Genomic DNA, 128,504 nt, shown 5'->3' with positions numbered 1-128,504 from the left:
CCTCAAATTGGAATTTTATTTTCAAATATTTCATGTGAGTCCTCCAAAATATGACAAAACATTAAAAGATGTAAACTTAGCTCCTTCTCCACAGGTTGTTTCACACAGAGACAATATGTATCATATGTATTGAAGGTAAAAATAAGAGGATCCTCTGTGGTTGTTTCACCAACATTTAAATTGTGAAGGTTGCAGAAACCTTTATTTGATGCTGAATCTCTGTTGGTGAACACAAAGAGCTGCTTTTCAGGGATAAACAAACACATCAGTTCAAATCATTCAGTGTCTCAAATGTGAGACGAAGGGAGACCTCTGTTTGAGTCTGTTTGTCCAGCAGGAGGCGCCATCTTCTCCTCTTTGGTGTTTAATGGCAACTTGTATCCTTGTCTCTGCATTGCTGCCATCTTCTTGAGTGAGTTACCTCCTGCAGGGTCTGGTCTGTCTCATCAGTCCACTTCTCCTTAGTGTCCCAGGTGTGTTCTGGCTCGTCCTCTCCCCACACTCCAGTTTGTCCTTTAAACTCACTCCTGTTGCTATTCCCTCCATCATTTCCTCCTCTCTGTCTGGTACCTGTTCACGAAGGCCTGTTGGCTCCTCTATGCTGTGGAATGTCCCATTCAGGTTTCTGTGTCCTATTCTTGAGTCTAGGTGATACCACCTTCTCTTTCCTCCCCCGTTTCCCTCAGTTCAGTGTACACATCTCCCTCTTGTCGCCCCAGTGCTGCTGCCACTCTGATTTCCTTCCATGCAATATACACTTTTCCTCTGATTTAAAAAAACAAGAAGCATGCTCTTCAGTGTTTCATGAGACAAATCTTTTAGTTCAGTTTGCAATCTTTTCAATAATTTACATTTTTTTGTTACATTTTATGCAATCACATATCAGGAGATCAATAAAATAAGCTTTTTTAAGTTTTATTATTTCGAGCTGCAACAGCAGCATCTTTGTCATCAGTGCTGCTCCACCCGTTTGAGCCTCCGGCTGCCGGCCTTTGCCACAGTGATGACCACGATGAGGAAGACGCCCATGGTCCAGACCCCGGCTACAGGGAGCACCACAGTGGACAGTATGCCTGAAACAACACAGATCACAGAGAGCAGTCACACAGGTCAATATAGCGGGGCCTATGGAGAAACAAGACAAGAGGAAAGTGGGACACAGATAGAACTTTGGTTTGGTCCCAATGACCAGAGCTTACTGGATTGAGGTCTGTGAGGCATTTCGATTCTGATGGGTCCATATGACAGGAGACCCTGGAGGGGGTCTGCCCTCACTGCTGCTCTCTTACTGATAGAGTTACAGCTCTGCAGAGGAAACAATAAGACACTGTCATCTTAGAAAAAAAATGACTCTTCATCGTTTATATATATCAATTCACAATGACACCATCAAAACATCCTTAGCTCAACCACATGTTTTCAACCCGGTCTCTTTGTTTGAAAACAGGATCAAGCAAAAACTAGTTGACACACATCCACTAAACCTGATGGAAGGATGCAGTATGTGTCAGGGAAGAACCCATTAACTCTTGTAACAGACCCAGGAGCTCTGAGCTATAGAAGTGCGCTCACAGGGATACAGGACTGGTGGTCGTCGGGCTCACACAGCTGCACGGAGCAGTGCAGGTAGAAGGCGTTTGGTTCGGCTGTGAAGCGGAACATGTCGAAGCTGTAGCGGACGGTGGAACTCTCTCCATTCTTGCCAGACTCTCTCTCGCTCACGTTGAGGAAAGAGACAGTTTGGTCGTTCACGCAGCTGAATGAAGAGGAAGAGGAGAAGGGAGGTTATTGAGTATTGAACACAGAGCAGTACGGAATGTAGCCTGAGGATCAACAGTCTGCAGAGAGAGAGGACTGCACCCGTTCTGGACCAGCGTGTAAGCTGATCCCTCGGTCGAGTTGGGCTGAGGAGACTGAGTGGCCCAACACTCGTTGATGCGGAGCAGGAAGAAATCTGCCGGCTTTGTCACGGTCACCTCCACGTACACCTGGAGACATCTTGTTAGAGTTCCTCCAAAGACAAAACACTCACGGTACAAATAACCAACATCTGAGTGGTAACTGATCGATGAGAGTAGGAACCTTGTCTCGGAGTTCAATGGTGGGGGCGCTGGTGAAGGCCTTTGTGTACGTGTGGTCTTTGTAGAGCATCATCTGGATCACAGCGTCGAGTTCATCTGCTCGTATGACCATCTCACTGAGCGTGAGCAGAGAGAGAGGGAAAGGGAAAGTCTGATTGGTCACTTTAACTTAAGACATGTGATAACAGCATTCATTTATAGGATGGGAAATAATTTGGGATGAATATAAGCTTTAGAGTCTCTCTTGTTGAAGATATTTCTGTGGATCAGCTGCGATGAACTCATAAGTACCTCCAGGTTTGGTTCAAACCCGCCCCTACATTGTTGAGTTATTCTGCACACACACACATTCCATCAGCGTCCTGTCTTTCACACGTTGCTCCTCGTTTACCTGGAGAACGGAACGACAGGGAAAGGCAGGCTGACGGTCCTGATGTACGGGAAGACGCACGTGTAGTCGATCTTAATGACGGGATCTCTGATGATGTTTCCCATCACCTGAGGGTCCGTCAGCAAACTCAGAGAGTACGACACGTGAGTAATGTTTTTCTGCAACAGGGGGAAGATTAGATAAAAAACACACAATAAAACTGCCGTTTGTGGCGCCAACTTGAAATGTTGGCGTTTCTTGACTGCGCAAGTGAGATCAACTAAGTGAAAGTCGACCTTTGCAGTGAAGGTATTTCTGTTGATGTGTATAAAGTACTTTGCAGTAGTACCTCCAGCGGTCTGCCTCCACACTTCAGATACTGCTCTTTGGAGATGGAGGACATGAAGTACGACACGCCGTCGATCACCTCCTTCTGAACACGACACGTTTTGTTGGGTAAGTGCAGCGACTCCAGCGGCACGTTGTAGTACTTGAAGAAATCCTCTACTACTCTCATGGCAATGTAGTCTCTGCCACACATCACTGCAATTTGTGCATCTGTAAAAGTCAAGGGTGATAAATAGACACACATACGTCTCAGGGGGTTTCTCCCATGAAGACAGGAGAACTACTCGTGGAACATGTTGTGATAAAACTTTACCTACTTTTGTCACACAGGTCTCCATAATACCCCACAGTGCATTTGCAGCGGCGCTGGTCTTTGGTCAGAACACAAGTTGTTTGGTTGGTGCAGTGTTCAACGCTGCAGAATCCTGACGCACACACACACACACACACCAGATTCAAACTACAACACACACATACTTGATTTCTACAACACAACATATTTAAATTAAAAACACATTGAACCATATTTAAATTACAACAGTTAAACTACAACACATTCAAAAGCCAACACATCTGACATTATAAACTAAAACATATTTAAACTAAGACACATATTGAAACCGAGACATTTAAATTACAACAAATTTTAAACTAAAAACACATTTAAACTCATCACATCTGACATTTTAAACTACAACATATTTAAACTACAACACAACAGATTTAAACTACAACACACCATATTTAAAGTAAGACACATATTGAAATAACGACACATATTGAAACTGAGACATATTTAAACAACAAACAAAAACAAAGCAGACACACACATGCGGAACAAATTCCAAACTACACCACAGATTTAAACTACATATTGATATATAAACTGCAGGTGAGACACACTTACCTTGGACACTGGGGCACGTGAGGCCGAGCAGGAGCACGAGGAGCGCGCTCAGCTGTTTGAAGTGAAGAAGCTGAATCATGTGATGAATAAACTTCTGAATGGAAAATAATTGTGTTGGAACTTCGCTCACCTTCGTGTGGATCCGACTCATCTCTGTAAAATTATATTTTTAACGTTGCTCTTAACTTTATTTGCAGTCAGACGTGATTTTCTCTTTCTCTCTCTCTCTTTCTCTCTCTCTCTCTCTGCTGATCTTTAATGATCAACAGCTGTGTCACATCTGTTTGTGCCTGCAGGGGGAGCTCGTGGTCCAATTGTCTCTGTTGATGCTGTTTTTATAGTGCTATGGAAACATCATTTTTTTTTCACCAATCATTTTATTATTAATATAATTATTAACGAATATTATAATAAATACGAAGATTGACACCAGTAGTTATACTAGTAGCATTGTATTATATAAATATATGTTTATATATTGACATACTTTGTAGTATATATACAATACAGTGTATATACTGTACATATTTTTATATAAATATATTTCTGAACAAGTTGCTGTTAAGTCATATTTAGCAGGATGATGAGTTTAATAAGAGAAACTCAAAAAAAATTGATATCTATCTGAACATGATGGATGATGCAACACAAACTTGGATATTTAGTTTCAACTTCATTGAACACAGTGTTTTTATTGTTACACTTCAAATGAGACAGTGGGTGACTGGTAAGAAATGTTTCCACGGGGAGCGTCATGAAGTGGGTCACTGGTTTTTCCCTCCAGAGCCAACTCCTCTCCCCCGGAGGCTGAGTCCATGTTTCCAGAGGGGATCGTCACACAGGCCTCCCTCCTGTCAGAGAAGAGACCATCTGTCTGGGTCAGGGCGGATCAGAGCCACCAGAGGTTATTGATAAGAGGCTCATGATGAGATAAACGTGTGGTGTCCCTGCTTCTTTTATATTTGTGATAATTCGAGTAGATTTCCTTCTCTGATATGAAATATGAAATGAAAATGGCTACAGTCACTTCAATGGTAAATGTTTGCATAAAGGATAACGACTAATAAACCACAGTTAGAACTTATGTGTTGCTTACAACGAAAGCCCCTTGAGTGATGGTTGAATGATATAATTAATTATCTGATGAATTTCTTCATGTTTTCTATATAAGGAGTAGAAACACTATAGTCCCAATATATTTATATCTTTATTTAACCAATCAGGATGCAATTGATAAAAATGAATGGATGTTCGTCTTATTTCAATTCTGACATATAACCGTTGTTATATTTGCCAAATAAGGTATCCTGGGCCAGAGGATGGAAGAGTTTCAAACCTTAGGCCATTTTAAATGATGGATACATCATATTCTGTGAAAAACACATATGGTGAGGAGGGGTTTATTAAATAATTGAAATAATCTGCTTGTATCATCTCAAACTAATTCTAACTCTTCTTTACCTCCAAAGACAGTTTGGACTCAAACAACAGAATAAAGAGAAGAAACACTGGTAAATATTCTTCTTCTTTATAAGAGACAAAAGATCTGAAAAAGGATTTTACAAGTTTGGGTTTTACAGAGTTGTGATGTGTTTAAAACTGTCAGTGAACGTTGCTCGGCTCAATTATGAAGATGGGAGGAAAGAAGAAAGAGAAAATGATGTGGCGGAGAAATCATAAAGTCGACAGAGCAGAGGAAACAGTTAATACAATGTCAGTATATGAACTACTGAAATCATACATCTTTTAAAGAGCAACTTGTTCTTCTGGATGTTGCAGAACAATCCTAAATCAATGTACTATGAGGTAACCCCCCCCCCCCCATCTCCATTAGCAGCAGCAGCAGCATCACGTCGTGGTTCTCGGTCTCGTCGGCTGTGGTGTGGTGCCACCCTGGTGTTGTGAAATAGCCGGGTTATCTGAGGTGTTTGTCATCGGCCTGATTCACAACACCAGCTGCAGCGCACACACCTGAGAGGCTGGTCTTCTTCTGCTGGAGGAGGCAACACACACACAGACACACACACATACAGAGCAAGAGGAACAACTCAACCAACAGGGATGTAAAGAAAGAGTATAATCTGAACTACAGCCTGAACAATAAGAATCAGATTTGAGCAGGAGGTATCTAATCCCATGTCTCTAATAAACCAGGTGATTTTTAACATGATCAGCATCATTGGTATTAAGTGTTATAGAGTGGTGATGTGTCAGAGTGTCGGTCTGAGGACAACAGCCGGCAGATCCCACAGTCACTTGGCTCGGCTCCGTCCGTGGCCGTGCATGAACTCGACACATCCCAACAGTTATGTGGAGCAGCCAAGACAGAATGCGCCTCCATCTGTGTTCTCTCAGGCCAGACTGCGGGACATGAGAGTGAGGGTCACAGATTGAATGGGGCGGGTGGAGGGTGGTGGCTACTGCACATGCGGAGACTTGTGTTTAGAGCCCGGGAAACCTCAGCAGAAGTGTGTGTGTGCTGGTAAAGGATGGAGAGGGGGTTGGTGGGATTGGAGCAATACGAGGAATAACTTCTGATTCCCTTTTTCATTACATTAACTTAATGATGTTTAACCATTCGGAAAAAGAAAGTCTAAAACTGAATACCTTCCATTACATTTCTTCTCGACCTCACTCTGGATAAATGAGCTCAAGAGGAATCGGATTCATTCAATGCAGTTGGAGGTTTTCATTTAGTCTTGAGATTTGTTTTATGTTTTGCTAAACAACACAATGAAGATGAACCTTGTGGATGACAAAGTTCCTTTTGACAACAACTTGGTGTCGGTCCTTCATGAACACAAACAGGAAGGTGTCATGATGTCTATCAAAACCCAACACCTGGTTAAGAGGTGTTGTGTGAGGCATGTTCGCTCAGGGAATCCTTCACCCTACAGACCTCAGCCACAGCACAGAAAAGCCTCCTCTCAGAAATGAGATGGACTGAGAAAAAACAAGCTGAGGGATAATAGGTTTGAAAGAACTTGAATCCTGCAGTGGAAAACAGAAAGTCCAAACGACTAGAAGCTCCTTCGCTCACAGACAAAAAGACGACTGCTCGTCTGCGTGTGCAACAGAAAAAACATAATGAACTGGAAAGATGAAGCAAAATGAATAAAATGAGGCAAAAACATAAAATACGAAATAAAAAAAATGCAACTGAAAAGTACACTTAGTTTTTTTTTATTCCAAATCATCACAGATACAAATATGAAACAACAAAATGGGGAAAAAATAACAGAACAGAAAGAGGACTCACAAACGGGGACGGGTGATGCAAAGATGTGTCTGTTAACACATAACAAAACAACAGACAAGTGTGTGTGAGTGTGATCGTATATTCAAAAGCCAAAAGGTTTATGGTTTTCCGAAGGCTGCTCTGTGTGTGTGTGTGTGTGTGTGTGTGTTGTCGCTCAGTTCATCAGTAATTCCATTTGCACCAGTCTTGCGTTGGTGTCACCGGCCATGTTGTACGGAATCATGCCAGCAAAGGTGATCAGGGCTCTGGCCTGGTTGCGTAGTTGCTGTTTGAGGAAGAAGACGACATATGAAGCATTAATATTCACAAATGGAGCAAGAGTTTCCCACTGAGCAGAGATGTTGTCCTTCCTAATAAATAAAATCCTCAAAATTGCAGCTTTTCTAAGTTTGTTATTATAAAGCAGGATTCTTATGAAATTCAAAGATCTTCAAATAGAAAGACAAGTGTCTTCTCACCATGTCTCTGTCCTCCATGGTCCTCTGTGGCCGTCCTGGCGTGCCTGCTGGCGCCCCCTTCAGGCGTTTGTACTGTGTGAACAGGATGTTCATGGTGGCCAGCAGCACCTCTGACAGGTTGTGTCGCACCTGGAGACGTTTCCACAATTTAGAAATAGATAAAGAATTTATTAAAAAACAGTTGTGTGTTGTGAGAAAGTTTCCTCACCTCATCGCTGAAGTTCCTGAAAGCAGCAACTCGCTCCTCCACGCTGTCCTGGCTGAGAGGAAGAAGCTTTAAACGCTCCATCACCTGAAGGACAAACAGAGGAGGAGCAACAGGTACTCAACACACAACATCCATCAGGGTTTTAGAAATGTGCTTCACGAGTTGTCCGTCGTCTCCGTGTACAATCCCAGCTACACTCACGTCGTAGGCTCGGTCCACATGACCCGCGTGGTACTCGTCAAAGAACGTCATCAGGTCTAAGAGCAGGTAGAACGTGCTGTCGACCGATTTCTCTCCTGAGACGCTCTGAGAACGATTCCTGCACATGCAGAAGAGGAAATCATTCAGGGTTGTGCATTTATATGACACAACTGAATAGATACTAGTCGTGTGTGTATATGTCTCTGTGTGTGTCTGTGTGTGTGTGTGTGTGTGTTTTCTTACCTCTCGGCAATGGCCACCGCCGTGTTTTTCAGCCTCTCCTTGTTGGACTGAGGAGCACTGACCTGAGCAATAACCGGACTCAACAGTCTGTTCATCAGCTCCAGCACCTTATCTGGATTCTACGAGGGGGCGAACAGACAGTGAGGGGATGTGGCTGCAGAATACAGATTCAAAAGATCACAAAAAAATATAAAATGTCTGCTCACCTTAGCGAGTTCGTAGAGTCTGACTGCCTCCTCGAACAAGCCCTTGTTCTCTGCCTCTAGAGCCACTTTACTGATGATCGCTCTGGTGTCGCCGGCAAACTTATCGATGACTCCCGGCTAAAGAGGAGGAGGGAGAACGAGACTGAGACTGAGAATACTACAGAGGACACTGTTCTACTTCTGCTGGTGGAGCAGAAGGGAACTTGATCACAAAAGAATCGGCTTAATGCTACAATGAAGATTTGTGCTGCAAACTCTAACCATGAAAGACAGACACCCCTCAAATATAGTGAAGACAAAGAGTGACAGGGGAGAGGTGTGAAGGAAAGAGGAGAGAGAAACACAATAACCACAGAGGAGATGAGAGGGTCAGATAGAGAGAAGTCCTTCCTACCTTCCTGCTGCCGTCCTTCTCTAATCTCCCCAGCAGCATGTCGAACTGCAAAGAGACAAAATCCCCACAATCAGATAAAAAAATATATACAAACTTTAGCAGAGAAATATTGTGGTGACATTTTTAAAATATAATAGAAACTAAAACTATTTTAGTCACACTCACCTCTCGACTCTCAATAACAAGCTCACTGACGCAACGCATGAACATGTTCTCTCCCTGGCTGTCCTTCTCGTTACTGCAGAAAAATACACAATTATCTTTATACACAAGCAATAGTTCAATCTGTGTATTTTAGGCACTTAACCCTTTATCTATAATTTACTAACTCGGTGAAGGTGTGTGGGATTATTCACCGTAAGAAGTAGAAGTACTGCAGAGCTTCCCGTGGATCCGTGGACTCAAACTTGCGAGTGTAAAGCATGAGCAAACGGATAAAGTTGAGGCGGCGTATCATGGGAGGATCCCCCGGCTCCTGACTCACTGCACAACGAAAAGATGAAAACATTATTTTTTAAAAACACACAAAAAATGTTCTCGAGTGGCGTACAGGATGAAGGGGAGGGCACTCACACAGCTGAGCACTTTGGCCGGATGACTTCAGCAGCAGGCGCAGTTCGTACAGCACCAGCGCCATGTGCACGGCGTGACTCCGCAGCTTCTCCACGCGAAACAAGAAAGCCACCGCCGCCTCGAACTGGGCTGTGAGGAACAACACCTGGAAATACAGGAAGGGCTGCTGGCTGGCCGAGAAGTGAGACTCTCCTGTTAGACAAAAAGACGAGAGAGATAGAGAGAGATAGAGAGAGAGAGATAGAGAGAGAGAGATTGTTTAGAGGAAAACTCAAATTCATGAGAAAGTAATTCTTTATTTCTTAGACCTGTGTGTAATTTCAGAAAGGAGGGCAGACACTTTTATTACCAGATGAGAATCCACACATTTCACTGACATCTTATCTCGTTCATCTTTGAGCAACGTTCGCATTTTTCCTTTTGAATGATTTCCTCCATCTGACACTTTATGTGCAACTGTTAAAAACTAATTAATAACAGCGGTCTCTCCCTTCTGGAGGACAAAGTTAAGTGTTTTGGGGAAAAAATTATAATGAAAATGAGAATTGGGGGCTTAAATTTTTCTTTAATTTGTGCTTTTGTGGTTGTGATGCTCCAAACTTCAAAATTTCTGTAAATCTAATTAGTAAGGGAAATGAAAAGATTTTTGAAATTTACATTTATTTTTATAAAGTGACAGTTGAGAAGTATCAGGAAACAAGGGGAGAGAGTAGAGGTATACAATAAATACTGAAAGGTTCTCCGAGTCCATGTTAAAAACCCTGTACCCATCAGGACATGTCCCAAAAAGGAGAGTGTATTTTACACGCCTACTATTAAGCATTAGAAGGATTTAAGTCCATGATGTTGTATAGAAACTGGCAACCCTAGTTCTAGTGTCAGACATCAATGTGACAAACAACCTGGCGACCACACTAAGCAGCTCACTGAGGTGCTGCAGCATCAGCCTTTTCTAAAGTGATGAACAAACCTCATGACATGTCAGCATATGACAGCTGCTACGGCAAATAACATGTAAGAAGTATTTTTTTTTTAAAAACACATTTTGTCTGGTGCAGGTACTTAGTCATCAACTTTACTTTTAATTATAATCCTTAATCCCCTTCCTGGCTGAAAGTTTGGGGAGCAGAACAGGGCAGACAATGTCAGCCATTTTATAGCCTTATCTCAGACTTACAGCACTTTAGTTCAAAAAAACGAGAGAGCGTGTGAGAGAAGAGGAAGGAGGAGGTGGTGGGAGAGAGCGATGAAGAGAGGAAAAGGTATGAAGGAGGGGAGATAAGAGTGTGTGTGTGTGTGTGGGGGGGGACGCTGCAGCCGAGTGTGCAAAAACAGATTTTCAGAAGAGGCTGAAAATCTGTGGGAGGAAGGAGGGAAAACATTGATGCAGGTGTGAGGCAAAAGAGGGATGAAAAGGAGGAGACGCGGCGAACAAGGGGGGGGGGGGAAGCTGAGAACAGACGAGGCGAGAGAAGTGAAGAGAGAGGCTTCGGGCTTTACATCCCGCTGTGAAGCAAGATGGAGGACAAGCAGGAACACGGTGGTCGCCATGTGAGGGCGCCGAGCAGCAGGGAGAAAACAGAATGAGGCTCGAGGCTGTGCACTGAGAAGAGGGAGTGAAGAGGGGGGGGAATGGAGAGAGGGGGATTGCTACTGAGAAATAGAGAGAGAGAGAGAGAGAGCGAAGAGAGTACAGTGTTATCTAAATGGAACAGCATCGGCCTGTGGAGAAGACAACACCCGGCAGAGAAAACTGTGCTTTCGCCTGATGCCCTCATGCTCTGGTTTTCATGCGTTGGGAGGGCCTGTGGTGGTTTTAAGGGGGTAGTTTTATTTTGAAATGGAGGGAGTGAAGAAGAGTCAAAGGAAGCTTATCTTTGAAAAGGGCAGTTGGAAGATAATTGCTGAAACGAACTGATCTCAGGAGCGAATGACCAGATAAAATCGAACACAGCACGTCAACCTCTCTCTCTCTCTCTCTCTCTCTCTTTATCAGCTTTCATCCAAAATATCCTGGATACGGGTTCAATAGCTAATTTTCAAAGAAAGCACAAACACGACTCTGGAGCAAAATTACACAATGAAAGCAAAGAGAACAGAGGAAGGACGGAGGCAAAGTGATGCTGTTGTTTGGTCACTGCCCAACAAGTAAAGCTGCAAAGGGAAGCGGACAGAGAGGTAGACACTGTCGTACCATAGTCCTCCAGCAGCTGTTTCTGTAGCTGCGGCAGGGTCAGTCTGTCCTGAGGAGAGTTGCTGCCGTCATCGTCAAAACACACCTGGTTCAACTGCAGGGACAAAACATGGTGCACGGGATGTAAAGACTGAAGAAATACAACCGGTGTGACTCCAAGAAAGATGCACAAGTAATAAAACAAAATCAAATACCGAACTAGAACCTCTCAGATCAAACAAAGTGAAAAGATGAGGGGACGGTACTGTACCTTGAGCCAGAGGTAGTCTTCAGTCTTGTCTGCTACCTCTCCATGGTTGTCGCTGATGTCACATTTCCCAATCAGGCAGTAGACGGCCCTCTTGTAGGGGTCAGCGCTGTTCCTCAGCACTCTGCGGTAGTGGAGACGAAGCTTGTTCTCCGATGTTGGGGAAAGGCTGAAGAGGAACAGGATATTAGAAAAGAACAGATTTAATATACAATTTGAACTTTATTAACCCGTTGAGACACCATGCTGTGTCCTCACCGTCTGTCGGGGCTGTTCATGTACTCCTGGAACCAGGTCTTGAAGTCTCCGAGCTGATGCTGCACTCTGTTCACCACCTGCATGGCTGCGTTCAGGTCTCCACAACGCAGGCAGTAGTAGATCACTGCCCACACTGGGTGGCCTTCTATCTCCCCGTCCTGTTGCAAACAGAGACATGATTTGATGCAGCGCTGAAGATAATAATTTATAATAAAAAATAATGACTTTTTCAGAATAAATTTCACACTGTCTTTTTGATTGCAGTCAGGACATAACCAGGACATCTTATCTCCACTACACAATTTCTCCCATAACTTGCCTGCACAGAGATTCAGCACCAACAAGCAGGAGGCTATGGTTTAGTAAACCACATTATCATATTGTCAAAACTATTTAACCACTGGAAGACATGATGTATATACATAAACATATAAAATACAAATGTGTCATATGCCATAGAAAGACAAGGTCCCATTTAAAACCATGCTAAAGCTGATTTAACAAACATCTGTCATTGTTCATGCAGTCAGGCTGATTGTGTTTTGTTCACTACCTGTGTACACGTGCATGTTGACTACACAATACCAGCAGTTTAAACCAAGCACTTGGCAGAGGTGAGAGAACGAATTATGTTGTTTTTGAAGGTGAACACAAAATAAACTGCTTAGTCTCAGAGATGGCAGAGATACAAACATCTCTCAGTCTGGATCTTGATATTTGGCAGCTGCAGGTGTGTTCTCAATAATCGGGGTTTCATTTGGCATCGATGAGCGCGACAGCTGGTCGCACACTTCAATTAAGGTTGTGATGCAGGTGATGTTGAAATGTGTGTGTGTGTTACCTGCATGCCAGGCAGTGGACCTGGTAGTTTGATATTGAGGAAACTGCGGACTAGTTGGTATGTTCCTGGCACCCCTCCTAACTGGGCCTGATGGAGGTTCCCGAATACCGTGACCATGGTGTAGTTTTTATAGCTGGGAGAAACGAGAGACACAGACAGAATCAGTCATCTTGGTGCAGACTACTTAATATCCAGCAATAACTTTTACATAAAAAAAAAAATCCATTCCCAAAAAACATGCAGTTACCTGTTCTCGAGGAAGCTGAGTGCCTGACGTACGAAGGCCATTTGCATTTCAACTGAAGTGCGACTCTTCAGTGTGTCTTTGGCCGGCACCAGCAACACGTCTGTCATCTGCTTCACCATCAGCCACATGTCGGACACGTTCTGATATGAAGAGAACAGGAAGGTCACCGGCGCATTCACAGGGAAAACACACAGAGTAAACACCAAGCAGATGTGAGTGTTACCTTGTCATCCAGGCTTTCAGCAACAGAAGCACACAAGTCTCCCAGGTTGGGCTGGATATGACCATTCACTATCTTCTCATTGAAAATGTAGATCTGAACAAGGAAAGAAAAGATTTGATTTTATGACAGCTGTTCCCAAGGTTGTTCCAATGCTCACTTCTCAGATTTAGTTTCAACAGTTCAAGGAAAATATCTTTAAATCCGCCTACAACTCCATCCTCAGCGAAACAGTGAAAGCAGAGGCTACGACCATCGGGTGAAATGGTTCACAACGAAGAAAAGGAAGAAAAGAATCAAAACGTTAAAAATGTCGTCGAAGAGGATGACAAAAACAAGACAGATGACTCCGCAGGCGATGTGTCGACACATGGTCGAAGGAGAAGCCACAATCGAGGCACTGCGTCATGTAGCAGACGAGAGACGAACACAGAGGGAAAGAGGAAAGGTCAGACAGGATGATGATGGGGGGAGCGAGTGGCAGTCGAGAGACATAGACACTCAATGAGAGAGAGAGAGAGAGAACTACCCAGATATCAGCTCTAACGCCCAATCAATCAATATGTTTGATCCGCCTCTTCCTGGCTCGCTGTGACCCAGTTTCAACTCAACAACCAGACTAGGCTTCACAAACAGAATTTACACATCCGTGTTTAGTTTACTCTAACTTCTTTAGATTTAAGCAGTGATGCACTTATGTCCGAAAGAAAAACTTTATTTTCAGTAAAAACATTGACAGCTATTTTCCTTCATAAATTAAAAGATTTTGTCATTTATGATTATTTCTTTGCTAGTAAATCAGTGATCTGATAATAATTATAGTAGCTGGAAATGGAAATATTCTGCTTTGTACACAAATTGGTCACAAATCTTTAAAAAATATCGTTATTTGTTCTTGGAGTGTAAAACTGCAACACAGAGAATAATGGGCTTGAATTAATTTCCCAAATTATAAATTGTTTATTGTACAAAGTAGATATTTCCGGTGTCTTCCTTCGCATTTCAATGAACATTAAAGAGACTCACCTGTCGTCCGTAGGCCACCTCCACGCTGTCCAACGCACTCCTTCCCGGAGCCGTCACTTCACTCACAAAGCTCGGCTATAACAGAGAAGAGAGTTAACTTCATTGAAACGCTGCACAGGAGCAAGTGGCACAAAACTAAAGTAGGTAAAAACAATTTACCAACAACGTAGACAAATAAATAAATAATCGGTTTCCAGGCATATTGTCCAATGAAAGCCGGGATATGTTCCCACAGGATGATACACACGTCTTTTAAATAGAATCTACAAGTCTCTGATATAACAGATAATTCTGGTTAGTTTAAACGAGATGGAGGCAAGATATCGGCCCAGGAGAGTTGAGACTTATCACCAGACTTATTAAATTTAGTCAAATATAGATGCTTTTTTGTTTTTTTTTTGATCAAATATATTAGAAAATGACTCTGTTGTTCAATGATTAAACATTTAATGTCAATATCTTCAATCTAGGTTACAACGTCAGTGGTTGAGGTAACTTGTATTTGATAGATCCACTATGTTGTAGATTTACTGAGCCTTGAAGAAATGAGGTGTTAAATTGTAAACTACCAGACAGTAGACGACTGAATCTGGGAGTGAAACCTGGTGTCTCTACCTGCCTCCCCTCCAGAGGAAAGCCAAAAATAACCATTTCTTCAGGCCTCTTTATTATTAAAGAGTGACAGCGGTGGACCTGCACGTTCCTTTTGGGAGAAGTATTCATTTTTTATGGCAGCTCTTATTAAAGAGAGGAAAGGTTGTGCAGGTCTGCGTCCGTGAGGCAGTAAATCTGACAAATTTACAGAAAGATCCTCTCAACAAGCCACAGTGTTGCCTCGACTGTTTAACCTTCAAAGAACCTGAAGCAAGTGTTCTGCTAAATCGTATTTGGTTTTCTGGTCAGGTAAAACCTTGTGACAGACTGAGACAGTCAATCTTTCTTAATCAGTCTTTTTCATTAGTTGCCTCTTGAACTGTGGACGTATCTCGTGCTAAAGTATCGCTGAGTTGTGCATCCTGTACCTCAACATCTTGACTGAAGTCGAGAGCGTCCTCTCCTGCTCCGAGCAGCGTGTGCAGAACTCTCTGCTTCACCTGCTCCCACTGGACCAGCATGGACTCGCGGTGGTACTCCTCCGCCAGCAGGAACGTCTGAAACAGGAGCCCAATCGTACTTAGCTTAGTGTCTGTGTGTGATTATAGAATCCAAATCAGGAGGAATGATAAATGATGCAACTTGATGATAGAGATCAATAAGAACAAGAAGTTTTGCTGCCCAACTCTTGTACCTGTATTATTCATAATAATACAGGTACAAGAATGTTCCAAAATTGTCTGAGTGATCTTAACTCGCTAAAGCTCAATGTATACATATATATCCCTTCAATTTAAACATACACACGTTCAAGTTTGCAGTTGATACGATGAGCAGTTCACAAGAAAGCCTTGAGTCCCTTAGTCCTGATATTTATTCAATGACCTGCTAGGATTGCGATTTACTGTAGATCACAGAAACTGCAGCTTTTGAGAGGCTTCATCTGAAACCACTTTGTTCATCCACTGTATTTACTCTGTGACATTTTGGGAGGATTTGCGGGATTGGCAGTTGACCAAAATCCTTCTATCTGCTGCTCTCACCAGAGAATATACTAAGTCTGGTTTTAACATGGAGGACGGTCAGCATGATTCCATTTTGAGTAACCCCACAGTCCTCATCTATGCATCCAAATGGAGAAAGAGTAAAGTTGTTTATTCTGTTTTTAAAGAGACCTGGAATTTTTTGATTAGTGAAAACGAGCAAGGTCTCTGATAAGAGCTTATGAACAACTGGAAAAATATCTGGTGACCATGAGGGAAACAACTGAAGAACATAGTCTTTATATAGTTTGTTTATGTTGCATGTTGCGGTATGATTACCTCAACCAAGGGGGTTGTGTTTTCACTTCTGTTTGTCTGCTGGATTACGGTAACACTACAGAAAACAATTCCACGAAACTTGATGGTATGTAAACCAAGAATGAAACCTTTACATTTTTGGCAAATCTAGACAAAGGGGACAAAGGCTTCGATGTGGATCCAAAAAAAACCCTGATCTCGCAAATTCTTTCATATTCAATAAGAACAACTGACACATGGATCTTTTTTTTCGGCCCCTTGTTTGTGGCTCTGTTCATTTGAGGCGATTCTAAAATGGGTAACTTGTGTGGAGTTGTTTGGATGATCCCAGTCGACAGGCACATTTTGGGCGAGCCCTGCACTAGTTATGTAAATTGGGCCTACCTATGACAGTCACACACACACACACCAGTTTTAGCAGCAGACCTCAGTTAAGATTGCACTACTCCACCAGGACACACTGCAGCCCACTTTAACTCTCCACAGAGACTCAGCATGGGATAAAGGGAACGTGAGATAATTGAAACTCCAGCTCAGGGACACACAGATCTGAACGAAAACCAGAATTTACTGGTTTAAATTGGTCGCTCTCTCAATGTCAAAGCTTTAAAATATAGTTTAAAATTTGATACTTAATACATACATAGTTTGTTCACCAGAGAGCATTGACAATCTAAATTTTCAAATGAAAGTGGCAGTAGATAGTCAGTAAATATAGATCATGGTCCCATTTCCCAACCAATAAAAAATGTATTTTAGCCATTATATCAATAAGAAAATTTCGATCAAATACAGATAATTTCATCAACCTTATAAATGTACAACTGCGAGTGGTTACAGGACTTTGAATTTAAATGAGATCATCCATGTGAAGTAGCTGCAGTGACATCGTATATCCCAAACTAAATTTTGTCGTTTAACAATCCCACATTTCCTGTCGTGTAAAAGCTGCAGCGGTAATTCACAAATCTGCCAGAACATCTAAAATTCACTTTCTTTTAAATCTTCGTTGCATTAGATGTTTCCCCCCCTCCTCGTCTCCCAGGGAGCAGAGAGAGCGATAATGGGAACGGCGGCTAATTAAAAAGGGCCTATTAGCTCTGCACATCAGGGAAGCCATTTCAAAACTATTCCCTCAAGGTTCCCACCAGAGGGACTTTAAGATCACAGTGCACAGATATTGCGGAAATCTAGTATTCTTTTTAAGAGTTCCAAAACTGTGATGTGCTAATCTTAAAGTAAGTGACACAAGGAAGCCCCCGTGTATAACTATTTACTGATTACTGGTCTTTTAAAGAGTTCATAATTTCACCTCTAAAGAATTTAAAAACTATATTTTTTGCTTTTCAAGCCTGTTTGAAACTGGAGAGGCTCTTTTGGAACATGTGTCCTACAAAGCGGGATTTAGATTTCGTAACCCCATCAGTAGATTTTCTTCATCGTGAGAGGAAATACTGACCCTGCGACGAGACTCCTCGATGGCCGACAACAGGGCGTTGTCCCTCTCATTCTTCAGGAAGCCCTGTGATCGAGGCAGACAGACAGAGAGATGGAGGGAGGGGATGACGCACGGTGACAAACACAGAGAGAGACAAAGCAGGTGATATTAGTTTGACTGGTGGGGACCAAATAAAGCAGAGATAAACTGTTTGCAGCGAGTTATAAGGGGACAGATTTAGCAGGCACGCCATAATTTGCTCTACGGAAGATAGAAGCTGCTCCTCAATTTTCCGCCCCCTTTTTTTTTCCTCTGCCCGGCTCAGACGTGTGCAGTCACATCATGCACTGCCAGGATTAGTCAGACGTATAGCAGCCAATTTATCTGGATGTACAGGCAGGCCGGAGAGGCGTTGCTGCTCTTCATGCACCATCCTGCTATGAGACAGCAGTCATCACAGCCTCCATTTTGATGCAAACTCAAGATGGCTGCCGCTGCAAACATTCCTCCCCCTGTTCTGGCCCTTTTGTATGAACAAGGTAATTATTCATATCTTGTTGAACTGATAATAAAACCTCTTGTCAGGTCGGTAAGTGGTAAGAACTGGAGAATACGGGACAGGACATGATAGCGCACGGCAAAGGGGGAACGAGGACGTGGACGTCCATCTTGCAAGAACACCAAAATGGTGGCTATGCTCTTAATGCTTTCTCTGTTCTCTAAGAGCGAACACGAGGGTGGACCACAGGCTGTTACTATATCAAACAAATTATACACATTTTTCCAAAAATATTATTTTGGCAAACAACATATTATGCAGCACATCACACACATTATATTTCTCAGCTGCAAATTCGATAATGATCAAAACATTCAAATTCAATAATATCACCAATTGAACGGCATCGTTTCTTGTGAATGAGAATTAAAATCCGAATCCGTTTTTATATTGCCAAGCAGGTTTCCACATACAAGGGATTTGCTGTAGTGTATAAAATGACAAAAAGTTGAATTTGACTGAAAACGTGGGACAGCGTTGAATTAATCATTAACTGCAACAGAGTGTTTTAAAACTGCACATTTCACCTTCAGAACAACCAAAGGATTATAAATATTCAGTTTACAAGGAGAAAACCAGCATTTCCTCACAATTACAAGAGAATTTATCATCATTTTGTTGCAATCAATGAATTAACGTCTCACGTGATTGCTTCAGTGCACTTAACAAGCACACATTATGTAGGAATACGAGCACTTCTGTGGCCACGGAAATTAGAAGATAATTAAAGAAAACGGGAGAAAATGTAGCTTTTCATCTGCTTTTTCATTTACTCAATAATTCAAGGACATTTTAAGACGCAATGGTTTTCCTTGGTTTTTCTCAGTTGTGTTGTCTCAAAGGTCAAAACAACCGGCAGAAACTGGTCTGTAAAAATTTGCATTCATGCCACGGCACATTATTTCTGATATTGATGTAGCTATACGCCTTCGGCTCCTGACGTGACAGCCCCTTGAGTTGGTGGAGTCGTTCCCCTCGGTCAGATAATGGCATCTTTTATTGATGACATTTACGACAGCATACGTCTTTCTACCTGTAGCATATGTAGGATAATTTCAGCTTTTAGAATAAGCACTTTAGATTAGAGAGATGTTTAGCATTTGTCAATCCGTCTGGAGATTATTCTGATCTACCGGGAAGTGGGTGCTCCTGGCTTCGCTCCCCCTTTCTTGTCACCTCTCACATGCTCCTCTAATCGCCCACCTTCTTCAGCCTCATTGAATCCCAACCCATCCTTTCTCTCCTCGCTCCCAGCCTTCACCTCTGTCTGTCATTGCATTCTTCTCCTCCTCCTTCACTTTCATCCCTTTATCCTGGCAAATCAGGGCAAACTGGAAGCATAGAGGCCAATCTCAAACTACAATAGAGGTACAACTGATTTTCAAACTCTGCGATACACAGGTGACTTGTGGAGGGTGTGCCCCGCTGCTCTTCTCTAAAAGAGGAGTAAGAAAGAGTCTTATCTCGTCTTTTATAAGAAATCCAGTGGAAGAGGTGCTGTCACCTGACAAAAGAATTTGTCAAAGTACCAGTGACAGAGCAAAAAGGGCAAATCCAACCCATTTCAATTCATAAGCTACAGTAGTTTGTTTCATTTTATACATTTCTCCTCTTAATAAGGTGAAGATGCTCAGTCATCCAGGTCATAGTTAATCCAAAAAGAGTTGAAATGACAGCAACTGAACATGGCTATAGATGTTTCACTCTCATCCGAAATCGCATCTTTAGGTCATTATCGAAGTCAGTGATGTAAATCACATTAACGGCCTTAATTCAACTCTTCTTGGATTTTATTAAGGTCCTTCATAGGGAGGAAGCCATGAACTGGGCCACGCTCAGTCATAGTGGAAGGCAGATTAACTCGATCTAAGTGGGTTAGTAATACGAGAGTGCAGTCATTCAGGTCACCAACTCACTCAGACAGAAGAACTGTATGACGATTGAAGCTTCCTTCAATGATTGCCGTATGTGAGTCAGTTTAGTTTTGGACAAAGATTCAGTCAAATATTTATTTTAACTGCGGTGGGACAATGCTATGGACGTCTGTTAAGTATCTAACATAATTCCCTGACTAATCTTCTGTCAGTAAAAGAATATTACTCATATTTTCCAGACGTTTGACTTTCCCGTATGAAGAACGCCGCAGGAGACTTTCCCAGACGGGTTCACAAAGTACCAGAAGATGTCCGGAGCAACTGACTGCGACATTTGAGGACTCACGTCGACTGCAGTGCTTGTTTAAAACGAGCTTTCGTGTAATATTAACCAGCATGTATATGCAGCTAAGGCTAGAGCAGTTTAACTTACCGTCTTGGGGAAGTGCTGTAAAAAATAAGATTGTTTTAGTCTATTTATAGGGGAAATAAGTTTCTTCCAACCTTCCCATTTACCCTCTGCCCCCACCCTCACTTTATTCCCCAGGAGAGGCCGACAATGGGTCTATATTTAAGTGCTCTAACCAAAGAGGAGCTCACTGGAGAGCTGCACTGAAAAATAAGAATAGAATAGAAATGAGCAGAGGAGAGCAGAAGAAAATTCGAGAAGAAGACATTTTTGTAACAAGGGTTTATCGAAAATATCTACTAAATGTAAGAGGGGGATATTTTCTGTCAAGGGTCCATTTCAAATTGGAGAGGGAGGAATGGGACGAACATGTTCTCCAGACACAGATGAGGGAGGGGGACACTCTTTACAAAAGCATACAAGCTGCTTAATGGAAGACCCTGCTGGGAAGTCGCCTCAGCATTTTTTTTTGGTTTTAACTGGAGTACAACGGGAAGAAATGATTTTTCATTGCTGTCATTTCGTTGCCAGCTGCATTTGTGCTGCCAGTGACTTTGCCCATACAACATTTTTTGTGCCAAAACCTGACAAGTTCGCCAGGAGCTGTGGCCAAATCTCCAATTTGTCTGAGAAATAATCTTCATCTTTCTTGCCTCAAAATGTTGGCGTAGGAGATGATATTGTACTTTTTTAAATAAAGTTAACAAGACAAAGAGCTCTTACTGATATTAGATAATGCTTAAAAAAAGAAATGCATCACAAATTGTATCGTCTTTTATTGTTTCTCGGTTCACAAAGTTTTACCAAATTCTGAGCCGATATCGAGGCTTAATCACAGACAGACACGACATCACTGTTTCTAACATCATATCAGCACTAAATATGTGAAAGACTTGGCATGTTACTCGGTCTGAGACATACTGTACCCAACATTTCACACTGACAAAACAGTGCAGATGCTCCGTGGTAAAAAATAAACTCAAAATATAGGGGACAGGCTTAATATTAAAGAGCCTCGCTTAAATTTTAGACGACGATGCTTAACTCTCACTTTCTCTCATTCAGAATTCAGTGCTTGGCTATAGGTGAATCTAAAGATGTACATTTTCAGCTGCCCCACCCCTGTATTGTGTATCCTCAAAGATCTGCAAGCCACTGTACACCCACAGCCTGCTGGCCAGACAGATACGGGGACTTCTACAGGAACAGAAACAGAGCCACGGAAAATAACTGAGGATTAATCAGGATATACAGAATTGATGATGATAAAAAAAGACCAGATACTGAACAGGGAAGACGGACGGACCTAAGGACCAATCTGTCATCAATTCACAATACAACTATGGAAGTTTCGGTCTTTGTCTCTAATTCTGCAACTATCAGCAAATATAATAAAATTACAGCGGACGCCTAATTGTGTCTCTAAAAATACATCCTATTGTAATCCACAGATCACATATGATCATTTCTGGCAATAACAAGTAATTCATTTTATGCATGCGTGTTTGTGAGCACATGTGTGCATTTCAACATGCGTATGTTAAAACGCACACATGTGCTCGTTCTCAACCGCGCACAGGCCCCTCGTTCTTTTAGCTTCGGTCAAGACAGTCAAACTGTCTGCGTAGGAACGCACCTGAATTTTACCCTTTATGTTCGGGGTAAAATCAGGATATCAGTTTTTCAACTTTCCATCCGGCTTCATGCTTATCACACACAGACACTATGAGACACAGGCATGTTGTAGAGATACAGGGTGTCGAGGAATCCAAAGGCTACGTAAGGACACGGTCAATGAGCAGTTAAAGAGAAAATGAATGCAGGGAGCCTTGTTCTCTGTGTCATGATGAAAGAGTGAAAGGCTTCCTGTCCTCATTTGCCACGACAGAATGCGCTGTCCACTGCCCTAGTGAGCGTGAGTGTGTGTGTGTGTGTGTGTGTCCGAGAGAAACCCCACCCTTCGCTCCTTTGCTTCCTGTGAGGCAAACATATATTTGTAAAATACTACAGTACAAATACACACACAGACATGTGCATTTGTACATTGGAGACAGTGATGTCTGAGTGTAAATCACACAATCAATTTATAAAATCGTCATCATCATCACGGTCGTCACACAGCCGCACAAAATGTGGAATAATCACAGGAGAGGATAAGAAAGAGAAATTAAACAAAAAAGTCTGTCAGACAACGCACTTGCCGGTCTATGTGTATATTTTTGTGTGTTAGTGTGTGTGTGTGTGTTTGTGTGTGTGTGTATTCATGTGCATGGGATATACTCACTCATGCTGAGCGCCAGACAGACAGAGAGATGAGAAGAGAGGATGAGACAAGAAAGAGTGAACAAAAGAAGAGTTTGTTTCTGTGTCTGTGCTCAGGTATCTGAGCTATGACAGCCCTCAGCCAGCCCATACCTTCAGGTCGCCGTGCCAGGGGAGAACCAGTGGCCGCCATACTGGGGCGTGTTCCCTGTGCCTTGTCGAGCCGGCATGGCGGACCGCTCGCAGCCTTTCCCCATTGGCAAGCTGGCCGGTGACTCTCTGGCGCGTGAGCCGGAGAACCGAGTGGAAGTGCTACATCAAGACTCACTGGAGGTGCTTTTATTGTCGGAGGGACATACCAACTGAGCGCGTAGACACAGGGGGGGATCCATGAGAAGGAACTATGGATCAATATAGAATAACAGTTCCTACCATCAGCTGACACCCCCCTATCCTCAGCTCTCATCCTCTACCCTCTCCCTCCTGCACTCCATCTCTGATTGCCCTCCCTCCCTCCCACTCATTTTCTTCCCATTTTATCCATCTATGCATCCCCCCCCACCCCTCTCCTCCCTCCCTCGGCTCAATGCAATTATAGTAATGGATTTTCCCCCCACGGTTGATGGCTTCCGACATCCTGTCTTGAAATGAGGCTAATCATGCTCTTAAGGGTCATGTTTAGTTAATGAAGGGTTTGGGAGGCACATGTGGGTTGGGTGGGCTGGGGGGGGGGGGGGGGGGGGTATTCCTATGTGCCGGTTGACACATAGGAATCGCTGCCCAAGCACACAAAGCAGGCGTGTTAATACACACCACACTTGTAGTCCTGCGCACATGGCTGGCACACATTCTCACACACATTCACAAACACACATATACACTCACACACAGTAAGGCTGCATTCATATGTGCACGCCGGTACACACACACTGATGAAAATGCATGCTCCCACGTGCAGCCAAATCTACGCTACACACACACGTTCATTCATAAGCACATGGTTGTGCACTGTATATGCCAGCGATCGATCGTGCCTGACACAGATACAGGCATGCAAAGGCAGCACAGGGAGGTTGTGCAACACACACACACATCCCTCAGCAGTGATGGCATGCGTTCAGCTGATGCAGTTGGCAAAGCCCTGAGCATCTGCTGAGATAGGCGAACAGTACTGACATAGCTTCACTGTGTGTGTGTGTGTGTGTGTGTGTGTGTGTGTGTGTGTGTGTGTGTGTGTGTGTGTGTGTGTGTGTGTGTGTGTGTACACGAGAGGGGCTGGGGAGGGCAGCAGAAGATGAGTACAAATAAGCGAGTGAAAGAACAAAAATGAGGAGAAAAAACTGAGAGAGAGGAAGGTGAAGTAGAAGAGAAAGGGAGAGGAAGCTGAGGCACAAGCTCAAAGAGAGCGAGGTGATGAAAAGCTGAGAGAGAGAGAGAGAGAGAGAGAGCGAGAGAGCGAGAGAGAGAGAGAGAGAGAGAGAGAGAGAGAGAGAGCCGTGGCAGAGAAAGATGGAACAGTGAAAAGTGAGACGAGGACACGGAGTCCAAAAAAAAAAGATAAAACTGCAGCCAGTCGCCATTTCTCTACCAGTATCGCTCTCAGCGCTTCACGACTACAGTTTACATTTTTCTGTCTGTCTCCATCTAATTTCTCTGTATTTTGTCTCCTTGTTTCAGATTCTCCATATTTGTCCTCTTCCTCTGTGGGTTTACATTACTTCACGACAGATACAAACACACACAACCCCAGAAGCACTGAATAGTGTTTCGTTCTTGACAATTGCAGACACAGAACATATTGTACAGATGCCAAACTGGAAGAGACAAAAAAGAGGATTTAATTATAAAAACATCTACACTGCTGGGGGTAAATCTGTGCATGCATGTCTTATAATGGGATTAGGTCTGGGTGTCGGGAATTAGCCTCATTTAATTATCTGCTCCTGATGGTGTTCTTCCATCTACATCTTTGGATTCACATGTTTTAATGTATTTGTACAATGTGGATACGAAAGGAAGAACTGGCAAAATAGGAATAAGGATGAGAATTGGTAAAATCGGAAAAAAAAAAGGTTATGTCATTGGATCTCTAGTACAAACTATACTAAATATATTTTTAGAATACAAGGATAAGCATCACAATTTCCATTTTCATTTAATTCTTTGTTATTAAATGATAAATGACTCAAGTGGTGAATTAAAATAGCAGCCGATCAATATCCAGTTGATTGATTACACATCAGGTTTGTATTTTTTTTCATGTTCTCAATGCTGTGAGCCCTTTGTGTGGATATATGAATTAGGAAAGCTTATAATGTAAATCAATTTACCATAATTTTTTCACAAAAGAGCATATGCTGCCTGGAATGAAACACGTTATTTCATACTCTTTTGATATACAGTGATGTTCAATCTACATTTTCTCAAGGTTTCCCTGGAAGACATTGGATTTTTTTAAATATCGTAAATGTTTGACAAAAGGGTGAGAAATGAAACAAAACCCTGTCTTGTGAGATGTGTAGTGTGTTTGTGTGCAGTCTAGAAACAAGGTCCTTGAAGCCCTTAATCTGGGGCTGTGGCTATATGGTCCTCTATAGTAAGATTGTCCCTCATTTGCATGCAACCATACATACAGATCACTCACACACCAATAAACCACAGCACTGTGTGTGAGTGTGTGTCAGACAGGAGGCATTTATCAGCTTACTCATGCTCAACACACACACATAGACATACACACAGACACAAACACACACTGTCAGCATATTGGCACTTCTCTCAATCAAACTTGAATACTCCCCAAATCCTTATCTTTAAACTAAAATTAAACTCCTTAAATATTGTTTTGTATTTTATCCGACCTGGTTTAAACAATATAATTGCTCTTCAGGATACTTCGCACTCTTCTACAGTTGCTCTCTCATACAGATGAGCAAATAAGTACAATACACAGGATCGGTGCTCGTCCCGATTCATGCTCTTACTTGAAGTATATGTTTTAACAAGCAGCTACTGTAAAACACAAGAATATAAACAACCAACAATTCATGAAGGAGACATCAACAGCAGCACCTCCCTAAAACTGCCAGGACAAAGGAGAGTTCCAATTACAAATATCAGATTGAAGGAGGTGAATCAGTACAGAACTGGAGGCTAATGGGTCTGTCCACATTCTGTGAAGACAGTAACGATAAGAGCATCAGTGTCTGACAGCAGCTAAGTATGATTCATATAGACTCTTCCTATAAATCCGATCTAGGAATTCAGATAACTTATTTGGGTAGACAGGAAAAACACTGATTTCTCTTTATTACATTATGAGAGTGGTTTCATGTGTGCAAAAAGCTGTAAAAACCCTCACCCTCAGTTTTGATATCCGACTTCAAGCTGCACTGCCAGTACAAATGATTTGGTGATTTGATTTCTAGATGTTTATTGGTATCTGAACATTTAGTGCCTCGATCATTAAACTACATATTGATATCTAACATTTAAGTATGAAACTACTGTATTGTTTTGTTTTCTCAATCATTTACTGTGTTTGTATCCTGTAACATCTCTGTACCACTTATTCTCTTTTCTTCTCCATGTTCCTGGTGATGTAAAGTCACTGAGACTCTCCCAGCACAACATTCAATGCTTTGCTGTAGGAGGAAGAAAGAAGTGGGCTGCAATGTAGCGTGACAGCGTTCAGAGCTTGGCTCAGTCAAGATATGAGATCGGTGTGTCTGAACACCGTGTAACACCGGTGACATCGACCTGACTCACGCAGCAACCCTACACTGCACATTTCTACTGAGATCTGTGTGATGCACTGTCTCCCTATAAACCAATAAGAGGTGAAGAGCAAGTGCAGAGTGTGTGTGTAAGTGCTTTTCCAGTGAGTCATTCAAACCCACCCATGCCTTTCTTCCCACCTAACCAAGAACATCGCATAAGATATGGATGAAAACAGATGAGTAAATGTAGAAGAAGAAAAGCTGCACAGTCATTGAGGAAGAGGAATAAATGATAAAGGAAAAGAAACTTAGAGATGGAGTTTAATTACTATATTCAAGACAGAGAAATAAAGACGGGATTCATTAAGTGCTGCCTTGAGCTGATCATAACTCCAACTGAAACAAAAAGTCTTTATGACTGAATCAGGCTTCTCAAATATGAACAACATATACTCTACAGTATATAAGGTTATTTTAATTTGTGTCAATTTAAAATATGTCAGTTTTTTCTCCTACAATTAACTCAACTAGGTTCTCATCAATCTCGATCCATAATCAGATCATATTTCTACAAGAAGAAATATCTAAATATAGTATCCACTGTAATTAACTGTAACTTTTTTCTCCCGACGCACCACAATAGAAAACGTTCCACCTGCCAAGCATTATCCAGTGACACAGCTCAATTCAGAACCGGTTGTCAATACACAACTCTAATGCCTCGTTCCTCATAAAAAACACAGACATGTCAGTTGACTTATCCTCAAATCATTTTGTGACTTTTACCCTTCATCCTCCAGACATAATCTCAGAAACTTTGTTCACTGTCTCTGCTGCAGACCATCGTATCTGGCTAATGTGCTCTCTGCGAGCCAGCGTCCTTAATTAAATATGCTGAGCCAAAGATGGCTTTGAGAGAAAGAAGTCTCACTCCCTTATCATTAATAAAGTGGACTTTATTTTTTTCCATCGGACAAAATAAAGAAAACTCTCATGGTCTTCCTCAACGATCATAGGACTACAAATCCAGCAGTTAGCTGGGCTCATGGCCTGTTCTGTCATTCATACCTGTATGTCAGTGTCCTTGACAGGCTCCAGGGGCTCAAAAGTTGTGGCAGCACTTAGGCTTTCCAACCTCTGAGAGATGTGGAAGATGTCTAAGCCTCTGGAGCCGAGGAGGATCGACCTGAGAGGGGGTCAGAGAGGGGGAGAGAGTGAATGAGTGTCATTCATTGAAAGACTTCACAAACAACTGTAGTTCTACTCGACAAACACTAGAGGGCATAAGAGGATATGCTACAATTACAGAACTATCCACTGGTCTAAAATCACATCATGTCGGCTACATAGGAATTACACAATATTTGTGTTAAGATATTTATGAGGGAAACCAAACGAACTATGGAATAATGGTATTTCTAAATTATTGAATGGGTTAAACTTCATTAAATATAACTTCCTTTTACATACGTCTTAAAACAAGAAGCCCCTAGACAGAATAGTAAAGTGGCAAATCACAGAGGATCATTAATAATGACTTAAGTAAATGCTGTTATGTTTTTTAAAAAAAATGTATTCACATTGTGACTAATCTGTTAGAGGGATAGAATGAAAAAAGAACTCTGCACCTGATTAGAAAACTCATTTTGCCTTTGCTGAAGACATATGATCTGGCTATGAGACGTGAGGATATGACAGACAAGAGAACAGTTCTTTATTCAGCCAGTGCCAACCGGGCTAACACTAGCTCTCCAGTTGTCTACGATATCTGGCTGAAGCTTTGTCAATACAAGCAGTTTGGATGAATTTGTGAGCAGACTTTTAATTTGGTGATAACATGACAGTCCATGTGACACCTCTCTGCTTTGGCAAGATTGATTCTGTGAAGCCCCACATGCAACACATTTATTTATCTGGTGTAACTTACGCTTTCACGTCGGCAGCATCTTGTGAGGTGCGGGTCAGCGTGCGGGATCGCAGCCTCTCCCCTGCCTGCTGGATCTCCTGGAGGTTCCTCTCAACATGTGGCAGCTCCGACACTGCTTCTGTCTCTGCAGCCAGCTGCTCTGCCTGCTGGAGCAGCTCCCCGAAGCCCTCTGCATCCATACCTCTATACACAGAGAAGAGGACTATCAGAACTAGTCGATTCAACAGTAAACTTGCACTACATTAAATAATGAATGGCATATATAGTAAAGAGTGACGTCTATGTACTTTACCACATAAGATTCAACATGAAACAAGGACTATGGATGTAAAATGCCAGCTTCATTCAATGAAAGGTTTATTCTATAGGTACTACACCAAACTTAACAGGAGCAATTTGTGCGACGGGGATTTTGAAAAGGTCAGAGTTGAGTTGACCAGGATTAATCAAAAATCACAATAAACAAATCCAGGATAAAGCCAAACTATAAACAGTAAGTCGGTCTACGATATTTCTGGTTAAATTAGGCCACTGAAGGCAAAGTGTTATATCAACAGGTATAACTTTTATTGGATTTCCAGGATTTATAATTAACTATGATGACGCATCATGATTTGTAAGTTATTTTATTTCCTTGATAGGCCCAAGACTGGTGTTAATAACATAATATAGAAACAACTACAGTGAACAGTTTATATTATGTACATACTACCATTTTTTATTGTATTGCCTTTTTGGGTCATATAAAAAGTTAGTCTTTGTTTCTGTAACAACTGATTCCCTTGGTGCGTGGATCGATAAAGTTTGATCTTATCTTCCACCCAAGAGAGAGGGTTGTTGTTTCTAAGGAGTCTCCCATTGACTCAATGATATGAGACTAAAATCCAAAACATCATGGAGAGTAAACTTAAAATCTCAATCAAGCTTGAATTAAGTTTACATCTCAACCTCCATCCCTCATTCAGCTGGACACTCCATGAACCCTTCAAAGTAAAAGTACCATTTCAGAAGCCCACGTCAAACAAACTGTTAGCGACAGACGTTAGTTTGACTACAGTTGACACGCACGTACCAGAACAGCTGATGTAAACACACTGGCACCTACAGCCCGCGCATGGAGCTCCCTGGCTGTCAGAGTAGCTTAGCGTTAGCACGATGCTAACCCATTGGCTAGTCTTGGGTGGACACTCGCCTCCCTCCTGACAACAGGAAGAGGCTGAAAGTTAACTTCCTTTGCTCAGAGGAGTAAATTACGAACCAAGGTGACAACGACATCACTTTCTTCCCCTCTCCAGCTTTGTTCTGGCACTTCTTTAAATTAGCCTCATGCTAAAAATGAATGGCGCACCGGAGTTAGCTTACTAGGCTAATTGGCTAACACTGTCTCACATGCTCGCAGTGGAATCGACTTGTAATATATGTCGCAACACACCGGAAACAGACGAACCTGGTACCTGCTGTATGGGACAGACGTGGATCTGATCCGGTTTGTATTTCTCAGGTGAACGTGTTTACAGTTGTTCCTGCTTATTTCGGTTTAGTTCAGAAGTACAACATGGACCAAGGAATATGATTTGCCGGCACTGGAGGAGTCGATGCTGATTGGACGTGCGCTTGCCCGTACCGGAAGTCATACTTACTCGCTTGATCTCAGGATTTGGGAAAAGCCGGCTGCTCCACTCGAAGGCTGGGAGGACTAATTGCTTATAGCGTCTGGCTAATAGTCCTCATCCCTGACTGAGTTGATGTGTTTTAGTTTGTGTGTTTGCTGGAAAGAAAGAAAATCAAAAAAACATTTTTATTTGTATACAATGTATTATGATGCCATTTTGCTGAATAGAATATTTAAAACAAATGTTTAACAGCACAGGGGAAACTTCTTTAAAACTACATGATAGATAGATAGATAGATTACTTTATTCACCCCCGAAGGGGGTTAAATGAATTAGCAATACGTCATAACAGCAAATTTAATTGTATTTGTAAATCCAATATTCACAGATCATAATTTGTGTCATAGTGCTTATCAAGGTGTGATTTTCTCTGTCCTTAACCCTCAACACTACCCAAAATAATCCTAGAAACAGGGTCGAAAAACATTGAAATTGTAAGTTTGAAAGTCTTCATCAATACTTTGATAAGTTACCAACCACCAGCAGATGTCAGGGACAAGTCATCAGTTGTTTTCCTTCAGCGTCAGCGACAGAGTTCAGTTTACTCTTCAGTTTACCAGGAAAAGCATAGCATTATTTATCTTGTTTGATTCCAAGACTCTTCTTTTGGGATCAGTTTCTATTAAAAAGGTTTTACAGACGTGGCATGACACATTATTTTAATAGGAACATTATTGGCTACTACTTTTAAATGACTGCAACTTGATTAAAAGCATTCATACCAAATGTGGGGAAACATTCATAGATTATGCTAGATTGAGAAATGCGTTCTATTTCACAAAGACACATACACACAGACACATACACACAGACACACAAACTAAAAGTTTTTTAAATAGCAAAGTAGTTATTTTCCATCATTCAATTTGTTGTTTAAAGTTCATGGTCAGAATGTGAAGCAACAATGCTCAGCTCCTCTGAGTTAAACGAGGTCATGTTAACAGTTTTATGGAGCGCAGGGAGTTTGGGGCAATGTTAAGTTAGTAAATGAGTAGACTGACTATATCTCTGTTGAACACAAGGTCTGCTTGCACACTGTGTCATATGAAGATTAAAATGTTTGTTCCTCTTTCTCGATTGTTTGTTTTTCTCTCATGAGAATCGAGTCATACACCAGTTATCTGGTTTTGTTTTGGTGGTGTTTTTTTTTTTTTTTAACGTTTGAAATTGTCTTTTGTAAATCCCCTGCCTGCAAATAAAAAACCCAGATGGCTGATAACAGCTTCCATGATACAGTCTGTTGCTTTGTCAGGACAGATCTGGTCATGTGGAAGAATCATTATATAAAAGCACATATGCACTGTACATGTAAGTGTTCTCTCTTATAAAACACAGAGCGCTCATCACAAAAGTGCTTCTGTGACTCTTTAACCTACACATGGCTGAATATCCAGGGTCCCTGTGATCACAAGTTAATCTTGTGACGAGCTAATTTTACTCCTGTGCCTGAGCAGAAAACATGAGAAAATGCTCCGAATATAAATAAGAAAAAACTAAGAAAATATCTATGTATCTCTTATGATATTTTGACATGGAGAACAAATGTTAATAATAATGTCCCATGTTGCATTATTTTGTGTATATATATTCTACATATTGTATTTTTTTTCCGAATTAAGTTTCATTATTTAGACATTTCGAACAATAATACGCATATTTGTTTTCTTGCAATATAAAAAGTATTGTTCTATATCATGCAACAGAATCTGCAGCCTTTAATATTTTGAACGTGCTCTGAACTGTGGCAAAGTTATGATCCAGTCCAGAAAGCACATTGTTCTTCTAATTTGTCTGTCCTGTATTTTCTGTGACCCACATTCTGGGTCTGACCTGGTAGATACACTGACCTTTATTTACTCATCTTCTGATGAAACAGTGTCTGATACAGACGCAAATGTCTGATTTATCCAAACAAGTTAGCAATAATAAACCAGATAACAGGCAATTTAAGATTTTTTATTTCATTATCTTAATTATCAGGGAGAAAGCTATGCATATTAAGGGTGACGAGTGTGTGAAGAAATTACTGAATTTCATTTCATACATGAAAATACTAGATTTTTATTAAATAGCTTGTGTTGTGCTTTGTACTAAAACCTTAAGAAGCATCTGGATAAAGGCTTTGAAACCAAACATTTTTAAATGCCGATAAATATGTTTCCATCAGAGATTAATCCAGTGATTTGTTTATCTATTTATGAATTGAAACCTCTGCCATGGAGGTTATGTTTTATTGCAGTATGTGTTTGTTCGACCATCAGCAGGATTACTCAAAAACTACTGATCCAATTTCAATAAAATCTTGTGGAGGGATGAATCATGACCAGGGGAGAACACATCGAATTTCTGAGTGGATCAATGCTCAATTCCAGGAATTTTGTTTCTCCTACTTAAGCACAGCGAGATACAACACTATCCTTGGCGGTGGTATGGGCCCTCTGAGCATCCTTCTAGTTTAGTGTAATATGTCAGATTCCTCAAGAAACATCTTCCAATGACTTGCTTTTGGAAGATTCATATTCTTAATTACCAGTGAAAAACACTATGCATATTAAGGGTTGTAAATGTGTGAAGGGATGACTGGATTTCAGTTCGTACATGCAAATATAAGATTCTTATTAAATAATTTACCAAACCTAAGGAAGCATTTGGATATACTGAACAAATGCTCGATTCCCTGCTGAACTCAGCAGGTCCAGGGAATTTAGTTTGTTGTGCATGTGTGATTCTCAGATCACAATGTCTTTGGCTTTTGTTTTTAAACTGCCGATAAATGTTTTTCCATCAGATTAATCTAGTGATCTGTTTATCTATTTATGAATTGTAACCTCTCCCATGGAGGTTATGTTTTTATTGCAGAATGTGTTTGTTCGTCCATCAGCAGGATTACTCAAAAACTCCTGAACCAATTTCAATAAAATCTTGTAGAGGGATGAATCATGATCAGGGGAGAACAAAATTTCTGAGTGGATCAATACTCAATTCCAGGAATTTTGTTTCTCCTACTTAAGCATGACGAGATACAGCAGTATTCTTGGCAGTGGAATGGGGCCTCTGAGCATCCTTCTAATGTAATGTAACATGTCAGATTCCTTAAGCAACATCTTCCAATGACCTGCTTTGGACAGTCACAGGACAGTTTCAAATTATGTAAAACAGAAAGAGCTGAAGATAATATACCTGGTAAATGATTGAATTGGTCAGTTATCAAATGTGTAATTTTTTCTGACAATCACTTCAGCTCCTGTACGTTTAATGACCTTTGTATTCATGCAAAAAATACACTTTTTAAAACCTGTACACAATATTTGACCTTAATTTCAGAGCATCAGTGGCCTGGAAGTCACGTTTTCCAACCGCCCGTGACCTTTTCTAGATGTTTGCTCATGTCACACAAAGAGGAAATGCTACCAACAGGTTTATTTAGTAAAAAATAACATTTCAAAACATCTACAGCTTCTTCCCAGGATTGAAATTCATGTAACATCATCTTCATCAGTCCTTTTTTCTGTGTGTCCAGATATATGAAGCGTGTATAAAAGGCGATGTTACTCCAGACAAGCTGAACAGATCAGGTCGAAGCTGCAGGATCCATGGATGGAAACAGGTCAACAGTCACAGTGTGTGTGTGTTTGTATCTCCCTCAGTGACACTCGTCTACTTGAACTGATTATCGATGAGTGTCCCCTTCATCTTCGCCTTCTTGGCCTCCTCCAGCTCGGCCAGCTCCTGCAGCCTCCTCTTGCTCATGCCCTTCCTCTCCAGCTGCTTCTCGATCACCTTGGCGTTCTGGGCGTACGAGTCGGCCACCTCGCGGGCCTCGATCTCCTCCTCCTCCTCGTCGATGGTGGACACGGTGACGGAGCTGAACTTGCCCATGTCCTTGGTCCGCTTGGTCATCATGACGCGCACCTTCTTGGGCGGCTCGGGCTTCGTGCTGTACACACTGGTGCCGCCGTAGCCCAGGCTGTACTTCACCACGGCCCCGTCCACGATGAAGGTGGCCGGGCTGTTCTTCTCCAGGTGCTGGTAGAAGAGCAGCAGGCCGCACTTGCCGCACTTCTTGCGGCGCTGCCTCTCGATGCCCTCAGCCCGCTTCACGTACGCTGTCTCGTCCACCTCCACGTTGCAGAACTTGTGCGCGTGCTTGGCCGCGTCGATCACCCGGGCTTTGTCCCAGGGCCGCATGGGGAGCTTCTCCAGCTGACAGTCCAGCACCAGCACCATCTGCCCGCACAGGCAGTAGAAGACGTGCAGCGGCTTCTCTCCGTCATCGTACTCCTCTCGGTCCCGGGTGTCCGAGCACACGACGCTTCTGGACACGACCTTCGGCATCTTGAATTAGTTTTTAACACTGTGTTGTTGTTGTAGCTAAACGCCGCTACTGAGCCGCCATGACGACACAAACACGGTCAACACACGGAGCAAGTATACAGAAACTACGCAACACTTCCGGTATCCGTCACTTCCGCTGCTCCGACAGTTTACCTTTTTCGTTCCCCCTGCTCTGAAGGTTCCACCCTGCAGTCGCTCTATGGTCACTCTCGTGAATGTTTTTTTCAAAACTGAAAATAAATTAAAATACCCGAATAAAGTTGTTTTATTAATTTAGTTTGGGAGATCAAGTACTTTATTTTATCATTTTAAGTTCCGTTTTCAGGTAGATTTTTATAAAATTCCATAACCAAAAGTAGAAGAGTTTGCATAGGATTACCTCAAGAGTCACCTCAAAGAATGTAGACGTCCGCCAGTGAAGACAGACAAACTTTATTAATGTAGATCATTTATTTGTGGCTGCTCCCCCTAGATTTGGGTCGTTAAAAAAAGACTAATAGGTAAATGACCAAATGGAATCAGTCCCATCAAATAATTTACCAAAGAGCACCTCGACCTTCCAAAACAAATTGAACTATGGATTTTACTTTTAAACTTAGGACAATGTATCACCATTGCACAACCAACACCACACATTACATGAAACATTACTTCTAGTGGGGAGAGCACACTTTTGGGTGGTCTTTGCCACCTCTGGGCCTGGACAGCTCGCCACCATAAGGAAACTGTTGATCAGTGGATGCTCTAGGTCGATGACCCTCAGAGTTAATCTGCAGTGACTAGGGTGGTCCAATCAGAGCCCAGACCACTGGAGATTTTCTAAATCAAAAGAGCCTTAAGTGCTGTGCACACCAGACATCTTACTGGCTTTAAGAGGTTCGCACATTTGTGATGTTAGGTTTAGGAGCATTTCTAATAAAGACCCAATCACATTTTAGATAAAGAGTTCTATGGATTTAAACGTTTTATCTGCCACTTTAAATCACAAGTGGTCCTTACACCTCAAGTGAACGCTGCACACGTATGATTATATTTAAGGGGTTTGAAAAAGCATTTTTCAATCACTGGCTAATTTTGACTATAGAGTTCAATGGTTTAGTTTGATAACTTAGTGCGACCAGCTACATTAAGTTTCCCTAAATGTTGAAATACAGCATCCTCGCCTCTCAGCTCTATACACTTGACAGTCTGACCTTGGTCAGGTGAATTTACACTGCAGCAGCACCACTTCTCATTTTATTTCACAGTAATTGAAACCACACAACTGCATTAAGGAAACATGTTGATTTTAATATTGAAAGACAAGTACAAAAGCCATTATTCTCATTCTAGATATTTGCGGCTATAGTTTAATCAGTGTAGGGCGCACGGCTCCACAGTGCATCAGGCTCCTCTCACTGACAGCAGCTGGTGTCGCATGTCTTCCCTTTGCACACGCAGCCAGAGGCGCACTTGGGGCAGCCGGATGGGCAGCATGGGCAGCAGCCTGCAACGCAAGGTCAAAACTGCATTAGTGACACATCAGCAGTCACCTCATCTTCAGGCTTCTTTTAGAGCAGTGGGGGGGAAACTGCAAGCACCACATTTAACTAAATCAAAATCTGAATCCATTTAGTTGATGCAAAGGTGGTAAATATGGTGGAGAGACACAATTAACACCTTTAGATTGTGGCCGATTGAGATAATCAGCTTCACCTGGGCTGTTGAAACGAGAAATTCAGCATGCACATGGTGCATGTTGTTTATTTATATTTAATTATAGGACACTATAAATAGACAATTTGCTGATTGGGGTTAAAGAATAAGCTCAGTCTAGGATTAAGCTTGAAGCCTGAGCGTTAAGATTTACATTGATATGTGATGGATGCGAGGACTTACTCTTGTTGCAGGTGGTGCAGCTGCAGTTCTTGCAGGTGCAAGATCCTCCGCAGTTGCAGGTTCCAGCTAAATAAAGAGGGAACGTGACAAAAGGGATTAGCTTCATGTTGTCTGGCAATGACAGAAGGTCGAAAAATTGAAAATAGCACAAAAACAGTCTTTCTCTAATAAAGATAAATACAGATACTGACTCTTGGAGCATTCGCAAGGATCCATGTCTCTCAGCGTTGGTCTGGTTCTTCCTCAGGGGAGCAGGTGTGTCTCTGGTTGAGCTTCAGTGTTGTGATCACGCACATCAGGGGCGGCTCCTTTTATAGCAGCGCCAGAACAACAGGGCCGAGTGCAAACATGTGCTTGTCACGTAGCACGCGCTAACGTAAGTGGGCGATCACAAAGAAGTTTGTGCGCACGGCCAGCAGGATGAAGAGCAGGAGGAGGAAGAGGAGGAGGGGGGAGAGATTCCCAGATTCAGACGATGTGAGGTGTCGTCCGGAAAATTATATAAGACCCCCCCTCTCTCTCCTCTGCCCGCGTCCCTGGAGACAAAAAAGACCGGAATAATTAACGTGTTTACATCGTTATATAAAGGAGAGTGTGTAGATCCGAGTTCACTACAGTTCATCATAACAACGTCTGTATTTGTCATGTATGTGTAGAGACAAAAAACACCACAAATATCTCCCACTGGGATATTAAAGTTATATTTAACTACATGTGTGAGTTCAGTATAAATAATATAAAGAAGCTGATTTGCACCCGATGGAATGTTTGCGCACGGATCCATGTGGGAAATTTCCATGCTGATAAAGGCAGTCGTGTGGTAACGTGTTGACGTCGAATAAATTAATTCAACGTTTGTTTTTATGAAGAAGTGTATAGTTTGTTCTCAAATAATAAAGTATATAGTGTTTACATCGTGATGTCGCAGTAGATGTGTAGATTACATTACTCACCATGTATTGTCATTTATTTTTTTATGATTTAGTTAAATATAATTCACTACTTTTATTCTAAGGTTTGGCTGCATTTCTGGGAATCTTGCTTCAAATTATAAAACATAAGAAATATTAATTAGTTTATACCTTTTGCGACCAATGTGGACTGAGTAAATGTACCTCAATTTTTTTGTATAGCTTCTATCTATAAAACATAAAACTTACATTATACAAATACTAATAGTAATTCACAGTTTATTGATATTCAATAGTTTATGTGGGTTAATAAACCTATACATCTATTTTTATAGCTTCAAATGTCAAAAAGTCTATATTATTTTACAGTTTATTAAGACTAACTCCTGTAACTGGTGAATTTCTGCCCTAAGTTTGCACTTTACTCACACATTGTGGAGCCACGTCATATTTTACTATTCCCGTTTGACCAACCATTTTAGTTTCACATCATCTTTTAGGTTTCTAACAGTACACTAACAACAGATGAGACTCAGGGAAAAGGTGTACAAATACAATTATTCCGATTTTGATGTAAATCCACCCAATGCCCCATATCTGTTGTGTATAAGAGTAAATACACAATTCAAAGTATTGAGTCCCTTCTGAATCCAGGTTGTATAAAAAACTTCAGTATCTTGTTATTTCAGTATTTTCAGCTCAGACCCAGTTTCATTATTTCTCCACCACGTGTGAATCAGTGTTTTCACCCACGCGTGTGCACACGGTCCTCACAAACCCGTTACCATGGTTCAGCTCCGGCGCGCACGGCTGTGCACACGGCCCTCCTCTGCTAACAATATGATGCCTTCACGGACCGTGTACAGTAGGAAACATGTAACTTCCGAGCTGCAACAACACTGGTTGCTAAATCTGAAGCTCCACAAACCACAACAGCTTACATTTAGTTGAATAAGACATGTTATGTCAGTTTCGAAACCACTATTCGCGTTCTATTTTGAAAATAACCAGGCTACTCTGTGTTGACTTCATGTTGCTTTGGTAATAATTCGCGCTTCATCATAAAAACAAACGTTACTGTCGCGTCGCATGAAATATTCCATGTTTCTAGGATCATTTCTGTCCGAGTAAACACATATTTCCTCCGCTGTGAGACTGTTTACATTAATAGTTCTTGGATGTCAGAGCTGGTGTTGGGTCCCTGAAGGCAGCGTTGTCCCCCTTTTTGCGCTCGCCGCTCTTTTGAAACTTTTCCATACTTCACCAACATGTCACAATCTGAGCTGCTGAGTCGCTACGGGTGGTGACACGTGCAAACATCACAAGTACGTGCGAACAGGAACGAGTCCAGAGAAGATTCTGGAAAAGTCTGAACTAATTGTTCTCGTATTATCTTGTACAGTGAGAATAAAGACTTTAATTTGAGAGTTCAACCATGTCAAAATGTGACACCAGCTTTCAGCACCTTGGTGAAAATGAAAGTGAGGATGTAAAAGTGGAAGTGGAAGAGTCCATGAGATAATAATAACTGTAGGAACCTTAGGTCAGAATGGAGGTTAACAGTTTAAAGTTTAAGCTAAAACATGGACTTTCCCACGTTTAGACAGAACTCTGTTCCTGTAGCTTCTGATTTCACAATCCTCAGGTATTTGATCACGTGAAGAGAGGAATAGAGACAGTCGAAGGCTTGTGGTGATAATGATGAGTTATTAGTTGACGAAAGTTATTAAAAAGTTATACAGAAGTCTCTCGAGACCTAGATTGGGTTCTGGCTTAAAAACTTAAACACAAAGGCATTAGATTGAAAATCATTGTTTATGATCCACTGGCTGTTTGATACACTTAAATAATAGTTTTTCTATTAAGTTTTTAAAGAACCGTATATGATTGCATTGATTCCCTGTGCTATTCTGGAACATTCAGAGTGACAACCACGAAAAGTGTGCAAAGATGAAGCGTGATGGTCCTGCACACGGCACAGAGAGGTGCTGTCACTGTCAGCGAGCTCTAGAGGGCGACAGCTACACGTTGACATGAACAGAATATAGAGTAGTAACACCGAGTGAGAGAGAGAGAAAGAGACAGAGACAGAGACAGAGAGAGAGACAGAGAGAGAGAGAGAGAGAGAGAGAAAGAGACAGAGACAGAGAGAGAGAGAGAGATATTTGTGTCAAGTATTTCAATCATTTACTCACATTTCCAAAGAGACAACCGTCATTGAATTTAGTCTCATTGCACAGGTTAGGTTCAGATTAAGAGAAACACTTTTCAACTGGGACACAGACTCCTGATCAACACAATAACCTTTTTTTTAATCAATACACTAGTTCAGACAAAACTAGAGTGACACCAGAAGCTGCCTGTGTGATAATATCCAGCTCAGGTTTTCTGTGCGGGTCATCCTCTTTGCTCGAACAATAAAATGTCCCATCGTCCACCTCTCACTGAGTGACGGCCTGCACGCCGCCGCCTGGGGGACACTTGTGTGTCAGCTTGGAAATGCTGACACAGCATGTTTTGTTTTTTTTACCTTGTGGTCAAACTCAATCCTTTTTGCTATGTGCGTGTGTACGGAGTTTGTTTGTGTGTGTTTTGTGTTTGTGTAAAGGTCAGACTTTCCAGACTGAATTTGATCCCGCAGATCAAATCCAGACACAAGAAAGAATTGTCTATATGTGTTAAAAAATACATTAAACTGGAGGTTCATTCATATTGTGATGAACGAAGTTTCATTACTTGGGATCAAATGAACCGTATGCATGTAAAAGAGATCATTTGACTGTAACTGCACTGACATTGGCAGGAATTGGCTGGAAGAGCAGGTGTCTCCCTGACACTGAGCTCCTTGTTATTTGCTGAGCATGCTGGGATCTTGTTCCACCCTCACCCACATGTGAGTCACATTTGTGTCTCCCCTGGATCCTGTTGGGACAGTTGCTGCCTAAACTAAATGAAGCCAGTAAGAGCTTTCCTTTAACTCTTTACCTTTCTGGGAAATGTATTGGATTACACAGTAAAGACGAAATAGCAGGGGACATTTTTTAAACGCTCTGGGTCAAGTCATTGCTGCCATAAATCATATGCTGGTGGACTAACCTTGTGTGAGGAAGAGCTGCTCATGTTTCTAGGAAGGTTCACGCAATCCTGACATCGGGCCCTGGTCCTACGCAGGTTAGTTAGCAGAGTAATGCCTTTAAAGCATAGAACTGCTGCTTTGGATATATAGAAAATGTTAATAAATCTGAATATGGGGTGGATATGTTTGTAAATCTAATGAGAACTATACAGACAGGGTAAATTTCCCTCAGTTGATATTTAAAATCTGTGTTTTACTGGTGCTCATATTTGCTTTCAATAATTTTGGTTGAAAAGCGATAAATTAGGCATTAACATATAATACGTTCATGGATTAACTTATTTAAAGAAAATAAACTGAACTTTCACAAGAATCTGAGTGAGTAGATTACTGCCTCTGGAATTAGATGTGGAGACTAATGTGTGAACAGAGTCTGATTGGGATTAAGAACCTTTCATCAACTAAATCAATCAATGCATCAGACGCAGCTTTGATGACAAGAACTAATGTCAGGACTTTGCTCTTTTCATCAGTCGACCAATCTGCAGCCGACAGATAAAACAGTTCTCATTCAAAACAGACACAGCGTCACTAATAGAGGTAGAACTAGTCCGTTGAGCGTTAATGTTCTTACACTGGAGTCACAGCCTGATGAGGGACACTGGTCATTGATTCAGGTAGGGACACAAAACTGTTCTATATCATTTCTAATAATCAAAGTAAAGTTTATTGATTATTATTATAAGCAACATAAGACAGATGAGGTTTTACTTAATACAGATTATTGTGTCAAGTAATGATTTGAATACATTTATTTTCCAACTCCCCAAGACTGACAATGAAACTTATTTCCTTTGTAGACAATTGTTTTCCTCTGTGGTTCCAGATGTTGATATAAAAACTGTTGACTGCTCTAATGGAGCTTTTCAGTCCTGTCGACTTAGAATTTAGTGAATTTGAGAAAACTTCCTGATCCCAATCCTCTTAAATTCAGTTTTATGTGACGCAATATTAAAATTGGTTCTTTGTCCTCTAATGGAAACGTGTCATATAAGATATAAAGAAGAAAAAAGGCTAAAATGCAAGATTGGCCTAATATACAATATATATATATATATATATATTGACCTCTGCGTTTCGAGCAATTTCAGTTCCAGAACCTATAAATTAACTTTAATCAACTTCCTGTTGATATGGGCTGATATTTCCACTGCTCTTCACTCGCAGCCTGTGCCATGGATCATGTGCTCTACATCGCTGACCACTACGTCCTCACTCCGTACGTGTACCCGGCCTCGTGGTCCGAGGATGAAGCTCTGCGTCAGATAATCAGCCTGTGGGTGGTGACAACGATGGGAGCAGAGCTGCTCTACCTGGGCTTTGCTGCTCTTAACTTCTACGCCGTGTTCGACCACAAGCTCATGAAACATCCACAGTTCATCAAGGTACGGCGACGCTCTCTATTAACAGTCTGACAATTCAAAAGCAAACTTCTCTCAAATCCTAACTTCATGTCTCTGGTCGGACCACAGAATCAGGTGAGACAAGAAATCCAGCTGGGAGTGACCTCGATCTTCTGGATGAGCTTCCCCACCGTCGCTCTTTTCTTCTGGGAGATCAAGGGACACAGCAAACTTTACGACCACATCAGCGAATCGTCCCTGGGTGAGAAAAGTCTATATTCTCTATACTCCACTATAATAAACAGGTTGAAAACGAATGGTTCCCTCCCAGACGTATATGTGAGCGTGGGTTGTCTCTGTTCCAGGCTGGGCTGGATTGATCCTGAGCATTGCTGGTTTCTTGTTCTTCACCGACATGTGTATCTACTGGATCCACCGCTGGATGCATCATAAGCTCATTTACAAGGTGAAAAGGCTCAAATGAACTCAATGTACACAGCAGGCTCAGCACAACAGCCAGATGTTTTCATCATGAGCCGGTGGAGACCAAAAATAGATCAAGAGGCAAAGTAAAAGTTGGAATTCATTCATCAAGTTGCCATTTGCTAAAATTTCAACCATTTGTGTTTTTCCTCCCCCCCTCAGTACTTACATAAGCAACACCACATATTCAAGATCCCCACGCCATTTGCCAGCCATGCCTTCCACCCACTGGACGGCTTCCTGCAGAGCTTACCCTACCATGTCTACCCCTTCATCTTCCCCCTGCACAAGGTGGTGGTCTGACTCTCACGCTTTACTTCACATGCATTGATATCACATCTGAGGTGTTAGGAGTAAAGATTATGCACATTTTGAAAACCAAGATTTTAACACGGTGTGAACTCTGTCACGTTTAAAATGTTTTATATTCTCGTTTTGTACATTGACAGCACAGGTGGTGTATCTCTCACTCTTTGTCTTCGTCAACTTTTGGACCATCTCCATACACGACGGAGATTACCGCATCCCCGGCCCTCTGATATGTCTGATTAACGGTGCTGCCCACCACGTGGACCATCACCTCCATTTCATCTACAACTATGGACAGTACTTCACGCTCTGGGATCGTCTGGGGGGGTCCTACCGACACCCCTCGGCCCTGCTGGGTGAGGGCTCCCATGACCACGTACGCAAGCTCATGGCAGAGGCTGCAAAGACAAAGTGATGGTGGAAACCGCGGTCTGGATATTTCTGTTTGCTTTTGCACATCTCCTGGAGGTTTCCAGTGTGAAACTGATGCTTCAGTAACACCCACAGACATCTGGAGCATAAATTAAGAATAAAAAGTAAACAGGAGGCAATATGTGATTTTCAAACGGACTTTAGCATGTTATGACATTTTCCTCCTAGAGGCAAGTTGGCGAATCTTTCACAATGATTTTAAGGCAAAGGACAGGTGAGTCATTTACTTTGTAGAACTTTTGGCCTGTTGCATTGAAGTCTCTGAAGTTGAGAGGATTTGGAGATTTCTGTTGAAACGGCCGCAGCTTTTCAGAAGTCTCTCAGCTCCCCGTGCTCGGTGTGTTCTCGTGGAGGCTCTGCAAGGCCAGGTCCGTCCACTTCATCTCCTGCTCTTTCACCGACTCCGTGGATCCCCCGTTGTCCTGCTCAGCTTCAGGCAGCTCACTCTGACAGAGGACAGGGAAGAGAAGAAGCCGTGACGCTACATTTTTTGATTCAAAGTTTGTGCACCTCACACAACAGCTGAGAACAGATCGAATTGGACTGGTTCCTTGTGTGCTTAGTCAGATTTGTCATTTGTATTGTGTCGTAATCCCATTAAACCTCCACTGCTCAGCAACTAGCTGCAGAACAAATCCACAACACACGAGGTTTGATTGATGCTCACAGAAAGAGTTTGACATCGATACGAGATGAATGAACAATGACATCTTTTGCTTTATGGAAAACCCCAATGTCCGATTAAAAATTGTGACTGTAAACAACCTGTGAATGTTGGTTTCCTGCTGAAGCTTGTAGTGATGTGTATGTGACGCTTTTATATATGAATTTAAAAGAGGAACCGAACAAGAAACAAGTAAACATGGGGTTGTACACAATAACACACAGGAGCATACAAGGGGTTTAGTACAATACACATACAAATTATATAAATATCCTGCAGAAAATTTAAAGTTTTAACAGATAGAGAACGGATGTGTTGGGTAGCGACACACTGATCCAGGTGCAGTTCTATCTATGGTCTCTATGTGGCGCTACAACACGTACCAGGGGTATGGTGACATCCTCATACGGCAGCTTGTCTTCCCTCCAGGCGTCGTCGGTGAGATCCAGGACTCTCCCGTCTCTCTGGATTTCACTGTCCATCTTCTGAGTCCAGATGCTAGCTTCCCCCCCTCCGCCGAGCTAACCACAACAAGCCTCCTCACTGGGGAGGAAGATGGCGACGAGAGAGAGAGAGTCACAGTCCACCGCTGCTTTTACAAGTTCACTGACTGCTAGACAAACAAATCAAAGAACACCGTTCGAGTTTAAACGCGTTTAAAACGTGTTAGTTGTTTGAAACGAGTGGTCGCGTAAGTTGTGCGTCAGCGAGTTGACGCTTGGTGATGATGTAGGCAGTGACGCCTTCAAGGGCTGTGGGGAAGATTCTTGCTTTCACAAAAAAAATGTGTTCGTTTATGCCTGTGATAACAGAGCCGTTATTGATTAATTATAATAATAACTTAAATCTGTACACAATTGGGTATTTGTGTGGAATCAATGGGCCACATGACATGGAGCCCATTGGCAAAAACCCACGTGTGATACAATAGCAATATTCATATAAAATATTTGGAGCAATGATGTTTGTGGGTCACGTTTTTTAAGTACTAATATTCACATAAAATATTAAATGCAATGGAATAAAATAAAAACAGACGTGTCTAGAAGATCTAATAATGTCTCATAATAATGGGTGTAATCTTTGTATCTGGGGTTTAAAAAAAAACATTTACTTCCTGCTTACTTCACTTTGCAAATGTAAAAGTAAACTTGCAAATGAGACCTTATGTTTACATGTGTCCATGGTGACCAGGGGCCGTCTCTCAGCCCTGGCTGAAGCCAACGTCAGCATCAAGACCCAACACACATAGTTCAGCTGCTGTACAACGATTGAAGGTAAGTTTATTTATCTGCTAACAGGCAGGAGGCTGTGGGATTCAATTCAGAAAGTGTTCAGTCAGTGAAACTGTAAGTGTTGCCGTGTAAAGTTTGCTAATTTTAATTTAACTTCAGTTGATATCCACGATTAGCTCAGCTGCATAGTTGGGCCCTGAACAGGTTGCCAACGTTAACCACGACCTACAAAGCGAAATATCCCTGTTGTATTTGTGTTGTTAGACACCTTAATATAACATACTTAACACCTTATTTTCAAGAAATTAAGAAATCCATATATAAAAAATGTGTCATTCTTATCAAGCATGTTAAATGTAGCTGCCACTTGACGTTTGTGTGGTTTTCAGAGGTGTTCATGGGAGTAATAAAAGGGCAATCACCTCTTCACCTCAGTTCAGTGTCTTGGTTGTAAATGTTTTGTGTAATCTGAGGTTGGTGAGGAATTCTGATATCTGCTACAGGCTCTGCAGAGATGTCCGCTTCTCAAGATCAGAAGATAGCAAACACATGTGCCAGCCCTGGAAACCCAGTGTTCACCTGCATGATGACTCCAACAGGGAAAGATGGACGACCATGGCTGAGAACAAAGCACCAGAACCCCCTGTACAGAACCTCATATGGCGACATCGGCCGTCTCCCGCCAACCTATGAAACCGCACCTTGTACTTTCCATCCAAAATCACAAAAATTCTCTGCGGAGCTGGGCCGGGCTGGGCCGTATCGTGACACGTCCTTCAACACAGCACTGGACCGCAGCCGAGTGAACGACTGCCCCAGTTTACATCACACCATCTAAACACATATGCATGAGAAAACCTTCTGTTCTGTTCTGTCCTGACCTTCCTGTAGTTTAGAGGAGACTAGTACAAGTAGACAGTGTGAGAATGCCTATTCAGTGTGACAACAACCTTAGTATTGGATTATGAGCTAAAGCTCTTTAATTACAGCATTAGGTCCGACCACAAGAGCTTGTCCTTTCTTTAAACTAAATGAGACATTCCCTGATACTGAATACAATCTGTGGAGTAACTTTTATTCCATTACTTTATGGAAATAACTTTGTCTGTCAGTGTCTGTTTCATTGCTAATGTGGATGCTACTTCATTTTTCTTAAATATCTCCTATACCTTCAAACATGTGATTTATAGTTCAGATGCCTAAATGATTTTACATCAAAGTGACCAGGATTTGATGATTCATATTATGCTCATGACAACACAGAGTTCATTGGACTCCTACCTGGACCCTGGACCGTGGACCTGGAGTCTTTTGTCTCTCTGCTGTATTTTCTGATTCACACACCTGAATGACCTTTGGTTCGTTCCTATGTTAATATTAAATAAATCTGTTAGTGAAACATTGAAGATTCACTTGAAAAAAACGAGTCTCTTCATCCTTGGTTATTCAATCAAAACATCCCATATGCATGATAACCTCACATTTATATATTATGTTGTTCTGGAAACGATGAGTCTTAACTGGATTCACATTTAAAATATGAAAACATGTGTTTTATAGAACCACTTTTAAACTTCTAATTTCTGACACAACTTGTTTTATTCATTAATTTATACAGATTTTCTTACAGTTCTTGAAAGCAGCCTATTGAGGTTTTTTTGTCAATGTCTTGACTGAGGATTGCGTTCACTGACCTGTAAGACAATTTGACTTCAGAGCATCTGGTTGACGTCTGCCTTTAACTCCTGCTTTTGTTGACATTTATTAAAGCTTATGGATTTGCAGTGAAATATATGATGTAAACATAGCAACCCTCGGTGGGACGTACACAATCTGAGCAACTTCATATTAGCGGTGCATTTTATTTTCTAATGTAATGTAATAATACCTTCATAACTTTTATTATAGCTTTAATTCTGAAGCTCTCTCCTCATAAAACAATATAGGAAAAAATGACAGACACACACAAAACAAAAACAAAGACAAATCCCAGACAGGTTTAATAGTCTTTAGAAGAGGAGACATGTCTGATTTATAATGTCTCTTTCCTGTGTTGACGTTGTGTCTTCATCAGAAGTCCTCCTCCTCCTCCGCCGCCGCATCAACAGCTGATGATGAGCAGCCTGTTAGCCGCCGACGCTACGGAACTTAGCAAGCAGCAGCTAGCGGCGCGGTATCGTTAAAACGCGTTAGAGGAGTTAGCCCCCCCGTCATGTGAATGTGCTTTTCACGGACGTCTGCGTAACGTGTGTTGTGGAATATCGGCGGGGTCGCGTACACGTGCTTCGCCGGCTTTAGAGGCACACGCTCGGCTCGCGGCTAAGTCACGTAAGCTAACTCGAGTCGTTTTGACAGCAGGAGCGCCCCGCTAATTGGCTAACTGCTAGCGTTAGCCGGTTTAGCCGCTACCCAACGCCAGCTGGCTAACCTTTTTGGTGAAAGTGCTTCGGCTCAAACGCAAACACGTAAGTATGTGTTGAAGTGACACAACGGACTGAGACCTCATAGTTTGTGACACTTGTTTTTTTTATTGTATCGTAAAGTATCGTAACACACTGCTGGTGACTGGTGGGTGGCTAGCTCGCTAGCTACCTAACCGGAGAGCTCTTATTTTGTCAACAAGGCTAATTTATTTGCAGACATTTAGTAATAATGATCATTCTAACACAAGGTGACTTTCACCAGGAACATCAGCTTCAAACTGCAGGTCGTTGTGTTGTAGCCACTTTGCTTCAGAGATTCAAAGCTGTGTGGCTGATGTTGATTTTCTATTTTAGTTTTCACTCTTTTACTTCATTCGGGAATTGACCCTTTCTCTCGTGGTGTGTCTCTCTCGTGGTGTGGATTTTTAGCTTTTCTTCTTGCAGAGCACGATCAGCTGTTAGACAGTTAAATAAACAAGTCATTAGAACTCATGTGCAGAGTTTAACTTTTCTCTGTTTTCTTTGTGTTGCTCCCACAGCTGTTGCTGCCCAGAAAGACAACTGGACCTGAATCTGTCAGATGATGTTAAGAGCTGATCTCGATGCATCACCCGACCCTGCCTCCTGGTCCGTTTAACTAGCGATACGTTAGTACTCCCCCAAACAATCCCAAATCTCTGCTTGGCAACACTATGGTCATTGACACTAACTCCACCCGGCCCACCGGGGTAAGAGTCCCCTTAGTGCAAGCCCTCCAGATGATATGATAGTAGCAGCTTGGATCACTTTCTGTGCCTGCAGGAGCCTTGCAAAGGTTCTGCTCTTCCTTTCCTCCTCAAACTCCCTTCCCCCATTCTGGGAGACCCTTGCCAGTGTGGTCTCCAGCTCTGGAACCATGGGTAACAGCTGTGTGTGCCGGGAGGATAGTGACTTGGAGGACCATCACCACGGGTCGACGAGGGTGACCCGGGGACAAGCGAGACGGGTGGATCATGGTACAGGTGGAGGTTCTGACGCTGGCGAGGCAAGGAGCAGTCGGCCAAGGGATCCAGTCAGGCCGCCGCGCCGAGGACGAGGGCCACATGAGCCACGGCGGAAGAAGCAGAACGTGGACGGCCTGGTGCTGGACACACTGGCTGTCATTAGGACACTTGTAGACAAGTAAGTCTAGTCATGGAAGATTCAAAGTGGTCTGTACAGTTAAATTAATATTCTGTAGTTTAAGAATGTTTGTTGTGAGCTCTCAACTAAAATAAATATGAACCAGAGTCGTGAGTAAATGCTGCAGACTTTACCTTCCCGATCAACGTCAAAAAGTTATTATTTTTAAAGTTTGAATACTTTCAAAATACCTTCGTGATTTACATGTTGATAAATATGCACTAAGAATTTGAGTAGTTAGACCAGTAGCGGAGCCCCGGCATCAAGTTTTTTCAGGTATATTGAGTCCACATGCATCACTAAATGCAGAGCAGAGTTTGTGATGTACAGCCTGTTAACATATTATGTGGTCTGTATTTATTTCAGTGATCAAGAGCCGCCCTACTCCATGATCACTTTGCATGAGATGGCAGAGACGGGTAAGAACTTTAAAACACACAATGAACAAGGCTGTTGTTATGAAAAGACACAGCTTTGTGGTTGAAAATAAACACATATTACAGCGGTAGGATGGGTTTATTTGAATGAGGTGTCAAAGAGACAGTGTCTAACTGGAGGAACGGGAGACAGGCTGCAACATCACCTGTGTTTTGCTGCTTACTATCCTGCGGCAATACTGCTGCCTCAGCTTTTCTCCAGCTTAGAGGAACATTACATCACCTTGGGAAGGGACATGACCTACACTGCAGACATCATGTGATGGCTACTACGTGTAAAGTTTGTATAAATAGGATTTTGCTTTTGCTCTATTGAGCAGCTGCTATCCTCTGTGTTGCTGACAGTAACTGACTGATCCTTGATAGAGTTTGAGTCAATTTGAACATATGAGCAAGTGTTTTTGGTTTATTGTGTGTTTGCTTTCTTGCATATGGTCAATAACTCTCTCTCTGTCTGTCTGTCTGTGTGTGTGTGTGTGTGTGTGTGTGTGTGTGTGTGTGTGTGTGTGTGTGTGTGTGTGTGTGTGTGTGTGTGTGTGTGTGTGTGTGTGTGTGTGTGTGTGTGTGTGTGTGTGTGTGTGTGTGTGTGTGTGTGTGTGTGTGTGTGTGTGTGTGTGGTGTCAACGCTTATGTGTTAGCTTGGGCCTTGTGTCATGCACATATGGTGTTTGATGCTCAACATGGAGTGGTGATGTGTGGCTTGACAACAGCGAAGCTGAGTATTGGCTTGCAATGCAGATACAGAACTCTGAAGGCAGCGAAGCAGCAAGTCAACTCAGCCAGAGAGTCACTTTTATGCCACCATGATACATTATTCATAAGGCTTTAATAAGTGATATGGTTAGGGAGAGTGTGTTTGTTACTGAGTCATCTAATGGACAGGAAACCGGTGTTTTTCTATTTGTGATGCATCCAGTGCTCGTAATGCAAGAGACTGACTCAGCACAGTTCAGTAATCTTTGTGTTATCTGGTTTAATATGGCAATTAATCATGAACAAATGATCCAGAGAGTAGAAGCGTCTCTGTTTTTAGATGAATATACTGAAAAACAATGCAAACACACATAATATATAATGTATGTTTTTATCAAGTCTTTAATAATACTCATGGTTTTACCAAACATTGTCCCCTCAAAATTTAAGAGAAAACACTCCTCTGCAAGTATGTTGTCACCTTGTATTAGCAAGTATAAATTCAACGCTAGGTGGATTTTGAAAAAGGTTTCACCTTAACAAGCTTACAGGGATATTGGAATGTGTGCACTTTAAGCCCAGAGGCTATGAAATTAGGTGAAGGCGTTAGCTTCTTGAATATGATGGATAGTGTTTGCACAACTATGCAACAGAAAACTAAATTCCATAAACTGCACTACTGTCTATGTTAAAGAGAAAAGGGAGATGAAAGCTTTGGACGATAACTAAGACTAGCAACTTCAGGTCTTGGAGAAAAGTCTATTGGAGCAACAGAATGTTATTCATCTAAAGGGGTGGGGGCAGAAGTAATACTGGAGGCAGTGTGGTTACAATTGAGAAATCCTTTTCATATTGTCTGTGCCTGCCTATAAATTTCTCCATATTGGCAAGAGATGGCTTGAGAAATAGAAAATGTGTTTGGAATAGAAATGGACATCTCCACCTGGACAAATATTCATGGTTCAGGAAGAATAGATAGTATACTGAATACATGACTATAAGATTTACTACCCTATGAACTGTGAGATTGGAAGATGCTATTTCCGGATGAGTATAATATTGTCTTTTGAAAACCCACCTAAACCCATATTAAGTTATGTTAAATATTGAGACAATGGGTAAATATAAACGTTTGCTAAATGCTTTATGCAGCCATCCAGAGTTATGTCTCATAGTTGTATATAATAAGATTTATGTGAGTCATTAGATAAATGCAGGCACATACATTTTAAATGAAACCATTCTTCTTTCCTCCCTCAGATGACGGTTGGCTGGAGGTCGTCCAATCTCTGATTCGAGTGATCCCATTGGACGATCCACTCGGCCCTGCAGTGATCACCCTTCTTTTGGATGAGTGCCCCTTGCCCACCAAGGTTAGTCTTTCATACATACATTGATATATACAGTATATATATATATATATATATATATATATATATTCAGGAGGATGGTTGTCGTCATACTTTGTATTGTTGAGCTTGTCACTGCTCAATCTGACAACTATAGAGCAAGGAGTCATGTTGTGGTGACGACTCAGGTAACATCAAGTTTACATAATAAGAGTTTGGCCCTGTTAATAAAGTCAGTTTTATTTTCCTATATATTTTCATTCTTACCATTATCACCTTTTTCTTTCCCTGTTAGCAATAGCAAGTGTGTGTTTGGTCTTGCTTGTGTGTCCTGGTGAGACCTTTAAACTGAAGACACACCAACACATGGGTATTTGTGCCACTTGGGGGCAAATCTAGGGCCAATGGTGTCCTAGCTTTTGATGTTCAAAGTAGAATTGATAAGTGAATGGGATAAGTGAATGCATTATATCAATAACTTTTCCCCACAGGGGTAATGGAACAAACATTTGAGTGTGTGTCCCCTTTCTACTGTATTTTCGCCCACTCATGACTTTACTGGTTTGACTTTGAAGTCTTGAGATCCTTTATCTCCATCCTCTCAAACTTTTCATAATTATTCATTGAAGCTGTGTGCATGTGACCCTCAGTAGGATAACTGGTCTCTATCCTCTCTCTAGGATGCTTTGCAGAAGCTCTCAGACATGTTGAGTCTGAGTTCGGCTGTAGCACAACAGGATGCTCTAAACCCTGCGAAACACAGAAACACCACAGCTGTCCTGGGATGTCTGGCAGAGAAACTGGCCGGTACAGTCCACTTTTACTGACTTGATGTATTTTTTTCAAACCTTGAAGCCAATATTCTTGGTCTTACACTGTCTGGTTTGCTATGTTATTACTCACCATGATCATGTAGACTCTTGAAATCAGACCAAGACACTGATTGCAAAAGCAAAAGATTTGTTTGTGTGTGAGTCAATTTACGAGAACGTTGCATTAACCTTTGCTCAATTCCTAATCCTGTGTTAAAGAAGTAGGCTGTTATTATCCAGAGGGATATCTATTCTTTTTGTGTCTTGTTGTAGTTTGTTGGTAATTTGATTTCATCAGAAAATCTTTATTTTGTCAAAAACATAAATACAGAACAGCAATAGTCAATAATAATCAAGGAGCAGCTTCACTTTCTAAGTGAAGAAAACACTCAATACTGTAAACTGAGGTTTAAATACAAAGCAACTGATAAACAGATATAGAGAAGCTGAAAGGTTTTCACAGCTTTCTGACTGTCCACAATTATACATTAATTTTGCTCGGAAACAAGTAGTTAAGGACAGAAGCTAAAAAGAATCCCTTGTTTCGTCGGGACAGAAACAGACTAGAAGCAAAGTTTGTTTTTAAAACTAGTCTTTTTCACTTCTTTAATTTTGCTCTCTACCTCAGGACCAGCCAGTATTGGACTGTTGAGCCCTGGAACCCTAGAGTATCTTCTGGAGAGCCTGGTGAGCAAACATACACACACCCAGTCCGCTGTCTGCATGATTATGATTCATTTTGTGAAACACTCAATTTCCTAAGTTTAATCCACTGTTTTTTGCCTTTTCAAACTTGGCTTCTCAGCACGTGGCTCTGTCCTACTGATAAATCAAGAAATCTCTTGTCTTTCTGTTTAACCTACGATTTTCTCAACAACTTCACATGTGCTCATTGTCAACGTTAAGGGTCACAAAGCAAAATTCTGTGTTGAATGAGTGGTTGTTGAAAAAATCAAAAGACGGACAGAAAGAAAAACGGTGAACTCAATTATTTGTGTGTAATTTCCAGAACAGAAGTTAGTGTTCTGGTGTTGATGGTGTTTTAACACCAGCTGTGTAATTGTTGTGTGTTTGCAAGAAAAGTAATTCAGTTAATTCCAAATGCTTGTACATCTTCCTGCAGAGCTCTGAGGCTCATCCCACTGTCATGCTGTTTGCTCTCATCGCTTTGGAGAAGTTCTCCCAGACCAGTAGGTTCACTCACTGTAACATGAAGCCATTTAAAAAGTAAAAACTGAGAGATTGGAACACGAGTGACTTCTATGCAAAATACAACAGAAAGTGACCTTGACCTCAAATCAGTGACCTGCTGTCTTTCCTAGCTTTTTTAAATTGTGTTGTTTAGTTATTCCTTCGCACAATTCTCACGCCTGCTTCTTTCCCTCAGGTGAAAACAAACTGACAGTGTCCGAGTCTTGTATCAGTAATCGACTCTCTGTACTGGAGTCGTGGTCAGAACAACCCGACTACTTGAAGAGGCAGGTTGGATTCTGTTCACAGTGGAGCCTCGACAATTTGTGTGAGTAGCCCAATGTTTTCAAAACTGTATGTTTCCTGAAGAGTCTCTTTCATCAGGAATATGTGAGAAAGAAACTTGTTGTCTGTCCAGTTCTTAAGGATGGTCGTCAATTCACCTATGAGAAGGTCAACCTCACTAACATCAACGCCATGCTGAACAGCAACGACGTCAGCGAGTACCTCAAGATTTCCCCTTCTGGACTGGAGGTTTGTCTGTTTCTAATTTTACTTGTTTTACTCAATGCCCAAATATACATGTTTTCTCTAATCTATATGAAATCTGACTTTCATATTTTTCTTGTTCCCATCCTCAGGCTCGATGTGACGCCTCGTCCTTTGAGAGCGTGCGTTGTACGTTTTGCGTGGATTCAGGCGTGTGGTACTATGAGGTGACGGTTGTCACGTCAGGCGTGATGCAAATCGGATGGGCCACCAAGGACAGCAAGTTCCTCAACCATGTAATCCTCTTCAGTGTTTTTAATTTTGAATCTATATTTGGTCTCAGCGGACACAAACTTAATGATTCTGTATATGTGTGTTCCACAGGAGGGATATGGAATTGGAGATGATGAATACTCGTGTGCGTACGATGGCTGCAGGCAGCTCATCTGGTACAACGCTCGCAGTAAACCTCACTCTCACCCCTGCTGGAAAGAGGGTATGCTCCATACACACACATAAACACACAGTTGTGATGTAGGACTACTAATTAATTAATTATAAACAAGAAAGAAATTTGAAAAGTATAACAAAAGAGACATGTTTAAAGCAACACTTTTAAACTCTTTAACCTTATAACAGCAGCTTCAAAATGAGTCTGATGGTTCACTGAGTTGGAACATGGAGAATGTTTCCTCTTTCATTCCCACTTCTCTTCCTGAGTGTCTGTCCTTGCTCTATGAAACTTTGGTGGAGTGGGTACGCTCTTCAGTCGTCAGAATCAGGTTCAGCAAGTGGAAGAGAAACGCTACAGATCAGTTAATAAGATTTGGAAGTTACCACCAGTATTAACGCCCTGGTTTACCTCCAACATAGAGGGATAATAGGATTCTGAGACTACATGTGTGTCGTGTGTAGGAGATGCCATTGGCTTCCTGTTGGACCTCAGCAAGAAGCAGATGATCTTTTATCTAAATGGACATCAGCTGCCACCAGAGAAACAGGTCTTCTCATCGGCCACGTGAGTCCACACAGTCACCTTCTGAATTCTGGTCACCTTTTTGTTCTGTAGCACTGGTTTCACTTCTTTCCTCTCTTTTTCTCCTTCCTTCCTTGCTTTGCTTATGTTCTTTGTTGTCCTATTCCTCCTCCTCTCAACTGAACCCCCATGTTTTTATCCCTTCTCCTATGTCTCTGTCAGGTCGGGTTTCTTCGCTGCAGCCAGCTTTATGTCGTACCAGCAGTGTGAGTTTAACTTTGGGGCCAAGCCTTTCCGTCACCCACCCTCGGTCAAGTTCAGCACCTTCAACGACTTCGCTGCACTGCTGCCCAGTGAAAAGATCATCCTCCCCAGGTACCAAGTTAAACTGCTCCTCACAGTGATTTGTATGACTGTGTCTAAAATAGAAGACACACTGACAGCTTGGGAAACCATGTGTAATATGATGTCTTACCCAGTCTCCCTATAGCCAGTGAATCATGTGGTTACACACAGGGTTCAACTCGTAGGTAGGATATGATAGGAACATGACTCAGCGTTTTGTTTTTTTTCCAGTTTACAAAGCATTTTCATTTCTCTTTCATTACTCCAATTCATTTACACCTACACCTCAAAACAGCTGCTTCTTTGGCCAAACTGCCTGCAACCCTTAGCAAAGAAAGAAGCTCTGATTACAAGACACACAGAGGGAGAGTAACTTCATTCTCCGCCATTATTCCACTACAACCCTATGTAGCATGTTGTTGCTTACAGCTATCGCAATGCAGTACAAGTACATCATGACGATCTGCAGTGCTAAAGTGACATTTCAGTCCACACAAGAAAAGCCGATTTAAAGAGATGTCTGTCAATGGAAATATTCATTAGTTTTGTGTGTGTGTGTTTTCCAGACATCGCCGTCTGGCCTTACTAAAGCAGGTTAGCATCCGGGAGAACTGCTGCACCTTGTGTTGTGACGTTATGGCCGACACGGAGCTGCGGCCCTGTGGACATGGGTATGTATAAGTCTGATTTATCTTCTTTGTAAATTTTTGAAAAACTATAAATACGGTTTTGGCTGAGAGGCTTGACGTCCTATCCGATCTGCCTGGTTTGAGAGGAACTGGCAAGAGTATTTAGTACTTTGTAGAAGCTGCACCTGCTGCTCTTTTAAAGTACTAATTACTTGTAAATAAAATATTTCATGTTTGGACTTTTAAAATCCTCTGTTACCTTGGACAAAACTTTTATTTATTTACAATTAAGTCTCTGAAACCATAGTTGCTATTGCATTAATTCTGACGTTTTCTCTGAAGGGATAATAAAATCCTCTTTAATGTTGTGTTCTTCCTCCATGTTCTTGCAGTGGTATGTGTATGGAGTGTGCCTTACAGTTAGACACGTGCCCCTTGTGCCGCCAGGACATCCAGACCCGAGTAAGACTCATTGCACATGTCTCCTGACACACTTCCTGCCCCTCCTCCAGTAAGGAGAGACAAGCAAGCCCGACAGCCTCCTCCTCCTCCTCTAATCCCCTCCCATCCAATGGGGCTGCGAGGATGGTGCCACAATGCTGTGATGACGCCAGAACTGTGAGTTCTGGTCAGAGGACACAGCGACGGAGGGGTGGAGAGAAGAAAGAGAGGAAATAGGAGGAGGGGAATCGAACCACAGCTGGATCACTCATTTACCTGTATCTCCTCTTTTGTATCCTTCTGACGCCTCCTTGGAGAAGCTGGGCCAAGAATCTTCATCTTCTACAGACAGTGTGTTTGTCAGATTTATTTAAAAATATAAGAAAAGAGCAGGCGTGAGGAGCAGAACCAATTAGACCAGATTAATGACAGAACTAGCTTCTCATCTGCAGCTATCCCCCGGTCAAGTTATCAGAAACACGGATCCTGCTGCGCTTACAGCATAGAGGCTACAGCTATTTAATCCCTTCACCCCCATGCACACGTCTGCAAATCTGAAAGGGCCGGTTAGCTGGAAAGAAAGCTGCCTGCAGTACAGTATTAAAGCCACGGTACAGATAAATCCGAGATGTATCACATGTCATGTTTTTTGGTATAGATATTCGAATTGTGTTGTTCTTGAGGTAGCATTTCATTCTTTTCTCAAGGTTGTACCACAACCTCTCCTTTTAATCTGCTTCACTGTCTGTACTGATTAATCACCCAGTGGGTGTTTGCCTTCAGAGAGATATTCTAGAATTTACTCTTTGTGTAAAAGAACTTCAAATTTGCAGAATTATTCCTCGAGTGCGGTTTTCTGATTTGAATTTATTTACAAAAGATGTTTAAAATCAAATCAGTGGTGGAACAAGAGAGAAAAGAAATGCCACATTTCTTTCTTATTTACAAACAGTAAAGAAACTACATAATTTAGAATCTCTATTAGGACTCACTGATTTTCAACATGGCTGACCCTGCTGCTTTTTGTGCTGTAGTCTTTGCTCAGATGTCGATCTTTACATATGTATGTTGCAACCACAAGAAAATAAATACACAGGGATTCAGATTTACAGAGACTTCATCTGTAAAATTAAACTTTTTTTTCACCCCAATTTTAATATTTGAGGAGCCAGTGTGAGGGAAGTGTGCGTCAGTGAACCTCCACCCACCACCTCTGAAGTTTGTCATGGATTTCTTGATTGCAGCAGCTAACAAAGTCTTAATTTAAGTTTGTGATCACACAAACACATGCGTCTGTATTAAGACGATTCGTTTTCAATCCACAAGATGTGATTAAAGTTAGTTTTGTAAATGAAGGTGAGCTGAACACCGATTTAGAAACTTGGCTGAAAACTATAGCAGATCTAGTTGATCATCACCTGATCAGTAAATCCTCTAAAACAAATGTGAATTGTCTTTACTCTTCATCAGTTTACTAAACAACCCAAGGTCAATCTTAAGATGGGGTCATACTTGAAATAAATTTGCATATAAATGGTGACATGGCCTTTTTCGGTTCAGTACAGTAAAATGTGTTTGTTTCATTTGCTTCAAATCACATTACTCTGTGATATTTCTTGCAGGGTTGATCTATTCAGACTTGAAGTTTATCCCTCCCTCTCTCCTCTATGTAACACTGCACTGCTCTCTGCTCTTTTCTTTTCTCCATCTTTCTCCCTGTGTCTTCAGTCGTGTGTTTTCCATCTGTCTCTCTGTCTATCCTTTACTTGAAGCATTTCTGGGTTGACGGAAAGAGATTTAACTTTTGGAAACAGGTGACGAGATGAACGTGAGACTGCGATTTACGGAAATATCCTGTTTGTGTGATTAAAAAGAGAATTTAACGACAATTCAAATTAACAGAACACTGAAAAGGTTCAAATTTACTTCAGTCAAATTGTTTATGAAAGAGTTTTTAACTCAACCAAATTGCATGAGCAAGGTCTGTAAAATCATTTAGACTATACTGGAATGGTTTATTAAAGATGACATGCATATCTCGGTATAACAATTAACTGCTCTGTTCCCTGTTTGCTACCTTGTATTTCCTGGAGCACCTTACACATGCAAGTGAAAGAAATTATATGGTTGTCCCCATGGTTGGAGATGAACTTCATGATTGTAAAGAATAAGTTGTGAGCTGTATTTAAAACATCTATAAAGGAATTTTGCCTCGGAGTTCCCAAAGATGTGATTTGACGAATTGCTGTTTCCTGGATTGTGATATTTGTAATAAATGTATGTTCATGCTAATGTTTTTGTATGACTGTGTGATGCGTATATATATATTAATAAAATAATAAATATTAAAATTATATAAATTAAGTTGATTATAACTTATAATACTATGATTATTATTATTGTGATTTTAATTAGTTTTTTCAATATATATAATTATTATTACGAGGGGATTTAGAGTGTGAGTGTATCTTCTGATCCACCCTCCGGAGCAGAAGGTGGCGGTAGTGCGCCCATAGCTGGAGAACAAAAAGCAGCAGAAGAAGAGTCGGTGTCGGAACCAACTTTCGCACACCTTTGTTTTGCCCGGACGAAGATGAAATGCGCCTATAAATTCGCCGTTTCCTAGGCAACAACGTTACGTTCACATCATCCAGGAGAAGATCACCGCGGACAACATGGACGTCCACGAGCGAAGTAATGAAACTAAACCTGTCGCGTTAACGTTGACGCAGCTGAAGAGGACACGCACATTATTATTATTGTGACTTTGGGGAAAACAACACAGCGAACACTGCAACAGCTCGTGTGTGAAGCTAACGTTAGCTTCTGTTTACTTAGCCCACCTGCTAACTGACGTTATCGTTCACTAGCTTAGTTTTTACTCCGTGACTGGACGTCAGTGTTTAACCTGACAGATCTGTGGTTTGATATAAAGTCTGTGAGTTTTGATTAAGTGCAAATAATTAGTATAAATATCATGCATCATATTTAGCTGTTCATCACATTAAGCTGTTGCCCCATTCTCGTTTTCCAGATGTTCGCAGCTGTGTAGACAACATTGTGGAGATGGTGGACATGGACGAAGAGAACTTTGCTGTTTCCAGGTCAGTTGTTTAAATCTGTTTTCAAGCCCCAAGTCAAGTCGAGGTGATCTCAAATCAAGTTTCAAGTGATCACGAGTCAAAGTGCAGTTCAGTGATTTGGGATTGTAAAAATAATGACTTCACCAGGTCAAGGTCTTTGCTTTCTAGCTAATAACTTTATTCAAGTACATTTAATAAAGCAACCTGAGTTGAACCAAAGTGCTTAACAATCCTTGCAAAGTAAAACCAATACAAATATACATAAACAAGAATAATCATTAACAATATTAACTTTATTTTTAGAGCACTTTTCAAAACAAAGTTACAAAGTGCTGTAAGTGAAATCGAGCAAAGACAATGAGTGACATAGAAGAAGAAAAAAGGACAGAGAATGAAAACAAAAATTCTGAATTGATTTCCTCCTTCCAGTTCCTCTGCGACAGATTCTGCTTTCGATGCCGTTATCGGTTGCATAGAGAACATCATCATGGGTAAGAGATGAAACAGCTCATCTGTTTTAAATGTTTTATTAAACCTTAACTTTCCTAAACAGTAAAACAGTTTGTGAATGATGAATTCATCTTTCACACACCATCTTACCAGACTTTTCTTAAAGTCCATAAGGCAGCTGAAGATGTAGAAACATATTTGATGCTTCACACGTTCAGTGTTCTTTCAGAGGAGGAGTTTCAGCAGCTTCAGCAGAGTTTCATGGAGAAACACTACCTGGAATTTGACAACTCTGATGAGAACAAACTCTGCTACACAACCATCTTCAAAGAATATGTGAGTGATTGATGGTCTAATGTATCTTCAATATGACACACAGCTGTCTGATGTATACAGCCTTTAATAAGTTGTAAACGTATCAGCACATGTGTGATTTAGACTTTACAGCTCATTGATTTAAACGTTTCACAGAATTTCTCTCAAACTGAACTTTGTGTTGTGCAGGTTGATCGACTGGAGAAACACTTGGAGCAGCAGCTGATGGAGAGAATCCCAGACTTCAACATGAACACTTTCATAGAGCTGCTCATGTAAGATCACAACTCCTCTACTCTGCTCACACATTTGCTTAATGCACCTGTTGCTCCTAAGGAACGTTATTCCACAGCTGGCCACTAGGTGGCACACCAGTTCATTCACAGCTCCTCTCTGTTTCCTCTGCAGGCAGCACAAAGACGAGGTGGCAGGGGACATCGTTGAAATGCTGCTGACCTTCACAGATTTCATGGCCTTTAAGGAGATGTTTCTGGAATACAGAGCTGTGAGTTTTTTTTAAGATTCTTTCTCATTTAGTGGCCGTATTGACAGTTGATGCTATATTCCATACCGGTGTCTTCACCCTCTGGCCACATAGTTTGTCTAAAAAATTTCAGAATTGCTACAAATTAAGAGCACCACGTTATTCCTAAATATATATTGTAACCATTGTGATTAATACTCAAAAATCATAAATGTAGAAATATACGTACTTTATTCTAGTTTAAAGACAAGTTAAAGAAAAATTCAGAAAAATTAAGGGGGAGAAAAAATAGCTAATTTAGACATAAATGATTTAATAGTTAAATCATTGTTTATTTGTTTGAACTTCATAAACCACATATATCAGCCAACAAGTGTGCTGTTTTGTGTCAGGAACTGAGTAACACAAACTCAGAAAATTGTGACCAGCTCTCTAACCTGTGTATGTGTGTGTGCATTTCCATGTAACCCTCTCTGTGAATCTGTGTAGGAGAAGGAGGGCCAAGGTCTGGACCTGAGTCAGGGACTGGTGGTTACACCTCTAATCTCTTCAGGCCTCAAACGCAACAGCTCCCCTGAATCACAGTGATGATGAGTTGTGTTATTGACTTTTTTTTTTAACCCTGGTGTCGAGCGTGCAAAAACAGCCCCTGAAGACAATTCATTTATGCATTCCAGTGTGTTTTTTTGTATTGTTGGGATGATTGTTTAAACCTCTCTCTTGTTAAATAGTGAAGATGGAAGGATTTGACTTTGTCGTACTCCACTGGACATAAAGACTACTTGAAGTATTCACATCTCTTTTTAATTTTACAAGTGAAGGACCATCCTCTTTTTCATGTGATTTATTTTTTATTTTTATTAAGCATCTATGATCAGTAAAGATCCTGGCTGCACTGTTAGACTGTCTAAAAGATATCAACAGTTGTAGGGTACAAATCTATTTGCATCTCAACAACTCAAAGTCAGACATAATATCGTTCCACCCACTAAGCCCCCTCAATCAGATTGAACTCAGCCTTGGTACCTGGTCAATCAAAAAAATCCCAGTTTCCAGAAACCTAGAAGTTTGTTTGACCAATCACTCACTTTCAAATCACTAATCAAAAAAGTAGTCCAGTCCAAAATTAAACCAGAACTTTCACACCCGGACTTATATAAAGTAATTCACGCACTAGTCTTCTCCCGACTGGTTGACTGTAACTCCCTCTTCTCTGGCACGAGCCAAAAGTCACTCTCACGCCTCCAACTGGTTCAGAACGCAGCAGCTCGGCTTCTCACTGGTCTGAGAAGGCAACCTCTCATCACCCTGTGCTTCTCTCCATTGGCTCCCTGTCCGTATTAGAATTGATTTAAAGATTTTACTGATCCTCTATGTGCCTGCACGCAGCCTTAGATCCTCAGGTGGATCCTGCTTACTGTTCCAAAGTCGAGGTTGAAAACTGAAGGTCACTGTGTGTATTTCAACAGGGCCCCCCTCGGCTTTGGAACGTCCTACCTGAGGAGATAAGGCAGAGTCAGGGACTTCTTTTAAATCACTTCTTTAAACCCATTTTTATAGATTTGCTTTCATGTGATTCTGTGATTTCATCATTTTCTTTTCAACTTTTATTTGACTTGTTCACTTATTTTAAATGTCATTTTTACTGCTTTTACGTGTTCATTTTTTTATTTATTGTTCTTGTTTTGTTGTCAAAGCAGTTTGTAAACTGTTTTTTTTAAAGTGCTGTATAAATAAAGTTTATTATTACATATTTGTTATTACTGACTCTAGAGACAATAAAGGGAGATTACTTGTCAAACCCACCCACGACCAATCAGCAGCTGCTGCTCTAAACAGCCAAAAAAACAAATTCATGTATGCATTCCAGTGCGTTCATGTATTGGTGGGATCAACGTGTTTAAACCTCTCTCTCGTTGAAGTGGCTGTTGAACTCCACTTTCGTGTCGGCCACCTGTGTTAATGTCGTGTTTAACATAGATGGGCTAAAACATCAATGGACGCTTTTTCAAAAACTGGCGGATGTGAGGCCACAAAGGCAGAGGCCTCCAAACAGTGTGGCAACAAAGTCAACTGATCTGTTTGAAAGTGATATGTAATGTGTATAGTGATTGTGTGTGTGTGTTAGTCTGTAGGTGTGTGTGCAGGTCTGCAATCAGAAATAAGATCGACCTAGTTTCCAAGTGTTTTCTACTCATCTTAACATGAACTGTGAATGCTGTATATTTATAACACTGCTGAAATACTGTCGATATAAATTTTTTTTGGTAAATGTATATTTCCAAATAAACGAAAAAAATCCTGAAATCACTAAGAGCTTTATTAGAGCAGGTGCAAGGTCGAGTCCACACAGTTTCACTCGCATCCTCCATACAAAAAGGGTCAGCAGTGTGTGATATAAATCAGAAAAATATGTTTCACTCTATTTCCACAACTTAGCGAATCACCAGTGGAATCATATTTGAATCACTGACTGGTTTTTATTGTCTTCTGGCAAATATATTTCAATAATTAACCTCTTCATTAATCAGCCTCCACTGTCCTTTCACTTTAGGAGAACAACAACATCCTCTGTAAACAAAAAAGTAGAAAATATGCTTTCACTGTTGACGTTGCTTCATGTTTCTTCTTGATGGATAGGAACTCTTCTTTGGAGTGCACACGGGGTAAAGTATAAACTTATAGTTTGTAGCTGAAGTCCTTTTGACCAGGGTCATTGGATCATTTCCCTTCCTCTCAAACTATTTGTATTTCATGTTGCAAATCAGACTTTTATGTCTCTGGCCAGTGTTGAGATGTAACAAAGTACATTTACTTTGTCAGTGTACAATTACATTCTTCATGTATCTGTATTTGACTGAGTCATTATTTTCAGCTACTGTTAACTTTTACCCCACCAACTGAAAATATTGTTTTTTAAAATAATCAATAATTACTGGGGGATTCGTCAACTGATCCAATCATTGTGCAGATAAGATTAAACCCCGCCTCCTGCAGTGAGAACTAACCAAGCTTTGCATAATGATGTTGACGAGTGTTGCATTAGGGAATACGCTTCACCTAACAAGTACTTTAAAAGCAAGTACTTACTTTGACTCATGTACAGGGTTAGGGTTAGGGTTAGGTTTAAAAAATCACTGTCACCAGCTCTTCAACGACACGTCATGTTTCCCCTTTTACACATGGAATGCAAAAATAAAAGTTGTATACAAAGTTTATAATCACAGCATTTGTCCCCATTTTCTTTCAACAAAATGTTTTGCCAAATCCACTGTTTTCAAATATAAGTATTTTGTTGTCTTTGAATTACTGACCCTGACCCTACATCATCATTATCCCCAGTTTATGTTGGAAATCCAGTGTTGATATTCAACCTGTTCTCATAATGTGGAGGCAGAAATCTGAAAATGAATGTATGGCTATCTCCTGTCTGGTTTTGGTTTTATCTTTGAGTTAATAATGAATAGGCTGAGGTAAAGCTCTGTCTACAGTGGCAGTCGAGTGACAGTGGGTTGAAGGTCCAGTATCAACACAGGACTTTCCAAACATCCAGAGTATCTGAGGGGAAAGAAAACATAATGGAGTCTTTTGTTTCCCAGGAGCGGCGTCGCAGGTTCGAGTCCTAGGTCGGCACCGTGCTGCTGGCAGCGTTTCCTCCGTCATCCTTCCAGTCCAAGTAGGAGAAGAAAGCACTTGCGGCGTACGCCAGGGTCACCACAGCACCGAAGAACTGGACAGACAGAAGTGAACACCTCAAGTGAATTCAGGAAGCAAAGCAAATAGTCGTAAACTGTCACCTGCTGAAACATGATCAAAGGTAGAGTCACATCTTTGTGTGTCCACATCTATAAAGTTTCCAGGTACTTAACAGTGTAGAAATGCACTAATGGGCCATTATCCTCAATAAATCTGACTGTGACAGGCAGTGAAATGCAACTGATAAGAGAGTGTGATAGGACAGGGGCAGGGCTGTGTGTGTCTACGTATGTGTGTGTGTGTGCTCTGGTATAGCTGTCTTTGTGAGGACCAGCTGTAGGAGTGAGGACATTTTGGCAGGTCCTTACTTTGTGCCCCCCCCCCTTTAATGTAATGTAAATTTAGGTTAGCATTAGCGTTAGGCATTTGGTTTGGATGGGCAGGGTAAGGGGCTGGGGAATGCAATATGCAAATGACTGTCCTCACTAAGATAGAAGTACAAATGTGTCTGTGTGTGTGTGCATGTGTGAGAGAGATTATGTGACAAATGATTTAGTGGTAAACCAGCATGGACTTTGGCCTTCGGAGGAGACCATAAAATGACAAATTGACACACACACACACACACACACTCACACGTTCAAACACTCGTGGCTACATGACTTCAGAGAACATTTTTCTGATTTACATGGATTTCCCTCAAAGCTTAGTCAAACCTCAACCATAGCTACTAATAACCTTAACCCAACCCTAACTTGAATCTCACACTAACCTTGTACAACATCTTCAGGTCCCCACAACATGAGTAATACCTGGACCACACACACACACACATACACACACACACACACACACACGCACGCACGAAGAGGGGAGGAGCCAGTCGTAACTTGGGCTTAAAGTTAACAAAGGCACATCACTTGCTTTCCAACCATATGATAAATAAGATGATAAGACAGCCCCCCCCACGCCTCGATCTTTCCTGCCTCTCCCAGTTTCTTTACATTCTGGGTGTGTATCCAGTCCACAGACTCAGATAAGAACAAATAGAAATACTCAACACACATGTACCAGCCTGGATTTCTGTTTGCTGATCTCAGCTGCATCACAGTGTATTGATTGTGATGCACATTTAACCAGTTGTTTGTATTCTGGTCTGTGTGAGCAGTGTGTGAGCAGTGTGTGTGTGTGGGAAGGGGGGGGAGGGGGTCTTACAGCGGCGGCTGCAATATGTCCATAGAAATAGTAAAATTTGTTGACAGTTGCTGCGTTGGCCAGGAAGGCGGAGAGATAGATGACGGTGGCGATGCCGTTATACGCCATCACCTAGAAGACCAGAATCATTGGTTACGATTCAGACAATAATTCATGGAGCTTCATGAAAGAGAACAAAATTAGGTGCATTTCGTTGACTGATATCTATGAGTTGGTGAAATTTGGTGCAGTGGGATTGAATCAAAGGGGCTGAAGTCTAAAAACGTTCTCCCCCGTTTCCCCACCTACCGTGAGGGGCCAGGGGACGGCGCTGAGTTTCCGCTGGGCACCAAACAGCAGCATGAAGAAGAGGATGGTGGTGAGGATCCACAGAGTGACGGCCACAAACATCACCCAACCGTACGCTGGCACATGCGTGTAGTTGGTGCTGGCTATCAACGCCCACTGGAGCAGCCCCATAACCTAGAGAGGAAGAACAGAAAAGAGAGAGGGGAGAAGAGGAAGACAATTATAGATACTGAATAGAAGAGAACATCTATGAATAAATAGAATGATAAGGCAGAGACGCTAGCAAACAGTTGCTCATTTACACATTCAAACAACACGGAGCAGCATTAGCTACTTACCACGTCCTGAGAGAAATATCTGACTCTTCAGCTGCTAAATGCTTCTCTTCATTTTGTCTCACGTTAAAGAAATTAAGCCAAACGAGTTCAGGGGTCGATCGAGATGTTTTGTTTCCACTTATCTAAGTTTGGACTCAAGTGGCGAATCAACATTTAAGCCCTGTGCGTGTTTATAAACAAGACCAGGACTCTGGCCCATGCCTGTAGAGCAGAGGGACTCACAACAGTCTCGGCCTTGTGCATTAACAGCACTGTCATGTCTGAAATTTAAGCCTGAAGCTCCTGTCTTTGCCCCAGTGTCTCCCTGCATCTGTCCCATGAGAAAGAGCATGAAAGGACAGTCTATTATGTATGCAGGGATCCAGTTTCAACTTTTACACACATTCACGCTCACACGCATACAAACGCACACACACACACACACAGATACACACACACACGCAGCAAATTGTTGCAGTGATCCACAACCTGAGTCTAAACTGCTTGTGTTGATATTTCATCGTTACAAAAATCACTTCTCTGGCCACTCATAATTTGGGGAAATACATTTATCTATTTTGGAGTTTGATGAGAACGTACAGGTGAACTATTCCAGACGGTTATGGCGCTGACAGTATAAACCCGATCCCCCCGCCCCCCCCGGATGATCAGCATTGACCTTCATCACGATATCGTTTTACGAGTCTCACAAAGTCTCAGTGCTGCGTTCGTATCATAATGATGCATCAAGACTTCCAGCAGCTGACTTGACACAGTTTCTTTCTATTAGACATTGATATATACCTCTTATAAAAAAAAGGGTTATTACTTCCCTAATAATCAGGAATTAATAATCATTTAGTAATGATCAAGAACACACCCAGAAGATAAACTGTCGAGGATTGAGATCAGGAATGTGTGCTACAGGATCCAGAACCTTTACAAGGATCTGTTAACAGTCAATTCCTTCCTACTATTCCGGATTCGGAGGTTTTGTCACAGAAGAAGTTAACACATTCCGGGAGACAAACAGTATAATAGCAGACAGGTAGAGTTAGGGAGCAGCTGGAGAAGATAGTGGAACACTGAGCAGCCAGAGCCATTATTTCCCTCTGGAGTAGGTGGAGAACAATACAGAGCTAAAAGCACATGACTCCTGGTTAGTGTTAACTTTTCTCTTAAAAGTCAAATCACAGGCCTTGTGTTGTGGTTTATAACTTTTCTTTAATGGATAATCTTATGTCTACTACAGTGAGATAATGTGTCCTGGTTATTGGATGACTGTAAGGACTTTTGTCTCTGTAACCAACAGAAGGGGTCTATATGCATTCCTTAGATAAGGTTGTTATGAAGCCCTAGTTAAGTTTAGCTGGTGTATCAGAATTACGCAAAAACGACTTCACTGATTTCTATTTGAATTGTATGGAGGGGTGGGCCATGACGTGGGGAAGGTGGAACAGGTGGATCAGGGGTCATGTTTAACTTTTCTCGAACATGGTGAGGTAGGGCGTTGGAGGAGTTATGTGTTCTCCGAGTGCCGCCCTAGTTTACACAGGAACAACGTAAGGAAAGCTTGGATATGTTTGGAGAGCTTGTTTATCTGCACACGCATACACGCACACAGACACACACACACACACACACACACGCACACACCATTTCATATCTACTATGTTAATATTTCAGAGTGATTAAATGAGGAACACACAAACTATGAAAGCTGCTGACTACTGCCCAGCTGGCTTCACTACTACAACACCATCAGAAGCATCACTGTCACATGCAACTTCCCCACTAGCTGTCACCTACCTGTGCACACTGAGCCTCTAACAGTCACATGCAGAACAAACATTAGCTTTGTCCCTGTTGCCTCGCGGGCTGTAGGCTCAGTGTCATTATTTAACACAACGCCTGTTTAACGTAACAACTCTCGACAAAGCTACAGTTGGTCAGTTAAGACTGAAGAAGAGGTGAAACGTCAAGAAACTGACGATGCCATGACGGAGACTCCTCACAGATTTGTTCAGTGGAATCTATGGTGAGATGGTGTGAGTGGTGTCAGGATAAGAGAGGGATCAAAGGTCGCCTGCACCCGTCAGTCACATGTTGTCTAGAGCAAATACATCATTAGAGGGGGAAATGAGCTGGAGCTGAATGTCCTGAACGGCCTATTATGCTCATCACTTCTCTTCTCCATTCAGTCCTCAACCAACTTTAAAGTCACCTTCCCGCTCTCAGTTCTGAAACAAACGGACATGAGTGTGTGCAACAAGAAGACGGAGGATTCGACGAGTGACTGTTCTGTTTTGTTGACAGAGAGCAGGTGACATTTGTGATGCACAAACAGAAACTGGTCGGCTTACGTTTAAATCCCTAGAGCACTTTGTTTATACGAATGGAGCAGAAATCAGATATCCTTGTGTAGTGCTGCTGTAATGTGACAAGAACATTATCACAATTAACTCACCCTGGATAGCGAGTATAACCGGATCTATATCAGGTCCTAGATCCCTCACACTCTGTTCTACATGTGTTCTTCAGTCTCTTGCAAAAAATCTAGATAAACTAAAGATTTAAAGATTAATTTACGTGTCACAATAAAAAAAGATGACACTGCTATAGAGTTTACCTAGGAGTTAAAACCATAGGTATATTTAATAGTTGTCTTAATTTTAAACAATGATATATTATGATAATATTATGAGTCTATTTGTCTTCTTTGTAAACCTTAAATTAATCCACAGGTGTTTTCAGTCGCTCAACACAAACAGAACAGAGGAAAGAGAAGAGAAGAAGTTGGGTCTACAGAACAGAGCAGAGCTGGAAACAGGTTCATTGTGATCGGCATCTGTTACGTACTATTTCAGTGATCATGAGGATGGCTGGGATGCTTCGGATAAAGACCACGTCCATCTTGGTGGTGACGTTAGCAGCCAGACCTCGGAGGCTGTTGCCCCCCTGCTGAGTGTTCTGGGAGTTGGGGGAACTGGTCTCAGTTGCGACTTTGGACGGGAAATCCGCCATGATCACGCAGCTTGTCTGAAGTCGGGTGTCTCAGAAACTCCTTCAGGCTGTGGTACAGTCTCAGATGGAAATTTTCCTTCCTGGAACAGTTTTCACTCCCAATGAAATGCCCTAATGGTTTGAGGATCCTGGAGCCATCGGCCTCAGGGAGGTCCAGTTACATCCAAAACACAAATATCACAAGAAACATCAAAGTACAACGTCTTTGTAGAAAAAAAAGTCCCCGGAATGAAAGACGAGCCCTTCAGTGAAACCTCCAGGTTCCGATACTCAGTCTCCACCTGCTCTGACAGGTGTCTGATGGTGTGTGACTCTCTCTACACCTCCCTCCTCTCTCTCTCTCTCTCTCTCTCTCTCTCTCTCTCTCCCTCTCTCTCTCTCGTCCGTCTGCTCTCCCTCTATCTGCCCCTGGCACCTCCCATATGGCTCCTGCCTTTCACCTGAGTGACTTATTAATGTGTTTAAAAACTGGGAGGAGGTTGGATATGGATGGATTGGAGAAATAAAAGGCTCAGTGACACCCTCTTTTTGTGAGTGATATGCGCATATGTGTCCTTCACATGTGTCTTGATAAGATGCAAGGTTGAGGCACTACTGCGGCTAATAATTCACTTTTTAACTTGTTGTTGTGGGGTCATCCCATTTTAAATTCTGAAAGTCTGAAAATAAAATGCAAAACATTAAAGTAGACATATTGTTTTCATATTCAAGGTTTACATGCTCTAACGTTTATAATTAAATTTCCCCAGAGTGTCCATTGCTGCAGCTCCTCTTTTCAGCTTGTGTCTGAAACACTTGTACTTCTGGTAAAAAGGCTGTTACAATAGTCAAGATGAATTAACAGAACCTCTCTGTGTCTTTAAAGGTTAAAATCTATCAAATTTGAGATGATAAAAAACATTTTCGTGTTCTGCTCCAAAGTAAAATCTCTGTCAAACACGGTTCTTTGCAAAAGGATGGTGTGATCTAATATTAAACCAGCAGATAGCAGTATTTGTTTGTCAAGTTCTCTGATCCAATACGAATGATCTCAGTTATGTCTGTGTTCAGCTGCAGAAAGTTTCTGGACATCCCATAATCTCAGAAAGACTGCTGTTTATAGAATAAGTACAACTCTTTAGAAAAAGATTTATACCTGACAAGAGGAAAGACACTAAAACACGACATATGTTTCTTTTATATTGTAAATACACAGCAAAAACAACCATCACATTTACATCAGTCTAGAAGTACTTGTACTTTACTTGAGGATTTTTTGTTTATTAGTTGCTACTTGTGTACAACTTTTTACGCCACTGCATTTACAGGAGACTGGGATCAAACCACCAACACTCTGGTTAGTGGTTGACCCACTCCTCACCCACGGACACCCAAGTGTTACTGTCTCTGCCCCCTGCTGGCCCGAGAGGCCACATTACATTTCACCAATGTCCTGTTTGCTCTTCTCCTCAGATGAACTGCGATTGGCTGATGAGAGGAAACATTTCCTTTTTGCTGCAGCAGCGTGTCCAGCGTCACCTCTCGAGTGGGAGACCTGGTGAGTTCTTTAAATCTACTGCAGCTGTAAACGGTTGTTTTGCATTTACCTGCAGAAGTTCAGCAAAGTTCATGAACCAGCCTGTCACGTGAATCTCTACCTACGCACTTCAAGGAGACGCAGCAGCTAACATTAGCTCACTTCGAAAGGTCACACAAGCGTCTGCCTATTTTCCATATTTAACTTGTAAAGCACCTTGTCTCTGTTTTAAAAAGGTGTTATATCATTATGTACAATATTCCAATTCTTACATTAATGACCAGTCAGACCAATAACATAAATGGAACACAAACTTTATTTTTTCAGCATAAACAACCATAATTATTGTAAAAATGTATAAATATTTAGAATACATAAAAGAAATAGAGCTCTTTTTTAATCATGTGTGGGCTAGCATAGTGCAAAATAGGTAATGAAGAAACACAACAAGCATCGGTTTACTTCAGATACTTTTCAGAAATATGTTTTAAGCCTGAACCTCATGACCGAGGCCCCTGGTGGTTTTCATTTAATGTAGTCAGTAAGCGATGATGATAATGACAAAGAACAAATGGCACTCAGAAGGAATATAAAAATATAAAAAATGTTTACGTATTTGTCATGTGGACAACATGCCACGTGTTGTTTCTTATATTTCCACTTGGACGTCCAGTGTCAGACATAATGCAAAGTACGAAATGCTCAAATACTTGATAACTTTAAATGAATCTAGTGTTTTTTGACCAATAGATGTTGACATGTTTATCCTTCACGCTTCACTTTTAAAATAAACACTATAGACCTAATCCTTTTTGTTTTCCAAATCTTTTTCAAACAGGACCATTATGGTTATCTAATCAACGGTTTCAGACCGATTCGATGTCTGTTTTTTTAAGAAAACCTACTAAACACGTTTCTCTTGCGGACGACCACTGTCGCGATTCCTTTCACATCCTTCAGCCTGTCAGAGTCAAAGTCCACCAGCAGCTTCCTCACCCCGACCCTCATGGGCGAGAAGGAGATCTTGACAGCCACCCTCTGGCCTGGAGCGATGTCACCTCTGAGAGAGAAGTGATTTCATGTTAAAAGCAGTTACTACATATAGAAGAAATAGGTACAACAAAAATAAGAGATAACATAAAAGCAAAACATATCGATATATAAAAATACAAAGAGACAACATCAAATAAAGGAAAGTCTGTCAAAATGGGTGTTAAGAGGGGATTTAAGAGATCTCCATCTCTGCAAGTCTGATCTCCTCTGGCAGGTCATTCCAACCCACACAGAAAAACTGTCTGGCCCACATCTCACATTCCACATCTGCCCCTCATACCACGGGGAATTCAAATCCTGTGTGGGAAGCCAAGGGGCTGTGATGTGAGCTGCTATGTAGACCAAGGCAAGCTTGAAAGTGATCAGTAAAATGTTAAAATCAATTCTAAACCATACAGGAAGCCAATGGTGCAAAGCCAGGATTTGGATGATGTGAGTCCATCGAAAAAACAAGAAGACGTTAGAAGACGTTGAAGTAAGAATACTCAGTTTTTGTGATCGGTTGCAATTACAGCATTAAATCACCAACTTTGTTTTTCTTCTATATGCATGATCGATTTTTGTGTAATGCCTCGTCAGCACTTACTTGACATATATCGGAGCTGAGAGTAGTAGTCCGGACCCCTCTATGGTGAACATGCCACGCTTTAGTGGGACAGCTAGAGGATTGGTGAAGGAGATGAGGGCTGTCACCGTCTCCTGAACAACAGAGCTCCCAGATACCTGGAGCAAGACAAGACAGCTTAGTGTTCAACTGAAGCAGAACATTACAGAAGAGGTATTGACCAAGGAAAATATTGTATTTAGTTTCCTCCACCAAGTTCACTCCTCTCTGTGGGTTGGTTGGTTGTTAGCAGGATTGATCATAAACCTCTGGACAGATTAGCTTGGTGAAGTGATGCAGTATTGATTAGGCCCACACACACACATCCAACAGACAACATGGAAGAATCACACTTTGGCGGACTGCTCCTGTTTGTCAGATCTGTGCCACATGTCAACGAAAGGTGCCCCAAATTAGTTTTGTGCTATTTAAGCCATATTATAGGTTCATATCAGATTGTAGCAGAGAGCACAGCATATTTGTTCCCGTAATTTGGGCCACATTTACAGTTTTGCTGATTCGCAACTCAGGGCTGACTTCCATTTTGTTTGGACCACAAGAAGACCAAAGGAGCCTTATCATTGCCTGAACTGGCCCATGACCGCATTTAAGTTTGCTGCTGATCCAGAGTAGTGGATGGATCCTAAGTGGATTCTTCCGTTACCCATATTGCAAACTTCGATCAAGTTGCGTGATAATCCGCTGACTAGTTTTTGCATTATCTTCCTGACAAACAAAGAAGCCACCCAACAATCAAATGGACTGGTGACACCATAACCTCCTTGCTTGAGGTAAAACTGAGCAACGACGTGGGCGGGCACAGTGTGTACCCACCTGTACAAGGAGTTCAGGCATGCTCAGTGGAATGTTGGTCACAGTCATGACGGGTTGGTTCTCCCCTGGAACCTCCACGAGGGCTTTCACCCTGATCAGGTGGTGCTCAGAGACACAGTTGACGTAGTCGTCGTAGCGCAGACGCAGCACTTCCTTGTGGGCTGAACAAAAATATGAAATATAAATGATATATTGGGGAACAAGTGTGTGTCTAGGTCAGACACAGAGGTTTTCTTGTTTCAGGATATGTCTGCACGAGAGGCCTTTGAGGGTTTGTTTGAGCGACTAACTTTTGTGAGCCGGCACGGTCACCGTGGTCGCCTTCCTCTGACACTCCCCTTGATAGATGGAATTGTAGGTTACGGCGGCAGCCAGGATGATCAGCTGAGCATTGGCCTCTTTCTTTCCGCCATTCTTCACCTGTGGACAGAAATGATCCATCATCAAAGAGGAATACACACTCTACATCCTTCAATCCATCCATTCATGCATCTGAACACTCGTACCTCAACTATCACATCGAAGTCGGTGCCAAACACAGGTTTTCCGTGCTTGATTGACAGCTGCAGCTGCAGTTGTCGTGGTTCTACTTGGTCATAGATCGGCTCTGTGACTCGGTGTCCGGCCTTCTCGTACACCTCTCTCTCCTTCTTGGAGCCTGCAGAGAAGATGAAGTTGATGTCATTATGAATAAAGGTCAATCAGGTTCTGTTGTGAACCTGTTGATCCTGATCCATCTGCTCCTCTCCGTGCAACTTCCTGACAAACCTTCAGGGTATTTGTAGAGGTGCGTGACATCCTCCCTGTAGTCGCCGTAAACACTCTTGGTGCTGATGTTCTTCCCGACACTGCTGTGTTCCGCCTTGATCTGTAACAAAAACTCTCCTGATCACCCTAACCCTCAATAAACGGTAAACCTTCTTAAAAGGTCAAGCCTATTAATATAATTCTTATTTTAAAATTTCCTGACATTAATAAAGCTCCTACCTTCCTCCTGTGGCCCTCTGGTCCAACCATCCAGTAGACGATGTCAGCGTTCACCTCGGCGAAGACAAACGGAGCGTCGTACTTTGCGTTCAGATTTCCCTCCTTGATGGCGTTGAGTGGACACGGGCCGCAGCAATACTCACCTGAAGAGCAACAATGGGATTGTAGTGGATTAAATGTTTTCTTTAAAATCAAATAGTTTTAATAACGATGACAGTTCCCTGTGATTTACATAATAGCTCTGATACCGTAATTTTACTATTATATGATACGAAAGAAAACAAGTGCTGACCGTCCTGAGAAAAAGAAGAAGGACAGAAATGATAAATGTACCATCACTCAGTTCTTGAGGGGTGGGGTCCAAAACCTGCCAGCCGCCATTCCCTTGAGGGAGGTCGTCTCGCCTCATCCAGGACTCGACCCAACAGTGGAAGTTCCTGACAACACCAGGACAAGGAGATGGAAAATAATTCATATTTTCGTTTGGTTGGTGTGTGTGTGTGTGTGTGTGTGTGTGTGTGTGTGTGTGTGTGTCCTACCAGCTGCTGTCCTTCTTGCCAACGCTCTCCATACTTTCGTTCACCAGGATATCTATTGAGAGGTTTCCATCGACATCGTGGGCTGAGTCGAAGTTAGTGATGTGTCGTGTTGGGATTCCCAGACAACGCAGCACTGGGAAGAAAACAGCAAAACTTAAGACTGGACTATTTGTTCCTCTTTCCTAAGATAAAGTATTCCTTTCCTGTCCTTTGCTTTCCTTTCCTTATTTAAACAATTTAGTCCTTTCCTCTTCAAGAGCAATTTTCCTTGAAAAGGCCTCACCTGTGCAAGCGACAGCAGCAAACACCCAGCACTGGCCATATTTGACCGACCCACCCTTGTTCCACTGCTGAAGGATGGGTACGCTGCCGGTCCATCGATATGGTGCAAGCCCGCCTGTGTATGGCTCCTGCCACTGACCAGTCAACACCCCCTTGTCCCCGTTAGAGTTCACCTGGACAGGTGGAGACAAAGCAAAGCTTACTGTCATAAGGTGGTAAATTTGCAGACAAACAGAAAAGGACTTTTCAGACGTTTACATATGAAGAACGCAGAAAGAGATTTCCGAGTCTGACGAGTTCATAACAACTTGATCATTCAACTGAGGGTTAACAAAAAGCCAGGTTTATATCGACACATACGAAACATATTTATCACATACAAGCCCTCCAACAACTTCAGGTCATGTCTGCGAGCAACTTACGACTAAGTATCAGGACATTTACATTTGGGAATTAGGTTTTCAAGAACGGATTTGTTACGGAGATCGACTGGAGGATCATTGTGGGAGATCATAGGCATCCTTTGGCCTCTTAATTTTAACAGCTCACCCCATATATTTACAAAAAGGGATCGAATTCTCAAAGTTTTCCCACATGCACAGAAATGAGGACGTCCAGCTGTTCTGGAGCAAATGTCTAAAGCTGTCAATTCAGAGTGATGGTGCAATGTAAGTGTAAAAGAAGCACACAATCCAAGATGTTTACAACAATGCAGACATCTTGTTCTGCTTTTGTTGTTGTCAGGGTGTGGCCGAATTATAATGCTGCGACTGCAACCGCGGAAGGCCACGCAGCTGCATCGACGGACTCGTTTTGGTTTATGCTTCACTAACGTGTTGCGCGTGTTGCAACGCAATTCACTGCCAGAACACTAGGCGGAGTAACGTTGTTTGTCGAAGACAAAACACGCAAAGAAGAGACGTCTTCTTCTTCGTCGACTGTTTGTTTAGATCGCAACTCCGGCTCCTCATAGCCTATTTCTGCCGGACAAATCGGCCAGTCAGTGACGGGTTATACAAGTTGGTCCATATTCGTTCTTCTAAATCTTCCATGATTTCCGCGTATTGTAGGGCATGAAACCAGAAACTAGCCTCCGGACGGGATGTAGTAAGCAGACCAATCACAAGCCTTGCGGGCTGCGTGAGGCTCGCGTCACTTTGTCGTGTAGTTGGCGGACCCACGCAAGCCGCCAGAGGGCACGAAAGGGGCGTGTTGCATATCTTGCGTGCATGCGTGCAACCCGACTATAATTCGGCCGAGATCGTCACCATCGCGGTGATCATCCTGCTGACATAGACGGGGTCAGATCTCTTCTCAAGGTCCAGCTTTGAGTTCTTCACGGCGTCCTTGGAGTGGTCCAGAACTTTAAAACAGATGTCCATCACGTAGTCCTCAAACTGAGAGGGAAACACAAACAGAAAATTAAACATTTTAAATCACATTTGTCTCTGTCTGGTCCGTTGCACCATCTCCTGTCTATGTGCCATCTATGTGTTTGCCTGTCAGGCCCGCACACACCCTCCATGTTTGTCTTCCCCTCTGTGCTCCCAGAGACAAGCCTGTGTTTGTGTGGTTTGGGGACATTCTGACACCTCCTGCTCAGAAGTTTCCTCCATCCAACAAACTCATGTCCTGACATAGCTGGAGCGCCAGCGTCTCCGCTGTCACGCTGCTGTGACAATTCACACAGGGCCCCGATTCGCCTGATAGACACAGAAAGACTCAATCCAGGGTGTGTGTGTGTTTGTGTGTGTGTGTGTTTTACCTGTCCATAATTCCAGGGCTTGTTCCTGATGTCATTCCAGGCTCCCATGTAAATGATCCCATCCTCATTCATAATATACTCCTGCAGCATCTTTTCATCTGGGTGGTAGACAGCATCATCTGACACACACACACACACACACACACACACACACACACACACAAACACACATTACTGCCATAACGTTAAACACAGAGATTCAAGAAAGAGATAGACTGACAATATTCAAGTCTACCATGACCGGACCTGTTGAGTTTGTTAGATTAGATTAGATTAGATTAGATTTCTTTATTTATCCACACAATGGGGAAATTCACTTGTTACAGCAATGATAGAAAAACAGAATTTGAGTAACAGTGCAGAAGCACAATAAAAAAAAAAAGAAAAAGATCACAGTATGTACACAGCATGTGTGGTGATATTTTTTTTTTACTTTTTTAAACATTGCAATACAGGTGATTTCCTTTTATAGATCTTCTGAAATGAGGAATGTTAGCGGGACTGATTGATTTCTGCCCTGATTATTTCCTCCTTTGGTGGGGCTGCATATGTGCGTACACACACACACACACACACACTCAGACCTGCTATCACTTGACTCGTGCTAAGAGTTATAATTGCTCTGTGGTCTTACCTCTGCACCAGGGGTTAAAGAGCAGGTGGAACCCAATCTTCTCAGTCTTCTTCACGATGTGTCCGTCCGATGACGTGATCGACACAGTCAGATGGTACTCGCCAATGATGGCGTCCGCTGGACTGTGAAGAGTCAGCAGAATTTCATCCTGTGCTCCCTGCTGGTTAAACCACCACTTATCTCCAGCCTCGAACTCCTTCTGCACCTTGATCACCACCTCGTCTTTCTTACCTGGAGAAGCATTAGGAAACATTGTGTCACTTAAGAAATAGATTGTGGAAGCATCAGTCCAGCTGCTTGCTGGTCATCCAGGAACCTGGTGGACGTCCGGACCCTGGGGCATGCTGGGAAAATCCTAGATCTAAACCAAAATACTGTTGAAATCAGTGTCTACAAGTGAATTTAGTTCTCAATGTAATAGAAGAGAGAAATCTAACAATGGTCTTTAACTCCTTATATGTACGTCTATTGAGGAGGTTTCAACCCTGCTTGTTTGTTTGTTTGATTGTAAGTAAGAATACACAAAAACAAATCAGAAGGATGTTGTAATGGTTGTAAAGGAAGATCACATTCAATGTTGGAGCGGATCCAGAATCCTTTTTTTCCCCAACAATTACGTAGTTTTTCCAGGAACTAATTTATGGATTTTCATGAACATAATCCAGTATATAGGGAACTGGTGTCTACGGGTGTGTGAAATGTGGTTGAATTCAGGGGAAGTGTTCCACTACGTACATTTATTTCCACTGAAAAGGATGGGGCCTGGACCTGGGAAGAACCTAGGTTTAGTCAAGTAAGGAAAGCAAGGGACATATCCAGTATTTAAAAATATTTTCTTTAAGTATGTTTTATGCCAAATAAATAATTTATTTGAGTATTTCGTGTTTTTTTTTTCATAATTCTGCTACAAGAACCAAACGTGTATTTTAGTTTTCATTACTATTATTATAAAAGCTTTGAAAATGTCTTTTATAATGAACTCACATTGTGAAACATTACTCTATACACAAGACGCACATTGATGCAACAGACGTATTGAAATGTATTGACCCCAGCAGAATGTCACAGGTTGTGCTGCACTCACCGAGGTGCAGGACCAGCTCCAGATGGTCCTTCGGGGTCAGCGAGTCGGAGCACTGCAGGGATATGGAGAAGGGCTGCCCCCTGCGGACGATCAATCGCTCCCGATCAATCTCCCTGGTGCGGTGAAGCAAGTTGTTTTCATGACTTCTCACATCCACGTTGGGGATCAGACCTAACAGCCCAACGGAGACAAAGTTCATCAGTGGACATGCAGGATTGCAGGATTGCTGCCTGTAGCTGTTGCTTAATAAAATACTGCCAGTCATTGAGAGAGTTTCCCTTTTTCGCTGTGACCTCACAGAGAAGACGGAGAAATGTCGACAATAGGAAAAATTCTTAGTTGGATCAACCTAAAACCTGCTTCTTATAGGGTGAGTCTGATCGATGTTTGAGCTAAAAAGCTGCCCTTGCAATTGCTGCAGGAATTCCGATGGGTCAAATCACAGGCAAGTGTCAAGTCATACATCGGCACATTCTTCATGTGGAATATAAACTCCCATAACAATATGATGGATAGATGAACAGTCCACTTACCGTTGTGATAGGCCATCGCAGATCTTTTTTCTCGTCTTCTAAAAGTTGCTCCTCCAAACTCTTCTCTTCGCTGCTCGGTCAGTCCTGTATTTATATCCAGCTCAGGTCCGACCCTCCCTCCCGCCTGCTCTGATAAACACTCACCCCCAAAATCCTCCCTCACTCCTCCACGCCTTCCTCTGTGCCCTCTGACATCACTTACCAAAACCCTGCGTGTGTGTTTGTGCGTGTGTGTGTGTGTGTGTGTGTGCGTGTGTTTGTTTGCCATGTATGAATGTCCCTTTAAAAAAGCCTTCCTCATCCTGTTTGCGACACTTGGGCCTTGGTCGCTGTTTGTGTTGAAGGTTGAATCCTGATGAGTAATAAACAGATCATATTTTTCTCTTATAAGACTCTTACTCAAGAACACATGAAATTGAACTCTTGCGTGTATGACCCCTCTTCTGGAACGTCGGGTTTATGTGCACTAACCAGGGTTACGTGATTGCTCGGCCTCAGGCAAGCCTGGTTATATCTCCCCTGCATTCACTTCCCTTCATTGTCTGCCTGCACATTTAGAAATACTTTGAAAGATGCTGTTGACCTTCCAGGGGCCTGCAGGGGTTGGCACTGAGCTCCTCACCATCCCGTAGCCTGAGTTCTCCTGATAAGGCTCTATTAGACATTTCTCATTTAAGACCTAAAAAACATCTGGCCCCTGCTGTCGGGACCAGACCTACGGAACAGTTCACCTGCAGAACTAAGACTTAAAATGTCAATAACAGTTTTTAACTCCTCTCTCTCAGCATTTTATTTTGACTGAAAGACTTTACACAATCGTTTTTAGTCATTACTTATGGTTTACTTATCTTTTATACTATTATATTGCTGTTGCTTTGAAATTATGTTGTGTTATGAAATATTTATTGAGGAGGGAAGCTTGATTGATGGGAGTGCTGGGCTTTGGTGGAGCTGTGAGCTTTCAAACATACTGTTACACAGTGCAGTTGTTGAAAGCTGCACTTTATTCACAGGAACTGCACTTTCTTTAATAAACACATAAATCAGATTGTAATTGTAATCGGATCAGGAATATTTGAGTTATCCTGCAAACTAACAAATAATACGTAGGTAAAACTTTTATGCTTTTATTCTGCCGTTACTTTAAAATGATGCCATATTATTTTATTTTATGTCTTTGAATATAAAGGACCTCTTTATGAACCACTTGCTAACAACTGTTTTTAAAGGTGCTACTGTATATAAATAAAGTTATTGTTGGTCAAAACAGCATGATGAATGACACAGTATCCTCACTTGCGTGTTTTTGAAGAGAGGGATTTCACTTGAATTTCTCATTTCAGCTTTATTCAGAATGAGAGGACCGCAGACAGACCTTGATAAAGCCCAGTAAACGTATAGTTGTAATTTATTACATGATGTGTATGGCTAAGACCCCCCCTCATTATGTTAACTAGCTTATGTCACTGATTTAAACCAAAATCTGTACAGTACATTTTACCCTCAATATTGTTCCCAAGTTCGTCATCCAGGCCAGATTTGTCCCAATTAGACCAAATAATGTTTATATCGATATACTATATGTATTGTGTGTAAAACTTGAATAACCTTGTACAGCAGAATAAAAAATCATTGCAGATAAACACCATTAAAAATGATGATTAGTGCCTCCACTTGGGAAGTTATGTTTCATTGCTGACTGATGGATTTTGATCTAAGGAGGAACCCAGTACATTTTGGAGCAGATCCAGGAATTCTTATTCACTTCCCTCGGGGCGTTAGCCTGTTGCCTCAGTGGAGGTTTGACCTCCACGAGCACTCTGCTTGTTTTCATTCCTTTCCAACAATATGTAAAATTATTATTTCAATCTCATGTGATTATTTCCTCCTGTTAAATGTATTTTAATTGGCAGCCGCATGCTGTTTTCAGAAGTTACATAGACCAGTGCATATTAGTCAGACCGTCACCCTAATGAGACCACACTTCAATTTACTAGATCAAGATTTTTATTTGGTTCTCAACCAAATTCTGCACACACACAGACACACACACATATACACACAAATGTTTACACTTTGTGCACAATTATTAGGCAAGTGAGTGTTTTGACCATATCATCATTTTTATGCGTATTTTCCAACTCCAAGCTGTATAAACTTGAATGCCTATTGGATGTAAGCATATCATGTGATTTGTGTAATGAGGGAGGGTGTGGCCTAAGGAGATCAACACCCTATATAAGGTGTCGTAATTATTAGGCAGTTTCCTGTCCTCAGACAAATTGGGCCAAAAAAGAGATTTAACCGACTCTGAAAAGTCAAATTTTTTTAAAAAGTCTTTCAGGGGGATGCAGCACTGTTGAAATTGCTAAGATATAGATAGATTAATCATCAGGTCAGTAGTTTTTTGTGTAATCCTGCAAACTAATATGAAAGTGAGTAATTTTGTTGTGGAAGTGAATTGTAATGGTCCATAAAATGCTGAGCCACATTTCAGGCTAAGTAGAACGGAAAAAACAACGCCCTCCGCCGCCTGATAGCAGGAGCAGTTCCTGAGAACATGATCTTTGAGCCTTTCATCCCTTTATTCTGTGGAAGGTTCAGATTTGGCAACAATGCACAACAACCCTATGACCAATGTTAGACACACAGCACCACATGGAAGCCCATCGACACTCAGTAGAGCCCGACAGTCAATTAAGCTGCAACAGTTTACACTCTCACAGATATCAGTCCCCTCCTATTTCTGATTTGATCAAGATCCATGAGAGAAGGTTATGTTTTCACTTCTGTCTATTTTTTGACAGCAGGATAACACAGAAACTGCCGTATGCATCACCATGGAATTTGTGGGAGTGGATGCTGTATGGGTCAGGGAAGGACCCAGTACATTTTTTGAATAATTCTAGAATTTTTAACTGATATTTATGAGTGTGCGCTATCTTGTGCAGCTCCAAATATAAATCTAATAAAGTTAAATGTGGTTTCATAAGGGGAACAGTTGGGCCTCGACTGAGGTGTGTGTGTGCCAATTGACTTCCAGAGGAAATCTGTGAAAATGTGAAAGAAACGCCCGACATCACAATGTGAAAGAAATTTAGATTAGAAGAAGTTTTGTGGTAAGTTAAATAATCTTACGTACAAACAAACAAATGGACGGGGTGAAAACATAACCTCCGTGGTGGAGGTAATAACGGGAAATAAATGTATCTTATAAACATTATAAGAAAAGGAGATGTGCGTATGTTTATTTGAAGTGTCAGTGTGTATTTGCTTAGTGAAGTCTCATGTATGTTGTGTGTGAGAATCTGTTGTTGTGACGTCCGAGCCGCCTGCATTGTGTTACTTATCTCCGTGTCCACACACAGCTTGTGATGGCTGCTGCTTTGTTTAGCTCCGGGTGAATAACAGGAAGATAATGAGCGGGACGGACTGATAGAAGTGAGAAAACACACACATATGCACACACACATGTCTCTCTATAGTTGTGAGGACTCATTGATGTAATGCATGCTCTATCCCCCTTACCCTAACCTTAACCATCACAACTAGATGTCTAAGCCTGACCTAAACCTAATACTAACCCTAAAACCAAGTCTTAACCCTCAATCAGCCCATTGAATATGTGAGGACGTCAAAATGTCCTAACAATGATGGTATTGAACCAAAATGGGCCCTCATAACTATTAATAGACATGCACACACACAGACACACACACACACATACATTTAACAGAATCAAGTTTCCCTATTTGCTATAATGATGACTATAGACTAGGCACACACACATGCACAGTTTCACTGAAACAATCGCACACAGTGACGCACTTCACACATGTGCTCATTCATGCTCCCGTTAGTAGCTGACTCAGCTGTAAGTACACATAAAGCTGCAGCTGTGAACAGGACGTCTCTTCTTAACGTGCTGAGGTGGTTGCGTTCGTCCATGTGACACAGACGCGTTAAAATCGAAGCAACATTCAAATGCATTAGTTTGCTTTTACACAACATAAAAACATATTTTTAGACATATTTACATTTATTAGTCAAGGATCCTGGTTCAAATCCCTGTTCGGCCAAATGTGTGGACTTTGCATGTCCCCCCTGTGTCTGAGGGATTTCTCCCTCGACCCAAAGACCCATTGTGGACATTGAGCAAAAGAAGGGCAAACACAAAGTCAAAAGGATCATCAAGCTGTACTGGGAAACTGAGTTCATGGCCGTGATGCTGAGCAGTGGAATGCCGGGTTGGTCATGTTTCGGGAAAACGAAACCTTTGACTGACCTCGGTCTCCCACATCACACCAACATGTTGACCCAGTGACACTGATGGGAAGAGACCAGCACCCCAACATACTTTATTGGTCTTTCACCTTCTATCTCCACAATTCCCCAACACACACAATCACACACGACCACACACACACACACACACATGGAGATTAAAGTACACAGTATGACACAATGATGAACTTTTTGCCAGAACGATTTAACTTTTTTATTTTAGTGATACGTTTCCATTCAGCAAACAAGTGCTTGACAATAATGTAATGCTTGTTTACATCAGACTCTTTATAAAGTACAGAAACAACGCTATGAACTGTGGGTTATTCCTAAAGTGTTCTAAAAAGGCCTAGAAAGTCTGGGAAAGAGAGAGAGAGAGAGAGAGAGAGAGAGAGAGAGAGAGAGAGAGAGAGAGAGAGAGAGAGAGAGAGAGAGAGAGAGAGAGCACTTGTACACTTAGTAATTTCACAGTGGGATAAATTTAGGACTATTCTGTTCCTCCTTTTTCAACCAAAACTGGAGCTGTGTCTGGAACCAGTTGTTCTGGATATAGAAACAAAAAGAACTGGTTCGAGATCATCCACTGGCCCCGAACTGGCCCTGGATCTTCCTCGGTGTAACATGTGAATCACAGAATGAACTCAAGTGTCAGCTCCTCATTCCGAACACTAGATGGCAGACAAGAAAAAAAAATATCTAAACACTCACCAGATTCATGTTCAGAATTTTGGCATCACAAGCCTATACATGACTTTAAAAAAAAAGTTGAATTCAACAGTTATTTTATCACTTAAATTGAATTGATTATTAAGAAGTTGAATATAAAGAATATTTTAGTCGAGAGTTGTGTTTCAATATAGTTTTGTTCACCGAGTTCTGGATTTGTCATTGTACCTGTAATAACCACATTGTTAAATTCTAAAACCCATAACGTTTAAACAAATCAGTCGATAACCAATTTTATTTATTTATTTTGACATAGAGACTTATAGGTAACTTGTGCCATCATAACAACACTTGTGGTTCTGCAGCAGTTCAGATCAGGTATTGAAATTAGAAACAACAAATGGCTTCTTCTCTCATGCAGCTCACGATCTGGGCTCTGATTCCTGTTTTACTTTGAAAATATTTCCCTCCGGTGTCTATTATCTACTTCCTGTCTGTGTGTCCATCCCCATGGTTGGTTGATAAATCACCAGGGTTTTCTTTACAACCTGATTCAAGTCACCTGAACATAACACCAGTTTCTGTGAGCTTCTTGTCTGTGTGTCCTTTCTTATATTCAGTATTTCTGTTTGCTTGCACAGCTGTTTCTGATTCTTGGACCCTTGTATAGCTCAGGGCCGTGTGAACCTTGTTGCTTCTGTTCTCGGTAAATCTCCAAACAGAATAAACTCTGCCTGGACTTCTGCATTTAGATCCTTCCTTTTGTACTTGCTTAGCGGTTGTAACGGTGCAGACACAAGCTGATCTCCAAAACAGATAAAGAAAAATAAAATAAGAATAAAAACGCTTGTGCATGATCAGGCTCGCACGCCGATCCCATTCTGGTTTATCACTAAAGTTGAGTTCTATGAGAACTTCACCATGGACACACAAACAGACCCACAAACCATGTGTTGTCTCTGAGGTGAACTCTCTGGGATCAGTGCTTTATCTACACTGGAGTTATGTAACAGCTAGTGATAAAAGCACTTACCTTTGACTTTACCCTTACTTTGATTTCTTGCTTAATTAACAGCGAATACAAAGAAGGAAGATTATTCATTGCTTTGGTTCCACTCGGCAGCCGTTCACAGCTCCTGTCACAACTGGGGCCTCTCGGTGTTGTTTACATTCGACTCTGCGAGGAAACAGAGGAAGAGGGGGAGGCAGAGTTCAGAGACGATCTTTGCTCTCACAGCGAGTCCTGCAGCTCTCAGTGCAAACCGGGCCACCATGTTTGTTTCTATAATCCTCCTGTGGCTTTGCGTTTGGTTCATCGTCCTCCAACTGAAATCCCGGAGGCCCAAGAACTTCCCACCGGGACCTCCTGTCCTGCCAATCCTCGGGAACCTCTTACATCTGAGCCTGGAGAATCCTCTGAAGGACTTTGAGAGGGTAAGAAAAACACTGAAATCAGTGACGTTGCTCTTTGATATCCCTTAACTTGTGATATTTATTGCATAAACATGAGTATTACTACTTAAGCCACTGCTTTTCATGCTGTGTTTATGAATGCATAATAAAGAACTATCGCGCCTTTCAAAACAGAGTCAGAAGGTACAAAATTAAGTTGAAATGATATCAAAGAAAGACAGATTATGCTCAATCATACAATAAAACTAAATCGATAGAAGAATAACAAAAAAACTGATAAAAGAAAAAAATGAAAACAATAAACCTCCGTCTCTGTACAGAGTTGGCACATAACCAGGAGTGTAGGGTTATCTAGGGTCTGCAAGCCCCTGAATCACTGTTTGGTTTGAGTTGTAGTAGATCACAGTACTAGTACCTTTCCCAACACAGGTGGAATGATCTCCTCCTTCAGTCTCTGTGCTACATAGTTTGCCGTTTGTTCACTTTATCGTTCTGTTCAGTCCTGTTGCCTGGTATTTTTCTGTGTTATTGGCTTTTCTCAGAATTTGTCTTCTGCCTGCTGGGAATTTATTTTTCTCCAGTACACCTGTCTGCCTTTAAGCCACATTTTTGTCCTTTAAAAACTTCACTACAACTTCCTGTCTGAACGTATCCCTGCATTTGGGTTCTTTCGTCTTGTTCATTAATACTTTGCTAGATGATCCTGTTGAAATATTTTTATATTAAGCTTTGGCTTAGAAACAAACAAGGAGTCAAACGTATAAAGAGAAAGAACAGCTTCCCATCTGGATGCACATTACAAACCAACCTTTGTCTTGTGCACCATGCTCCGAGCATTAATGTGTGACCATACTGTGAGAGATTTGTGTCTCGTTCCTCGTGGGATTGCAGAATTGCTGCCACAGTTTGATCTGGCTTGTCTGTGTTTTGCCATGTTCCAAACTGAACTACCTTTTGTCATTATCAGTGAAATTTAAGTTGTTTGGTATTTATATATTTATACATGTATTTTAAACACTGACAAGTGTGTTATTTTGTTCTGTGGCAGCTGAGGAAGAAGTATGGAGACGTCTACAGCATCTACCTCGGCCACAAACCTATGGTCATCCTCAACGGGCAGAGTGCGATAAAAGAAGCTCTGGTGACCAAGGGGATTGATTTTGCTGGAAGACCTGATGACCTGTTCGTCAATGACGTCACGCAGAGGAAAGGTTGAAAACACATGATGGTCTATGATGGAGAATGTCTGCTCCAATGTTGCTCATCGAAAATAACAGTCAGTCAATATCTGCTACTGTCACTTTCTAAAGAAAAGCAAATATAAATCTTGGTGCCATTACTTATTTGATTCTTGTTGTTCTGGGTTTGTACCCTCATGGTTGAATGCCCTTATTATAAGTCGCTTTGGATAAAAGCGTCAGCTAATTGTTACCAATATCACTGTGAATCAGAATACACGCAAGGGAAACTGTTTTAGACATTGTGCTACAACATGTTGGGAAACGTTTAAAAGACAGAAACAAACACCTGAGTAAAAGTCGTGGTGACCTTTTGCATTGTGAAACTTAAAGTAAGTAAACTCCTATGTTTACTTTTAGTATATAGTATAGTTGTAGTTATAACTATACTATATAGTTGTTTGAATAGTGTAGTATTCAGTTTGCCAAAGAAAAGTTGAAGGTATTGATTATTTGTTTTGATGCTTGTGCAAGATTTGAATCCTGGAGCCAGGTCTGAGCCTCTTGTGTCAAAATAAAGAGCCTCTTTTAGCTGTAACTCCAAACCGCTGCCACACCATGTACTCCTGGTCATCGGCATACGTTTTCAGTTTAAAATCATAACGTTAAGAAATAAGATTTCCACTATAGATATCTATGCACTGACGACTGTAACATATCTCTTTCTCGTGAATCCACTACTTGATGTCTCAGGTTTGAAAACACATTATAGCAAAGACATGAGCCGTCCTGTGTTCTTCTCTGTGCTTCTGTCGTAGGCGTGATTCTGGCAGACTTTGGCCCCAGCTGGAGGGATCACCGTCGCTTTGCTCTGACCACGATGAGGAACTTCGGCCTGGGGAAGAATTCAATGGCGGACAGGATTAATGGAGAGCTACAATACACTGTGGACGCACTGGAAAAAAACATTGGTGTGTTGTCTGTAATTCTAAGTTAAAGCAACACTTCGCACCTTTTATATCTAGAAAAACAATATTGAAGGTTTATTGACTTTGATTTAACAGAATGTTTGCTGTCACTGCTCTTCACCCTGAAGCTCTGATCTCTCTCTATGTAACATTGGCAAGTGGGTTTCGATCTCCTGTGTGCACCTGATTTTGACAGTTGCAGATTCAACTGTCACATCGGGTCCAGACAGCTCTTCTTGTTCAGGAATGAGGGGATCGTGGGTCATTTCAGCAGTTCTGTTGTGTTTCAGCCAGAGTGTCAGTCAACACATTGATAGACTTTGGTATTTCTCTACATGACAACAACTTAGATGACGCGGACATGGAGCCCAGCAGAATTTATCACCACGTGTGGCTGCAGGGGGCACTGTAGCTCAGTAAAAGCCACATGCTGTTGCTTTAACCCCCATCAGTCACACTGAGTCATTAAGAAATATTCAAATATTATAAGTTACAATTTCATCACACCCTTTCTTTATGACTGAGCTCTTCTTTTCACCTTCCTTTTATGTCGTCACCAAAATCTGCTTAATGTCAGTGTTTCTTTGTCTCACAGGCAAGAGCGTGAGTCCAGGCATTCTCTTTTATAACATGGCCTCCAACATCATATGCCAGGTTCTGTTCGGAACTCGCTTCGAGTACGACGACGAGTTCATCAAAGTGATAGTTCGCTGCTTCAGAGAAAACGCCAAGATAGCAAACGGACCCTGGGCGATGGTGAGTATCAGTGCTCTCTCTTTATCTCTCTTAGGGACTGGTATTCAATGGGAATCTCCACTGGTCAGAGGTGAAGAAGCTGTTGGACTATAGACTGTAGATAATGATGGACAACATGACAGCCAATGGTCCCCTGGTGGCTGGTTGCAGTATAGGTCATAAACCGATGGCAGCATTTGTATGTGTTTTTTTGGGGCTTTTACCTTCTGTAGGTCTGCATCACTTCTGCAACTTGCAGCGGTTGTGGATATTTTTGGTGTATAAAACCAAACAACCTTCCCCAAATCACAGGCTCGAGATGATGTTTGTTTAACTTAAATGATTTAGACTTGCAGAGATTTATCTACAGCTGTTCTTCTCCTCCCATTATAGAGAATTATCCCGGATTTAAAATCATCTGTTTCGAGTGTGGAAGCAGAATCTGCACATTTGGATTCAGATTTTAAACTAATATTTGTTTTTTTGTTCTTCACAGTTGTACGACTCTTTTCCACTGATTCGTAACTTGCCGCTGCCGTTCGTCAAGGCCTTTGAAAATGTTAAGGTGTGTTGATTGGGCCCAGAAAAGGATTCTGATACTGTTGTGACAATTTAAAAAGGAATATAAACACGCATCATTCTTTTTTTCCTTACGTACACATCCATATACCGTCAGAAATCCTAACGCTGGAGTGAACATCTAACTTACATCTCATATTCATCAGGTTACCATGGCGTTTGGACGTTCTTTGGTGTCCGAGCACAAGAACACCAGAGTTCCTGGAGATCCACGAGACTTAGTTGACTGCTATCTGGACGAACTGGACAAGGTGTGTGTGCAAACTTGGACTTAAACAAATGGTTTTATATTGAATTTGTAAAATGTTTTATCAGGCCTGGAACTTAAAGCAACACTGTAACCTTATTAGAGCTACAACGCCCTCTGCAGCCACATGTGGTTATTCATTTTGTTGGCTTTGTATTTGAGCGATTAAGTTGTTCTCTTGCACAAAATAAACAAAGGTTATAATTTTGATGATCCACCAAAGAGGAAACATATTGCAATTTTGCTATTTGCTACTATATTATAGGGATGGTTCACCCAAAAATGAAAATTCACTCATTATCTCCTCACCCCTATGCCGACAGAGGCGTGTTTGAGTCCACAAAATACTTTATTTGATTCTGCTGCTACACTGTTTACCCCTGAACCTCTAGAAGTGCTTTCTGAACTCAAACACTTTCACCCACCACCTCTATCGACATATTGGCGAGTAGATAATGGTAATTTTTGGGTGAACTATCCCTTCTAGGGTAAGAAGGTTGCTTTAACTGTTATGACCCAATAAAACGTGTGGTAGTGTGCTGATTCGTATCACATTGTGTGCCTGCTCGTGTATTAACATGTAATGTTGGTTTATCTTAAAAGAATCAATCTTCTTTTTTAGAGAGCCGGAGAGGATTCTACACTATCAGAGGAGGAACTTGTTTCGGTTACTCTTGATCTTCACTTTGCTGGAACTGACACGACGTCCAACACCCTGCTCACTGGTTTCCTCTACCTCATGGCCTTTCCACACATACAAGGTTTGTCTACATGTGTCAATGTGAGGATTTAATTCTGTCATCAGCTCTATGGTTTTACCATTGTCTTTCTAGAGACATCCACTGCTGGTTTATCTGAGGGTCCCGGTAGCAGTCAAAAGAAAATGGGGGATTCATCCTGAAACGTCCTTCTATTTTAAAGCACTACGTCCTTCAAATGTTGTGTTCTAAGATATATATTCTTTTGTATATAACCTTTTACTTATTTTATGTACTTTTTTACTTTTTAAAATGTTATATTTTTAACATCAAGAATTTGTCTCCCAGAGCGTTGCCAGCAGGAGATAGACGAGGTGCTGGGAGGGAAGCATCCGGTCACATTTGAGGACAGACATAACATGCCATACATGCAGGTATATGTTCAGACACATTTCTCTTGTGATGATTCATCAATAAGGTCACTTCTGTTTGACATATGGGTGTGGGTCAGAGGCTCTCAAAACCTTTGTTTCCATCCAGGCTATGATCCATGAAGTGCAGAGGATAGCCAACACTGTTCCACTAAGCGTCTTCCACTCGACGACCAAAGACACCGAGCTCATGGGATACTCCATTCCCAGGGTAGGTGGCCAGTGGTTACGATTTGTGGAAGGAAACCCAACTGTGATTAGGTGGACTTACCAGGGCAGGGTTCACCAAAGATTGTGAATGACTGTTCTGCAAGTTTGCAAAGTTGCATGTAACTGTTTGAACCAAAATATAAATATTGTCGTTAATTTCCTCAGGGTACGTTGATCATCCCTAACCTGGGCTCAGCCCTGAAAGAGGAGGGACAATGGAAATTCCCTGATGAATTCAACCCAGAAAACTTCCTCAATGACAAGGGAGAGTTTGTCAAACCCGAGGCCTTCCTGCCTTTCTCTGCAGGTAATCAAAGCAAAAAACACTTATTCTCTTACTTAGCTGGTTTATTCAATTAGCAAAAAATGGATGCTGAAACCATTAGCTACACGTTGAACAGTTGATTTAGTCGGATAAGAAGTGTGGTTATCATGGATAAATATTTTATTTTGTCAGCTAAAAGTAGCAAAATGTCATAAACGGGTATTATGATTAATTAGAAGTGTTGAGACAGTTAGCTAAACGTTGAACCGATTTAGTTTGCTGAAACGTACTCTGCGGGAAACCGTTAGCTAAATGTTGATAACAGCTAATTCTGTTAGCTAAAAGTTTTTGCGGGGGGGGGGGGGGGCAGTTCAGACAGAAAGCAAAATGCTGAACAGTTGATGTAGCTAGCTTAAAAGTGCTATTTTATGGGTGGGAAAAAGAGCTGGCTAAACATGACGGATAAAGTTCATTTGTTAACTTTTTTTTGGGGGGGGGCAGTTGAAACAGTTGGCTATTGGTGGGGTAAATGACTGTTAGCTAAATATCATGTATAAACAATTCAGATAGTTGGGGTTTGGCTAAAAGTAAGTTCAAAGCAGCTTGACTACCCAAAAAAGAAAATCATTTTTTTCTCACGTCTCAGGTCCTCGGATGTGTCTGGGAGAGGCTCTGGCTCGTATGGAGCTCTTCCTCATCTTGGTGACTCTGCTGAGGAAGTTCAGGTTTGTCTGGCCTCAGGACGCAGGAGAGCCAGACCTGACTCCGGTCTACGGGGTCACCCTGTCTCCCAAACCTTACTCCATGAATGTCCAGCTCAGGGCGACACAATAAGAAGGTCTTATAATCCAGTCAATATTATCTTAGCTACCTCACATTAGCTTTTAAATCAGATCCTTGTAGCTTGTCTATTTACAAAAATAACTCATCGTAAATATTCTATGATTGTATCAAATGCATCTTTATTTGTAAGTGATCGATCGGATTGAATAAACTGCAATATTGAGACAAAATGTCTCCTTGTTATGTCTCAGATTCATGTTGATGGAACAGCCCTCCTCAGATTGACCTGTTTTTGAGTGCCTGTTCCTTTAAAAGCTTAAGAGCCAGCTCCCCCCTGTCCCCCTCTTCCCTCCTCCACGAGATACGAGCACCTTGATTTTTGGCTATCCATTACCTTTGTAGAAATATGGCTACTGGAGACGAAGATACAATCTTGCAACCATATCGTTTTGAACCAGGGCATGTAAGAGACACTCCCATTTCATTGTGACGAGAGAAGTATACATAAGCTCATTCTCAGTCACTCAAGCCTGACGTTCCTGACTTAAAGGAACCATAACAAATCGGGGCTGTTGTTTTTTTCCAGAGTTTTTGGGTCGGTGGACATGCCAGATACCCAAATGAACGTGTAGAAGCACTAAAAAAGTGTAATTTTCACAAAATGTCCCCTTTAAGATAAAGCATTTCTAAAGCACAAAACAAATGCAGAAAAAGGCTTTCCCATATACATGAGTGTTCAAATCCTCCATCAGATACTGATTGACAAAATAGTATATGGTGATCTCTAATTAATTAACTAGTTATCACTGGGAAACAGAGGAAGTATAATGTATGATTCCTTGTCTGTTCAGGGCTTCTGTCCTTGCACCCCGATCCCCCTCTGGTTTATTATTCAAGTTGTGCTCTATTAGAGCTTCACCATGGCGACACAAACAGACATGCAAACACTGTCCCCGCGCGACCTCTGTGGGATCAGTGCTTCATCAACAGTGGAGTTATATAACAGATGGTGATAAAAGCACTTACCTTTAACTTTACCTTACTTTGATTTCGTGCTTACTTAGCAGCTTATACTTAAAGATTATTCACCTGACAAATAAATTGGCTCAGTGATTCATTGTTCTGGTTCTACTCGGCGGCCGCTCACGGCTTACGTCACAACTTGGGCTTCTCGTTTACTTTAGACTCTGTGAGGGAATAGGGGAGGGGGAGGCAGAGTTTAGAGACGATCTTTGCTCTCACAGCGAGTCCAGCAGCTCTCAGTGCAACCCGTGCCACCATGTTCGTTTCTATACTCCTCCTGTTCGTTGGTATTGGGTTCATCATCCTTCAACTGAAATCCCGGAGGCCCAAGAACTTCCCACCGGGACCCCCTGCCCTGCCCGTCCTGGGGAACCTCTTACATCTGAGCCTGGAGAATCCTCTGAAGGACTTTGAGAGGGTAAGAAAAACACTGAAATCAGTGACGTTGCACTTTAATATCCCTTAACTTGTAATGTTTATTGCATAGCATTACTACTTAAGTGCTCTTCCTACTGTATCAATATGAATAAATAATAATAATAAACAATATTTTCTATTTTGTCTCTCAAAAGTTACCAAAGTTAAAAGGTGCTTCACAAAATAAGATTCATGACCAAAGATAACAAATCATAGAAAAAACAGATTATGGTAAGTAATGCAATAAAACTAAACGGATAAAAGAACCAAATGGAAACAATAAATCTCCTTGTCTGTACAGAGTTGGCACACAACCAGGAGTGTAGGAGTTTGAATGCTTACAATCAGTTCAATGCATGATTGCAGATGATGTTTTCTGAGGGAGGGAAAGTAGGTGAGAGGGGAAACGCTTTGTTTAGCTCAACTGGAAACTCCCTCGAAAGCAGCAGCTTCCTGGCGAATGAACACTCTTCACTGTCTCGTGGAATCATCCCCAGGTTTCTAGGAGGAGACGACGCTGCCGATACTTAGTTTTGCAAAGTTGCCATTTAAACAACGTTTAAATGATAACTTGGGCAGAAACATGACTGAAGCAAAACTAACTGCAAGGCTCTGAAACAGTGTTTGGTTTGAGTTGTAGTATATAACAGTATTAGACAGGAACTTTCAGCACATTTTCACAGATTTCCCAGGTATCTACGTATGTGTGAGATATGGTGCAAATAGTTGCCTGTTGTACGATATAGTTTTTACTTCCTATCTTTGTCTTGATTCTAGTTTCTGTGAATGTCTGCTTGGCCCTGATGTGTTTCCCTGTGTACAGTCGTCCCTTCCTTCAGTCTCTGTGCTACATAGTCGGCGCTTTGTTCACGTTTTCTTCTGTTCAGTCAGACTTGGTTCAGTTCTTGTCTTCTGCCTGCTGGGAATTTAAGCCACATTTTTGTCCTCTAATTACTTCACTACAACTTAATGTGCCTCTGGATTTGGGCTCTCCGATCCTATAACCTGCCATGCAGGCAGTTTCCTTCATGACATACAGGCCAAGACTCGTGATAGACAAATGTTACGGTTTCAGACACAATCATCTTAAATCTTGTCCTGTTTGTTATTTCTAACTTAGTCATTGATGCTAGATTTAGCTGTTGTAATGTTGTTAAACTATTTATTAGCCTTTTTTTGTGTGCTCTTTATAAATGTCAATGATTTCAATCTGTGATGTTTTTTTTGTTTTTTTTATATTTCATTGAGGCTGTCTGTGTTTCACACCGAACTATCCTTTTTGACCAGGTAACTCTACTTTAAGTTGTGTGATGTATACACGTATTTTAAACACTGACATGTGTCGTCTTGTTCTGTGGCAGCTGAGGAAGAAGTATGGAGACGCCTACAGCCTCATCCTTGGCCCCCAACCCATGGTCATTCTCAATGGGCAGAGTGCGATAAAGGAGGCTCTGGTGACCAAGGGAACTGATTTTGCTGGACGACCTGATGACCTGTTTGTCAATGACATCACCCAGAGGAGAGGTGGGAAACACATGATGGTCTACGATTGTCATTTGAGTCTCATCCCGATGTGATAGTGGATGTTAACACCAAAGAGTTTTCCAATTGAATGTGGCGTCCATAAAGCTGATTTAAAGGGACATAATTGTTCTCAGTTTATCTTGGCTTCTGTTTTTCCTTTGCAGTCAGCGTCTATATAGTGGGACTTCAGTTGTATACTCTTAATGACTATGACATGTCTTTTTCTCGTGAATCCACTACTAGCAGGTTAAAGCAAAGTCATGAGCCATCCTGTGCTCTTCTCTGTCATAGGCGTGCTCCTGGCGAACGTTGGCCCCAGCTGGAGGGATCACCGTCGCTTCGCTCTGTCAACCTTGAGGAACTTTGGTATGGGGAAGAATTCAATGGCGGACAGGATCCATGGAGAGCTACAATACATTGTGGAGGCAATGGAAAAAAACGTTGGTGTGTTTTCTGTAATTGTGTTCCGAGAGTTAAAGCATGAAACACTGTTCTCCCTCTTTAAGTTTGGCGAGTGGGTATGATCTCCTGTGTCAGTCGCAGCTGAACGAGATCTTCCCTTTACGTCCTCACCACAATCTGTTGTCTGTGTTTCTTGCTGTGCTGTTGTTCTTGTCTTTTTTGTGACACTGATGTTTGCATCATGTCTCACAGGCAAAAGCGTGAATCCTGCAATTCTGGTTTACAACACGGCCTCCAACCTCATATGCCAAGTTCTGTTCGGAACTCGCTTCGAGTACGAAGATGAGTTCATCAAAGTCATCGTTCAGTGCTTTAGAGAAAACGCCAAGTTAGTAAACGGACCCTGGTCGCTGGTGAGTCTGAGTGCTCTCTCTCTCTCGCCCTCGCTCGCTCGCTGTGCACCTGAAGATTCCAAGTCACTCATGTTATGGTATACAATGTGAATCTGCACATTTGGATTCAGATTTTAAACCAATGTTCTGCAATAATGCTTTACCTGTAATGCATTAAACGTGATACCATAAAATTGTGCGCCTTTCGGCATTCAATAAATTTGGTTCTCAAAATAAAATATTAAATATTACATCATAACTTTAATTGATTAAAGCTACATCGGGGCACCAACCTTCAAAAGAAGGGAAAAGATATCAAATGTAATGATTAAGTCTCATAGAGGTACTATCTACAAATTCGGAATTCTGACTAAAAAGTAAATGAATAACTATAACCAAAATTACCATAAAGTTGTTAGCTAAGTTGAAGGATATGTAGTTGTTAACATTGTAGAGGTTGACAAAATTCACTACGTAACATTAATGAAAGAACATTTATGGGGAAAAAAAATAATAAAGTATAAATAACAAAAATTACTAACGTTACTTACTAAACAAAGATGTGTATGTGAGTGTGTGTGTCTAAGTGAGTCTGCATGCTTTCAAAAATGGCAGCTGACCAGAAGTTAACACCTTCCTCAGCATGCTTTCAAAATAGTCGCTGGCCAACCTAAAGATACCCCCCCCCCCACCCCCACCCTTTTGAAGTGGTTTTACGACAGGTAGCGGGGTCAGAGATAATTAGGTGAAGGATTATGCGTCTGTCTGTGTGTGTGTGTTTGTGCCAAGTTAGACAAAGAGTGTAGAATGAAATGCATAGAAAGACTGTGAAGAGCCCAACACACTAACATTACTTTTGAATAACTTATAATAACCAAAGTATCACAACACAAATCAAACTTAGAAACACCACACAGAATCGAATAAAGAGTCTCGCTTAGCCTAGTATAATTACTAAGCCCAGTTGTTTTAACAGTCCGTGGAAAGGGGAAAAAGGAAGTTGCTGTGCAGTTCGCGGTTCTGTGAGGTCTTCATGGCTGGTTGTGTGGTGTCTGCCTTTGCGGGTCTGTTGAGCTGGTTGAAGTTTTCCTGCAGGACATCAAGTCGCTACAAGGAGTTTGGTAGAGCTTGAGTTGCGAGGTGGTTTCCTTGGTGAGATGAGCTGGAAGCTGCACCTTTTTTGCTCCTCTTGAAGAGTTGGATGCGAAGAGAAGATGCGAGCTGGAGAATCAGGCCTCTCCCCTCGACGATGCAGGAAGAGAGGCAGGCAGACTTCCGCCCTCAGACGGATGTATAAAAAAGAGATAGAAGAGGGGGAGAACTTGCATTTTATTGGCCTTTGACCTCACATGTCATGGGGTCCAGAGTGACCAATAGGAGTTGACCCTTGTGGCTTTTCACACCTCTGTTTGAAGTTGAGGAATCCTGGGAGACTGAGTTCCCTGTGCTCTGACTTTGTCCGGAACAAAGAACATTTCGGCCTATATGACTACCCATATAGGCCGAAATGGAGGCCTTTGGTTTCACAAAAACACTGTCCCAACGCTAATGATTGTTCCTTTTTTCCTTTTTACAGTTGTACGACTCTTTTCCACTGATTCGTAAATTGCCGCTGCCGTTCTCCAAGGCCTTTGAAAATTTTAAGGTTTGTTGATTGGGCCTTAAAAATATTTTTAACACTGATGCACAATTAAAAAAGGAATATGAACATCAATCATATATATTTTCTCTACCTGCACATTTATATACAGTCAGTGAACAATTGAAAATCCTAATGCTGAAGTGAACATACAACTTCATCTTATATTTATCAGACTGCTGTGAAATTTTCACGTGAATTCCTGGACGAGCACAAGAAAACCAGAGATCCTGGAGCTCCACGGGACTTTGTTGACTGCTATCTGGATGAACTGGACAAGGTGTGTTTGTGTGTTAACTTACAGTTTATACTTGATTTAAACAAATGGTTTAATATTGAATTTTATAATTTTTTGATAATGCCTAGAACTTAAAGCAACACAATGTAATTATTAGGTGAGCTACAGCGCCTTCTGCAGTCACATGTGGGTATTAATTCTGTTGGTGCCATGTCTCCATGGTTAAGTGGTTTTCTTGCAGAGAATTAACCAAGCCTATCAATTTGATGATGCGCCAAAGAGGAAATATATTGCAATTTAATTATTTGCTCTTATAGTGAGGTTAAAAACTTGCACAGTGTCACTTTAACTGTTAGCTCACAAAATGAGCTGGTTCTTATCAGTCTGTGTGTGTGTGCTGGGGTTTATCTTTAAACAATCACTCTTCTTTCTTAGAGAGCTGGTGAGGATTCTCCATTTTCAGAGGAAGAACTCATTTCGAACTCCCTTGATCTTCACTTTGCTGGAACTGACACGACCTCCAACACCCTGCTCACTGCTTTCCTCTACCTCATGGCCTACCCACACGTACAAGGTTCGTCTATATGTGCCCATGTGAGGATTTACCTCTGTCATCACATGGACACAGCTCTGTCTCCAAATATATATGTTGGGTGAGCATTGGTGAACAGTTCCATCACTCAATCTTCCTGCAGTGCTCTCCAGCGTGACACCCCAGGGGACATGGGAGAACTGCTTTCAACACACTGGGAATTCGAACTCTTTTCCTGGTGTTCTCTCAGATTATGATCTTAGCTTCATAAACTGTATAACTTATGTAAAATCATTTAACTTAAAGTCCTGCTGAAAAACTCATTCCTTTGTAGTTAGTGGTCTCCCCCTCAAGAAAATGGACTTAAACCGACTTGAAACTTATTTCTTGTAAGATTTAGATTTTATATAGTCCGAATAATGGGCTTGAACCAAAGACTGCATTTAAGATGGCTGCAAATACTTGGAGTCTTGGAGCCATGGTAGTTTTTATAGCACTAAAGAGAAATGGGCGCCTCATTCTGTGACTTCTCCCAGTTTAATTTATGTTGATGCACTACATCCTGTAAATGTGTTTTAAGATATACATCATTTTGTTTAAATGATGAAATGTAATTTTTTTTAACACAAAGAATATGTCTCTCAGAGCGTTGCCAGCAGGAGATAGACGAGGTGCTGGAAGGGAAGCATTCGGTCACGTATGACGACAGACATAACATGCCATACATGCAGGTATATGTTCAGACACACGTCTCTTGTTATGATTCATCAATAAGGTCACTTCTATTTGATATATGGGTGTGGGTCAGAGGGACATTTCTTAAAGGAGGACACAGTCTGTTAAAGGCCCATGGTGTAAGATCCACTTCGACAAAACTTAGTATGGTTTTTAAGGATATCGCTGACAGGTATCCATAGTAAACGTTTACTTTCTGTGTCTGATCCTCTGTCCTAAGTCAGACAAAATATAAAAACATGACGCTAAAATCTTTGTTTCCATCCAGGCTATGATCCATGAAGTTCAGAGGATAGGCAACATCGTTCCACTCAGCATCATCCACTCAACGACCAAAGACACCGAGCTCATGGGATACTCCATTCCCAGGGTAAGTGGCATAAAACATGGTAAAAAAAAAACATGCCATTACTTCAGTAAATGTTACAGTCGTTTATCACCTCAGGGTACATTGGTCATCCCTAACCTGGGCACAGCCCTGAGAGAGGAGGGACAATGGAAATTCCCTGATGAATTCAACCCAGAAAACTTCCTCAACGACAAGGGAGAGTTTTTCAAACCCGAGGCCTTCCTTTGTTTCTCTGCAGGTAATCACCAAACAAGCTGTTGTGTGTTTGCCATTCTGTCACATCAACAAAGACTTAATATAATATTTAGCTAAACTGACAGTTAGCTAAATTCCATGGATAAACAATTGAAAAGGAAAGATTTGGCTAAAATTAGGCGCCTATCGAATTCAACCACCCAAAAAGAAGATAGCGTGGTCTCATGACTGGGTCGGTAAGATTAAACTCTCAGGTCTTTTTTTTAAATTTCTAACGTCGCAGGTCCTCGGATGTGTCTGGGAGAGGCTCTGGCTCGTATGGAGCTCTTCCTCATCTTGGTGACGCTGCTGAGGAAGTTCAGGTTTGTCTGGCCTCAGGACGCAGGAGAGCCAGACTTGACTCCGGTCTACGGGGTCACCCTGTCTCCCAAACCTTACTGCATGAATGTCCAGCTCAGGGCGACACAGTAAGAAGCTCTTATAATCCAGTTGATATTAATTTAGCTACCTCACATTAGCTTTTAAATCAGATCCTTGTAGCTTGTCTATTTACAAAAATAACTCATCGTAAATATTCTATGATTGTATCAAATGCATCTTTATTTGTAAGTGATCGATCGGATTGAATAAACTGCAATATTGAGACAAAATGTCTCCTTGTTATGTCTCTTATTCATGTTGATGGAACAGCCCTCCTCAGATTGACCTGTTTTTGAGTGCCTGTTCCTTTAAAAGCTAAAGAGCCAGCTCCCCCCTGTCCCCCTCTTCCCTCCTCCACGAGATACGAGCACCCGGATTTTTGGCTATCCATTACCTTTGTAGAAATATGGCTACTGGAGACGAAGATACAATCTTGCAACCATCTCGTTTTGAACCAGGGCATGTAAGAGACACTACCATTTCATTGTGACGAGAGAAGTATACATAAGCTCATTCTCAGTCACTCAAGCCTGACGTTCCTGACTTAAAGGAACCATAACAAATCGGGGCTGTTGTTTTTTTCCAGAGTTTTTGGGTCGGTGGACATGCCAGATACCCAAATGAACGTGTAGAAGCACTAAAAAAGTGTAATTTTCACAAAATGTCCCCTTTAAGATAAAGCATTTCTAAAGCACAAAACAAATGCAGAAAAAGGCTTTCCCATATACATGAGTGTTCAAATCCTCCATCAGATACTGATTGACAAAATAGTATATGGTGATCTCTAATTAATTAACTAGTTATCACTGGGAAACAGAGGAAGTATAATGTATGATTCCTTGTCTGTTCAGGGCTTCTGTCCTTGCACCCCGATCCCCCTCTGGTTTATTATTCAAGTTGTGCTCTATTAGAGCTTCACCGTGGCGACACAAACAGACATGCAAACACTGTCCTCGCGCGACCTCTGTGGGATCAGTGCTTCATCAACAGTGGAGTTATATAACAGATGGTGATAAAAGCACTTACCTTTAACTTTACCTTACTTTGATTTCGTGCTTACTTAGCAGCGAATACTCAAGGAAGATTATTCATCTGACAAATAAATTGGCTCAGTGATTCATTGTTTTGGTTCGACTCGGCAGTCGTTCACAGCTTACGTCACAACTTAGGCTTCTCTGTGTTGTTTACATTCGACTCGCATGTGAGGAAACAGAAGAGGAGGAGGAGGCAAAGTTTTGAGACGATCTTTGCTCTCACAGCGAGTTCAGCAGCTCTCAGGTGCAACCTGTGCCACCATGTTGGTTTCTATAATCCTCCTGTTCGTTGGCATTGGGTTCATCATCCTTCAACTGAAATCCCGGAGGCCCAAGAACTTTCCACCGGGACCCCCTGCCCTGCCCGTCCTGGGGAACCTCTTACATCTGAGCCTGGAGAATCCTCTGAAGGATTTTGAGAGGGTAAGAAAAACACTGAAATCAGTGACGCTGCTCTTTAATATCCCTTAACTTGTTATGTTTATTGCATAGTATTACTACTTAAGTGATTTCCCTGCTTTATCAATATGAATAAATAATAATAATAAACAATTCGTCTATTTTGTCTCTCAAAACCAAAGTTAAAAAATGCTTCACAAAATAAGTTATATCACCAAAAATAACAAATCATAGAAAAAACTGATCATTGTCAATAATGCAATAAAACTAAATGGATAAAAAATCTACTGAAAACAATAAATCTCCTTGTCTGTACAGAGTTGGCACCCAACCAGGAGTGTAGGAGTTTGAAATTAAAATCAATTCATTGCATGAATGCAGATGATGTGTCCTACATAGTTGGGCCTTTGTTCACTACAACTTCCTGTCTGAACGTGCCTCTGGATTTGGGTTCTCCGATCCTATAACCTGCCATGCAGGCAGTTTCCTTCATGACATACAGGCCAAGACTCGTGAAAGACAAATGTTACGGTTTCAGACACATTCATCTTAAGTCTTTGTTGAAACCGTCTGTCTTCCTGTATGTTATTTCTTAGTGTTGTTTCTTTTTTTACATATTTTATTGATGCTGTCTGTTTTGCTATGTTCCACATTGTTTTGCAATAATGCATTAAACTTGATAACATAAAATGGTGTGCATTCAATAAATGTGGTTATAAAATAAAATATTGAATATTAATATTCAAAATATTAATATAAAATTATATCTTGCATTTATTAAAGTTATGTTGGGGCACCACCCTTCAAAGGAAGGGAAAAGATTAAGTCTCATATAAGTAATAACTACAAATTTGGAACTTTGATTAACAATTAAATTAATAACTATAACCAATAAAGATATTTAGCTAAGTTGAAGGATAAAGAGTTTTGGACAGTGTCGAGGTTGGCGAAATTCACTTATTCAACATTATGAAAAAACATTTATGAAAGAAAAACATTTATTATGAATATAATAAAGTGTAAAAACACAAATTACTAACGGTGTACTTATTAATCAAAGATATGTATGTGAGTATACGTGTGTGTCTGTGTGAGTCAGGATGCTTCCACAATTGCTGTTGGCCACTCCGAAGATAACAGATTTCCCCCCTTTGGAATGTTTACGACATGTGGCGGGGGTCAGAGCGATTGGTGAAGAGATATGCGTGTGTGTATGTGTAGGTGCCAAATTAGAGAAAGTTACTAGATGCATGCAAGGAAAGACTGAAGAGCATAACTAACATTAACTTTCATATAACTTGCAACTAAACAGCAACAAAAAACTATAATCATCACACGCAATCGGATAAACAGTCTTTGCTTAGCCTAATATAATTATTAGGCCCAATTATAAGGTTTTCTCCAGAACAAAGGACATGCGGCTTCAGGCTTTTGACCACACATGTAGGCCGAAACTGTAGTTCACCAATACCAGGTCCCAACAACACTGAACTACCCTTTTTGACCAGGTAACTCCACTTTAACCTGTGTGATATATATATACTTTAAACACTGACATGTGTCGTCTTGTTCTGTGGCAGCTGAGGAAGAAGTATGGAGACGTCTACAGCCTCTTCCTCGGCCCCAAACCTATGGTCATCCTCAATGGGCAGAGTGCGATAAAGGAGGCTCTGGTGACCAAGGGAACTGATTTTGCTGGACGACCTGATGACCTGTTTGTCAATGACGTCACCCAGAGGAGAGGTTGGAAACACATGATGGTCCATGATTGTCATTTGAGGCTCATCCCGATGTGATAGTGGATGTTAACACAAAAGAGTTTTCCATTTGAATGTGGCGTCCATAAGGTCAGATTTAAAGGGACATTACTGTTCTCAGTTTATCTTGGACCCACACAGGCTGCAAAATAAAGATATAGAAAATATTGTTAAATCAGAAGAAACTCAATTTGGGGAAAGAAATTGTATTTCAATGCACAACAAGATGTAGAAATTGATGGGAGTATCTAATAACAATTCAACCCCTCATGATATTATCATGATTAAAAGTGGGTGAGGCTGAGCTTAGCATAGAAAACCCCACCTGGAACTATGCACCAGGATTTGAACAAACAACCCTTTTTGCTGGGAGGCCAACATCTGCAACACCATGTCCTCCCGGTCCTGTAAGCAAAATGTCATCGGCATACGTTTCCAATGTAGACATCATTGCACTTACAACAGTCTGTTCTCATATCTCCAACAATGCTGAGCATCCACTGTGGACACATCTTCCAGTTCAGATCACCAGGAGCTTCTGTGTTTCCTCTGCAGTCAGCGTCTATATAGTGGGACTTCAGTTGTATACTCTAAATTACTTTTTCTCATGAATCCACTACTTGACGTCTCAGGTTTGAAAGCAGGTTATAGCAAAGTCATGAGTCGTCCTGTGCTCTTCTCTGTCGTAGGCTTGGTCCTGGCGAACGTTGGCCCCAGCTGGAGGGATCACCGTCGCTTCGCTCTGTCGACCTTGAGGAACTTTGGTATGGGGAAGAATTCAATGGCGGACAGGATCCATGGAGAGCTACAATACATTGTGGAGGCAATGGAAAAAAACGTTGGTGTGTTTTCATAATTGTGTTCCGAGAGTTAAAGCATGAAGCAAGGTTCTCCCACTTTAAGTTTGGCGAGTGGGTATGATCTCCTGTGTCAGTCGCAGCTGAACGAGATCTTCCATTTACGTCCTCACCACAATCTGTTTTCTGTGTTTCTTGCCGTGCTGTTGTTCCTGTCTTTTTTTTAACACTGACGTTTTCATCATGTCTCACAGGCAAAAGTGTGAATCCTGCCATTCTGGTTTACAACACGGCCTCCAACATCATATGCCAAGTTTTGTTCGGAACTCGCTTTGAGTACGAAGATGAGTTCATCAAAGTCATCGTTCAGTGCTTTAGAGAAAACGCCAAGTTAGGAAGCGGACCCTGGGCGATGGTGAGTCTGAGTGCTCTCTCTCTCTCTCTCTCTCCCTCTCTCTCTTTCCCGTTGTGAACCTGAAGATTCCCAGTAACTCAGGTCATGGTCCGAGGTGAAGAAGCTGTTTGGACCATAGATTGTAGATAATGATGTTAAACATGACAGCCAATGGTCCCCTGGTGGCTGGTTGCCGTATAGGTCATGAACCTTGCTTCATCCATGTATGTGGATAGGACGTGGACCAAACCGCCTCCACCACCTCTCAGGAACGAGATGGTGTTTTCTTACTAAAATTATTTAAACTTGCAAAGAGTTATCTACAGCAGTACTTCTCCTCCTATTATAGAGAAATATACAAGATTTAAAATCCTCTGTTTCGAATTTGGAAGCAGAATCTGCACATTTGTATTCAGATTTCAAACTAATGATTGTTAATTTTATTGTTTTTTACAGTTGTACGACTCTTTTCCACTGATTCGTAACTTGCCGCTGCCGTTCGTCAAAGCCTTTGAAAATTTTAAGGTGTGTTGATTGGGCCTTGAAAATATTTATAACATTGATGTGAACATAAAAAAGGGATATGAACATCAATCATATTTTTTTTTCTCTGTCTACACATTTATTTACAGTCAGTGAACAATTTAAAATCCTAATGCTTAAGTGAACATACAACTTACATCTTATATTTATCAGACTGCTGTGAAATATGTACGTCAATTCCTTGACGAGCACAAGAAAACCAGAGTACCTGGAGATCCACGGGACTTCGTTGACTGCTATCTGGATGAACTGGACAAGGTGTGTGTGTGTGAACTTACATGTTATATTTGATTTAAACAAATGGTTTTATACTGAATTTGATCATTTTGGGATAACGCCTGGAACTTAAAGGGGACATATTATGCCCATTTTACTACAAGTTGATATGGTTCCTTGGGGTTTTAATGAAATAACTCTACCATATTTGATCAAAATACCACAAGGATCATTTAAAACAGCACCCTTTTTACCCTGTCTAAAACAGCCCTCCTCAGATTGACCTGTTTTGAGTGCCTGTTCCTTTAAAAGCTTATGAGCCAGCTTGGTAGTCACTAAAGCATGACGTTTCTGACATAGAGGAACCATAACAAATTGCAGGAGTTTTTTCCTAGACCCTAACCCTAACCCTAACCCATAATATGTCCCCTTTAAAGCAACACTATGTAATTATTAGGAGAGCTACATCGCCTATGCATTCACATGTGGGTATTATTTCTGTTGGCGCCATTTATCCATGATTAAGTGGTTTTCTTGCAGAGAATTAACAAAACCTATCAATTTGATGATGCACCAAAGAGGAAATATATTGCAATTTAGCTATTTGCTGCTTTATTGAGGTAAGAAAGTTGCAGTGTCACTTTAACTGTTAAATGTTGTTTAATCCTTAAACAATCAATCCTCTTTCTTAGAGAGCTGGTGAGGATTCTCCATTTTCAGAGGAAGAACTCATTTCGAACTCCCTTGATCTTCACTTTGGTGGAACTGACACAACCTCCAACACCCTGCTCACTGCTTTCCTCTACCTCATGGCCTACCCACACGTACAAGGTTCGTCTACATGTGCCCATGTGAGGATTTACCTCTGTCATCACGTGGACACAGCTCTGTCTCCAAATATATATGTTGGGTGAGCATTGCTGAACAGTTCCACCACTCCATCTTCCTGCAGTGCTCCCCAGCGTGTCACCCCAGGGGACATGGGAGAACTGCTTCCAACACACTGGGAATTCTAACTCTTTTCCTGGTGTTCTCTCAGATTATGATCTTAGCTTCATAAACTGCATAACTTATGTACAATCATATAACTCAAAGACTTGACACTTGCTTCTCTTAATATTTAGTTTTTATTTAGTCCTAAGAATGGGTTTAAACCAAAAGAATACATTTAAGATGGCTGCAAACACTTGGAGTCTTGGAGCCACGGTAGTTTTCAAGCACTAAAAAACTAATTATAACCAAACTTACCAGAACATGAACACTTGAACATACATCAGTGTGCATCTACCTGAAATGACAAATTCATTCATGTCATCCTTCTTGACAAACAGTCTGTGGGTTTGACCAAGCTCCTTTGTTTATTCTCTTAATATATATTTGCCTTCAAAAACACTGTGCTCATCTTCTGCTGGTTGATATGAAATTCCCAGCAACAGTCAAAACAAATTGGGCGCTTCATTCTGTGACTTTTCGCAGTTTAATTGATGTTGATGCACTATGTCCTCCAAATGTTGTGTTTTAAGATATACATTCTTCTGTATTCAATTTGATGAATTAACCTTTTTTTAACACAAAGAATATGTCTCTCAGAGCGTTGCCAGCAGGAGATAGACGAGGCGCTTGAAGGGAAGCATTCGGTCACGTATGACGACCGACATAACATGCCATTCATACAGGTATATGTTAAGACACATTTCTCTTGTGATGATTCATCAATAAGGTCACTTCTATTTGACATATGGTTGTAGGTCAGAGGCGCATTTCTTAAAAGAGGACACAGTCTGTTTAAGGCCCATGGTGTAAGATCCACTTTGACAAAACTTAGTATGGTTTTTACGGATATTGCTGACAGGTATCCATAGTAAATGTTTACTTTCTGTGTCTGATCCTCTGTCCTAAGTCAGACAAAATATAAAACATGACGCTAAAATCTTTGTTTCCATCCAGGCTATGATCCATGAAGTGCAGAGGATAGGCAACATAGTTCCACTCAGCATCGTCCACTCAACGACTAAAGACACCGAGCTCATGGGATACTCCATTCCCAGGGTAAGTGGTATAAAACATCGTAAAAAATATTTACCATTACTTCAGTAAATGTTACAAAGTCGTTTATCACCTCAGGGTACATTGGTCATCCCTAACCTTGGCTCGGCCCTGAGAGAGGAGGGACAATGGAAATTCCCTGATGAATTCAACCCAGAAAACTTCCTCAACGACAAGGGAGAGTTTTTCAAACCCGAGGCCTTCCTTTGTTTCTCTGCAGGTAAACCAAAAACAAGCTGTTGTGTGTAGCTAAAAGTATTGAGGGGACATTTCAAAACAGTCGGGAAAACATCATGAATAAAGTTTATTGTTACCTAAAGGTATGGGGAGGAGGGGGCAGTTGACAGTTATTCAAAATGTCATTGACAATTGAAAAGGAAAGTGTTGGCTAAAATGTACTTCTTAGGGAGTTCAACTACCCAAAAAGGAGATAGCATATAAGAGGTAGACTTGATGTTGGCTAATTCTTAATAATCATAAATATGCTTATTAAAACAATACAATTATTTATTACAAATAATACAATTATTAATCAAAACTATAAAGTTATCAATTAAGAAAAAGGAAGTCATTAATGAAAACCAGTACAATTATCAATTAAGAATAATACAATTTTTTATTATAATGTATAAAAGACAGGTCACCACCCTGGTATCAGGGACCAACAATCAAATGTATAGATCAGTCTTATTTCCTAACTAAACATTATGTGAAGTTGAGTGTGTGTGTCTATGTTAATCAGAGTGCTCCAAAAATGGCCGCTGGCAAACATAAAGCTAACAGCCCCACTACTTTTAAAGTGGTTTTACGACAGGTAGTGGGGGAGGAGATAATTAGGTGAAGAGATATGTGTGTGTCTGTGTTGGTGCTAAGTTAGACAAACAGTGTTGACTGAAATGCAAAGAAAGACCGTGACGAGCATTAACCTTACTTTTGAATAACTTATAACCCAAAATATCCAACTCATAAACATAACCCAGAATCGAATAAACAGTCTTGCTTAGCCTAGTATAATTATTTAGCCCAGCTGTGTTACCCGTCCATGAAGGGGGGAAAAGGGAAGTTGCAGTTCAGTTCGCAGTTCTGTGAAGTCTTCATGGCTGGTTGTGTGGTTTCTGCCTTTGCGGTTCTGTTGAGCTGTGGGGCCCAGTTGCTGGTTGAAGTTCCCCTGCAGGACATCAAGTTGCTACCAGGAGTTTGGTAGAGCTTGAAGTGCAAGGAGGTTTCCTTGATGAGATGAGCTGGAAGCTGCACCTTTGCACTCCTCTGGAAGAGTTGGATGCGAAGAGAAGATGCGAGCTGGAGAAATCAGGCAGCCTTCCGCCCTCAGATGGATTGAAGAAAGAGGTAGATGAGGGGGAGAATTGGCGTTATGTTGGCCTGGTGACCTCACATGTCCTGGGCCCAGAGTGACCAATAGGAGTTGACCCTTGTGGTTTTCACTACTCTGTGTGAAGTTGTCTGGAACAAAGGACATGCAGCACCCTGGGAGACTGAGTTCGGGAGGCTTTCTCTTGAACAAAGAACATGTGGTTTCAGGCTTTGACGACCCATGAAGGCCGAAGCGGAGGCCTCGGGCTTGTCAAAAACCATGTCCCAACACATGGTTTTATGACTTTCAAACTCTCAGGTCTTTTTTTTTTATTTCTAACGTCTCAGGTCCTCGGATGTGTCTGGGAGAGGGTCTGGCTCGTATGGAGCTCTTCTTCACCTTGGTGACTCTGCTGAGGAAGTTCAGGTTTGTCTGGCCTGAGGACGCCGGGGATCCAGACTTGACTCTGGCCTACGGGATCACCCTGTCTCCCAAACCTTACTGCATGAATGTCCAGCTCAGGGCGACACAGTAAGAAGCTCTGCACACAGATTATCCAGTCAATATTATCTTACCTCTATTTAGCTTTTAAATCATATCCTTGAAGCTCATCATTTTACAAAAATTACTCATCGTACATATACCTTACAAATGTATGTTTGCTAAGTTGATGATGGTATCAAATGCATTTATATACAGTATGTAACTGATCTATGGGATTGATGGGCTTGAAAATAAACTTCAATACCAAGAAAAAATGTTTCCTTGTTATGTCTCTTATTCTTGTTGATGGACTCTCTGGTGCTCTTGCTTCCCAATTTGAATATAAAGCTGCTATCAGACATGCACTGAACTCCGTATTCTCTCCAGAGGAGCTGCACGTGTGAACCCAAATGTCTGAGTGAGTAACACACCGACGAAGATGTCAAGTGAGAGTTTGTGGTGATAAGAGTTGAAATAATAGTTAATAGTTCATTTTGCGCCTCCAGCCTCTGCCTGTTTCCCCCCTCACCTGAATAATGTGGAGGAGCTGTTAACCACAGATCAGATTAGTGTGCCCTGCACTCTGGCCTGAGTAGTGCACAACACTGCAACACTGAAAAATACCGTCAGACAATCACTACTGCATTCACATCTTACAATCACATGAACGATACTCAGAACATGAATTAAAAAAATCTGTGAGAAACTTCAGTTCTGTCAGCTTCATGAAACATATGGTCTTACATAAAAAAACTGCTGCTGTTCTATGAACCTAAGATATAATTATAGCCTGCTCGGGTTTTCGATCTCTAACTATTTATATATTTGAGGCTACACATGACAACGCTCTTACTTTCCTGCTCAATTATATCTTCTAGAAATGCATGCCTTCAATAAACACAGTGTCAACATCAATAATACAAACAGTAAAACATCAAACGGCTGCTGATGATGTTATTTTGATAGTGAATGAAGCACGACCGGGGGCAGCAACTTGGCAAGACTGGACAGGCAGAAGAGCTTGAAATGAGGGGAAAGTTTGTGATCCTTTTTCTCTCTTTGTGTATTTATTCAGTGTCTCATCAAAGTGAACATGTAATCTGGATATTATCTAATGATCAGTTGAATATAAAGAGATGTCCAGAGACAGAGACCGGTGTGTGACCTTAGTCACAGTGGGTTTGGTTTGGTTCCAGGATGTTTTTATAGTCCTCGGTGCTGTGACCTGATTTAAAATCTTCTGACATGTAGGTCTTATCCTCCGTGAACAGGGGATTGACCTCATGTAACATTTGTGCAGACCACATGACCGTTCAAAGGTTGTGTGGGTTTGCTATATAAAAGAGGAAGAATCAAACAGAGAGAGTGAATCAATCAGAATCCCAACCTCATCATGTTTGCCTCTGTGGCTTTGGTCTTCTTGGTCCTTGTGCTCTTACTGTTCCTCTTGCAGAGCCACAGGCCTAAAGGTTTCCCCCCGGGACCCCGAGCCATTCCTGTCATTGGAAACATGCTGCAGCTCAACCTGGAGAGTCCCCTTGCTGATCTGGAGAGGGTAATGTTAAAATAACTGAATTCTTGATCTGAATTCTTAATACTTTCTTGGTGTCAGTTTTTTTTCATTCTTCTGTACTCAGGTCTTTCCTGCGAAATATTCCTTGCTCTTTAGGAGATTAACTAAATAAATGAAGTAGAAAACAATGAGATTCAAAAACCTACATATAATTATGCAGGTTGTTAAACGAATTGCATGTGTTTTGTTTGTGTGGCCGAGATGGATTGATAATTATTTTCTGATAACATTTAACAGCCTTTGTTTTAAACCAGGCCTTTCAAAGGGCTATACATGAAATATAAAAGGCATCGTGACAATTTTTAAAAGGCAACACAAGACAATACAAACACAGTTATCAGAAATAAAAGACAACAAGACATTAACTTTAGTTTCTACTCTAACAATGTTTACAACCTTTTTAGAACAGATAATTATAACAAATAAATGGATCATTGCACAGTTTTAAAAGTCCTGTTAACTTCCTCTGTCTCCCTCTGCAGCTGGCCAAACGCTATGGAAACATCTACTGCATCTTCGTTGGTTCCAGGCCATGGGTGATACTCAACGGGCTCCAGGCCATGAGGGAAGCTTTGGTCAACAAAGCTGTCGACTTCTCAGGCCGACCTCAAGACCTCATGGTCAATCATGCCGTTCGAATGAAAGGTACATCTGACTTCGTTGCTGCTCCCTCCCTCTTTTAATATATCACTATGTTGGTCCCTTGACTGCAACTCTCAAGTCCCCTTTTAGATTCCAACCAGATTTCCAGATCAGGTAAAACCTTCTTATACTTGAGGATCTCTGAAGGGAACTAAAAGGCCTGAGATAGTAAATATCTGAGACCAATACTATAAAGAGGAGAGAAGAGAAGAAATCAATACTTGAACAGTGCAAAGAGAATAAAACAGCAGTGATGTGATCAGTTCTGTGCAGGTTGGAGTTAATCAATAGATTTCTGGCTCAGGCAGATTAAATAAGGCTGCTGTGATAATCCAGATATAAAGGTTTGTAGGATATTGAAACATGATTGAACAAGCAAACTGTTTGTGTTTGCAGATCACGCTCCAGGAGTGATCCTGGCAGATTACAACCAGAGCTGGAAAGAGCAGCGACGCTTTGGCCTGATGACCCTGAAAAACTTTGGTCTGGGCAAGCAGTCCATGGAGCAGAGGATTCTGGCAGAGATATGCCAAATCACCAAGGTTCTGGAGGAGAATATTGGTACGCCTACTTTCCGAATAGGACACAGGGATTGTCAGATATCTTGTTAAACATTTACAGTCTGCATATAAAATATAAATAGGATCTGACAAAGGACCTTTTGAAATTGGCGATTAAAACCAGAACATCAGTCTATTTTGTATCGTTTCCTCATTTCATTGTTTTAATTTAGACCATTAGTTGCTCCTCCTTTGTCGAGGTCACGTACAAACATCATTGTCCGTGTTGTTTCTCCAGGTAAGACCATGCATCCTCAGATGCTGTTCCACAATGCAGCCTCCAACATCATCTGCCAAGTTCTGTTTGCCAAACAGTTCAACTACGCCGACGAATTTATGAAGTATTTTGTCAGTGTTTTTCAAAAGACGTCCAAAATAATCAACGGGCGCTGGAATATGGTGAGTGAGATAAGAACAAAGTCACTCATTGACATATCGTGTCTGTGCAATAATAAAGGTCAAAACCCCAAAGAGAAGAAATAAAATGATAAAATAGTAGTGGAAGTAGTGCTAAAACTGAATAACACCAATTTAAATACACTGGAAGGAAATGTAGAAGAAATGTAACATGTATATTTAAGTAAATAAACTAAAAACAGTAGATCGTGAAAACTGAACCATGATACTAGGTGGATTTGGAGATTACTTCTGTCCCAGTAACGTCTCGTCTCTTTCATATTTGTAATCATGAAGACAGCTCTTGAATATATACAGTATATTTATTTAATTTAACTTTCATCATCCAATTTCTACCTCGAGCTGACATGTTCACAGGATTTATTTTTTTGAGTTCACTACAACTCAAGTCTACACTTATACTATTAGAAGTAGCTGTATACCGACTCTATTAAGTTCTCTATTAACTAAATGTTTAATCTTCTCCACCTACTCGCCTGTCAGACTAAGTGTTTCTGCTTCATGTGACCTGCAGCTCTGATATCTTTTTCTTTTTCATTTGCAGATTTACGACTCTATTCCCATGGTGCGCTACCTGCCGCTGCCCTTCCAGAACGCTTTCAAGTTGTTCAAGGTACGTGGGTTAGAGTTAGGGTTAGGGCTAACCCCTAACCTTTCACTTTATAAATAAAGGCACTCACCAAAGTCATTGTGAAGTTTCAGGCCATCACACTGACTAAAACATGAAGTAGGAAACCATGAACTAAGAAGATGTTAAGGTCCAGGTGACGCGGGGTGATCCTGCCTGACTCATTGTCCACATGTCAGTGAAAGCACAATTTGACACAAATAGCCCTTTAACAATTGAATGGTACGATGACAAAGCGATAAGAAATCCCCCCCAAACAGCAAAACTTCACACAGCTGCTGATGCTGTTATTTTGAAAGTGAATGAAGGAGAGTGGGAAATCGCCACTGGGGGGCAGCAAACCTCAGAGCCAATGTAAATCTGAACATGTCTGGACAGAACCTTTTTCTTTTTTCCAGGGTGCGACAGAGAGACATATAGAGTTGTTGACTGAGAACAAAAAGACTTGGGTTCCTGGGAAACCGAGACACTTCATAGACTGCTACCTGGATGAACTGAAAAAGGTGTGTGTCTCTCTATTTCAACATGAGGCCAGCATATGCCTTCATGTTATTGATGGAAGACTTTACGTTGTTCCCTCTCTTCCTGTGTTTGAAGAGAGGAGACGACGGCTCGTCGTTTTCTGAAGACCAGCTCGTGGCGTTCCTCTTGGATCTTCACTTCGCTGGAACAGACACGACAGCCAACACCCTGCTCACTGCCATTCTGTACCTCATGAATTACCCACAGGCACAGGGTATTTATTAGGTGACGTTAGCATTAGCTCAGTAGACTGTATATAAAAAAATGGACGACATGACAGCTCCCTAGAAGTGAAGCCAATAAAGCCCCCTGGTGGCTGGCTGTGGCAGTGAAGATAATCAACCCCACCTCAGCTTGTCTTGTAGCACATAAACATAAACCTGCATAGTTCTTTTCTTTCCGTCTTCTCCCTTCCTCCCTTCACTTCTGACGTCTCTGTCTCCATCAGAGCGCTGTCAGCAGGAAATAGACAAAGTCCTGGATGGGAAGGATCATGTCAGTTATGAGGACAGACACCAGATGCCCTATGTGCAGGTATGAAGCTTAATGGGTCAATCACACCTCAATGTTTTTATCTGATTTTCAATATATCACAAACCTGATCAGTGACATGTTCCGTCTTTGTCCCGCAGGCTTTCATCCATGAAACCCAGAGGAGGGCTGACACAGTTCCTCTGTCTGTTTTCCACAAGACCACCAAAGACACAGAGCTCATGGGTTACTCTTTACCCAAGGTGAGTTAACTATGTCTTGAGATAATCAGATTATAGAGAAACCCAACATGTTCCCACAACGAGCAGCACTTTGGCGACTGTGGAGATGTGGCCGGTTGGGCTAATATACTTTTTGCTCTTCAGGGAACCATCGTCATCGCGAACCTGTCCTCAGTGCTGTCCGAGGAGGGACAGTGGAAATCCCCCCATGAATTTAACCCTGAAAACTTCCTCAACGACCAGGGGGAGTTTTTTAAACCAGAGGCCTTCATGCCTTTCTCCATAGGTGAGTGACATCAGTATTATTTTCACAGATGCACAGACTTGACATAGGTGGAGACTGACACGGATTGTGATTGTGGGTTTTGTGACCTGCAGGTCCTCGGGTGTGTCTCGGAGAGGCTCTGGCTCGTATGGAACTGTTTCTCATCGTGGTGACTCTGCTGAGGACGTTTACGTTCGTCTGGCCCGAAGATGGAGGAGAGCCCGACTTCAAGCCGGTGTTCGGGACGACTCAGACGCCTAAACCTTATCGCATGAAGGTCCAGCTCAGAGAAACCAACACAAGTCTAAACCAGACTTATATCCCCATACTGTGACTGACTGAAGTTCTATACAATTCTGTAAAATGTGCACAAACTACATGGTGACAGGATTAAGTGTAAACCTTTCTTTTGAGCATATGATCTCATTTAATTCAAAATACATATGTATAGCAAGAGTACATTTCAACAGCAAGGCAATTCAATGTTCTTTTCATAGGTTGTAACAGGCAACAGGAGACAATATGAAACATCATTTTAAAACAGAAAATGAGAAGTAAGATGTTTAATGTTTTGTACTTTCATAAGTAAAACAAATAAATAAATGAACTAATACATAATAATAATTTTCAGTCAAAGTTAAAATGATCCATATCTTCTCTCAATTGCCAATTGTTTGTGAATAATATATTGTGTTTGTGATGTTCGTACTATTGGAGGGGTTCACATCCCCAAGTGTTGAAAATATGCACAAACAAGCAAAACACACACACACACACACACACACACAAATAAGGACCATCTACTACGAGGTCAATGTTTATGCTGGAAAAGGTCAACAAAATAGAACACACACACACACACACACATACATACACACACAGACACACACACACACCTAACTCTTGCTTCAGTGAGGCTCCTGTCAGTCATCTGGGTCAGTGCAGTTGTTTTGGTGTTAATAAACAAATAAAACTTCACTTTAAGACATGTGTGATCTTTTCTACATACAATCCCACTGAACCCTGCACTGGTCATTGGAAGCAGCAAGCCCCTTTGATGGTTGCACACTGGTGTTGTATCAAAGCCTTTGTGTCACATTGTTTTACTGGGCGGTCTCTTTCGATTGTGAGCGGGAGGCCGGGGAGTGAAGGGGGAGCAGGGGTGTCGGGGTCGGGCTTGAATGGCGTACGTGTGCTGACATGGACCTTCTGTGATAACAGTCAGCTGGACGAGTGGTGTGGCCGCACACAGAGAGAGGAGAGCCACGAGAAACTAACGGAGAGATCACAAGAGGATTTATAAAAAACGGATCGAGTCGGCTGAGACAAAAAAAACAAACACAAGAAATTAAAGACAAAGAGGAGTTTGTGTCATCGAGGACAAACAGAGACTGAGATGGAATCCAAGAGACCAAGACAAACTTGGGATTATCAGTAACACATCATCAGAAGTGGAGTTTATCATGGAGTAGTCTGGGATTTGGCACACACACACACACACATTCGCATGCACACACGCACGCACATACACACACATTTGGTTTCCTGTTCTAAACATCTCGGCAGTGGACAGGTGTCAGTATGCAGGAGTCTCCAGGGGCCATGGGGGTAGACGGCAGCTACGCCAGCAACGTTCCAGCTTTTCTCACCAAACTGTGGACGCTGGTGGAGGATCCGGACACCAACCACCTGATCTGCTGGAGCGCTGTGAGTCACAACACACTGTGCACACACTCAACAAGTAGACATGAGGGTTAACTCAGGGAGTTCCAACAACATCATAGAATGTAAATGTCCTCTGAACCGTCATCATTTTTGTACCATTAATGTACAAACAAATCAAAAAGTAAATGTGACTCGACAGAGTTACTTTTTAAAAGAAACACTTTTGTACCTTAAAACATAAAAAGAGGATTTTCCATATTTCCATGACACGAGGAAGAAAGCTGTGGGGAAAATGACACGTTTTCTCTGGGCTCATTAGATCAAAAATATATAAACGGCAAACTTTATGAGGATAAGAGACTTAAAGAAATAAAAATAATAATGGTATCAAACCTTAAAGATAAATTAAGTACAATAATTAATACAATTACATTTAATTAATATGACTTGGAGACTGTCTTCCTGCTGAGGAACCTGTTTCAAAACCGCTGTCAAGGCCAATGATGGAATCAGGCTGATTGACTGATTGATTGATTGATTGATTGATTGATTCATTCATTCATTGATTGATTGATTAATTTATTAATTGAGGCTGTCACAGAAAGAGGAACCCTATTACTTCAGTGTCTTCAATCCATTTGCATTAACCTTAATTTAAATTGATGGTTGCAGGATCTTTAAGTAATGCCACAGTCCGACAACAGGAGATGATCTACAGTTCACCACCCAGGATATCTCTTATTTCATTTATTATTAATAATTAGCTGCCTTTCTGGGAGGAATTTAACTACAGACACTAACATCTGAGGACCACAGGTCGGCTTCAGTGCAGATGGAGGATGTGTAGAACACAACTGCCCTGATCCTTTATTCATGTAAAAATACCAAAACAATAATGTAAAAATACTTGTATTTAAAGTATATAAACCTCTATTAAACTTCAAGTGGAGGGTTTATAGAATAATAATGGTCTCATTAACAATTCATCGTCCGTCAGTCATAGCGCTTCAGAATGTGTCTCTGAACCCAACGTTTGTCTTTTCATGTTGTGCGCGGGATCCATTAAAATCATGTGCTTCCTCTGTTGAAGTACAAAGCTGATGATATTATTGTGGGTTCCTTTTGACCTTTGACCCCGGACACTCGGCTGACTGTAGAATGTGAAGGTGAGGCAGCATTAGTAGAGGACACACCGCCTCCCTGCTCCGGTTTGAAAAGAAACAAACACAAAGCAGCAGCTGTTCGATCCCACGAGTGCAGCATCAGCCATCGCATCGTCACTAAACACGTACGAGTAAATACATCTTTATTACAAACTGTAAGAAAGTTAAGTTATACATTTAGCACCAGTGCTTATTTAGATATAATGATTAAAAATGCATTTACAAGCTTTGTCAGAGCGAAACAGAGCGACGGAGGCTGACCGGGCGAGAGAGCATGACTCATCACTCAGGGAGAGAGAGAGAGAGGGAGAGAGAGAGAGAGAGAGAGAGAGTGAGAGATAGAGAGAGAGAGAGAGAGAGAGAGAGAGAGAGAGTTTGATTGGCTGACTGAGCTGATATATCTGCTGATGAAAAGATGTTCCAACTTTTTTCTTGAATCCTCTGATATAAGTGAAACATCAGAGACGTTTTTCTGTCTTTAGAATCCAAGAAGTGCACAAATCATCTTTAGTCTGATGTTCAACAGTCAAACAATTCCTTTATTTACATGAACATTATTATCACTGTCATTAATGTTTATTAATAACATCGTAGATCTGAGTTTGGGATCTGAGTCAACTTAGTTTTGGGGATTTGATGTTTCCATAGAAGAAGCTGTTTGTCATCTGTGTATAGATCCTGTACATGTGATTAAAAGTCATCAGTGCAGAACTATCTTCTTATTTTAACTAGGAGATCTTCACTCTGACTTTCTTCTTTACATTTTATATCTCTTCGTGTATTTACATTTGAATCAAAGTTATTTAGAAGTGATTGTGAACGAGGTGCAAATCAGCACCTAGTGTTTAAAAAACAAAACAAATGCATGGCTTTTTCCAATTGTGTGTGAACATGAATAAACACAAGGAATCCTACTTGAATGAGTGGAGAGGATTTAGTAAGAAGGTCTCTTTCTCCACTTGACTTTAAATGTGTTTAAATATGCTCTACACATTATGTTTCTACACAGTTTCTGCACAATTTGATATGATAAAAGTTACAGATTTAAATTTCGATACAACATGAATCTTATTTGTTTTTGTGCTGTAGCATAATTTAGAAAAAGGAAAATATGTTGGTTCATTTGATATTTGGTTGATGTTTAGAATGATTACACAATTGAAGTTGCTATTTTAAACTAACTCTCCACCTGTGGCTCTGTTCTCTGTTTCAGACTGGGACCAGTTTCCATGTGTTTGATCAGGGACGTTTTGCCAAAGAAGTTCTGCCAAAATACTTTAAACACAATAACATGGCGAGCTTCGTTCGACAGCTCAACATGTGTGAGTACATACACTCTCCTCTCCTCTTCTCCTCTTCTCTTCTCTCCTCTCTCTACTCCTCTTCTCTTCTCTTGTCTTCGTTACAATCCATATTCTTTATTTCTAGACGGTTTTCGTAAGGTGGTGAATATTGAGCAGAGCGGTCTAGTGAAGCCAGAGAGAGACGACACAGAGTTCCAACATCTGTACTTCCTCCAGGGACACGAACACATGCTGGAACACATCAAGAGGAAGGTCTGGACACACACACAGAAACAAACACAAACATTCACACACACACATACGCACACACATTGGGGCAGTGTCTTAACTTGAATGCAGTGCTCATATAACGTGAGCATGTGAAAGAACAATCAAAGCCATTAGGCTGATTCAGTTGCACAGATGTTCGACACAAGCCTGAAACATAGAACCAAGTAAATTGAATTTATTAAGTCTGCAATCATTTTGCAAAGTTTACAATAAGAACTGCACATTCTTATAATGGACACACTGTGCTGGATGAAATGAGAATTAGATTATCACAGTTTATCCTGATGGGAGCGTGAATGCCCCAAATGTTTTAAATGTCATGCCAATCAATGCAGTGGTTGTCAAGCGATTCAAAGTCATTAGGATTCATCCTCTGGGGACCATCAATGTCGGTTGAGTCATGAAAATGTGGAAATATATGGTTGTACGTGTGCTTTGAGAGAATAATGTACCGAATCAGGCTGTACTTTGTATCTGCAGGTTTCCATAGTGAAGAGTGAGGAGACCAAGGTCCGTCAGGAGGACCTGAGTAAACTGCTGTATGAGGTCCAGCTCCTCAGGACGCAACAGGACAACATGGAGTGTCAGATGCAGGACATGAAACAGTGAGTCAGTGTTTTCTGCTCTGGCCACAAAAACACCACACAGATAGACAAAGACATTTTTAGGCTCAGGGAAATACCAAACAGTCGGTGCGGTCCCTGCTGTGGTTAAAGGTTGAATGAGTGTCAGACTGGTTGTGGCCCCTCAGGGATTCAAACTTGTGAGTTGTGTTTTGATGACACAAGCACAGTCAAGGTTTAATTTAAATCAAGATCATTTTTAATAAGATGTTTTTAGTCTGTCACAGTTGAAAAGCTGTTTGGATGTTAATCTTTGCTGGTTTGAATTCTCCGGCTTAACTGGAAAACCACATTCCAGGTACTCAAGTCACAGTTGTTTCAGTAAAGTGGTTCATCGATCATCTGAGCAGGATCATTAACGTTAAATGTTTAATTCTCCAGTTGAAAACAGGACTGGATTAACAAGCAGGCGACTACAGATCCTCAGATCCTGTATTTAAACCCAAAAGGAAAATCCTCTTATCTTCATGTTTCATTACGGTTTAAAAAGAAACACATTAAACCCTGAACAACAAATGTGTCTTTTAGCTTCTTTAGAAAAAACAAAGTCCTGATGCGTTGCTGCTCCGGGAGAAATGGACCCGTTCGTTATTCCTCTTTTCTAAATTGGAAAAAATCAACCCGGTGGATGAACCAACTGTTTCTCTAGAAGCTATTGTTGCTGAAAATAGCTGCAGTGTGTCCATTGTGCGATGGAGCTGCTTTGTGCTCAGCATTGTTTGCTAATGAGAGGAGAGAATGTTCACCTGCTCACCTGACCGACACACACACACACACACACACGCATGACATTCTTAGAAAGCATGACCACATGTGTGCACACGCACGCAGGTATGAACAATGGTCAGAGAAAATATTCCAGTGTCTTTTTTTTATTTTATCATTGAAATTAGAAATGGATGAAAGTCTGAATCTGAAACCATCACACATCTGATAGAGTTAGAATCATGATGGTTGCATCCTGAATGTTGCTAACTTAGCTCGATGGACATGACTGGTCCACCACCAGCTGTTTGCAAAGCATGTAAGCTAAGTCAATGAGAATGAGCCCATTTAAAACTACAAACTGACCTTTTACAGATTTATACACCTCAATCTGCCTGAAGGGAAATGGCACGAGGGTCTAACTTTAAACCAGGGGGAATAATACCTACACCCGTTATTCAGGATTCACCTCCTAAGGTGAAAACATCTCCAGAGGGAGCAGAGTGTGATGACTACTCTCATGTCAGTTGGGTCCGGAGGCTTCAGGCCCGATCCCACGTCCAGTGTCAAGTGTGTTTCTCAACTTGTCTTTTTGTGTTATTACCGAATGCACCTTTGCCCGTATATGAGCTCCCATGAGCATGTTGGTTTCTGTTGCATCGTTACCTCGAGACGATGGAAATCTACTTTTACAACAATTTAAAAACTCTATTGAAAATTGGTTTTATGTTTTATCTTTGTCCTTCTGCTCTCGTCCACCTGTGTTGTCTCCTTGTTTGCAGACAGAACGAGGTTCTGTGGAGAGAGGTGGTATCACTGAGGCAGAACCACACGCAGCAACAGAAAGTCATGAACAAGGTCAGTGTGTGTTTGTTTGTGTGTCTGTGTGTATGTGTGTGTGTGTGTGTGTGTAGAGGGGTTTCATGTATTGTTGGAAGCAAAAAGACTGTAGATGCATCTATCTGCATCTACTCAGAATGCTTAACAGAATAATATTCCTGTACCATTACCTCTGAACTACTTTTACTATCTACTATCTACTATCTACTATCTACTTCGATATCCACAGTTTTACTTTGTGTGAGATGGAAAATCCCTCTCAGCAGCAGCTGGATAGTATTTGTATTTTCCTCGTGAGATCTTGATTCTTGGCTTCAGGTGTTCTGGTGCAACTGTGACTCACAGATAATAAGTATGTTCTCATGTGCTCGGTGATGTGTTGACACCGTACGACCCAAAGCTCTCAACAAGTACATTTACTCCATTCTCTCCTTGCCTCAATAATGGACAGTTCAAAAGTTTAAGTCAAAATAAAGTAAGAAAAGGTTAATGTCTATTCCTGATATTTCCTGATAGTTGTACTTTCTCCATATTACAACGGTAGAAGATGGAGATTCTATGTCTGTTAGGTTCAAATATCAAACACATTTGATGACATGATACCTGGTGGATGCAGTACTTTTCCTTTTCCTGCTTCTATGTTATAAGTGGATAATAATTAGAAATTGTGTGTCTACTTTCAGTGTGTATTTACTGCATGTGTGTGTGTATGTGTGTGTGGGTGTGTGTGTATATGAGACAGAGTGAAGATGCTGACTCATGCTGTGCTTTCTCTCTCCCTGCCAGCTGATCCAGTTTCTGTTCAGCCAGATGCAGTCCAACACACCCAGTACTGTGGGCCTAAAAAGAAAGCTGTGAGTACACACATACACGTGCACGCACGGACACACACACACACACACACACACACACACACACACACACACACACACACACACACACAGTGGTGCAATCAACAAAAGTGAGACAAACAGGGCCACAGTGGGGCAGAGGGAAGGGCTGGCTCAGCTGACAAACTGAACAATCTAACGCAACGAGCGCTATGAATGGAGACAATTGCTGAATCAGTCCGACACACACTCACAAACACACATACATACATACACACAAACACACGCACGCTGACACACAGGGAAGGCCGAGCAGTGTGGGTGACCCTGCTGCGGCCTGTGTGTGTAAAAGTGCTGGTTCAGCTTTGTTGCTGAGTGTGAACAAGGCCGACATGAGAAAGGGATACTTGAACAACCAACAATCTGTGCTTTTGCTGTCTTTTGCCTCTTAAAAACACACAATCACGATGTTGTCGTCCACTCACTGATTGAGGACCGATGTTGTCCCCAGGCCCCTGATGTTGGACGACGGGTCTCCGAGCCCTCCGGCCTCCAAGTTCAACCACAGTCACCCGATGGAGCCCATACACGAGCCCTTCTACATTCAGTCGGTGAGAAATAACACAAGCTACACACACAGAGGGAAATCACATTGTTCAGCAGCTCAAGACAGTTCAACTGATTATTATTTAGAATTAAAACGTATTTAACATCCTCCTGCAGTGTGTCTTCATAGCTGTGAGGTTGTATCAACACTAGAGGGAAGCAGTGTGCAGGGACAGGTTCAGGGCCACAAGTGTATGAACGTTCACAGACTATACAACTATATTAAAAAACTAAATCACAGTCTTCCTCCTCTTCATCCTCAGCCATCCAGTGACTCGGCTTCCTGCTCCACTAGTGGTCTGACAGGAGGACCAATCATATCAGACGTTACTGAGATGTCTCAGGCCAGCATGGCGCTGCAGATACAACCTGATGAGACGAGGTGGGTGATACAGAGTCAAATCGATATTCACATCATCAAAAGTATTTTCTCCAAGATATTGTGACATTCAAAGTTCTGACTTTACCCCGCCTACCTAATTAACATGAAGACAAAAAACACAACAATAAACAAAGTTAGCAATTAGTAAAAAACTGATATGCAACAATGGGGAATGTAGAAAAACATCAATGTAGAAATGTAGAAATTAATAAATATGGGAAAATACAGAAGAAGTAAGTGTAGAATTACAGAAATATTTAAATGTAGAATTATGGAACAATTGTATGTAGAATTAGAATTAGAAGTAAATAAATGTAGATATACAAAAATAAATAATTATCTGTATAAATAAATAAATAAGTAAATACATACATAAATTCATCAGTAGCCCAATTCATTGCCAAACTGTATGTATTTTATTTATGTATTCAAGTATTTATTTCGTATTTATTAATTTCTGATCGAACTGTTTATTTCCACTAAACAGGGAGAGGTGCATGATGCTCATCAAAGAGGAGCCTGTGAGTCCCGGAGTGAGAGGAGGAGGGAAAGGGGGCGGTGTGGGTGGAGGAGAGGCCGTGGCCTTGACCTCCACCTGTGAGGTGTGCTCCTCAGAACCTCCCGTCCTCCCTGTGGCAATGGTCCAGTCTGTTCTGGAGGGGAGGGGCTCCGCGGCCTCTGTGGTGGAGAGGAGGGGTAAGAGGCCGGTTCTGGACAGGTAAGGTGCTCAAAGGTGAACGCACACCAACTTTCACATGTTTGAAGGATCTTTGAATTATACAACTCTGTGTCTGTGTGTGTGTTTGTGTGTTTGTGTGTCTGTGTGTGTGTGTGTGCAGAGTGGAGGTTTCAGACACAGTGGAGAACGTGGACATGAGCCTAGAGGAGCTGCAGCAGTTGCTGCTCAGGAGCCACCAGCAAAGCTCTGTGGAAGCTGGGACCAGTGCTGTGATGGACGTCAGTGAACCTGCACACACACACACACACACACACACACACACACACACACACACACACATAGAAACACTCTGACAGGCAGCAGGTTGCCCTCAAGTAACTGATATATAAAATTTCAAACCGGTACTTGTATCTATTTTTTTTTCTACACAGCAGACATTTAAGTGATCTATTATTTAACACTGACCTGAATTGTCTCCCCTGTGCCTCCGCAGCCCTTCAGTCTAAACCTACCTCTCACTGAGTGGAACTTCACAGAGATGGAGTCCAACCTCAAATCAGTAAGTCACAAAGTTTCTGCTATCTGGGGGGTTTTGGCTCAGGAGGTAGAGCGGGTTGTTCACAAAGTAGTAGTATGGTGGTTCGATCCCTGTCTATATCATTCTGCAATGATGTATCATCCCCGGGCGAGATACTAAATCCCAAATTGCTCCTGATGCCTTCACCGCAGTGTGTGATTTATGGATGATAGGAGAAAATGCTGCGCTTATAGATGCAGTGTGTGTGTGTGTGTGTGTGTGTGTGTGTGAAAGGGTGAAAGGGTGAAACATAACTGTCGGGTAAAAGTGGTGATCATAATTTATTTAAAATGAAAGCGCGATGTAAAACCTCATTTATCAAACCACTTAATGAAGATAACAACGGAGCAGAACGATGACTTCACACTAAACCAACTCCACCTTTAATCTTAATGCAATTTTCCCTGTTTCTTTACTGATCAATAATTAAAGAGAGTAAGAAGATTAAGGACTCAACAAAGGGCGGACGACCTCCTCGTGTGGAGACCCATTAAAAGAATAGATGGTCAAAACATCAGACTCAGGGATTTAGTTTACCTCTTGAAAAGATTAGCTTCTTGGATGTTGAGAGACCTCTTGTTTAAAACTACCTTCTTTCAACTGGCAACAACTGTCCTTTTGGCCACCTGGGGGCACTGCAACACAGCACTGACATATTATCAACATATATATATATATATATATATATATATATATATATATATATATATATATATATATATATAGGGTTGTCATCGTTCTGTCCTCTTATTGAATTTAAATCTAGTATTTAATCACTTTTTGCTTTGTTTTTGGTCTCCACCTAACTCTTGAATGAAAATATCTTGTTCTTTACCTGCTAAATTCTCTATTGTGTTTCTAGCTAGTGATGGAGGGGGGGGGGGGGGGGGTGACGTGACACTGATAAGAGCTGTTGTAGCTGTTTATCACTGTGAGCAATTACCTTCATCGAGCATCAATATAACTAATATATTGTAATTAAATCTCAACCTTTTGACACATGCTGCACAGAAGTGAGGTGTTGGATGAATGGGGGGGGGGGGGGGTATCCCCCTGCATTGCACCTTCAGTCTTTGCGTTCACAATGAACAGCTTGAACAACACATGGGCTGCGTTGGTGTGCAGGCACCGTCTGAGTCACACGTCCACAAGTCCCAGTCACCAAACTCCACAGCTTCCATTAGACAGTAATCCAGTATTTTATATTAACATTGGTCGTCATCCAGAAATGTGTTTCAACAGGATGTTGGTGGAAATGTCCTCATCGAGACATCTGCTGGTTTGAAGGAGGAGACTGAAGCTGCTCTGTTTTCTGATGCAGAGTTAACATTAAGGCACAGAGACACATGGAGGCTGTGGTTAACCACCCTGCAGCGTGGAAACACACCACCAGGGGGAGGCTTTCTACCAAGCTGAACAGTTCTGCTTGTGGATGACGATCACGTTCTCCAATGTCACTCACGGAACCAGGATGCAGAACTGGGTCACAGCTAAGAAAAAACACATCTGCCCTCCGACCCCTTGTTTACTGTCTGTACCTGCAGATCCCGTGAGCAACACTCTGTGCAGGCAGATGAATCAATAACGTCATTGAAGTTCTATTTTCTATCCACCTTGCTCCGGAGAGACAGGATGATGAGGCTGCTCTTGATATATTGTGGGCCTCTAATAGTTTATCATGCACTTCACCCCATGAAACGCTCTCTCACCCCCAGCTAATAGTTTACAGTGCCTCTCTTTGCCATCTGCTGCATCGTGTTAAACAGCTTCGGAGACGTTAGACGGGAAATTGGTTCTGTGAGTTGATGATTCACTCTGTGAATTTGTGTTTGTCCTCATCGTTGACCCTGAATACCAGAAAGTAAATGTCTCTTGAAAAACGTCTCATCTCTGACCTTCTCGTCATGGAAGTGTTTTATTCTCCTGAAAGACGGCCGGCACATTTTCTTTTCCTCCCATTGCAGCTGTTGTGTCGAGTCGTTCATCATGAGAATCACGAGTCAGTCTCAGCTGTCAATCATGATGTTTCTCATTGTTTTTACGGCATAGAATAATTCATTAAAACCAAACTTACCAGAAACGTTTGATCCAAACCCCTCATGCTAAAATGGAGGAGGTGAGGTTTATGAGCTATACTGTAGTAAGACACTAGGGGGCGATAATGGTTTTGGCTTCACATATCTATTTACAGTTTATGGTCACAACCCGATTGCTTTCACAGAGAGGCCCATGTTTAAAAGCCCCAGTGGTGGCATCAGGAGAAATACAGTGTTTTCAGAAGGAGGATTATGTCTGTACCTGGTGCTCTGCAGTACTTTCAGCTGAACAGTGAAATACAGATAGTCGACTTTCCTTGTTTCACGTGTTTGTCTCCAAGACGTTCAACTTCAAAGACCAATCCTCTCTTGGAAATGATCAACATCAGCTGAATACGATTCAATATTCCCTCCATATGCTGGGATACCAGGCTGAAGTGAAATAAAACAACATGCTTTGTTATGTGTGTCTTCATTCAGATGAATCCAATGTGTGATAGTTACAACGTTTTTAAAGGAGCTGGAATTGATCGATTTTCTTACATTTTGATTACAGCCTCACTCGCTGCTTCCCTAGCTTCCATTATTCATGTTGAGCTACACCAGGGGTGTCCAATCTATGGCCAGCGGGCCATCTGCGACCCGCCATCCATTTTAAATTGGCCCGCCTCAAAAAAAATTAAATAAAAAAAAAAAATTGGGGGGAAACCAACATTTTAGTAGCACCTAAATGGCACTTAATTATAGCACTTTGTAGGTTTGCTCCATTTTTGGAGCAATTGTACTTTCTTGATACTTGTTTTTCTGGGTTTGTACCCTTGAATGCACTTATTGGATAAAAGCTTCTGCTAAATGAAATGTAATGTGATGTGATGGACTATGGTCCACTGTATTGCACCTGTCCCTCAGAATGCCGTGTTTTCCCCCAAGTGACAAACGTGACCCTAAAGAGCCATGGGGATTTTCTCATGGAGACTGTTAAAAAAAGGTTAATGAGTTGAAACTTATGACTTTCATGCTGTTATTTAATAAATTATTATTATGAGTCATATGCCTTTAAACTGAGAAACTTCACTGTTGAAGCATTAATAATCAAAACGTTATTGAAGTTTGAGTTTGATACTAATTAGCCAAGGCATAATGGACCTCGGCTTATGGTTTATTTTGTGGTCACTAATTAATGATGTTCATCAATGTTTACATTTAACAGATAGTTGATAAATTCAGGGCCTTCCCAGCTGGTCAGAGATAAGATGATGCAGTGCAGTGATTTATATTCAAGCTAGCAAATTCATAAATGTTATTTTTCATTTATCATTGTCTTTATTCCCTTTATTCAAACTTCAATTTCGGAAATAATTGATGATTCTCCCTCATTTACAATAATGTTGCATATCCTAGAATTAGCAATTTAAAATACACCCTGATGGCTCATTATGGTGGAACAGGATTCTCAGTATATATCACAACCTGTGCAGATGTAATGAACAGTTCTTTGCAACTGAGCTGTGGAAATAACAAAAATCCTTTTAGAGCCTTATTCTCCTGTAAGTTCTATATAAAACTGGATCGTTAAACGTCAACAGCTCCTGTGAGAGAGAGAGAGAGAGAGAGAGAGAGACAGTTATCATCATCCATCATCCAGAGTCCTTGCTCTAAAGCAGATTTCTTCATGCTCGTTGTAAAAAACGTATTTAAAATAGAGTTTGTGTCTGTTCTTTTTGTTTTGTTGTGTGCCGCTGACAGTTAGCACCATCCTCCCTCTAATTAGAGAGCGCTGCAGGTTCCACGTCCTGTCACAGCCATTTTTTTTTTGCCTCACGCTCTGGTAATTTATAATACTCTCCGTGCCGTTTATACCCCGAAGACGTTGTGCAAGGAGCCTCCGCACGACTCATAGATCTCTGCGTGTTCACCAGGGAAAATCTCTTTTTTTATTAGCCGAGAAATGATTCTGCCTTCCAGTGCTGAGGCTTCTCTTTCTGTCACTGTCTTCTCTTCTCTCAGGGCCAGCAGACAACCTACAACCTTCCTTTTCCACATTATTTTGTTTGACTCTTTATTTGTATGTGTGTGTGTGTGTGTGTGTGTGTGTGTGTGTGTGTGAATGTTCTCACCTCTACCCTAGTCACCACTGCTGCTTCCTTTCCTTCCATCTGTGCTGTGCAGCTCAGCAGCAGCACTTTCATACAAGGATGTGGTGGCCGTGACGGAAAGTGGAAGTTAGGGTTAAACTTCCTGTTTAAGCCGTGCTCCTTGCATTCAGCTCCAGGGACCTCATTTAGGAGACGAACCAGTGGAGCTGAGCTTGTGTGACCTCTGGCATCTACACTGTACACATCATGTCACTAAATTGAGGAGAATTGGAAACACAACTAAAAAGCCCAAAAGTTCAAAGCAACACTGGAACATTTTGTCTGACTTAATAACATTTCGTTATCGTCTGTTTTCTCTTTGTCTTTTAAAAGCCAACCTTCTTGGTTTTCACAATGATATTTTTACTTCCGCTTTATTCAACTCACAACTTCTGCAGGAAACCCGGAAGCAGTCGTCTCTAAACGTTCCCTGACATAGTGTTGTGTTGTTCTTCAACTCATGTATTTGTTGTATTCACGTATACTATGGACTGTATTGTCTGTTGTATATTGTTTTATGACATCCAGAGTAATGTGTTTAATGTGTTTTTATGTTCTCCTACAGTACATGTTTCAGAATCAGGAGGCGGAGGCTTTTCCAGCTGCAGGCTGTGAGGAACAGTGATGGAAGGTCAGAATCCTGTTACTTTATCTGTTATATATATAAGACTGTCTATGTCCCTGAATCCCATGAAAAGACCAGAGCCTGAGTTGTCTTATTGTGTCTTTAAATACTTTCCATCTGTCTGCAGCATCCAGCCACAAAGTAGACATTTCTACTCACGCTAATCACTGTTGGTTTTTAAAACTCAAACTCAAAAGGTTTCTGGAGACTCTTTACAAATGGGGATCAAACTGATAAGTGCTTATGTCCACAGGGCATTGGTTCCTGAAAACCAGAGAATTACATGTCAGACATTACAGCCTAATACGAGGAACTGACTGCGTTTTCCTAGAAAACTGAGCTCAGTCAAATTACTTTTCTCCGAAACTGCTTTTTATCAAATAATCATTTCATTGCCATGGTGACATGCAGCTGCTTTTTATTGAGCAGCTGTAATCTGGACAGGTTGCAGATCTACCGTTTTTTAGATTGTAATAGTCAGAACATTACAGGTTATTTTATCTCTCTGGCAAACACTGACTTAGAATAATTTGTGTCTGTAAAGGAGGCTGAAGTCAGCGACTCTGACAGGAAACCAGGTGAAGGGGAAGAGTGTGAGGCGATTAACGAATCTGTTGTTTCCTGTCACCTTGTTTCTCTTCTCAGGCCCCAGAGGCTGCTGTTTCCCTCGTGGTTCCACTCTGCAGGAGTTTGATGCCGCGGCCCTTCCCAGGCTCTGTCCCACACGTGGCTTTGTTTGCATTCTTACATCCACACACACACAACAGATCTCTACAAGTGATGTGGATGATTTTTGTTTTTAAAGAACTGCCTAAAGTTCCTGGTTAGCTGAGGGCTACCGATCAGCTCCTGGCTCCATGGGAATCAACACTACCGCTGGTCTGGGTATTCAACACATATCCCCCCCCCCCCCCCTCAAAAAAATCTAGTGTGTTATGACATATGATTCTATCTAGACTCCAGTATTCAGCCAGCTGGATGCAGTCCGTGCATTCGTGGCTCCAGCACTTTAGTCTTTGTGTGAGAGG

The 128,504-nt window shown here is 41.5% G+C and overlaps 15 protein-coding genes across 21 annotated transcripts; 8 read left to right on the top strand and 7 right to left on the bottom strand.

Annotated features, from left to right (window-relative positions):
- Nucleotides 1-793: 793 nt before the first annotated feature.
- On the bottom strand, nt 794-3,999 carry zpd (zona pellucida glycoprotein d). Its single transcript, XM_062389344.1, has 10 exons — nt 3,837-3,999; nt 3,707-3,758; nt 3,117-3,224; nt 2,801-3,009; nt 2,473-2,630; nt 2,083-2,197; nt 1,861-1,988; nt 1,573-1,756; nt 1,200-1,305; nt 794-1,073 (listed from the first exon to the last, which is right to left on the bottom strand). The coding sequence occupies exons 1-10, from the start codon at nt 3,855-3,857 to the stop codon at nt 952-954; spliced, it is 1,203 nt and encodes a 400-aa protein (XP_062245328.1). The 5' UTR covers nt 3,858-3,999; the 3' UTR covers nt 794-951.
- A 2,880-nt stretch (nt 4,000-6,879) lies between these two features.
- Nucleotides 6,880-29,950, bottom strand: nup93 (nucleoporin 93). Of its 2 annotated transcripts, none has more exons than XM_062390633.1 (22): nt 29,812-29,950; nt 28,365-28,547; nt 27,506-27,623; nt 17,636-17,698; nt 15,304-15,432; nt 14,282-14,356; nt 13,259-13,351; nt 13,036-13,175; nt 12,789-12,921; nt 11,948-12,105; nt 11,693-11,858; nt 11,443-11,536; nt 9,249-9,440; nt 9,032-9,158; nt 8,841-8,913; nt 8,676-8,720; nt 8,282-8,398; nt 8,076-8,194; nt 7,833-7,950; nt 7,632-7,715; nt 7,424-7,552; nt 6,880-7,230 (listed from the first exon to the last, which is right to left on the bottom strand). In XM_062390633.1, exons 2-22 carry the CDS (start codon nt 28,541-28,543, stop codon nt 7,120-7,122), a joined length of 2,463 nt encoding a protein of 820 aa, XP_062246617.1. In that variant the 5' UTR covers nt 28,544-28,547; nt 29,812-29,950; the 3' UTR covers nt 6,880-7,119. The 2 variants fall into 2 exon arrangements, with proteins under 2 accessions (XP_062246617.1, XP_062246615.1); XM_062390631.1 differs by having other exon boundaries at nt 29,819-29,950.
- Nucleotides 29,951-33,442: 3,492 nt separating this feature from the next.
- Nucleotides 33,443-34,514, bottom strand: steep1 (STING1 ER exit protein 1). The gene has a single exon (XM_062390398.1). It carries the CDS (start codon nt 34,370-34,372, stop codon nt 33,695-33,697), a length of 678 nt encoding a protein of 225 aa, XP_062246382.1. The 5' UTR covers nt 34,373-34,514; the 3' UTR covers nt 33,443-33,694.
- A 1,127-nt stretch (nt 34,515-35,641) lies between these two features.
- On the bottom strand, nt 35,642-36,600 carry mt2 (metallothionein 2). The gene is made up of 3 exons (XM_062390534.1): nt 36,442-36,600; nt 36,251-36,316; nt 35,642-35,858 (listed from the first exon to the last, which is right to left on the bottom strand). The coding sequence occupies exons 1-3, from the start codon at nt 36,464-36,466 to the stop codon at nt 35,767-35,769; spliced, it is 183 nt and encodes a 60-aa protein (XP_062246518.1). The 5' UTR covers nt 36,467-36,600; the 3' UTR covers nt 35,642-35,766.
- Nucleotides 36,601-40,066: 3,466 nt separating this feature from the next.
- Nucleotides 40,067-42,847, top strand: LOC133955538 (lathosterol oxidase-like). Of its 3 annotated transcripts, none has more exons than XM_062390423.1 (6): nt 40,067-40,120; nt 41,465-41,682; nt 41,770-41,902; nt 42,006-42,106; nt 42,286-42,414; nt 42,578-42,847. In XM_062390423.1, the coding sequence occupies exons 2-6, from the start codon at nt 41,473-41,475 to the stop codon at nt 42,845-42,847; spliced, it is 843 nt and encodes a 280-aa protein (XP_062246407.1). In that variant the 5' UTR covers nt 40,067-40,120; nt 41,465-41,472. The 3 variants fall into 3 exon arrangements, with proteins under 3 accessions (XP_062246407.1, XP_062246406.1, XP_062246408.1); XM_062390422.1 differs by lacking the exon at nt 40,067-40,120 and adding an exon at nt 40,127-40,332; XM_062390424.1 differs by lacking the exon at nt 40,067-40,120 and adding an exon at nt 40,472-40,914.
- Nucleotides 42,848-42,987: 140 nt separating this feature from the next.
- anapc13 (anaphase promoting complex subunit 13) lies at nt 42,988-44,264 on the bottom strand. Its single transcript, XM_062390426.1, has 2 exons — nt 43,912-44,264; nt 42,988-43,310 (listed from the first exon to the last, which is right to left on the bottom strand). Exons 1-2 carry the CDS (start codon nt 44,008-44,010, stop codon nt 43,185-43,187), a joined length of 225 nt encoding a protein of 74 aa, XP_062246410.1. The 5' UTR covers nt 44,011-44,264; the 3' UTR covers nt 42,988-43,184.
- A 2,601-nt stretch (nt 44,265-46,865) lies between these two features.
- On the top strand, nt 46,866-56,814 carry rspry1 (ring finger and SPRY domain containing 1). Its single transcript, XM_062390269.1, has 15 exons — nt 46,866-47,228; nt 47,726-48,347; nt 48,714-48,766; nt 50,738-50,850; nt 51,507-51,633; nt 52,267-52,325; nt 52,762-52,828; nt 53,026-53,157; nt 53,248-53,363; nt 53,471-53,614; nt 53,703-53,814; nt 54,234-54,336; nt 54,517-54,669; nt 55,206-55,310; nt 55,661-56,814. Exons 2-15 carry the CDS (start codon nt 47,950-47,952, stop codon nt 55,755-55,757), a joined length of 1,779 nt encoding a protein of 592 aa, XP_062246253.1. The 5' UTR covers nt 46,866-47,228; nt 47,726-47,949; the 3' UTR covers nt 55,758-56,814.
- A 1,452-nt stretch (nt 56,815-58,266) lies between these two features.
- Nucleotides 58,267-61,790, top strand: arl2bp (ADP-ribosylation factor-like 2 binding protein). 2 transcript variants are annotated; one of them, XM_062389857.1, is made up of 7 exons: nt 58,267-58,403; nt 58,744-58,813; nt 59,222-59,283; nt 59,472-59,578; nt 59,747-59,832; nt 59,966-60,062; nt 60,531-61,790. In XM_062389857.1, the coding sequence occupies exons 1-7, from the start codon at nt 58,385-58,387 to the stop codon at nt 60,627-60,629; spliced, it is 540 nt and encodes a 179-aa protein (XP_062245841.1). In that variant the 5' UTR covers nt 58,267-58,384; the 3' UTR covers nt 60,630-61,790. The 2 variants fall into 2 exon arrangements, with proteins under 2 accessions (XP_062245841.1, XP_062245842.1); XM_062389858.1 differs by lacking the exon at nt 58,267-58,403 and adding an exon at nt 58,427-58,647.
- A 553-nt stretch (nt 61,791-62,343) lies between these two features.
- Nucleotides 62,344-68,933, bottom strand: pllp (plasmolipin). Its single transcript, XM_062389856.1, has 4 exons — nt 68,417-68,933; nt 65,241-65,414; nt 64,953-65,063; nt 62,344-63,771 (listed from the first exon to the last, which is right to left on the bottom strand). The coding sequence occupies exons 1-4, from the start codon at nt 68,579-68,581 to the stop codon at nt 63,664-63,666; spliced, it is 558 nt and encodes a 185-aa protein (XP_062245840.1). The 5' UTR covers nt 68,582-68,933; the 3' UTR covers nt 62,344-63,663.
- A 1,462-nt stretch (nt 68,934-70,395) lies between these two features.
- Nucleotides 70,396-78,521, bottom strand: tgm2l (transglutaminase 2, like). Its single transcript, XM_062390206.1, has 15 exons — nt 78,413-78,521; nt 77,880-78,050; nt 76,796-77,026; nt 76,162-76,280; nt 75,665-75,793; nt 74,398-74,569; nt 74,115-74,247; nt 73,909-74,012; nt 73,576-73,718; nt 73,357-73,456; nt 73,095-73,246; nt 72,879-73,008; nt 72,589-72,749; nt 71,737-71,873; nt 70,396-71,157 (listed from the first exon to the last, which is right to left on the bottom strand). Exons 1-15 carry the CDS (start codon nt 78,426-78,428, stop codon nt 70,989-70,991), a joined length of 2,067 nt encoding a protein of 688 aa, XP_062246190.1. The 5' UTR covers nt 78,429-78,521; the 3' UTR covers nt 70,396-70,988.
- A 5,979-nt stretch (nt 78,522-84,500) lies between these two features.
- LOC133955100 (cytochrome P450 2F2-like) lies at nt 84,501-91,099 on the top strand. The gene is made up of 11 exons (XM_062389763.1): nt 84,501-84,796; nt 85,824-85,986; nt 86,772-86,924; nt 87,517-87,677; nt 88,153-88,221; nt 88,382-88,486; nt 89,105-89,243; nt 89,529-89,614; nt 89,721-89,822; nt 89,987-90,128; nt 90,733-91,099. Exons 1-11 carry the CDS (start codon nt 84,635-84,637, stop codon nt 90,918-90,920), a joined length of 1,470 nt encoding a protein of 489 aa, XP_062245747.1. The 5' UTR covers nt 84,501-84,634; the 3' UTR covers nt 90,921-91,099.
- A 984-nt stretch (nt 91,100-92,083) lies between these two features.
- LOC133955098 (cytochrome P450 2J6-like) lies at nt 92,084-98,965 on the top strand. Of its 3 annotated transcripts, none has more exons than XM_062389760.1 (11): nt 92,086-92,310; nt 93,671-93,833; nt 94,125-94,277; nt 94,488-94,648; nt 96,204-96,272; nt 96,442-96,546; nt 96,940-97,078; nt 97,682-97,767; nt 98,040-98,141; nt 98,217-98,358; nt 98,599-98,965. In XM_062389760.1, the coding sequence occupies exons 1-11, from the start codon at nt 92,149-92,151 to the stop codon at nt 98,784-98,786; spliced, it is 1,470 nt and encodes a 489-aa protein (XP_062245744.1). In that variant the 5' UTR covers nt 92,086-92,148; the 3' UTR covers nt 98,787-98,965. The 3 variants fall into 3 exon arrangements, with proteins under 3 accessions (XP_062245745.1, XP_062245744.1, XP_062245746.1); XM_062389762.1 differs by lacking the exon at nt 92,086-92,310 and adding an exon at nt 93,553-93,596; XM_062389761.1 differs by lacking the exon at nt 94,488-94,648 and having other exon boundaries at nt 92,084-92,310; nt 94,125-94,273.
- An 813-nt stretch (nt 98,966-99,778) lies between these two features.
- On the top strand, nt 99,779-107,991 carry LOC133955097 (cytochrome P450 2F2-like). Its single transcript, XM_062389759.1, has 11 exons — nt 99,779-100,192; nt 101,749-101,911; nt 102,615-102,767; nt 102,977-103,137; nt 103,573-103,641; nt 103,813-103,917; nt 104,568-104,706; nt 105,466-105,551; nt 105,823-105,924; nt 106,000-106,141; nt 107,581-107,991. Exons 1-11 carry the CDS (start codon nt 100,031-100,033, stop codon nt 107,766-107,768), a joined length of 1,470 nt encoding a protein of 489 aa, XP_062245743.1. The 5' UTR covers nt 99,779-100,030; the 3' UTR covers nt 107,769-107,991.
- A 1,082-nt stretch (nt 107,992-109,073) lies between these two features.
- LOC133955096 (cytochrome P450 2F2-like) lies at nt 109,074-114,014 on the top strand. The gene is made up of 11 exons (XM_062389758.1): nt 109,074-109,271; nt 109,772-109,934; nt 110,328-110,492; nt 110,730-110,890; nt 111,453-111,521; nt 111,935-112,039; nt 112,134-112,272; nt 112,507-112,592; nt 112,691-112,792; nt 112,916-113,057; nt 113,150-114,014. Exons 1-11 carry the CDS (start codon nt 109,110-109,112, stop codon nt 113,368-113,370), a joined length of 1,515 nt encoding a protein of 504 aa, XP_062245742.1. The 5' UTR covers nt 109,074-109,109; the 3' UTR covers nt 113,371-114,014.
- Nucleotides 114,015-114,617: 603 nt separating this feature from the next.
- Nucleotides 114,618-127,476, top strand: hsf4 (heat shock transcription factor 4). Its single transcript, XM_062389259.1, has 12 exons — nt 114,618-114,743; nt 117,078-117,186; nt 117,293-117,420; nt 117,919-118,043; nt 119,549-119,624; nt 120,393-120,460; nt 120,948-121,047; nt 121,306-121,424; nt 121,912-122,142; nt 122,264-122,381; nt 122,597-122,662; nt 127,417-127,476. Exons 1-12 carry the CDS (start codon nt 114,618-114,620, stop codon nt 127,474-127,476), a joined length of 1,326 nt encoding a protein of 441 aa, XP_062245243.1.
- Nucleotides 127,477-128,504: the final 1,028 nt, after the last annotated feature.

This window comes from Platichthys flesus, chromosome 6, assembly GCF_949316205.1.
Source record: "Platichthys flesus chromosome 6, fPlaFle2.1, whole genome shotgun sequence".
In the NCBI taxonomy this organism is placed as follows: Eukaryota; Metazoa; Chordata; class Actinopteri; order Pleuronectiformes; family Pleuronectidae; genus Platichthys; species Platichthys flesus.
This window is presented reverse-complemented; position numbering and strand designations above follow the sequence as displayed.

Bases quoted from the DNA above. Each gene is read 5' to 3' on its own strand.
- arl2bp (XM_062389857.1), top strand. The intron at 58,814-59,221 runs GTCAGTTGTTTA...TCCTCCTTCCAG, and splicing joins GAGAACTTTGCTGTTTCCAG to TTCCTCTGCGACAGATTCTG. The intron at 59,833-59,965 runs GTAAGATCACAA...TTTCCTCTGCAG, and splicing joins ACTTTCATAGAGCTGCTCAT to GCAGCACAAAGACGAGGTGG.
- LOC133955096 (XM_062389758.1), top strand. From the start codon at position 109,110: ATGTTTGCCTCTGTGGCTTTGGTCTTCTTGGTCCTTGTGCTCTTACTG. The intron at 109,935-110,327 runs GTACATCTGACT...TTGTGTTTGCAG, and splicing joins TCATGCCGTTCGAATGAAAG to ATCACGCTCCAGGAGTGATC. The intron at 112,793-112,915 runs GTGAGTTAACTA...TTTGCTCTTCAG, and splicing joins TGGGTTACTCTTTACCCAAG to GGAACCATCGTCATCGCGAA.
- LOC133955538 (XM_062390423.1), top strand. From the start codon at position 41,473: ATGGATCATGTGCTCTACATCGCTGACCACTACGTCCTCACTCCGTAC. The intron at 41,903-42,005 runs GTGAGAAAAGTC...TCTCTGTTCCAG, and splicing joins CATCAGCGAATCGTCCCTGG to GCTGGGCTGGATTGATCCTG. The intron at 42,107-42,285 runs GTGAAAAGGCTC...TCCCCCCCTCAG, and splicing joins ATCATAAGCTCATTTACAAG to TACTTACATAAGCAACACCA.
- LOC133955097 (XM_062389759.1), top strand. From the start codon at position 100,031: ATGTTGGTTTCTATAATCCTCCTGTTCGTTGGCATTGGGTTCATCATC. The intron at 103,138-103,572 runs GTGAGTCTGAGT...TGTTTTTTACAG, and splicing joins GAAGCGGACCCTGGGCGATG to TTGTACGACTCTTTTCCACT. The intron at 106,142-107,580 runs GTAAACCAAAAA...CTAACGTCTCAG, and splicing joins CTTCCTTTGTTTCTCTGCAG to GTCCTCGGATGTGTCTGGGA.
- anapc13 (XM_062390426.1), bottom strand. From the start codon at position 44,010: ATGGACAGTGAAATCCAGAGAGACGGGAGAGTCCTGGATCTCACCGAC. The intron at 43,311-43,911 runs GTACGTGTTGTA...GTCCTCTGTCAG, and splicing joins AGGATGTCACCATACCCCTG to AGTGAGCTGCCTGAAGCTGA.
- rspry1 (XM_062390269.1), top strand. From the start codon at position 47,950: ATGATAGTAGCAGCTTGGATCACTTTCTGTGCCTGCAGGAGCCTTGCA. The intron at 48,767-50,737 runs GTAAGAACTTTA...TTCCTCCCTCAG, and splicing joins GCATGAGATGGCAGAGACGG to ATGACGGTTGGCTGGAGGTC. The intron at 54,670-55,205 runs GTACCAAGTTAA...TGTGTTTTCCAG, and splicing joins GAAAAGATCATCCTCCCCAG to ACATCGCCGTCTGGCCTTAC.
- hsf4 (XM_062389259.1), top strand. From the start codon at position 114,618: ATGCAGGAGTCTCCAGGGGCCATGGGGGTAGACGGCAGCTACGCCAGC. The intron at 117,187-117,292 runs GTGAGTACATAC...CTTTATTTCTAG, and splicing joins CGTTCGACAGCTCAACATGT to ACGGTTTTCGTAAGGTGGTG. The intron at 118,044-119,548 runs GTGAGTCAGTGT...CCTTGTTTGCAG, and splicing joins CAGATGCAGGACATGAAACA to ACAGAACGAGGTTCTGTGGA.
- nup93 (XM_062390633.1), bottom strand. From the start codon at position 28,543: ATGGATGCAGAGGGCTTCGGGGAGCTGCTCCAGCAGGCAGAGCAGCTG. The intron at 12,922-13,035 runs GTAACTGCATGT...CGTTTCTCCCAG, and splicing joins CTCAGCTTCCTCGAGAACAG to CTATAAAAACTACACCATGG. The intron at 11,859-11,947 runs GTGAGGACACAG...GTTCCTCTTCAG, and splicing joins ATGAACAGCCCCGACAGACG to CCTTTCCCCAACATCGGAGA.
- pllp (XM_062389856.1), bottom strand. From the start codon at position 68,581: ATGGCGGATTTCCCGTCCAAAGTCGCAACTGAGACCAGTTCCCCCAAC. The intron at 65,415-68,416 runs GTACGTAACAGA...CTTCCTCTCTAG, and splicing joins TCCTCATGATCACTGAAATA to GTTATGGGGCTGCTCCAGTG. The intron at 65,064-65,240 runs GTAGGTGGGGAA...CTGGTCTTCTAG, and splicing joins CCGTCCCCTGGCCCCTCACG to GTGATGGCGTATAACGGCAT.
- tgm2l (XM_062390206.1), bottom strand. The intron at 73,247-73,356 runs GTTTGTCAGGAA...TCTTCTCTGCAG, and splicing joins CCTCTACAAATACCCTGAAG to GCTCCAAGAAGGAGAGAGAG. The intron at 73,009-73,094 runs GTACGAGTGTTC...TTCTGTCCACAG, and splicing joins ACTTCGATGTGATAGTTGAG to GTGAAGAATGGCGGAAAGAA.
- mt2 (XM_062390534.1), bottom strand. From the start codon at position 36,466: ATGGATCCTTGCGAATGCTCCAAGA. The intron at 36,317-36,441 runs GTCAGTATCTGT...CTCTTTATTTAG, and splicing joins TCCTTGCGAATGCTCCAAGA to CTGGAACCTGCAACTGCGGA. The intron at 35,859-36,250 runs GTAAGTCCTCGC...CTTGCGTTGCAG, and splicing joins CTGCACCACCTGCAACAAGA to GCTGCTGCCCATGCTGCCCA.
- steep1 (XM_062390398.1), bottom strand. From the start codon at position 34,372: ATGCCGAAGGTCGTGTCCAGAAGCGTCGTGTGCTCGGACACCCGGGAC.
- LOC133955098 (XM_062389760.1), top strand. From the start codon at position 92,149: ATGTTCGTTTCTATACTCCTCCTGTTCGTTGGTATTGGGTTCATCATC. The intron at 93,834-94,124 runs GTGGGAAACACA...TCTCTGTCATAG, and splicing joins TGACATCACCCAGAGGAGAG to GCGTGCTCCTGGCGAACGTT. The intron at 98,142-98,216 runs GTAAGTGGCATA...TTATCACCTCAG, and splicing joins TGGGATACTCCATTCCCAGG to GGTACATTGGTCATCCCTAA.
- LOC133955100 (XM_062389763.1), top strand. From the start codon at position 84,635: ATGTTTGTTTCTATAATCCTCCTGTGGCTTTGCGTTTGGTTCATCGTC. The intron at 85,987-86,771 runs GTTGAAAACACA...CTTCTGTCGTAG, and splicing joins TGACGTCACGCAGAGGAAAG to GCGTGATTCTGGCAGACTTT. The intron at 87,678-88,152 runs GTGAGTATCAGT...TGTTCTTCACAG, and splicing joins CAAACGGACCCTGGGCGATG to TTGTACGACTCTTTTCCACT.
- zpd (XM_062389344.1), bottom strand. From the start codon at position 3,857: ATGAGTCGGATCCACACGAAG. The intron at 3,010-3,116 runs GTAGGTAAAGTT...TGACTTTTACAG, and splicing joins TGGAGACCTGTGTGACAAAA to ATGCACAAATTGCAGTGATG. The intron at 2,198-2,472 runs GTAAACGAGGAG...GCTCACGCTCAG, and splicing joins CCTGTCGTTCCGTTCTCCAG to TGAGATGGTCATACGAGCAG.